The 126,858-nt window shown below is 45.3% G+C and overlaps 1 protein-coding gene across 1 annotated transcript; it reads right to left on the bottom strand.

Moving 5' to 3' along the window:
- Positions 1-7,814: 7,814 nt before the first annotated feature.
- Positions 7,815-67,550, bottom strand: SYT13 (synaptotagmin 13). The gene is made up of 6 exons (XM_064288241.1): positions 67,368-67,550; positions 27,138-27,363; positions 24,712-24,846; positions 21,756-22,057; positions 12,067-12,196; positions 7,815-8,214 (listed from the first exon to the last, which is right to left on the bottom strand). The coding sequence occupies exons 1-6, from the start codon at positions 67,548-67,550 to the stop codon at positions 7,910-7,912; spliced, it is 1,281 nt and encodes a 426-aa protein (XP_064144311.1). The 3' UTR covers positions 7,815-7,909.
- Positions 67,551-126,858: the final 59,308 nt, after the last annotated feature.

Here is a 126,858-nt window from a genome sequence, read left to right as displayed (position 1 = left end):
GCAATGCTGCCCTGGTGACGGCTGAAGTCCTGAGTTCTCCCAGTTTACCTGTCTCTGTCTCTGTTTCTCCACTTGATCAAAATGACCCTGTACCTGACCTCTGGCTACATCTGGCCTTGGCCCAGGCCCTTCTGTACAAAGCTGGAGGTTGTCCCTGAGGTGCTTACTTAAGATTCCCTGCCCTCGAAATTGCTCTTGCCCTTGGGGAATGTCCCACCCAATCCAGGTGTCACCTGATTCACCTTGAAAGGGAACTTTTCTAGTCCCTTCCAGTTTAGGGACTCTCAATCCAGGTAGCATTTAGAAGCTACTGCTTATGCATCTAAGTTGCCTTTCCAATAAAGACCCTTGGTCGCTGGCTATGTGCCAGAGCCTGGACTTTAGAGTTAGGCAGAACCAAATTCAAATCCCACCTGTGCCCCTTACAAGCTGTGAGACCTTGGACAAGTCACTTATCTGAGTCTGTTTCTTCAGGGCTTAGCACAGAGCAGTTTTGCTGCATGGTGATTATTGGTCATCATTATCATCATTATTATTACCTCTTTGGTTGGGATGAAGTAGGGGGTAGGAAGTGTTGGGATTCCCTGCTGCCATCCTCTTTCACTCAGAATTCCTGGGACTACCCTAAGTGAAGAGGATCCCTGGTGGTGCAGTGGTTAAGCACCTGGCTGCTAACGGAAAGGTTGAGGCTTCGAACTCACACAGAGCCTCCACGGAAGAAAGACCTGGCAATCTGCTCCCATAAAGATTACAGCCAAGAAAACCCTATGGGGCAGTTCTACCCTGTTACATGGAGTCGCTATCAGTCAAAATCAACTTAATGGCACATAACAACAGCCCTGGGTGAGGAGTTGCCTGTGACTTTTAACACAGAGCCACCACTGCCTGTGGCTAGCATTGACGGGCCATAGCACCCTCAGGGCAGCTTCTCCTGCTTCCAAGAGCTTATCTCACCTGGCCCGGGAGGGGAGAGGGACTGCAGAGGTTTCACTTGCTTTGTTGGTCTTGCCTTGGAAAAACAGCTTGCTTGTCCCTGGTTTGAATTCCTCGGTTTCTGGGAGAGGATTTCTGTCCTCACCACTTGCCAATAGGCTGCCCTGGGAAATGGGATAGGAACCAAACCCAGCAGGTGTGGAGAGACCACACCAGGTAAGGACGTGCCACCACACAGCTCTGATCACACAGTGGCCAACATTAGACTGGTTTCCGTGGCAACGTCTGGCTTCTAGTGCTAAGATCAGCTTTCTCCCATCCTCCTCCCAGGTAGGCGTCACTATCTCTGGCTTGGGGAAGCACCTGGGGCCCTGGCCAGGGACCATCTGTGCTGGCTCCCCTGCAGGAAACCAGGGAGGGGAGCTTGGGAGGAGTTCTCCAACCCTGTCATCAAGAATATGTCCAGCCCCCTAAATCCATCTACAGCCACATCCTGGGGTGCTGTCCTTGCCAGGTGCCTGCCCCGGGACGGAGATGGAACAGATGCTAGGGTTCAGAGCTTCTGAAATGGTGGTGCTTCCAATTGACTCTAAAAATACAAAATCTCTGGTGGAAAATTACCACCGATCCCATCAGCAATTAATAAGAGTGACTCAGAGCCTCAGATGACACTGGATATTGTCCAGGGGAGGGGGTGGCCAGAGGACTGTCAGGAGATGCCAGGGGGCATTAGTGGCGTGGGGCAAGGATCGCAGATACACATGTACATGGGTTCGGTTTGCTTTACACACAAGATAGGATGCTAAGGATGGGTGTGAACAGTCCACTGTTGTCAGTCGAGATCACAGCTTCACAAAATGTGAAAGCTGGAAGGGACCTTGGGAAGCATTTTACATATGTGGAAACTGAGGCCAAATTCATTTTACACGTGTGGAGACAAAGGACTTGCCCAGGGCCATGAAGGTGGCCAGTGACAAAGCCAAGCTGGGCCACTGGTTCTAAGCTCCTAATACAGTGCTCTAGACCCGATTTGATTTTTTATGCAGGAGTAGTGTTTGTTATTTAAGGTACATCCATGGAAAGTCCTTGTATCAGTCATTAATGAGCCCCTCTTCCCATTTCTCTTTTGTATAAGTCCAGACTCTTACATACGCATTTTGGGCTCAGGTGGGCTGTATTCAGAGTTATCTTTGAAACATAGTCTATGTAATTTTCTGCTTTTTGGGTAAGACCCACTTCTCCTATTTTATCATGAAAACTAAAAAAAGTAAATTATATATATTTTTTTATAATATAAAGTAAGAACTTACACGCATAGACTTGGAAAGCAATGATATCTAATGGCTTTCTTTATGGATCATTTATCCTTTTTAAGAGCCTTTGATTTTAGTTCCCTGTGGCCTGGTTGATTTCCTGCTGACTTTAAAATTCAGGCCCTGTGCCTTGCTTGATGCCAAAGCGTCTTCCTCCAGAGGCCAGGGCTGCAGTAGCCACCATGAGGGCCTACGGTGGCAGGACTCCGGGAGTCACCATGTCCCTGCCCACCATCTGGAGCACACAGGTCCCACTGGCAGCTGCACTGACTCTGCCACTGGTGGGAGTGTTTCTTTGGGACGTTAAAAAAAGAACAGTGTCTGGTTTCCATCAATTTTTCTCCTCTGGAATGAAGTCAGAGTCCCAAGAGGCCTTACCTAATCCTTGCATCCCTAAATGTGGGTAGTCCCTTTGATTCAGTGCTTAGGCAAGGCCATCAAGGCATACACACACACACACACACACACACACACTCTTGTTGTTAGGTGCCCTTGAGTTGATTCCGATTCATGGCAACCCCTCGTGTGCCGAGTGGAACTGCTCCATGGGATTTTTTAAAGCTGTGACCTTTCAGAAGCAGATTGCCAGGTCTGTCTTCTGAGGCACATGTGGGTGAGTTTGGTCAAGCACTTAACTGTTCCTGCTACCTAGGGACTCCACTCACACTCCAAACCCAAAACCAAACCTGTTGCCATTGAGTCGATTCCGATTCATAGTGACCCTGTAGGATAGAGCCCCATAGGGTTTCCAAGGAGCGACTTAAACCACCAACATTTTGGTTAGCAGCCTGAACTCTTAACCACTGAGGCATCACTCACACTCTGTGGAAAAACACACTCTACACTCCAAAAAAAAAAAAATTTCTAGGACCTATCAATTCCACTTACTCCTCGGTATATATTCTTGAAAAATTTGCACATGTGCCCAAGGAGACATGTTCACAGCAGCATTTCTTACAGCAGAAAAAAAAGGGAAACATCTACATATACATCAGTAGGAGAATGGGATTGTGGTGTATCCATACAATGGAATATTATACCAAAAAAAAAAAAAAACAACAAACCCAGTGCCGTTGAGTCAATTCTGACTCATAGCAACCCTATAGGACAGAGTAGAACTGCCCCATAGAGTTTCCAAGGAGCACCTGGTGGATTTGAACTGCTGACCCTTTGGTTCACAGCCGTAGCTCTTAACCACTACGCTGCCAGGGTTTCCGGAATATTATACAGCAGCAGAAAATAAATGAACTAGGCCAACCTATATTTGTATGGATGAAGCTCAAAATTTTAATGTTGAGCAAAAACAGTGTGATACAGTTTAAATAAGTTTTAAAAACACACAAAAATATTCTAGTGCTGAGAGTTTACATATACCTGCAGTAAAAGCATAAAGAAATGCATGGGGAGGAGAAATCCCAAATACCAGATGGCGCTTTCCTGAGTCCAGGGCACTGAGGGGGACTTCACCTGTTTATGTCGAGTTTCATGAGTGGTAGGTTTTCATGGTGGTTCATGGGTATTTATCTAATTATATTTTCCTGCATGTTTGCTTGTCTAAAATATTAAGTAAAAGGAAAAGAAAGAAAGGAAGAAAACACCAGTCAGCTGACCCTGTTGGAAAGTATTTATTTACCACTGCAAGGTTTTTGCTCTAAAATGTGACACCAGACATATGACTACAATGTCCCATGCGTCTTTTTGTGCTTCGGTTTATGACTGTAAAACAAACACACAATGAGCATTTGACAACAGGAAACACAGGAGGCAGAAACAAATCACAAGGACTATGTCTCTCTTTTGGTGGTCCTCACCCCAGTTTGGTTTAGGCAACAGCCACCTTCCACCTTGGGACTCCTTTACATCTCAAAGGAGTTGCCCCAGAAGAGCTGTTTCTCTCTTTCTCCACGGTGTTGTTTGGAGTGATGTGTCATTTAATCCACACCAAGAGTCATATCTCAAGTTGGAATGAACAGATATGTGCAAGGTGTTGATCAATAGGCATTCAACAAATACATACTGATTTGATGCAAGAAATGGAGTCACGAATGAGGGTGGACTCCTAATTCTCTATCCCCATAGCTGTTTCAATGAAAAAACCAGGTCACCTTTTGTGCAAAGTCTAAGGGGGTCATTCACTTAATTTTCATCTCTGCTTCATGCACACCCTTTTTAGAAAATGCTCCTTGACAGAGTACAAGGTGTTCCTTTCAGAAATGATCAGATCCGTTCACACAGACTCAATTACTCTAATTCGGTAGTAATTGCAATTGTGTCTGGTACAAGATAAGCTGATTCAACGATTACTGGAGTTTTTGGATTGGGCATTTTGACATCTCTGGGTAATTTAGAATTCACCAAGATGGATTTTTGGTGGAAAAGCACAGCAATTATATTCTCGTTAATTACATTTACACAGAGAGCTATGAATTATCATTAGGAAGACAGTAATACTCAATGGCATGAATTTCTAGGCCAACTGCTGAGAAGCCTGAGGCCTTTACCACTGAGAATTCAGATAACCCATAGCCATGGAGTTGATTCCGACTCATAGCGACCCTATAGGACAGGGTAGAACTGCCCCATAGAGTTTCCAAGGAGCGCCTCATGGATTCAAACTGCCACCCTTTTGGTTAGCAACCGTAGCACTTATCTACTACGCCACCAGAGTTTCCAGATAGGACTCTGATTTTTATGCCATTTGCAGTGTCTTTTTCTAGCTATTTCCTCACCTATCCTTCATTCATTCATTCATTCATTATTGAGCACCCATGAGCCAGCTCAATCTAAGGTGCTTATAATACACCAGTGAACACAACAGGCATCCCTGAAAAACCTACTTCATCCCTACACATCCCTGTCAAGTGAGGTGATGGCTGACACCTAAGAAGTTCTGTGGTGGAGTTGAACTCCTATCGGGGGCAACCTTTACTTTGGATTCTGGAAGATGAAATCTTTGAGATCCAAAGCAATGAATGTTTGATGATGGAATTACCATGAATGGCATTGATATTCTGGGATCAGGAGCCCTGCCTAGCCCACCTCAAATGTCCTTTGCTGTGACTGTAAGGCGCAGGAATGGATTACCCAATAAGCAAGGTATGCATGGGCTTAGTTGTGCTGATTTACTGATCTGTACTGAACAATTTCACCTGGGTTTATTCATGTCGTGAAACCCAGATGAAATTGCTCAGATTAGTAAATCAACACAGTTAAGCCTGTGCGTACCCTGCTTACTGTGGGCCAGTGCCTACCCTGCTTACTGGTTAACCCGCCCCTGGTGAGGTGGGTACCTAGATTTACAGGGAAGTAGAACCACTCTTCTGATTTTCAGTCTAGAATCCAGACTTTGCTGGACTGGGTAGCAGATGGTTACCAAGAAAAGGGTGCTGGTGAGCTAATGTAGGGAATATTTTTGTTCTGTTTTAGCCATGCCAGCCAGAAAGGAGAGACCAGTGTGGTGAGAAAGGTCTCAGAAACATGTCAGAGGAAACGACTAACAAATGCTTCATCTAAAAAAAGACTTGGAGGGGGCGTTCAACAGTAATGGTCAAGGTTTTCAATTATCTGAAGGAGTGTCCCATGGAAGAGGGATTAGATATTTTTTCTCTCTCTTCAGATGATAGGTAGAATTTATTTCTAATGCTTTCCTCTTTCTGTATAGAAAGGGAAAATAGTGACTAAAGTTCTAAGATCCCTGCTCAGATTCTCAGGGAGAAGGCAAGAGTGACTTATTGAAGGAATAATTATAACCCTTACCTATCTTGTCTAGGAATTCTTTCTTAGATCAGAGGACTGGAATGACATCTGAAGGCCCAGAGTTTGGATGTCAGTACTAAGGAATCCAAATGTGAAATCTCCTGGTTCTGGAAATGCTTAGGATGGTTCTGGAACTTTCCGGACAGTCTCAGCTGCCAACTTGAAGTGAAAGACAGTAATCTAGTTTAAAGATGATCCTCTGGCTGTCTCGAAGGCTGTGTCTGCTAGTTTGTTTTCAGCCAAGGAGCACCTGTAGTTTTTGAGCATTATTTCATTTATCGTATCATCCACAGAGAAAGGGCTCCCATGTCATTAGGCCTATTTTACAGATGGCCAAACTGAGGTTCTGAAAGGACAGTGACAACAACAGAACCCAGGAATCCTGGTTCATGGGTGAGTATTCTAACCACTCAGCAAGGCTCATAATTTAGGTATAATTAACAACGTGAACATCTGCTTAGAACAGCAAGGTAGGAACTCAATACATAGCTGCTGGTTATTTACCAATTCAAGTGGCAAGTCCTGCAAATTAGGGAGGGAGACCCATTTGCAAAAGACCTCATTTCCTTTTTAAAGTTATCGTCCTTCATGTAGCCAGATGTAATAGACTAAATTAATATGTGCCCCAAACTAAATTCCTCCTGAAGTGGCTGGAATGTAGAAAAGGAAAGGGTCGATTTCAGGAGATCACGTGGGTGATGCTGGTGGCCGTGAGAACTAGTGTTCAGAATCCAGCCCAACTTTCTAACAGATGATCCCACCTGTAATTTGTCAGGGAAGGTCTTCTCCCAAAGTATAATATAAACTGACTTTGAGATAAAACGATAAAGTTATTTAAAAAAAAAAAAAAAGGCACAAAATTCAGTCCGAGAACAGAATCTGAGAAGCACAAACTAAAAAAGTAAGAATGAAAGTAAAGAAGAAACAGAGACACCCCAGTTTCATGCTGACAAGAGGAAGTATCCAGCAATGGAAAAAGCTACCTTATGCTCTAGGGGCCCCATGAAGGACTGTTTGGAATGTTGTAGAAGGGATTTCTCCAAGTGTAGAGCCCCAACCTCTGTATCAGAACCACCCAGTGCTTGTTAAAAATGCAGGTTCCTGGGCTTCGGCCAGGAATACTGATTTGGAATATCTCTGGGGGGCCCGGGAATCTGTAGGTGATCCTTCACACAATAAGGTTTGAGAAAAGTCCCTGGGTGGTGCAAACGGTTAATGGACTCAGCTGATGGCTGAAAGGCTGGAGGTTTGAACCTACCCAGAGGGAACTTGGAAGAAAGGCCTGGCAATCTACTTCTAAAAAATCAGCCATTGAAAACCCAATGGAGCACAGCTCTACTCTGACACTCATGGGTCACCGTGAATCCAAATGGACTTGACAGCAACTGGTTAAGGTTTGAGAACTGCTAGGTTACTGTTTGGAGTGGGGAGCTTGATTTAACACTAGCTAAGATTTTTTTAAGATTTCATCACATCGTCACAATCTTTAATGCTATGAGTTGATCCAGGATCGTTTTACTTACTTCATCGTTTTTTTTTTTTTTTTTTTTTTTGGGGAAATGCTTATTTTTGAAAAGCCAAATTCTGCTTTGCATCCATTATTCCCCAAGTTAAGCAGCCTCTGCATCAAGCCTGACCCCACCTGCAAACCTGCACACAGGTTGTATTTGATAGGCGTCTTTTTCGATAACCCAGAAGTGAGCAAAATGCACTGCCCTGCTCACGGCGGGTGCCCGAATCCATTTTTTTAAAAAATGGGGGTGTGATGAGAAAGGACTAGGGTCCTGCCTTTGCCGTCTCCTCGGTGTCGGAATGAGGAGGGGGCACAAGGAGGAGGTTGCAGAAGACAGCTGGGGCCGGAGGGACTGGCTGGAGTGGAGGTGGGAGGCACCTGGGCGGGCAGCCATCTACAGGTGCAGCTGGTGCCACATGGCGATCTGCCGGCGCGGGTTCTTGAGCATCTCCTCCCAGTGGCTGCACTCGGTGCCCGAGGCATGCAGGCCCAGGCTGCAGTGGCCAAGCGCGCGGCTCTGGCCCTCCTCGTCCTGGCCCAGCACCTCCAGCTCCACGCTAGAAGCCCGCAGCAGGTCGTCGGGCAGCTCAAACATGATCATCTCGTTCCACACAGGGTTGATCTTGTGCTTGGCCCGTTTCGTCTGCTTCTTCTTCAGCTTCTGAGCCTGGTGCTTCAAGGTCACCTTGACAGAGACATCTGAGGAGGGACAGGGGAAAGAGAGACAGAGAGAAGGGCCGAGAGTGAGCTTCAGGGGTCTGGCAGGGCTCACAATACTTCCTCCTGTGGCTGGAGAGACAGTCTCCGGCTGAAGACCTGCACTGAGGCTCCCTCTCCACCTGCCCCCCACCATGGGTCATGCATTCAGTCAGCAATTTTAAGTGTTTATCATAGGCCAAAGGGCCCTGGTGACGCAGTGGTTATACACCTGGCTGCTAACTAAAAGGTCAGTGGTTCAAACCCATCAGCTGCTCCCACAGGAGAAAAGACCTAGCAATACGCTCCCGTAAAGATTATAGCCTAGGAAACCCTTTGGGACAGTTCTACTCTGTCATATGGGGTTGCATGAGTCAGAATTGACTAGAAGGCACCTAACAACAACATATGCCAGGCACTGGGGATATAGTGAAAATTCCTGCCTCCACAGAACTTACACTCAAGTGTGGGAAACAGACAATAAGCATAATATCTAAGGCTGGCCATAGGGTGGCCCAAGATCACAGCCTTCAAGGGAGCCACCACCTGTCTGTCAGTTTGTTGTTCTGTGGTAGCTTGAATGTTGCTTTGATGCTGGAAGCTGTGCCATCAGTATTGCAAATTCAAGCAGGGTCACCCATGGTGGAGCTTCCAGACTAGGAAGAAAGGCCTGGTGATCTACTTCTGAAAATTGGCCAGTGAAGAGCCTACGGATCAGAACAGAACATTGTCCAACATAGTGCTAGAAGATGCGTGACTTAGGCTGGAAGACACCCAATGGACTTGAGCATACCAACAAGTGTGAAGATGGTACAGGACTCAGCGAAGATGCATGACTTAGGCTGGAAGACACCCAATGGACTTGAGCATACCAACAACTGTGAAGATGGTACAGGACTCGGCGAAGATGCATGACTTAGGCTGGAAGACACCCAATGGACTTGAGCATACCAACAACTGTGAAGATGGTACAGGACTCGGCGAAGATGCATGACTTAGGCTGGAAGACACCCAATGGACTTGAGCATACCAACAACCGTGAAGATGGTACAGGACTCGGCGAAGATGCATGACTTAGGCTGGAAGACACCCAATGGACTTGAGCGTACCAACAACCGTGAAGATGGTACAGGACTCGGCGAAGATGCATGACTTAGGCTGGAAGACACCCAATGGACTTGAGCGTACCAACAACCGTGAAGATGGTACAGGACTCGGCGAAGATGCATGACTTAGGCTGGAAGACACCCAATGGACTTGAGCATACCAACAACCGTGAAGATGGTACAGGACTCGGCGAAGATGCATGACTTAGGCTGGAAGACACCCAGTGGACTTGAGCATACCAACAACCGTGAAGATGGTACAGGACTCGGCGAAGATGCATGACTTAGGCTGGAAGACACCCAATGGACTTGAGCATACCAACAACCGTGAAGATGGTACAGGACTCGGCGAAGGTGCATGACTTAGGCTGGAAGACACCCAGTGGACTTGAGCATACCAACAACCGTGAAGATGGTACAAGACTCGGCGAAGATGCATGACTTTGGTTGGAAGACACCCAATGGACTTGAGCATACCAACAACTGTGAAGATGGTACATGACTCGGCGAAGATGCATGGCTTAGGCTGGTAGACACCCAATGGACTTGAGCATACCAACAACTGTGAAGATGGTACAGGACTCGGCGAAGATGCATGACTTAGGCTGGAAGACACCCAATGGACTTGAGCATACCAACAACTGTGAAGATGGTACAGGACTCGGCAATGTTTTGTTCTGTTATGTGTAGGGTTACCATGAGTTGGAGCTGACTGGACCGCAACTAACAATAACTGTGGGCCACCAGGAAACCAAACTTTGCCAGGAGCCCTTCACCATGACTTCGTATTCCCCACATCAAACCAGTCCCAGGCAATGGCACAAGTGTCCTGCAATTGATTTTAAATTCACACTGGAAAACCAAGTCACCCCCATGTTTTCATCCCCTGTTCCTCCATGTAAGCTTTACTTATTTATTTTCTATTATTAAGATAGTAGGTCTCCTGCTGGTTTGTTGAATTTTTCTTACCTGTTCTTTTGTAAGTTTGCCTTGAGAACCCCAACTTCAGGTGGAGGATGAAAGTGGACTGCCTTGGCCCCCACAGTCACTACACCCACAGAACAGCCCCCCAGAAAATCCATAACTGGGCCACCAGACAAGCTTTTGTGTAACATTAAACCAAACCAAACCTGTTGCGTAGATTGTGAATCATAGCGACCCTAAAGGACAGAGTAGAACCGCCCCGTAGGGTTTCCAAGGAGTGGCTGAATCAAATTGCCCATCTTTTGGTTAGCAGCTGTAGCTCTTAACCACTGTGCCACCAGGGCTTCTCATACAACATTACAAGGCTCAAAATCGGTTCTGGAAACATTCATTAGTCAAGGTCCCTGAAGCTAATGTGAGAATAATTGCTACTCTGTATTTATTGCTATAATTATCACCCCTGGGTGGTTAGTTTGTTATTTCAGCAGAGATATTTGAGAGACAAAGTGGTGTGCAGTAATGGTCCTGGAAGGAGCTATTAAAAAAAAAAAAAAAAAGAGCAGGAGAAAAGGAGGCTCTGAGGGGAGAAGGAAGAAGCATTGAACTCTAGTCTTTGGCTCTGGAATCCATCAACAAAAACAACTCTTCTGATTTCATTTGCCCAGAATCTTTTGCTCAAAGATTTGGAACATAGTGGCAATTATTTACTGTACTCTCCTGCTGTAAGCTGGTTGCTCCTGGTCCAGGTACTGCACGGCTAACTGGTGCTGCTTACCTGCTCTGACAAGATTTGGGATGTGAGCTGGGGTAACCAGAAGGAAAAACTGGGGCTTTCAGAATGTTGAGGAGATGCTTATTTGGGTATGTGCTGGGCAGATGCCCTGAGCCTCAAGCCTTAGCCCGCATGCCCACACACCTTCAGCTGGCGTGGGAGTGGCAGGTTGGCAAAGGCTGAGAAGAGTCTGGGCTGGGTGTGCGGAGTGGAGTGGTGGCTGGCTGAGACAAAAGAACAGCCTGGGCTTCCCAACACCTGTTTGTGAGGTGGGTCCAGTTAGGCCTGGGTGACAAGGGTGGGTCAAGTTTCTCCTACAACCCAGCCATTCCACCCCATGGGTATAGTCTGACCTTTGGCTTCTTGTGATGCATGGTTAAGGCTGATTCTACTTCTGGTGGACCTGAAAGGTAAAGGTAGCTCATACCTGGTCACTGGTGGATGGAATTGGCCCAGAAGTGAATGGATGTAAATTTGAGAAGTGAGTGTGTCTTCAGCTTGGTTTGTGAGTGTTATGGATTGAATTGTGCCCCCCCCCAAATATGTGTTGGCATCCTAATCCTTATACATGTAATCCCATTTGGGAATAGGGGTTTCCTGTTATGTTAATGAGGCGTATCAGCGTTAGGTGTGTTTTAAGCTACTCACTTCTCAGATACAAAAGGTGCAGACTAGGTACAGAGGCAAGCATACGGGGGGAAGACAGATGCCATGCCATGTGAAGATTGCCAAGAAACCAAGGAACAGAAGCTGAAAAGAGACAAGGACCATCCCCCGTGGCCAATAGAGAGAGAAAGCCTTCCCCTAGAGCTGGTGCCCTGAATTCAGACTTCTAACCTAAACTCTGAGAAAACACATGTCTGTTCATGAAAGCCACCCCCTTGTGGTCTTTCTGTTATAGCAACACCAAGAAACTAAGACAGTGAACATGGGGTGGAGGACACAAATGTGCTCCTGGTCTACTCCCTGCTCACCTGTCTCCACTGCCGCCTCCCTCTACCTCATTCCCAGCGGCCGGAGGGCCCTGGCTCTGTCCTTTGACACCTCACTCACCCTTCCCCAGGAGCTCCTTCGACTGGTTCGAGTGGAGGTTCTTGGCCTTGATCAGCACCACTAGAAGGCGGCTGGCAGCCGGGAGGTAGCTGAGGGACAGGAGAACCTCTCCAGCTCCTGCAGACAGCTCCTGAAACAGAAGAGGAGACAGGGCAGGAGTCTCATGTGGGAGTGCCTTCCAACCCATCAACTAATGCTAGGCTGGGGTTGCACTGCACCCATATCAAACAGGCACCCTAGAGACAATTTGAGGAGCTCTGGTGGCACAATGGCTAAATGCTCGGCTGCTAACCGAAAGATTGGTGTTCGAACCCACCCAGCAGCTCTGCGAGAGAAAGACCTGGCAATCTGCTTCCATAAAGGTTGTTGTTGTTAGGAGCTGTGGAGTTGAATCTGACTCATAGAGTAGCCATGTGACAGAGCGAACTGCCCCGTAGGGTTTCCGGGGCTGTAATCTTTTGTTTGTTTGTTTTTTGGCATTTTTTAAAAAAATAATTTTTATTGTGCTTTAACTGGAAGTTTACAAATCAAGTCAGTCTCTCACACAAAAACCCATATACACCTTGCTACACACTCCCAATTACTCTCCCCCTAATAAGACAGCCCGCTCTCTCCCTCCACTCTCTCTTTTCATGTTCATTTCACCAGCTTCTAACCCCCTCCACCCTCTCATCTCCCCTCCAGGCAGGAGATGCCAATATAGTCTCAAGTGTCCACCTGATCCAAGAAGCTCACTCCTCACTAGCATCCCTCTCTAACCCATTGTCCAGTCCAACCCATGTCTGAAGAGTTGGCTTCGGGAATGGTCCTTCTAGTCTCAGACCATTAAGTCTGGTCTTATGAGAATTTGGGGTCTGCATCCCACTGCTCTCCTGCTCCCTCAGGGGTTCTCTGTTGTGTTCCGTGTCAGGGCAGTCATCGGTCGTAGCCGGGCACCATCTAGTTCTTCTGGTCTCAGGATGATGTAGTCTCTGGTTCATGTGGCCCTTTCTGTCTCTTGGGCTCGTAATCGCCTTGTGTCCTTGGTGTTCTTCATTCTCCTTTGATCCAGGTGGGTTGAGACCAATTGATGCATCTTAGATGGCTGCTTGCTAGCATTTAAGACCCCAGACACAGAGGCTATAATCTTTATGGAAGCAGATTGGCAGGTCTTTCTCCTGTGGAGCTGCTGGGTGGGTTCCAGTTGCCAATCTTTTGGTTGGCAGCTAAGTGCTTAAACACTGTGCCATCAGAGCTCCTTCCATAAAGATTTACAGACTAGGAAATCTCCTATGGGGTAGTTTTACTGTTACATGGGGTTGTTGTGAGTAGAAAATTGACTCAATAGCACCCAACAACAACAGAAACAATTTACTCATCAAGGCTGGTTTCTCTGCCCTTGTGGAAGAGAGTAGGAAGCAGTTTACCCATCAACGCCGGTTTCTTGGCCCTTGCAGAAGGGAGTAGGGGCACAGGTAACCACAGAGGAATTAATTGTCTTTGGGATGTGCTTCAATAAGAGTTTGCCATAAAATGTGATCTTTTTCAAATATCTTACATTGAAGCTCAACATACAAAACAGATGAAAGAGATACCACTCAGGACGTGGCAGGGGTAGAAGACCAAGGGTCCTGGTTATTCAGATACCCTCCCACCCCTCACCACCACCTCAAGGTCCTAGGGCTCCTCTGTAGAACTCCAGGGCCCTAACGAACCCAGTTTGAGAACCACTGCCTTACCAACCAGGTTCCTGGGGCAGTGGGGAGTTGTAATTCATTACTTTGTTTGAAAAGATAATTCCTTCCAGCTCCTGCAGAGCTGACAGAGTCAATAAAGTGATATGATGATGTCGAATGGGGGCTTGCTTGGCCAACCACATGGCCAACAATGTCAACAAAATGTCCGTCCCATGAGGCACCATCATAAGCAGATAATGCACCAAAGACAACCGAGGAGGACTGCATTTCACAGGAGGTGGTGAAGCCCGTGTGAAGCGCCAAAACATGTCTGTCCCCCATCTGCAGCTTTCCAGAATGTCACCACTTAACGCCCTACAAGAGTTTGTTTGGAATTGCAACGTATCCTTCAAGGGGCAAAAAGGTCCAGAAGACTCATCTCAGGAGGTGGGTGTGTCACAGCCCAAAGCTCCAGGGTGACCTGTTAGGGAAGAGAAGGAGCTCATGGGCAGGGGTCAGCTGGAGGCAACAAGCCACACCTCCTGAGCAGAAGGAATCCCTGGGTGGTGGAAATGGTTAACGCACTCTGCTGCTAACTGCAAGGTTGGAGGCTTGAGTTCACCTGGTGGTGCCTTGGAAGAAAGGCCTAGTGATCTACTTCTGAAAAACCAGTCATTGAAAACCCTGTGAGGCACAGTTCTACAGCTGCCATTAGTCGGAGTCCACTGGACAGCGACTGTTGTTTTGTTCCTCTGGTTTTGAGCAGAAAGCAGATACCTCCCCAATGGGGAGGTCAGGCTGTGACCCATACGCAGAGATGGAGAGTGTGGGGTTGGAACAGGGAGAAAGGGGTGCAGAAGCTCGATCCAACAGATGTCACAACTTTCGGGCTCGTTGCCTTCCCCCTCCAGCTTTGTTCTTCTTTCCTGACTGTGTAATGAAGGTAATTCAGGGCTACCTCCCCTGCCCCTGTCTCTAGGATTCCCGGCTAATGGCCACCATAATGTCCTATGCTTCCACTCCTGTGAGACTCAGAACACATGTCATGATTTGTCTCTCTGCATCCTTCCTGGACTGTGAGCTCAGAAGGGCAGGGATCCTTTTTCCTTTGCTCGCTGTGGCGTCCCCAGCACCGGGGCTGGCTGACAGTGGGTGTCAGTACACAGGTGCTAAGTGACTAAGTGGACAGTGGGGGCTATGCTCCATCGCTCACTAACTGTGTGATGTCGAGCAGTTATTTAACTTCTCTTTTTAAGTGCTGGCACCCTTATCCGAAAAGGGCAGGTAAGTTCATTCGGCAGACACATATCAAACACCTACTCTGCTCCAAGCTCCGTGCTCGGTGCTGCCATCACCGCAGTGAAGAAAACACCGTGAAGTCAGGCTCCGTGGAGCCGACAGGGTGGGGAGACAGGTAGGAAGTGACTATGTATTTAACATGACATCAGGCAGTGTTAAATGCTATGAAGAAACACAGATACCAGGGGATTAAGTGAAGAAACGCACAGAGTAAGTCCTCAGTGAAGGTCAGAAACTATGATTTCAATGACAACTGTAGAAACAACCATTATTGGTAATAAGATTTTCACTGGCTAATTTTCAGAAGTAGATTTCCAGGCCTTTCTACCTATTCTGTCTTTGTCTGGAAGCTTTGCTGTCCACCTTGGGTGACCCTTCTGGTATTTGAAATACCAGTGTCTATAGTTTCCAGCATCACAGCAACATGCAAGCCACCACAGTATGGCAAACTGACAGATGAGTGATGTGACATGAATGATAGCAGCTAACATTTATCGAAGGCTTTCTATGTGCTAGCTGTAATTACATTTGCTCTCACTAGACTGTACGTTCCATAAAGATATCCTTTTCTGGACCAAATTGCTGGGCTGAAGGCTGTGGGGACCATCATCTTGGGGGAACATCTAGCTCAACTGGCATAACAGAGTTTATAAAGAAAATGTTCTACATTCTACTTTGGTGAGGAGCGTCTGGGGTCTTAAAAGCCTGTGAGCAGCCATCTAGGATACTCCACTGGTCTCACCCCTTTGGGAACAAGGAAGAATGAAGCAAAACTAAAGATACAAGGGAAAGATTAGTCCAGAGGACAAATGGACCACATCTACCACGGCCTCCACCAGACTGAGTCCAGTACAACTAGATGATGCCTGGCTACACCACTGAGTGCTCTGACAGAGATCACAATAGAGGGTCCTGGACAGAACTGGAGAAAAATGTACAACAAAATTCTAACTCACAAAAAACACCAGATTTACTGGCCTGACAGAGCCTGGAGAAACCCCAAGAGTATGGCTCCCAGATACCCTTTTAGCTCAGTAATGAAGTCACTTCTGAGGTCCATCCTTCAGCCAAAGGTTAGACAGGCCCCCAAAACAGCCAAAGATTAGACAGGCTCATAAAGGGGCACAGCAGCCCAGGGGCAAGGACTAGATGGCAGAAGGGGACAGGAAAGCTGGTAACAGGAAACTCAAGGTTGAAAAGGGAGAGTGTTGACATGTCACGGGATTGTTAACCAGTGTCATAAAACAATATGTATACTGTTTAACGAGAAACTAGTTTGTTCTGTAAACCTTCATCTAAAGTGCAATTAAAAAAAAAAAAAGGAAGAAAAGATGTCCCTCTTCCTGTGCGTCCCTGGAGCTCTGGTGGTGCAGTAGGGTAAGCATTCAGCTGCTAACAGAAAGGTCGGTGGTTCGAATCCATCAGTTGCTTTGTAGAAGAAAGATGTGGAAGCCTGCTTCTATAAAGATTTATAGCCTTGGAGACCCTATGGGGCAGTTCTACTCTGTCCTATAGGGTCACTATGAGTTGGGATAGACTCGATGGCAACGAGTTTTGTTTTGGGTTTTATGTACCCCCAGCACCTAGCACACAGCTGGCATACAAAAAATATTTATGGAAAAGAAGACTGAGCCATCCCATTTAATCCTGGAGCCCTAAGAGTGATATTTGTCTTATTCCCATTGGAAGACAAGAGCCTGATGCTCAGAAAAGTGTGTCCCTGAGGTCACATAGCCAGGAAGTTGCTAGACTGAGCTTTGAACAGAGATCTGGTCTGAACAGGCCCTGAGCATGTTGCTCTCTAGCTTCCTGGGTGGACAGTCTGTTCTGGCCCAATTGTTACACAGTGAAGAAACTGAGGCCTGGGGGCTTGTGCCAGCACCAGCTTGCTGACTCAGGGTCACTTATCAGAGGTCTTCAGTTGGCCTGGGCTATAGCCACAGACGAGTCCCTGGGTGGTGTAAACGGTTAACACACTTGGCTGCTAGCAGAAAGGTTGGAGGTTCAAGTGCACCCAGAGGTGCCTAGGAAGAAAGGGCTGGTGATCTCCTGAAAAATCAGTCATTGAAAGCCCTATGGAGCACAGCTCTACTCTGACACACATGAGGTCTCCCCCTGAGTCAGAATTGACTTGACAGCCGCTGGTTTACTGGTAGGAACAGGATGACCAGGCTTGAGCCCTTCGCTCCTCCCAGACCAGGTGAGAGGAAACTACCTGTGAGCGGCTCTTTACCTTTGTGTAGGGTGCCAAGAGGCCCTTGGACCAGCCTAGCCAGCTACCGGAGCCAGAGAATTCTAACAGCACCCGCGCCCTCAGCTCTGCTGCTTAAAGTACCTGCAGACAAAGATAACCCTCTTTCTGTTTTCATTCTTTCTCATTCTCTCCCTTGTTTTTCCTCCTTTCTCTCTCTCTTCAGCTCTCAATGAATCATTCAAACACCCGCAGGGTGGGTCACTCTGTGAGTTCCTGGTGACACACATGCTCCTTTTGGCTGAGTGCCTTCCAGCTAGAACTGGGGCACTGCTGCCACCTCCGTTAACCCACTCTAGCCTAGAGGAGAAAAACATCTGGGCTGCAGCTACTTATGGCTCCCCCACTTTGTTTAAATCACCCTCTGGCTGGGGCAAGGGATCCCCCCAGGAGGTAGGCAACCTGGCCTCGGGGCTCTCTCTCCTGCAACATGCTCCAAAAGTGCCACCTCCTACTTCTGACTCCATGCTATCACTGAGGCTATTCATATTTGTGGTACACAAGACACTATTCAAAGTGGATGTGAGGATATACTTGCAAACAGCCAACAACTACAAGGAATCCCTGGGTAGTGCAGACAGTTAAGTAATCGGCTACTAACCAAAAAGTTGGCAGTTCAAATCCATCCAGAGGTACCTTGGAAGAGAGTCCTGGCGATCTACTTCTGAAAGATTAAAGCCATTGAAAGCTGTATGGAACAATTCTATTCTGAAACACAGGGGGTTGCCATGAGTCAGAACTGACTTGATGGCAACTGGTTTAGTTGGTTTTTAACGGCTACAATGAGTGTGATGATTATTAGAATGGATGAGCTTTGAGGGCAGGACTTTGTCTTATGTACTTCTGTGTCCCCAGCTGTGGGTACACGGTGCCTGGCACATAGCAGAAATAGGGCAAGGGATTTGTGGAATGAATGAATGATTGAATGATGGTGATGGGCACATAGCAGAAATAGGGCAAGGGATTTGTGGAATGAATGAATGATTGAATGATAGTGATGTCCGCTCTTCTGGGGAAGGAATAGAAGCAGGTGAGGCACCTGGGACTTCTGCCTACATTGGCTGTATTTCAGCCCTTTTGGGGCTGTACCAAAGCTCCCAAAAGCCCAGCAGGGGAGCCTCTCCATCTTCAGAGAAGCTAGTTTAGTAGTTTAATAAACCAAAGTATTGATTCCTTCTCCCAAGGCCCCCATCTGTGATTCCCCAGAAGTCCCAAATCACACACTAATTAGCGTGCGCTTTGGAACAGCTAGCTTAGTTCCTTTTGAGAGCAGCTGTGATTTTTCTAACCATTTTCTAAGCTTGGGAGAGAGAGAGAAGTGGGGCAAGGAGGAAATCATAGTGAAAGGAGGAGCAAATGGAGGGTGAAAATGTGCTCTTTCCTCTTGCAGTTGAGGTGTCTACCATGAAATGTACCTGCTGGTCATACTTCAGGTACTTGCTGGCACTTACGTGGCATGGTGAGAGGAGAGCATGGGATTGAGAGCTGGACCAACCTGGGCTCAAGCACCAGCTCAGCAGTGAATGAGCTGGGTGGCCCTGGGAAGGTTACTGAACTACTCTGAGCCTCAGTTTCCTCATCTGTAAATGGAAATAGTTACTGTGTCTCTCTCACTTGGTTGATCTGAGAAGTAAAAGAACTTAGGTAACATTCTAAGCATAATGCCTAGTATACAGTTAGTGCTCAAAAATTGTGCTGTTATTAGTATTTTTATTACTCCAGTACAGGGGTCGTCAAATCTTTTCTGTAAAGAACCAGATATTAACAGTTTAGGCTTTGGGGGCTATATAGTCTCTGTTCCAACTACTCAACTCTGCCAAAGCAGTGTGAAAGCAGCTACAGATAATAATAAGTGGGTGTGGCTGTGTTCCAATAAAACTTTATTGATGGCCATTGAAATTTGAATTTCGTATAATTTTCATGTGTCACAAAATATTCTTTTTCTTTTACTTTTCTTCAACCATCTAAAAATGTGAAGCCCTGGTGGCACAGAGGTTAAAGCGCTCAACTGCTAACTGAAAGGTTGCCAGTTCGAACCACCAGCTGCTCCACAGGAGAAAGATGTGGCAGTTTGCTTTCGTAAAGGTTTATAGCCTTGGAAGCCCTATGGGGGCACTTCTACTCGGTCCTATGGGGTTGTGATAGGGTTGCTAAGAGTTGGAATTGACTTGATGGCAATGGGTTTGATTTTTTGGTATCTAAAAAGGTAAAACTTGTTCTTAGCTTCCAGGCTGTACAAAAAAGAGGTGGCGGGCTAGATTTGACCCACAGGCTGCAGTTTGCTACCCCTGCTCTACTGTGATAGAGTAAGGGGGTTACTACATGGAGCATGCAGTTTGGAGATGAAGAGACATGGGTTCAATTCCAGCTCGGCCACATGCTAGCTACATCCCTTTAGGCACGTTCCCTCATCAGCAAAACAAGAAGATCTAAAGAGACTTTTTAAAGTTTAAATGAGGGAGGAAATGTTTACTGTGTGTTTTGCCCAGAGCCTGGCACATAGCAAATATTCACCAAATACATGGCAGCTGTTTTGAGTATTACTATTATTATTACTATTACTAATAATAGTGTTACTATTATTACTACTACTATATGAGTATTATTATTTTTCCAGAAGAGTCCTATCCAGTGGGAACCATAAGACCCAGAAGAGAGAAACTAGTTTGCTTCACTGCTGTTTACCTCATGCCCAGAATGGCCTGGAATGTGCTGGAAGACTAAACGAGGCAGAGCAAACACATGTCAATGACCGTGACACTGGGGAAAATGTAATAAAAACATGCATGTAAGACTGTGGAATACAGAGGAGGGGAAACAGCTTCCAACTAGAAAGCCTCATGGAGAAGGTTGCGTTGGAGAAGTAACAGATTGGGTGTAGGCCCATACAGATGAGAGAGAGGACATTCTGCATAAGGGGTCAGCTTGGGGAAAGGCATAGTGCTTGGGAGGAGCAGGGCCAGTAACTGGGATGTGCACATTATCATTGACCTTCATGCAGGCTCCATGAAGGGATTAGAGGGCAATGAGGTAGGATGGATGAGTTGGGTCTAGAATAGTAGCTAGGTTCCATCCCACTAGATAAGGCATGACCAGCTGGTTGAGAGACTGGTCACCCAGAAGGCTCCCTCTAAACACCAAGTAGCAGGCCGTTGGATGAGGTCTTGGCCCAGGGGCCTAAGTAACCATATGGTGTTCGGTAGCCCTGACCTTCCCTGCCCCTTTGCCGCCCTGGTCCCTCTCTGAGGAGTGCAACGTCTGTGCAGATATTCCCGGCCTCCCTGCAGCACAGGGGTGGGAGCATCATCCCAGGGCTAGCGACCATGTAGAACACTGGACTCTGGGTCTGTCCCAGCCTCAGTTGCACCTTCAAAGCCCAGCACAAACACCACTGCACACCAGGCCTTCCAGAACTCTCAGTCAGGGCACTTTGCTGAAGCCCATCTTATAGAAGTCTTGGGATTCAACTTATGTTAGGTATCGTCAAGGTCATTGTTCTTTGTCACTGCCAGTTTATCACTCTGGCATGTACGTTCTGACTGCAGGGGGTCTGCCTTCCTACCTTTGTGCTCATCTCTCCTGCAGAACCTAGTACACAGTAGGTGCACAAGGAGTATAGTCTGAACTGAAATGGGGATAATACCTTCATAGCATTGGACCTAACACACACGTAACCTGGCATGCTCCAGGATGGCAGGACAAACTAGAAGCAAAGCAAGGAGCAGACACCAGGGCTCCCACAGACCTCAGCCCTATCACCCCCAGCTGGGAAGGTCTCAGAAATGTGTTCCACAGCATTGGCCCACAGTTGCCAGGAGGAAGCTCATTCCTGCCATCCCACACTCCACCAACAGGCTTTGTCTTCCCTGGTGAGAGGTGACCCCTCTCTCAGTTTCTTAGTGCTGCTATAACAGAAATCTCACAAGTGGATGGCTTTAATGGAAGAAATTTGTTTTCTCACAGTTTAGGAGGCTAGAAGTCTGAATTCAGGGCATCTCTCTGTCCGCTCTGGGGGAAATTCCTCGTCTCAGCTTCTTCTCAGCTTCTTTGGAGATCTGCACGTGGCATCTGTCTTTCCCCATTCACGCTTGTCTTCTTCTGTGTTTAATCTGCTCTTTTAAATCTCAAAAGTCAATGACTTAAGACATATCCTACACTACACTGTTATGACCTTATTAACATAACAAAGAAAACCCTATTCCCAAATGGTGAGCTGCTTGGTTCCGGTGGAGTTGATTTTCACTCACAGTGACCCCGTGTGACAGAGTACAACTGCTGCATAGGATTTTCTAAGCTGTCATCTTTACGGGAATAGATCACCAAGTCTTTCTCCCACAGAGTTGCTTGGTGAGTTCAAACTACCCACCTTTTGGTTAGCAGCCGAGGGCTTAACCATTGCACCACCAGGCTCCTTCCAAATGGTACAAGGGTTAGGATTTACAACACGTATTTCTGGAGGACAGAATTCAACCCATAACACCTACCTTAGCTGAAGTCTTCAGCTCGCCCCACTGGGCAGCCCCCAGAGGCACGGACACCCCATCCAGGCCCAGGCGGAGCTCCCCAGCCACACTGTGGCGGGAGAAGCGGTCACAGGTGCGCAGGGTGAGCGTCAGGGTTGCTGTGGGGAGCTCCTCCTCTGCTAGCGGGAGCACCAGGCCTTCCTCCCAGGTTGTGCGCAGCTGCCGCTTCTTCAAGGTCGTCTGAGCCTCCACAGAGCCTGTCCTGATGGCCACGCTGCCTTGGACATAGCAGTCACAGCCTCCGTCCTGGTCACTGGTCACAGCTGCAGGCCAGGAGGAAGCGACACAGACATGGGAGTTTGTGAGGACGGGGTGGAGGGGAGAAGCGTGTCCCTGCTTTGGGCTGTAGGATTCTAGTTTTACGGTCATGACCTTGGGTGTCTGAAAGACCGCAGGGCTGACCACCTAGTGCACTGCGGAAACGCCTTTCAGCAAGACAATGAGACACAGGGTAGGGGCTCACCCATGGGGCCAACGTCAGCACACGCTGGCCACCCTTGGAGAAAAGGGACCAGGCTTGGTGCCTCCTGAAGCCCTTCTGACCTCATGATTCTGAGACTGCCCCCAAACTGCTGATGACTTCTATTAGAGTCACCACTGATAATGAAATTTGCTTGCTCTACACAGGAGTCCCTCAGTGGTGTAAATGGTTAAGAGTTGGCAGTTTGAACCCACTTAGAGGGACCTCAGAAAAAAAGGCCGAAAGTTCACAGCTTTGAAAACCCTATGATGCGCAGTTCAGCTCTGCAACACGTAGGATCGCTGTGAGTCAGAAGTGACTCGTCAGCTACTGGTACTTGAAATATTTACTACACAACCACTTGTGAGGGAACCACTTGGCTGCTGCCTCATGAATGTTATTTTGTATTCTGAACAGGGGTGGATTATCCAATAGGTAAGGTAAGCACGGTGCTTATCTTCCTTACCACATCTTCGGTAGTAAACACTTCCACATTTTTTCACAACATCAGAGATTCTGCCTCTATGTATGTCTGCCATCTGTCTCTTTCCCAACCCCACTGTATCTTCCTAAAGAATCAAAGCCTCTTTTCAAATTCATAATCCCTGAGAGGGGGCAGATGACCCAGTAAGCAAGGTAAGCATAGGCTTACTTGTGCTTACTTACTAATCTGTGGTGAACAATTTCGCATGGGTTTCACCACATCTTTGATGCCTCTCGGAGCCCTTTGGACCTCATGATTCTGAGATTGCCCCAAACTGCTGACGATTTTTATCTCTGATGTGTTGAAACCCATGTAAAATTGTTCACTACGGATGATTTTGGAAGCACAGTAAGCCTTGTGCTTACCTTGCCTATTGGATAATCCACCCCTGATTTTGAACCTTGGCATTTTTAACCATTTGCAATGTGGATTTATCCAGACATTTGCCCCTGTGGGGCTTTCATGACTGGCTCCTCAGTGATAATTTGGGATGTGGCAACTGATGCTGCCCAGGAAAAGAAGATGAAGAACTGAGGCCGTGTGTCGTAATAAAAAGGACTCCCTGCTGAACTGCAAAGGAACTGGCTTTAGTCCCGGCCCTTGCACCCATAAATTGGAGTGTTCTCGGACAAACCACCTGATGCTACTAGACCTCAGTTTCCTAACCTGTAAAATGGGGCCATTATAAAGACCAAATGTGGTAAAGTGTATGAAAGCACTAATAATCTTAAGAGAAAATAAAATGGAAAACTAACCTCTCAAGAAAATAGAATTAAAAGCAAGAATCCAATTCATCCTGCCCCAGCTTACAGCTTCCAGGAGCTATAGAGTAACTCATTGTTATCCCTGATTCCTTGCAAAGCCTTAGCTTTGTTTGCTGATGGTAAGGAGATTTTTCAGGGCAGGGAGATCAGGAACAGCCTGAGCCCCTCAGAGAGACCACCTGGTTCTTGAATCCAGGGAGACACAAGGAGTAGAAACCTTCCTGACTACTCAAAACACCCTCCACGTCCAGCACGAAGCCCTGTCCAGTGTTGAAGATACCTGTGGCAGACACAGGTAGCTGTTCACCAAAAAACGATTTCCTCTGTTCCCTGGGCACACAGCTAGTCCACATTTGCCAGCCTCCTTTGCAGGTAGGTGTGGCCACGTGACTGAGTTACAACCAATGGGATGTGAGTAGAAGTTATGTATTCCACTGCCATGTTAAGGTTAAGAAACGGTTATGCCCTCTCCTTGTTCTCTTTCTCCTTCTACCTGCTAGATGAAGATGGCAAGGAGGCCTGATGGGATGAAGGAGCCAAAAGACCTAAGGAGTCTGGTCTCTGAATTAACATTTGGTGGAAAGATGGCCACCAAGCAGGAATACCCACTTTGGACTGTTACGTCAAAGAGAGAAAACAAATCTATGTGTCTGAACATCACATGTTTAAAGGAAAAAAAAAAAATCACATGTTTAAGGGTGTGCTTATTACAGAGTGCTAACACAGCACCCGTGCTCTGTCCACCCGTCTGTCATTTTGTTGTATTGTGGTGGCTTGTGTGTTGCCATGATGCTGGAAGCTATGCCATTGGTATTCTAAACACTAGCAGCATCGCCCACGGTGAACAAGTTTCAACAGAGTTTCCAGACTCAGACAGACTAGGAAGAAAGGCCTGGTGATCTATTTCTGAAAACTAGCTAACGAAAACTCTGTGGATCACAACAGAATATTGCCCAATATAGTGCTAGAAAATGAGCCCCAGACGTTGAAAGGCAACAATGGTTCAAGTACGGTGATGATCAAAAGGATGGCATGGGACTAGGCAGCTTTTTGCTCTGTTGTACATGGAGTTGTCACTAGTCAGACCCAACTCAACAGCAACTAACAACAACAACAATAAGCTCCAGCTAGCTACAGGTGCTACTGTCACCCATACTCCCTGGGGAGATGGACACACACAAGCCCCTGAAAGTCAAGTAAGAGCAATACCTTCCAGGCGAGTCACAAACAATTCAGCCTTCTGCTGGTCATAGTCCAGGCAGTAGTGGAGTTTGGGGGCCTGGTTCCAACTGGCAGCCTTCTCTGGGTTCCAGGTCTCCATGACGCAGACATCCTCCACTACACCTGTTAAGAGGCAAAGTGGTCATTACCACCTACAACGGGGTCCTATTTTCCCTGATCACAACTTTCCAATCTCTGCCACCTATGCCACAAATCCAAACCCAGAGCTTCCTATCTGGGTGTAAAGCCATGGTGGACACACCAGGGCAATCCCTGTGGTCCTGGTCATTACATTTCTTGGAACCATCATAGCCCAGTGGTTAAGACATGGTATTTGGTGTCAGACGTGAACTGCCACATCACAGCTATGTGACCTTGGACAAGTTACTTGACTTCTTTGAACCTCATCTATACAATGAGGATAATAGTGATTCCTCCTTCCTAGAGTCACTGTGAGAACTGAATGCAATAAAGTGGGGAAAGTACTTAGCCCAGGGCCTGGGCCATGGTGAGCTTTCAGTAAGGGAAACCGTGATGGTTAACTGTGTGTGTCAACTTGACTAGACCATGGTTCCCAGTAGTTTGGCCAAACACTAGTCTAGTTGCTGTCATGGAGTAGTTGCATGTGATTAGATCAGTTGGTTTTGAGTAGAGCAGATGCTGTTGTTGTTAGTGTTAGGTGCTGTCAAGTTGGTTCTGACTCACAGCGACCTTATGTATAGCAGAACGAGACACTGTCTGGTCCTGCACCATCCTCACAATTGTTGCTGTGTTTGAGCCCATTGTTGCAGCCACGGCATCAATCCATCTCATTGAGGATCTTCCTCTTTTTGTCTGACCCTCTACTTTACCAACCATGATATCCTTTTCCAGGGACTGGTTCTTCCTGATAACATGTCCAAAGAACAGGAGATGAAATCTTGCCATCCTCACTTTCAGGGACAATTTTGACTGCACTTCGTCCAAGACAGATTTGTTCATTCTTTTGGCAGTCAATGGTATATTCATATTCTTCACCAACACCATATAATTCAAAGGCATTCAATCCTTCTTAGCTCTTCCTTATTTATTGTCCAGCTTTCACATGCATATGATGTGATTGAAAATACCATGGCTTGGGTAAGGCACACCTTAGTCCTCAAAGTGACATCTATGCTTCTTAACACTTTAAAGAGATCTTTTGCAGCAGATTTACCCAATGAAATATGTTGATTTCTTGACTGCTGCTTCCATGGGCATTGACTGTGGATCCAAGTAAAATGAAATCCTTGACAACTTCAATCTTTTCTCCATTTATCATGATGTTGCTTACTGGTCCAGCTGTGAGGATTTTTGTTTTCTTTACGTTGAGGTGTAATCCAGACTGAAGGCTGTGGTCTTTGAATTTCATCAGTACGTACTTCAAGTCGTCTTCACTTTCAGCAAGCAAGGTTGTGTCATCTGCATAACGCAGGTTGTTAATGAATCTTCCTCCAATCCTGATGCTGCATTCTCTTTCATATACGGCAGATTCCCTTCCATAATATAATGTAACATAATTACCTTACGTCCGATGTAATGTAATGTAATCATCTTTTATAATATAAGGTCATGGGTAGTGGAATTGACTTTAGTGCTTGTTCAAAAGTGACTGTCTTAGTTATCTAGTGCTGCTATAACAGAAATACCACAAGTGGATGGCTTAAACAAACAGATTTATTCTCTCACAGTCTAGTAGGCTAAAAGTCCAAATTCATGGCATCAGCTCTAGGGGAAGGCTTTCTCTCTCTGCTGCCTCTGTGGGAAGATCCTTGTCATTGATCTTCTCTGGTCGAGGAGTTTCTCAGCGCAGGGACGCTGTGTCCAAAGGACATGTTATTCTCCTGGCTCTTGTTTCTTGGTGGCATGAGGTCTCCCTGTTTCTCTGCTCGCTTCTCTCTTCTATATCTCAAAAGAGATTGATTTAAGCCACAACCTAATCTTGTAGATTGAGTCCTGCCTCATTAACCTAACTGCTGTTAATCCCACCTCATTAACATCATAGAGACAGGATTTACAACATATAGAAAAATCACATCAAATGACAAAAACAGTAGACAGTCACACAATACTGGGAATCATGGCCCAGCCAAGATGACAGAGATTTTGGGGAACACAACTCAGTCCATGACAGGGACTCCTGTGATTTCCAAAACATCACTTAGACAACCAAAACAGTGCCAGCATTAGAAGGTGCTTACTGGCACCCAGAGCCCTCAGCTCTCAGATGGTCTCAGCCTTCAAAATCAAAACCAATCCCTGCCTACCTATGATCTCGTGTCAGGGAAGGGTTAGTCAGTTCAGGTCAGCATCAGCCAAGTCAGCTCTGCTACTGTCCACCCCTGGAAGAGACCAAGGAGCCTGCATGGAAGAACGAGGTTGCAGGAGACCCCTACCATTCTGAGGGAGGATGAACAGCTCCTCTGTGACCTGCCTCTTGAGGCGACTGTCATTTGGGGCCTGGGGGCTGGCCAGCGCAGGAGGCTCCTCCGTGGTCCTCAGCGTGTAGTCTGCATAGTTGATGACCTCCGGGGCCGTCACAGCTGGCTTGGGTCCATAGATGTCTGGGAACTTGAGCAGGGCTCGAGGCTGGACAGGCTCTGTGGATTTTTTAATGTTGAACTGCAAACACAAATCATTCTAATTAGTTCACAAGAGGACCTCCTGCCTGTGTTCCACCCACAGAAGGGAGAAGTGATGGCCTGACCTTTCATGGGAGGCAAGTGGAGGGGTGTGGTATCATTCTGCTGGGACAAGCACAACCTGGGAAGGTAAAATGTTATCTCCAAGCCCACCAGCATCTCTACCATCAGAGTCACGCCAGGGCCCACCAAGTTGTAGGCTCCATTCATCCATTCCTTCTTTTGTCCATACTTTCCTCCATTCGTTCCTTCATCCTTCCATCCTTTCATCTATCCATCCATTCCTCCACCCATTCCTTTCTCCACTTGTACCCTTCCTCCACCCATCCCTCCTCCATCCACCCATCCCTTCTCCATCCACCCCTTCCTCTCCCCATCCCTTTCTCCACCCATCCTTCCTCCACCCATCCCTTCCTCTCCCCATTCCTTCCTCCATCCATCCCTTCTGCACCCATCTCTTGCTCCACCCATCCCTTTCTCTCCCCCATCCCTTCCTCCACAGGGCTTAGTCCCTGTCCTGGAGAAGCCAACTTAGAATGGAAGAGTTGTATTCCATACTAGGAAAAAAGGTTTTCTCTTCTCCCAGACAGGAAGCATGTAGCCCTGTCTTGTGACTGAAAGATGAACCAGTCTTAGGGGAAAGCCAATGTAGTGGACAGGAGAGTAGAGAGACAGGACTCTGTGTCCCTGGTGATAATGTTGTTAAGTCACTGAATCGAACAACCCTGAATATGACCTACCCCTGCACTTCAAGTTCATGAGCAATATTGTTCTTATTGGTTAAGCCAGTTTGAATTGGAGTTTTTGTTACCTGCAGCCAAGAGCATCTCAGACTGATGCACTGCGTTCTTAGCAAGCATCATACGAGATGACGACCTCATGTAGAGAAACTCTGCCTAGGGTAGGGCACCATCCCTTCCTGGACCTCTCTGCCTCCAACCAAGGGCATCCGCATGTATTTATTTGTTCTTTATTCTTACTCTCCCTCACTGAGGTCCTGTGTGGCAGGTGGCTGCCTATAGTGGACACTGATTTATAGTCTTTGACCAGGTGGAGAGTGGAGTCCGATAACTGCGACATGAGCCTCTTCAGGTAGTGAAAGCAGCAGCTGATTACCTATCTCGTTCTCTTGGACAAGCTCATTTACTGCATTTCAAAACCCTGGTTCCACCACATCTTTCAAATGCATTATGTTTGCACTGAAATTGCTTAAACTTCAGTGCCCAAGAAGCAGAAAAGAGGTCTGGGAGCTGAGGGAGGGGGTCCGGGAGAGGATTATAGGTGAAGTGCAAGAATGCCAGGGAGGAGCAGGGCAGCCAGGGGAACAGACCCTACAGAAAGACCTGTGCTCAAGCCTCATGCCATGCATGGGGTGGGGGTAGGGAGGATTTAAAGTCAGGGATTCTCTGACTAAATGGCCATTGAGCCCCGGGAAAAGGACCTGGGGAACAAAGATGCAGGATGAATAAGGGAAAGTTTCCACTGGGGGCAGGTTATCAACATTAGGGAATGCCTACCTGTGCTCCTACCACCCGTCTGTCAGTTTGTCATTCTGTGGTGGCTTGCATGTTGCTGTGATGCTGAAAGCTATGCCATTGGTATTTCAAACACCAGGAGGGTCACCCATAGTGGACAGGTTTCAGTTGAGCTCCCAGACTAAGACAGACTAGGAAGAAAGGCCTGATGATTTACTTCTGAAAATTAGCCAGTGAAAACTTTATGGATCATAACAGAATATTGTCTGACTCACTTGCTTTGGACACGTCATCAGGAGGGATCAACTCCTGGAGAAGGACACCATGTCTGGGAAGGTAGAGGGCCAGCGAGAGTGAGGGAGACCACTGGTGAGAGGGACTGGCACAATGGCTGTCACAGTGGGCTCAAACATGCCAGTGATTTTGATGATAACTGGACAGGACCAGGCAAAGTTTCATTCTGTTGTACATAAGGTTGCGAGGAGTCCAAGCCAACTCGACGGCAGCTAACAACTAACCTGAGCTCATCAACACGTCTAGCTGGATGGGAGAAATGCATCCCCAGGGGGTGTATCAAACCCTTCTTCTGTGCCTCCCTGGGTTTTCCTAGCCTCTCCTGTCCCCAGGTCTTTGGCCACTTGCTCCTCCCCACTGCCGTGACCACCTCCGTGTGGACTCTGACCTGCTCACGTGGGCACAGCCTGCCCATGCCCTGCCTCCTGCCCTGGGGCTGCTCTGCAGTCCTCAGGTATGAGATACCAGGGACACTCTGTGTCCCCCCCACGAGCAACCCAGATGTGCAAAGAAGTTAACATTCCATGGGGTGAGCCTGGAAATGAGAGGATGAATTAATTCTTCCCCCTTCTCACCACCCCTCTCAACAGTGTCTTTGATCACCTTTTGGAAGATGATACTTTGAGATCCCACCCTCAGTCATGCTTGACACCAGGTGATGCCCAGCTCAGTACTGGGCCCTGGGCTTGCTCCCCTCCCTCCTCCCTGCCTCACCCCTGCTCTCCTCTCCGTGTCCCTGGAATGGGCTTCCTGATAAAGAGCAGCTCAGAAGCCTCAGGCTCTGCTTTCCAGCACCTCAGGCTAAGACAGATGGCATGACGGTGTGGGGGGTGGGGTGGTGGGTGGAGCTAGCCTTTCATGTAATGAACAAATATTGATTGAGTCCTACTGCAGGCCAGGTCCCATGCTAAGTGTCAGGAATACAGAATGTGAGAAAGACAGATGTTGTCCTCTCCTTCCGGGGCTGGTGTTGGAAAAACAGAAATTAATTATGCAATTAGTGATCTGTAAACAAATGTTTAACCTTACCAGAGATGCTAGGCGACCTCTTTGGTGACAGGATTAATTTTTCACCTGAAGGCCGTTTCTTAGTTTGAGTTCTCACTCTGGGGTATCCCTCTTGGAACAGCATCACAGCACCCAGGAAGTTACGGGTGCAGCGAGCAGACCCAGGTGGGGAAGGGAACAGATGGCTTTGCCCCATGTGTTGTCGTTAGTTGCTGTCGAGTCGGCTCCGACTCATGGTGGCCTCATGTAGAAGAGAAGGAAATGTTACCCTGTTTGTTGGAGTCCACCGTTGCGACTATCGTGTAGTGCCTTCCAACATAAGCTCTCATCTTCCAGCACTATATCAGACAACATTCTGTTGTAATCCATAAGGTTTTCATCAGCTAATTTTCAGAAGTAGATGGCCAGCCCTTTCTTCCTAGTCTTAGTCTGGAAGTTCTGTGGAAACCTGTCCACCACGGGTGACTGTGCTTGATTTGAAATACTGGTGGCATCGTTTCCAGCATCATGGCAACATGTAAGCTACCACAGCACAACAAACTGACAAATGGGTGGTGGCTGCCCCTTACACATCAACTTGAAAAAAAAGAGAGGGAAGAGAGGAGGGGTTAACCATAAAGTATTTGGATGATGCCAAATATGGACCACCACTGCTGGGGTCTGCAGCACAGCTAAGTCCCCCTCAGAGGGGGAGCAGCCAAGGGAAAAGGGTCTTCAAGATTCTGAAGACGCCCTGAGCTATAGTACTGGTGATTAGGCGTAATCACACGTGCACGTTGCTGTATGCAGTCAAGCTGATTCTGACTCACAGTGATACCATGTGACAGAGTTGAAGTGCTCCATAGGGTTTTCTTGGCTGCAATCTTCACAGCAGCAAATCACCTGGTCTTTCTCCCACGGAGCTGCTGGGTGGGTTCAAACCGCCCACCTTTTGGTTAGCCGCTGGACACTTAGCTGCTTGCGCCAGCAGGGCTCCTTACATAAACGTCTGAATTATAGCCTGGTGGGCAGGTGATCAAGCTCTAAAACCAGACTGCTGGGTTCAAGTCCAGGCTCTGCCAATTGCTTGCTGTGTGACCTTGAGTCCGATTAATTAACCTCTCTGAAGTTCTAGGACAGGCAAAACGAATCATTGGTGATAGAGGCCAGAACAGTGGTTGCTTCTGGGAGGACTGACGAGGAAGAGGCATGAGGGAGATCTCTGTGGGTAATGAAAATGTTCACAATGGGGGTGTGGGCTACAGTCTAGGGCATAATATTTGTCAAAACCGATCCAGCTATAAATTTAGGAGTGTGCGTGTCGCTGTATACAAACTATATCTCAATAAAAATTATAAAAATAGATACACATATAAAAAGAAAAAAAATTTTTTTTTTATATATATATCTTTAAAGTGTTAAAAAGCAAGGATGTCACTTTGAGGACTCAGGTGCACCTGATCCAAGCCTTGGTATTTTCAATTGCCTCATATGCACGTGGAAGCTGGACAATGAATAAGGAAGATTGAAGAATTGATGCCTTTGAATTATGGTGTTGGCAAAGAATATTGAATATACCATGGATGGCCAGAAGAGCAAACAAATCTGTCTTGGAAGGAGTACAACCAGAATGCTCCTTAGAAGCAAGGATGGTGAGACTTTGTCTCACATACTTTGGACATATTATCAGGAGGGATCACTCCCTGGAGAAAGACATCACGTTTGGTAAAGCAGAGGGTCAGTGAAAAGAGGAAGACCCTCAAAGAGATGGATTGACAGAGTGGCTGCAACAACGGGCTCAAGAACAGCAACGATGATGAGGATGGCACAGGACCAGGCAGTGTTTCGTTGTGTTGGACACAGGATCGCTATGAGTCGGAATTGACTCCAGGCCATCTCACAACAGCAACACACATACGTATGTATGCATCCACACGTACACACACATCCATCCAATCTGCTCAGACTTCCTTGGTTGGGTGTAAGAATCTGAAACTATTTCAGCCAGTTTCTGCTCTGATTCCCATATACAGCTAGCCCAGAACCTGTTTATGGACCTGTATGTAGCATCCACGGGTCTCTGGGCCAATGTTTCCCAAACCTTCCTTCCAAAGCAGCTCCAGCACGGAAACGTAATATGTACCTCAGGGAACTGGAAGTAGTCTGGAATCGTTGGCAATCTGTCTTGAAATCTCCAGCTCTACCTTAAAAAATTCATGTAAATTTTTGCATTTGACTCCATGTGATTGTTTTTATATTAAAATGTTTTAAATTACACACACACGATTTGTCTCTCACTTTTTGTCTGGACAACAGGCATTAAGTCCTTTAGGTCAAGTCCATTCATGGAGATAAACAGTCATTTTGCCTCCAGGGAAGGACCAGCTCATAGAGGCTGAGTCTGAGAGTGGGAACAGCCCCGGGGTTGACCAGGCCCATTGTTCTTGGAATTTATCAAAGTTGTCCTTCCAACTCTACAGAGAACTCTCCTGGAGGGCATTTGGGGTACAACAGTAGAAGTTCTTAACCAACCCAAAGGATTAATCGCCTCCACCCATTCCCTCTATAGATCATCCTCACAGACCTCCACAACTGGTTGAAATCTCATGACCAGCAAGTCACTATTAGCAGCCTTGCGTTGGTCAAGGAAGGTCAACTGCCATGTAACAAACAACCCCCAAACCTTAGTGCTGAACACTGTAAGACTTGATTTCTCACAGGGTTGGCTGGCTTTTTTCCAAACTCAGAGTTCCAGACACTTACATCTTGTGGTTCCACCCACTTGTGGCTTCAAGGTCTCCCTGGCTTTATTCAGCTAACTGGTAGAAAAGGAGAAGGTGACATGGACCCACCAGATACCTAACCCCTCTGACCCAGAAACAACACAATGATTTCTATTCACATTCCTTTGGCAAAAGTGGTCACATGGTCCTGCCCAGATGCCAGGTGAGCTGGGAATGGTACATCCTGGCCAGGGGGCCGCTTCTCAGCCACTCTGCACCGTGGGAGGAGAGCAGAACCCTCTGGTGGATGGCCAGCCACTCAGCCACACCCCCATCCTTGGGCTCCCATCATTTGAATTGTATCATTTCAGAGTCAGCGGCTTTGTTCACCCGAAGTGTTTACAACAGTTTGACTTACTATTGTACTTCATTAAATATGAAAATCAATGAATTATGCATATGAAAGTTTCTATGGCAACTAAGACTAGATAAAGTAGGTTAATAAAACAATTATGTCAACTTACATGAGACTGGGAAAAGAATCTTAAATATCTAGGATTCTGCATTGAGATTATTTCAAGGGTATTTAAGTTCTCTTTAAATAACTCAAAATGGGAAATCACCACACAATGCAGGAAAAGCTACATGGAGGCGCTAGTGATGGGACCCCAACTCTATAGCTTGGCAGCACTGGAGTCTTACAGTAAGCTCCAGTTGAAGTCGAAATAAAAATGTTCAGGATATATATTACTGTTTATGATTCCCATCATTTTCAGGCTTTTTATTTAGCCTAATAGATTTTTTTTTAATAGTCATTACACCCAGATAGTGCCTTCTCTACCCTTATTTAATAAATGTTGCCTGTAACTGTGCTCTGCACTGTTCAAATATTAACTCATTTAATTCCTATTAATAACCCTTGTGTTGTTGTTGTGTACCATCGAGTCAATTCCAACTCACAGCGATCCTACAGGACAGAGTAGAACCTCCCCATAGGGTTTTCTAGGCTGTAATCTTTACAGGAGCAGATGGCCAGGTCTTTTCCTCAGGGGAGCTGCAGGTGGATTCGAACCACTGACCTTTTGGTTAGCAGCAGAGTGATTAACCATTGCATCACCAGGGCTCTTTATAATAACCCTACAAGTTATTAATAACCCTAATAAGTATTATTATCAATCCCATTTTACAGATGCAAATGCTGAGGCCACAGAGAGGTTCAGTCCGTTGCCCAAAGTCACGGCTGGCTAGTGAGTGGTGGAGCTGCAAATCAAATCCAGGCTAACTCACTCCGGAGTCCTACCTGGAGCCACTCTGCCACATGCCTTCCAACCATTGTATCCATCATTTCTAGTGATACGTCATCGCCTGCCTCACCAATGTTTCTGTGCTACCTATAGATAGGCACCCCGGGCTGCTGCCTGGCTCACTGCCCCTTACTCTGGCCCTGCACACGCTTAGGCAGGGGACACAGGGTTGTAAGCACTGGTTTTCACACTTTGGTGTGTATCTGTGTCACCTGGGGATATGCAGAATGCAGATTTCTTGGCCCACCCCAGAGGCTTGACTCAGCTGGTCTGAGGTGGAGCCTGGGAAAGTCGCATGTCTAAGGAACTCCCCAGGTGGTTAAGCAATCTGCTCCTAACTCAAAGTTTGGAGGTGCGAACTCACCTATCAGCTCTGCAGGAGAAAGACCCGGTGATCAGCTCCCGTAAAGATTTCAGCCTCGAAAACACTATGGGGCAGTTTTACTCTGTCACACAGGGTCGCTATGAGCGGGAATGAACTTGAATGGCACCTAATAATAACAAAGAGTTTCCCAGGTGCCACTGATGTGTGTGGTCCCTGCGCCTCACTTGGGGATGCTGTGGTTTGGGGGAGGCCCCCGACATCCAGGTAGGGTTGATGTAGAAATGTCCTCTTGTGTGGTGAGCTGCTGACAGGTACAAAGTCCCCTTTTCTCAGCCAAGTCCTCTCAGCGCCCCAGCACTCAACATTTATCTGTCTGGTAGATCTTGAGCTCCCAGGGAGCTGTTAGTACCAGGATCCTTGACTTAGCTGCTTGTAGGAGAATCCACAGGGTTAGGTTCTTGAGAAGTGATGTATTTCAAGCTGCAAAGTTGAAATTCACTTTGAAGAAGTAGCTTGTCTTGTGGTCCAGGTGCCATACCCTGTTTCCATGGCAACTCTGCCACCCCCCCCACCATCCTTTGTTATCTCTTCTGACACTTCCTTTTCTGTTGATTGCAAGTCTGTGCCCTAAGCCCTTCTCAAAGCCCCTTCCCTTGGAACTCACTTATTCCTAGTCTCTTTCCCCTCCACGTTGTTTTCAGGTACCATCGAGTCAATTCCAACTCATAGCAACCCCCTGTGACAGAGTAGAACTGCTCCATAGGGTTTCCTAGGCTGTAATCTTTAGCGGAGCAGATCACCAGGTCTTTTCTTCCACAGAGCCACTGGCGGGTTTGAACCTGGCCAACCTTTCGATTAGTAGCCCAGTGCTTAAACGTTGCACCACCAGGGCTCCTTCCCCCTTTATGGTTATTTTAGAATCTAAAAAGGCTAGTTTGTGGTTAACCCACCACACTCCCTGGCCCTTAGCTGCTTATCTAATGCAACAGACCAGGAGATTTGCTGGTGAGTAAGCCTTGCTGTCAGCTGGGTAAAAGCACCTATCTCAACCCAGCAAGAATGAGACACGACTGAGAATAACACCCAGCCCTGAAGGAAACCTTTTCCCTGGCTGTTAGTCATCCATTCATTCAATCATTTGGCATTTGTTAAACCTCCAGATACTGGTAACCCTTTCAAGACCCAATTATGTTCTCCTTTGAATTTTTGTTGATACTATGTGTTTTCACTAACGAAGGCATTCTGATTAAAGGACCAATTGAGAATTTTTGTTATGAGTGATGGATTTTGATACCCATTATCTGGGGAGGACCTGTCCCAGCAGATCCTGTATGATGTAAGTCTTGTTGATATGAGTCAGTGATAAAATCTGTTTATTTTTAAAATTTTATTTCTTGAAAATTGGCAAAACATGAGGCAAAACATGAGGGCGCCTGGCAATGACTGCGCATACATTTTATTCTAATCTCCTTCTTCTTAGCCTTTTTTTTTTCATGAAACTTTTTAAAACACGGTGCAACGCATCCTTCCTTACTGCCAAACCAGTATTTACAGCAAAACAAATAAAGCCAAGGGATTTTTTTTTTTTTAAATCTCAGGAAAATCACCACTACAATGCGTTCTTCATTACTGCAAAAGTAGTACCCACGGGCCAAATAAATAATGCTAAAGGAATTTGAATCTCAGGGAAATTACCACTACTATGTATTCTTCATTATAACAAAAGCAGTACAAACAGTGCAGCCTTTTCGGTGAAAAGTTAGGAGAGGTTGCTGTGACCTTTTAAAATATCACAGCTTTGAAACAATGCTTATGATGAGTGCTGATGAGGTCGCAATGTAGTCTTGACATTGTCTTTGCTCAAGTCACACGTGAAACACATTTTCCGCACAATGTCTAGCCCAGAATCAGAACCCAGAGCACCGACCAAGCTGATGCCCAAACATCCAGGTGGTTCATTAAAACAACCAAACACCTGGGGACGTGCTGGGGGAGGAGGGATCATCAATCTAACCATGTGGCACCTGCCAGCAAATCAAAAACATTGGCTAAGCGTTCACGGTTGATATTCAGAGACGTAGCCCCAGGACACTACGTAGTGTGGTGGAGTGGTTAGCAGCACTGGCTTTGGCGTGGACTTGGGTTCAAAGCCCAGCACTGTTCCCTATTAGCTATGTGACCCCTTGGACGAGTTTCAAACTTTCTGAGCCTCAACTTCCTCCTCTGTAGAATAGAGTTATTGTTGTGGTTAGCTGCTGTGGAATGAGCCCCCAGGTCATGGTGACCCGTGCACAATGGAATGACGTGCTCTGTCCTGTGCCATCCCCACGATCGGTTTTGGACAGACTGTAGTCATCCATAGGATTTGCACAATGTCCAGCCCAGATTCAGAACCGAGTCCGGAGTCCCCGGATGGTGCAAATGGTTAATGTGCTCGGCTACTAGCCAAGAGGCGCCTCGGAAGAAATGCCCAGTGATCTACTTGTGAAAAATCAGCTATTGAAAATCCTATGGAGCACGGTTCTACTCTGGCACCCATGGAGTTCCTGTGAGCTGGAATCAATCCTAGGACACCTGGAAAAAAAAGATGGAGACCACTAAAAAATGGGCAGGGTGTATAGCGGTAAACTAGGCTTTGCCCAGGAATGGGGCAGGGTGGTGCAGGGCAGGGTGGGAGAAGGGAGAAGTGTGGGAAAATCCAGAGAAGCAGCTGTTGGCTGGGCATCCCTGCAGGATGAGCAGTGTTTGACAGGTGGAGAAGTGGGAGAAGGACATTCCGGGCCACAGGAATGGCCTGAAAGTTTCTGACATGCTCAGAGAACAAAGAGTTTGCTGGTCCGACTAAAGCTAAAGTGCAGGAAGGTGAGGTGGGATGGGGAACGTTGTCATAATCCCAACATTTCCTCCGTGGGCAGCTCTGGAAGAAACACAATTAGAAAGCTCCGGGGGTCTGGAAACCACAAAATGACAAGATCCCACCAAGACACTTACTTCTTGTATGTAGTTCCTAAGGAGTCCTGATGGCACAATGGTTAAGAGTTTGGCTGTTAACCGGAAGGCTGGTGGTTCAAATTTACCAGTGGCTTTTGGTGTTGTAGTGGTTAAGTGCTACGGCTGCTAACCAAAAGGTCGGCAGTTCAAAATCCACCAGGCACTCCTTGCAAACTCTGTGGGGCAGTTCTACCCTGTCCTATAGGGTCCCTATGAATCAGAATCACCTGGAGGGCAATAGGTTTTTTTTTTTTTTTTTTCGGGAGAAAGACCTGGCAATTTGCTTTTAAGAGGATTACAGCCAAGAAAGCCCTATAGAGCAGTTCTGCTCTGTCACATGGGGTTGCTATAAGCTGAAAACGACTCTAGGACACCTAACAACAGAAAGTCCCTGCCCTGATTCCATCAGTCCCATGATAATGCCCAATGGGCAATATGGTTGCCATCTCTTTAACCCCTCTGTGCCAGACATTCTGCTAAGTGCTGCACAAACTTTATCCTATTCAATCCTCATAGAACCTTAGACATAACTAATATAATCTCTATTCTATACGTTAATACTAATAAATAAAAATAATAACCTAATAACTTTCTCTGAAGATATTGTGGTTCATTGGTGGCATTCTCACCTTCCATGCAGGAGACCGGGGTTCGATTCTCAGCAATACACCTCACGTGCAGCCACCACCCATCTGTCAGGGGTGCTTCTGGTGTTGCTATGATGTTAAACAGATTTCAGTAGAGCTTCCAGACAAAGGCTAACCAGGGAGAAAGGTCTCGTGATCCACTTCAGAATATCAGCCAACGCAAACCCTATGGATGACAACGGTCTGATCTGAAACCAGTCATGGGGATGGCACAGGACAGAGCAGCATGTCATTGCATTGTGCACGGGTCACCATGACCTGGGGGCTCATTCCACAGCAGCTAACCACAACAATAACTCTATTCTACAGAGGAGGAAGTTGAGGCTCAGAAAGTTTGAAACTCGTCCAAGGGGTCACATAGCTAATAGGGAACAGTGCTGGGCTTTGAACCCAAGTCCACGCCAAAGCCAGTGCTGCTAACCACTCCACCACACTACGTAGTGTCCTGGGGCTACGTCTCTGAATATCAACCGTGAACGCTTAGCCAATGTTTTTGATTTGCTGGCAGGTGCCACATGGTTAGATTGATGATCCCTCCTCCCCCAGCACGTCCCCAGGTGTTTGGTTGTTTTAATGAACCACCTGGGTGTTTGGGCATCAGCTTGGTCGGTGCTCTCGGTTCTGATTCTGGGCTAGACATGGTGCAGAAAATGTGTTTCATGTGTGACGAGGAAAGACAATGTCAAGACTACATTGCGACCTCATCAGCACTCATCACAAGCATTGTTTCAAAGCTGAGATATTTTAAAAGGTCACAGCAACCTCTCCTAACACTTCAGGGGGAAGGCTCAGCTGGTTGGTAATGTGGGGCTCAAACACAGCCTCCGCCCCATGCTTATTGTCCTGTCTCCTGCCACCAGAGCAGGGCTGTTGGCAATGTGCGTCATCTCAGAGTAAAGTCTCTCAGCCAGCCTTCAATAAACATTATTTTTAGAGTCGTTTTAGGTTTACCAAAAAAATCATGCAGAAAGTACAGAGTTCCCAGGTACTCGCTCTCCCCCAGCCCACACTCTTTCTCCTATTACTAACATCTTGCATTTGTGTGGTAAGGAACCCTGGTGGTGCAGTAGTTAAGTGCTTGGCTGCTAATAGAAAGGTTGGTGGTTTGAACTCATCAGCCACCCTGCGGGAAAAAGATGTGACAGTCTGCTTCCATAAAGGTTTACAGCCTTGGAAACCCCATGGGGCAGTTCTATTGTGTGCTATAGAGTGCAATGAGTCGGGACTGACTGGAGGACACTGGGTTTGGTTTTGGCTTATTTGTGTGGTACATTTGTTACAACTGATGAATCAGTAAAAACCAAACCAAACCAAACCCAGGGCCGTCAAGTCGATTCTGACTCATAGTGACCCTATGGGACAGAGTAGAACTGCCCCATAGAGTTTCCAAGGAGCGCCTGGTGGATTCAAACTGCCCACCCTTTGGTTAGCAGCCGCAGCACTTAACCACTACGCCACCAGGGTTTCCATTGACGCAGTAGTGATACATTATTATTAACTAAAGTCCAGAGTTGACTCTAGGGTTCACTCTCTGTGCTGTACAGGTCTATGGGTTTTGACAAATGCATAATGTCATGTGTCCACCATTACGATATCATACAGAATGGTTTCACTGCCCCCAAAATGCCCTGTGCTCCACTTATCCGTCCTGCCTCCCCTTTCTCTGGACCACTGACAACTACTGATCTTTTTACTTGTCTCTATCGATTTGTCTTTTCCAGAATGTCCTGTAGTTGGAATCGTGCAGTATGCAGCTTTTTCAGACTGGCTCCTCTCATCTAGCAATGTTCAGCCAGCCTTTAACTTCCAGAATTTCCACGTGGGTGCCCACGCTGTGTTGGTTTACTAGGGACTGGAACGTCTCTGCTAAACTTCCCCTGTGTATAGGAGGAGGAATGAGCTCAGTAACCTCTGAGATGGGACCACACATGTTTAATATTGGTCAAATGGTTTGCGCTCACCTGCTAACCTAAAAGTTAGCAGTTCAAACCCACTCAGCAGCTCTGCAGAAAAAAGGAGTGGTGATCTGCTTCCCTAAAGGTTGTAGCCAAAAAAAAAAAAAAAAAACCCACATGGAGCACAGTTCTACTTTGTAACACACGGGGCCATAAGTTCGAATCAACTCCACACAATGAGTTCAGGTTTTGTTTTGGTTTTTGTTTGGTGGTCTTACCCAACAGTGCCTGTTGGAGTCCTTTGGATATTTCGTCTCAGTTTCTCATTTGCGATGGTCATGTTTTTAAAGTTTGTTTTCCTAAGAAAGTAACGTTGGCATGAAAGGTTGGAAAACGTTTGATTAAATGTTAGTTTCCTTGACGTTGGACTGAAGATCTTCTTCCAGGGCGGCTATAGGGTTTTTTGATTTTAGGATGTTTGGATAATGATGAAACCATTGACTAAGGCAGCAAAGTAAACCCTATTACTGTGCTAATATAAGTAATAGTTAAAGCCCTGCAATTTCATACTTTTCTACCTATTTTAAAAATTGATTAGAATGCAGTTGAGGTTATTCTTATAGCAATACCTCTTTGGCACATTTGAATTCTGATAGGCTTTTTTTTTCTTCTTCTTCTTTTAGTGGGAGAGAGAGAAGCATTCTGCAGAACCCTCGGGCCTGTGCATACCGTCCATCAAAGGTGACGCAATGGAAAGAAGTGAGGAGAACCATTAATCTAAGGCAGCTGTCCTCCTGTGTGCAGGCACTTGGAAAACACATCAATTTCTCTCTTTTTTTTTAAATTTTTTTTTCAGTCTCATACAAAAATTTATATACACCCTGCTATATACTCCTACTTGCTCTCCCCCTCACGAGACAGCACACTCCTTCTCTCCACCCTGTATTCCCATGTCCATTCAGCCAGCTCTGTCCCCCTCTGCCTTCTCATCTCCCCTCCAGACAGAAGCTGTCCACGTAGTCGCATGTGTCTACTTGAGCCAACAAGCTCACTTCTCACCAGTATCATTTTCTGTCTTATAGTCCAGTCCAATCCCTGTCTGAAGAGTTGGCTTTGGGAATGGTTCCTGTCTTGGGCTAACAGAAGGTCTGGGGACCATGACCTACGGGGTCCTTCCAGTCTCAGTCAGACCATTAAGTCTGGTCTTTTTACAAAAAAAAAAAAAAAAATTTTTTTTTTTTTTTTTACAAGAACTTGAGGTCTGCATCCCACTGCTCTCCTGCTTTTTAAAATTTTTTTATTGCACGTTAGGTGAAAGTTTACAGAACAAATTAGCTTCCCGTTTGATAGTTTGTACATCAAGTGCTCCATGACCTAGGTTTCATTTGCCATAATGTGTCAGCATTCTCCCCATTTCTGTCCTGGATGCCCTGTTTCCTTTCGTCCTGATTTTCTACCCCTTTCTGCCTTCTTGTCTTTGGTTTTGGGCACATGTTACCCTCTTGATCTCATATACACATCAATTTCTAACCTGGAAGTTTAAAACAAACTGAGTTGCAAAGTACAGCTTCAAACCAGGACAGTGACGGTTTTAACAGCTTCTCCTTATATGTTGGGCTTAAGCCTAAAACCCTCCACATTGAATTGCTATCCAATCAAACAGAAAACAGCACACACTTGTTGTTGTTAGGTGCCGCTGAGTCGGTTCTGACTCATAGCGACCCTATGCGCAACAAAACGAAACACTGCCCAGTCCTGCGCCACCCTTACAATCGTTGTTAAGCTGGAGCTCGTTGTTGCAGCCACTGTGTCAATCCACCTCGTTGAGGGCCTTCCTCTTTTCCGCTGACCCTGTACTCTGCCAAGCATGATGTCCTTCTCCAGGGACTGATCCCTCCTGACAACACGTCCAAAGTACGTAAGACGCAGTTTCGCCATCCTTGCCTCTAAGGAGCATTCTGGCTGTACTTCTTCCAAGACAGATTTGTTCATTCTTTTGGCAGTCCATGGTATATTCAATATTCTTCATCAACACCACAATTCAAAAGCATCAACTCTTCTTCGGTCTTCCTTATTCATTGTCCAGTTTTCTCATGCATACGATGCGACTGAAAATACCATGGCTTGGGTCAGGCGTACCTTAGTCTTCAGGATGACATCTTTGCTTTTCAACACTTTGAAGAGGTCCTTTGCAGCAGATTTGCCCAATGCAATGAGTCTTTTGATTTCTTGACTGCTGCCTCCATGGCTGTTGATTGTGGATCCAAGTAAAATGAAATCCTTGACAACTTCAATCTTTTCTCCGTTTATCATGATGTTGCTCATTGGTCCAGTTGTGAGGATTTTTGTTTTCTTTATGTTGAGGTGTAATCCATACTGAATGCTGTAGTCTTTCATCTTCATTAGCAAGTCCTTCAAGTCCTCTTCACTTTCAGCAAGCAAGGTTGGGTCATCTGCATAACGCAGGTTATTAATGAGTCTTCCTCCAATCCTGATGCCCCGTTCTTCTTCATATAGTCCAGCTTCTTGTATTATTTGTTCAGCATACAGATTAAATAGGCATGGTGAGAGAATACAACCCTGACGCACACCTATCCTGACTTTAAACCAATCAGTATCCCCTTTTTTTGTCCGAACAACTGCCTCTTGATCTATATAAAGGTTCCTCATGTGCACAATTAAGTGTTCTGGGATTCCCATCCTTCACAGTGTTATCCGTAGTTTGTTATGATCCACACAGTTGAATGCCTTTCCATAGTCAATAAAACACAGGTAAACATCCTTCTGGTATTCTCTGCTTTCAGCCAGGATCCATCTGACATCAGCAATGAGGTCCCTGGTTCCACGTCCTCTTCTGAAACCGGCCTGAATTTCTGGCAGTTCCCTGTCAATATACTGCTGCAGCCATTTTTGAATGATCTTCAGCAAAATTTTGCTTGCATGTGATATTAATGATATTGCTCTATAATTTCCACATTCAGTTGGATCACCTTTTTTGGGAATAGGCATAAATATGGATCTCTTCCAGTCAGTTGGCCAGGAAGCTGTCTTCCATATTTCTTGGCATAGATGAGTGAGCACCTCCAGCGCTGCATCTGTTTGTTGAAACATCTCAATTGATATTCCATCAATTCCTGGAGCCTTGTTTTTCGCCAATGCCTTCAGAGCAGTTTGGACTTCCTCCTTCAGTACCATCGGTTCCTGATCATATGCCACCTCTTGAATATTGACTAATTCTTTTTTGGTATGATGACTCTGTGTATTCCTTCCATTTTTTTTTGATGCTTCCTGAGTCGTTTAATATTTTCCCCATGGAATCCTTCACTATTGCAAATCGAGGCTTGAATTTTTTCTTCAGTTCTTTCAGCTTGAGAAATGCCGAGCATGTTCTTCCCTTTTGGTTTTCCATCTCCAGCTCTTTGCACATGTCATTGTAATACTTTACTTTGTCTTCTCAAGAGGTCCTTTGAAATCTTCTGTTCAGTTCTTTTACTTCATCAATTCTTCCTTTTGCTTTAGCTGCTCAACATTTGAGAGCAAGTTTCAGAGTCTCCTCTGACATCCATCTTGGTCTTTTCTTTCTTTCCTGTCTTTTCAGTGACCTCTTGCTTTCTTCATGGATGATGTCCTTCCACAACTCGTCTGGACTTGGGTCACTAGTGTTCAATGTGTCAAATCTATTCTTCAGATGGTCTCTAAATTCAAATGATACCCTCTAATTATGTACTCAGCCACCCTATACACCATGGAAGATACACAAAGAAGCCCATGCCCTCAGGAAGTTTACCATCCAATGGTGGAAACATGAGATATTCTACAAGTGGAAGTATGATGTGCTTAACTACACTCTTCAACCCTATCCCCAAGGCAAAACCACCACCACCACCACCAACAGAAGCACAGTTGCCATCGAGTCTATTCTGACTCTTGGTGACCCCATGTGTGTATGAGTAGAACTGTGTTCCACAGGGTTTTCAATGGCTGATTTTTCAGAAGTACACCTTTCTTCCCAGGCACCTCTGGATGGACTCAACCCTTCGGATTAACAGCCCAGTGAACTAACTATTTGCATCACCCCAAGACTCTATGCCCACAGCAGTCATGGCTAACCCATCAAAGCATTCTTCCCTGCTGAGCTCAGACACAGCCTGTTGAACCCAGAGCTAGGGAGCAACTATGAATTATAAGCTCTTGATATGCAAAATGAAACTATTTGGTATTCCTGATGCATGCTTATAAAAAGATAATTATTGAAGATAGTCTTAAAAGGACAAGTGTCTAGACTGTGGGCTATTGGAGTCCTAGGAAAGCGCTCTTTGTGGTCAATGTGATCAGAGAAGGCTCCCTGGAGGAAGGGCTTCAGCCCAGCATTCAAGGAAGACTAAGAATGGGGGAGGCAGAAGCATCTCAAATGGGGAGGACAGCAGCAGTGTGATGCAGCAGTGTGAATACAGAGGTAAGCATACTCAGGACGTGTGAGTCTAGAACTCCAGCTAAAGATGAAGGTGGGGGAAGAGAAACATCCGATTGGAAAGGATTGAGGCCTCGAATGCCAAGCAAAAGATTGTGAATTCTATTTTATAAATAGTGGAGAGACTTCACAGCTCCTGAGTAGGAGACTGACATGAGCGAAGTAGTGTTTCTAGTAAATCAAAGTAGCAGGTACACACAGGGACTGAAGAGGAGCAAAATGGAAGATGTCGTGTCCGGAGACAGTAATCCAGGTGGGAGGGAATGAGGGACAAAGCCAGGGAATAACTATCAAGATAAAAAAGGAGGACCTCATAAAAATTGAAAACTTTTGCTCACCAAAAGACTTTACCCAAAAAAGTGAAAAGACAAGCTACCGACTGGGAGAATATCTTCAGAAACCATATATTCGACGACAAGAATCTAATAAACAAAATATATATAAAACTTTGACAACTGAACAACAAAAAGACAAATACCCAGTCATAAAATGGGTAAAGGACTTGAATAGATATTTCACCAAAGAGGTCATTCGAATGGCCACCAAACATGAAAAGATGTTCAGTGTCATTAGCCGCCAGAGACATGCAAATCAAAACCACAATGAGATACTATTTCACTTCCACTAGGATGGCTAGTCGAGACATCAAACGACGCATTGCATTGGACAAACCTGCGGCAAAAGACCTCTTTCAAGTGTTAAAAAACAGATGTGTGGAAATCAAAACTGACCACACAGCACCTAATAACAACAACAATCCCTTTGCTGGTAGGAGTGCAAAATGGTACAGCCATTGTGGAACACAGTGTGATATTTCCTCAAAAAACTAAAAATAGAACTATCATATGACCCAGCAATTCCACTCCTAGGTATATACCCAAAAGATTTAAAAGCAGAGACCCAAAAAGAGACTTGTACACCAATGTCCATTGCAGCACTATTCACAACAGACAAAAATGCCTATCAACAGATGAATGGATAAACAAAATGTAGTACCTACATACAATGGAATACCTCTCAGTAGGAGAAATGAAGTCTTGATACATGCTATAGCATGGATGGAGCTTGAAGATATTACGCTGAGTGAAATAAACCAATCACAAAAGGACAACTATTGTATAACCTCACTTACACAAAAAGATAAGAAAAGGCAAATGTATAGAAACCAAAATTTCTTAGTGGTTACCAGTGGCGGGGGAACCCTGGTGGCACAGTGGTTAAGCATTTGGCTGCTAACCAGGGGTCAACAGTTCGAATCTACCAGCTACTCCTTGAAAACTCTGTGGGACGGTTCTACTCTGTCCTATAGGGTCACTATGAGTCAGAATCTACTCAAAGGTAACGGGTTTTTTACCAGGGGTGGGAGAGAGGGGAAAGAGGCATTAATGGTGATGGAAAATTCACACTGAATAAAGGTAGTGTTGCATAGCCAAATATTGTAATTGCTGTCAATAAGTTGTACACCTGTAAAAAGTTGAGTTGGCAAAAGTTGTGTGATAGATATATTTAGAACAATGACAAAAAAAAAAAAAAAAAGAGTAGCTGCTGAGGCTACTTATGTACAACCAAACATCTCACGGGATTTTGTTCCTTGGTTTGGAGGTTTAGGGTCCTGGTTTCACAGGACATCCCAGTTGTTGTTTTTATTGTTAGGTGCTGTTGAGTCAGTTCCAACTCATAGTGACCCCACATACAACAGAACAAAACAGTGCCTGGTCCTGCATCATCCTTACAATCATGGCTATGCTGGAGCCCACTGTTGCAACCACTGTGTCAATCCATCTCCTTGAGGGTCTTCCTCTCTTTCATTGGCCCTCTACTTTACCCAGCATGATGTCCTTCTCCAGGGATTGATCCCTCCTGATAACATGTCCAAAGTATGTGAGACAAAGTCTCGCCATCCTTGCTTCCAAGGAGGATTCTGGTTGTACTTCTTCCAAGACAGATTTGTTCTTTCTTCTGACAATCCATGATAGTCAATACTCTTTGTCAGCACCATAATTCAAAGGCATCAATTCTTCTTCGGTCTGGCCTGCCTTATTCATTGTTCAGCTTTCACATGCATATGAGGAGATTGAAAATACCTGGCTTGGGTCAGGCGCACCTTAGTCCTCAGAGTGACATCTTTGCTTTTTAACACTTTAAGGAGGTCTTTTGCAGCAGATTGCATCCCAGTTAATTAGCTTAATAATGTGTTCTACCTCTTAGTTCGTTGTGCAGTGCCTGGGGTCTTAAAAGCTTGCAATCGGCCATCCAAGACACAACAATTGGTCACTACTCACCTGGAGCAACAGAGGAAGAAGGAGAGTCAGGAATAGAAGGAGGATACGAAAACAATGGCTAACTGCTTCCATGAATTGCTTCCTTTTCAAAGGATGACTCAGGCTCCAGAGTGGACTACAGGTTGCAGAGGGATGAAAATGAAAGCAGAGTGATCAATAGGGAGGCTTTTCTAGGAAAACGATGGGATTTCCTGGGTGGTGCAATGGTTAACGCACTTGTTTGCTGACTGAAAGGTGGGAGGTGGCTTGGAAGAAAGACCTGGCAAGGTACTTTAAAAAAATCAGCCTTTGAAAACCTTATGAAGCCCATGAACAACTGCCTCCTTTGCCATGAGACCAGAAGAACTGGATGGTACCCAACTACCATTACTGAACATTTTGATCAACCAAAAACCATCTTAAAACCAAACAATAGTTTTGCTTAACTAATAAAATGTCTGTCTTGTGCATGATGCTCTTTTAAGAACTATCTATATGGCATGAAACTGACAACGGCAACTCAAAGACTGAATGGAAACCTTCAGGGGCAGTGAGTTTCTGTTAATGAGGAAGGAACAACTCAGACAGTGAGGGTGAGAATGGTTGTACAAACGGAAGAATATAATCAATGTTACTAAATGGTACCTGTAGAAACTGTTGAATTGGTGTATGTTTTGCTGTGTATATTATCAACAACAAAAAGATAAAAAGGAGGCAGCAGTGTGTGGTGAGACTTCTCCAAGGAAGAACTGACAGCCCTTCGGGGTGGAACGACATGTAAGAGAAAAGGAGAAATCCCAGAGGGTGAAAGTGCCTCTATCATTACTTCTCAGATCTCCCTTTCTGAAGAAGCATAATCCCTGAGTGTTATTGGGGGTCTCCAGCCACAGCAATGTTTGGACGACAGATTAGTTCATTGTGTGACTTTTGAGACTAGTCAGTAAGGACATTTTGAGAGATGGCACTAAAAGACTGTGTCTACCATCCATCTCACAGAAGCCACGTGGCCAGATTCAAAGCTGGTGAAGACCATCCATCTATGTGGCTGTTCTTTTTAAAAAAAAAAACAGGATGCAAACCTATTGGATTTCCCTTCTGCATCACGTGGGCTAACATTTGAACAGTCTACCAAATGTCTCAAAAACGTGACTTGACCACAGAAAGTCAGCGAAGTCAGAGTACTTGGCTCCAAATTACTATAAATGTCAAATGTTATTCCTTAGCCCATTTCAAGATTTTTGTAATGGGAATAACCCATCCATTCCTACCTTCAGGTGAGTGTGTCTGGCAAACACTTATTAAAAGCTGCTAGATGGGCAAACACCAGGCTAAATGCTGGATCGAATGGGAAAATGAAGGCGGTTTCCAACAATCTTGTGCACCTAGAGGGCTTAATCATTGTTGGAACAGACCTTTGCCAATTTCTTTGTACACACTCCCCCTGACTCTCAGACTCTCCCTTTATTGTTATTAGTTATTAGGACTCATTAACAACCTGCATTATGCATATGACACACCTTGCTTTCTGAAAGTGAAGAAGGCTTGAAGCATTTACTGATGAAGATCAGAGACCACAGCCTTCAGAATGGATTATACCTCAACATAAAGAAAACAAAAATCCTCAAAAGTGGACCAATAAGCAACATGATAAACGGAGAAAAGATTGAAATTGTCAAGGATTTCATTTTACTTGGATCCACACTCAACGCCCATGGAAGCTGCAGTCAAGAAATCAAAACAACACATGGTATTGGGCAAATCTGCTGTAAAAGATCTCTTTAAAGTGTTAAAAAGCAAAGATGTCACTTTGAGGACGAAGGTGCATCTGACTCAAGCCATGGTGTTTTCAATCGCCTCATATGCACATGAAAGCTGGACGATGAATAAGGAAGACTGAAGAAGAATTGATGCCTTTGAGTTATGGTGCTGGTGAAGAATATCGACTATACCATGAACTGCCAAAAGAACGGATAAATCTGTCTGGGAAGAAGTACACCCAGAATGCTCCTTAGAAGTGAGGATGACGAGACTTGATCTCACATACTTTGGACATGTTGTCAGGAGGGACCAGTCCCTGGAGAAGCACATCATGCTTGGTAAAGTGGAGGGTCAGTGAAAGAGAAGAGGACCGTGGACAAAATGGATTGACACAGTGGCTGCAACAATGGGCTCAAGCATAACAGGACCGGGCAGGACCAGGCAGTATTTCGTTCAGTTGTATGTATGGTCACTATGACTCGGAATTGACTTGACAGCACCTAACAGCAACAGTACCAGTTAACATTGATTGAGTACCCTATCAACAAGGTTTTGGCAGGAATAAATGGCACGTTCAAACTGGGTAATTAAAGAGAGTTTCAGAAAGGAGCTATTCACAAAGGTGTGGAAGGGTTAAGGGGCCAGTAATACCCCTGGAGTCCTGGGTGGTACAAATGATGCGCTTGCCTGCTTACCAAAAGGTTAGAGGTTTGTGTAAGGTGCCTTGGAAGATAGTCCTGGTGATCTACTTCTGACAAATCGGCCACTAAAAATCCTATGGAGCAGAGTTCTACTCTGAAGCACATGGGGTCACCATGAGTTAAAACTGGCAACTGGTGACAAATAATACCCCTGGGCCTGAAAGGGTAAGGGGCAGGAGAGGTCACGGGAACCAGGACAGGGTGGCCAAATGGAGAGGGCCAACTGGCAGGAACTGAGGCCTTCAGTTAAGGGACACAGCAACCCCCAGCAACCAGGCAGGCAGGAGGCAGGGGAATAAATGCCTCCCTCACCCTCCTCCACCCTCAGATCCCCTTCAGGGCCTCCTTTAGACCAACACCACCTGACGCCAGGAGACCGGGGAGTCTCTCCATGCTGCAGCTGACAGGAGGGGGCCTCCAGGGGCTGGCGGGTGGTGGAGAGGAGCTCTGGGGGCACTTACTATGTTCCAGCCACTGTCCTACTTGTATTACCTGATTTAACAGCCACACCAATTCAATGATGATGACACAGTTTGCAGATGGCTACACTGAGACACAGAAAGGTTAAGTCACTAATGCACGGTCACACAGCAAGCAAGGGGCAGACTTGAAGCTAGAACCCAAAGCCACTGATCTAGCGCATCAAGTTTCACCCCCTTCACTAATGTACTGCATAAAGGCTAACCATTTTACAATCATTGTTTTAATGACAACTTAATTATTAATTAAAAAAAAAAATACACATGATTAATCCAATAACAATTTGATGCACTGCTGTGATTAGTGCGGCCTCCCAAAGGCTGCCAGTAGGGGCAGCATAAGCTCAGGATCTTTCCAGCAGCAGCAGCAGGCAGAGTTACCCCTTCTCTGCTCCTGAGGAGGCCACCAGCCCCTCTGGGCCTCCACCAGGGACAGACCTGTGGAGGTGTGGACGTTGCTGGGATCTCAAGCAGTGGCCAAGATAACCGAGAACACACCAGTGGCGTCAACCCCTTTCCCAGGCTCTAAGCCACCAGGACATATAGTCAGGCCCGCAGTTCACCAGGGCAAGTGCCCCTGCTCCTGCTTTGCTTCACTGGTTGCAGATTCAAGGTGTTCCTTCTTTAGAGTCTCGTGTTTTCCTAAAATAAAGACAAATTCCCAAAACACCACATGGCATGAGACTGTTGACTTAATTGGCTGCTGACTCATCTGGCTGTTACTAGCTGTCCTTTTTATTAGTACCTTTAAGGACATCAATTCTTTAACATCAACTGTTCACTCTGACTCTGCCTCCGCTCCCCACCCCCCCACCCCGGCCCCTGCCTACCTTGTTAGGGACCTGGAGGATGGTTCTGTCACTTCTGGTGGAGGGCAGTATATTGCCCAGATTCCTGAAAGGTGCAAATGGTTAACATGCTTGGCTGATAACTGAAAGCCTGGAGTACCTTGGAAGAAAGGCCTGGCAATCTGCTTCCAAAAAATCAGCCATTGAAAACCCTTTGGAGTATAGTTCTACTCCGACACACATGGGGTCGCTATGAGCCAGTGTCAACTTGAGGGCAGCTAGCTTAAGGAACCTTGAGACCAGCAAGCCCTCTACTCTGTTCCCTTTCTCCACTTTCCAAGTGATGCCAATTAGATCCCATCATCCGTCATGTTAATAACACATTGTCACTATTCTAAAGATGCCCTTACCTCTCAGTCCTTTCTCTGGCTTCATGTGCAAAACTCCAATATTGGATGAACCCAGCTATACCTTGAGCCTTGCACTGCTGGAGAATCACTCCACAGGGCAGACCAATCCCATGATAAACTCACCATCACTGACCTCAAATACTTGAGCTATTGGTGGTTCAGTGGTAGAAATCTCTCCGTCCATGTAGGAGACCCAGGTTCGATTCCCAGTCAATGCACATGCAAAGCCACCACTCATCTGCCAGTAGAGGCTTGCGTGTAGCTATGATGCTGAACGGGTTCCAACAGACCTTCCAGACTGAGAAAGACTAATCCACTTCTGAAAATCTGCCAGTAAAAATCCTATGGATCACAAGGGTCTGATCTACAGCTGATGTTGGGAATGGACAGGACTGGGTGGCGTTTTGTTCAGTTGTGCATGGGGTCACCATGAGTCGGAAGCCGACTCAAAGGCAGCTAACGACAACAACCAACTCAAACTGGCTCTCAGTCCTGCCTGGCAAACCTACTGCTTTCTGGCCAGTTTATTTTGGAAGGTCTCTACTCTCCACAGACTTTCTTCACTGAGAACAAGGAAGCCAAGAGAATGGACGCCCGGACGCGTCCTGCTACATAGCGAACTCCTTCGTGGGCAAGTCCCCCTCCCCTCACACTGCAGGAGGTACGCCCCTCCCTGCAAGAGCAGCCCTTCCTTCTGAGCCTGGACCCCATCTCCACCTGCATTTGCAGGAGCCTTACGTTAGGGATTTTCAATCCCTCTCTCCTCTCTTGCACGTTTTTCTTTCTCTCTCAACTAGCTCCTTCCCATCAGCTTGTACAAGTGCTCAAAATTCCTTTGACTTCTTATCCCCTTATCCTATCGTCCTAGCCTCTCCACCACATCACAGCCACACATCCTAAAAAAAGAAATGCCTGTACTGTTGCTGTCTTCATGTCCTCGTTTGCCATCCACTCCACAACCCATTCCCAAAGGGCCCCATCAGCCCACTCAATGTCATTATTGGCCTCTAGAGTCACTGACGACCTTCAAGGTCTAATTCTAGCGAATATTTTTACTCTTAACTTCCTTGACTTTTCAGCGGGGGTCTCCCCTGCTGATGACTTCCTTCCTCTTAAAAAGCTCTTATTTCTCATTATTATTTGACATTACGTTCTCCAGGTTTTTCTAGATCCTTTCTGGTCACTTCTTCATTGTTTCCCTTGTAGACCCATTCCCACCACCTGGTCATTAAAATGTTGGTATCCCTGAACTTGCTCTTAAGCCCTCTTCCTTCTCATTCTACTCTCTTCCTAGGTGGTCTCAGTCATGCTTACCGCTGCGATTGCTACCTCCTACAGGTGATTCTCAACATACATCTCCAGCCCAGACTTCTGCTGTGAGCTCCAGACTGGCAGAACCACGGGCACACTTGACACCTGCATGGAGATATCTCAAAGACTCCTCACGCGCCACCTGTACAAAAGTGAACTCCTGACTTAGAGTCCATGGTCTTGTCTTTTTTAATGTTCCCTGTTTCACCAGATGCTACCACGATGCACCTGGGCAAGTGAAAAACTCAGGTGTCATCCCTTCCCCAAGTCCACATCCAATATCATAGACAAACCACTGCTTCCGCCCTAGTCCTCGCTATTACTTTCTCTCCACGGCTTCCCTCCTGGTCTCCCCACTTCAACTCTTTCCCCATCTGATATGTTCTCCACACAGCAGCCAGGATCTTTTCACAACCCAAATTCTATCACGTCACCTTTTAAGACCTTTCATTGGCTTCCATCACTCTTGGAGTAAAGAGCCAAATACTTAACACGGCGCAGATCATGGCGACCCACCTCCCTCACCTCTCGTGCTCTCTATGCTCTGCCCACTTGGATCTTCTTTCAGTTCCTCCCATGTGCTATGTCTTCTTGCCACAGGGCTTCTGCACATGCCCCAAATGCCTAGAATATTCCAAATCCTCACACCCAACATCCTCTGCCTAGAAATGTCACTAACTCTACCCCACGGTACACAAGACAGTCCATTTGGCGTTGTTGTTGTTAGGTGCCGTCGAGTTGTTCTTAACTCTTAGCGACTCCATGTGACAGAGGAGAGTGGCTTAATACGGATTTTTAGACTGTAATCTTTACAGAAGCAGACCGCCAGGGCTTTCTCACGCGGAGCCACTGGGTGGGATCAAAGCGCGAACACAACCGTTTGCTCCACAAGGGCTCCTTTCATTTTGGGTATGGGAAGAAAGTAACAATTTTATTTTGTAATTTATTTTTATCTTATTGCTTTAAAGGTCTATTTTTTGTGCACGTTTTATTATGTGCACGATGTATTAGAAAAGTAATGTATACGTGTGTGTGTAGAGGTAGTCCCTGACTTTACAGCGTATTCGAGTTACCACGGAAGTGTACTTACGACCATCTTTTTTTCTTTTTTTTTTGCACTACGTACAATGTTGCAGCATGCAATCTGCTGATGTTATCATTCTCAGATGTTCACTTGCAGATGTTGATATGTAATGTTTCCAACCCCCCAAAACAAAGAAAGATGAAATTTGTAAAGCTACCGATAATAAGAGGCAATAATAATGAAAAAAAAAAATGAGGTATTTGACTTACATCAGAACTGATTTACGATGAATCGTCAGAATGGAACCCTGTATACATATAATAGAACTAATTTACAAATGATTAGATATAAATATATAAGGGATACATGCTCAATTTTTACTTTAAAAAATTTTTTTTTACTGAAAGGGGTTTCCAAAAATGTGGAAGATCAGAGCGCTAATCCGTGATGACTTGCTTGGAAGGCCCCCTGACCTCCCTCACCACTCTTACCACGGGTGTAAATTCATATTCATTTGTATTACTGCACAACGCAATGAGTGTCTCTTCCCTTAGGATGGCTGCACAGGGGCAGAGATGTTGCCTGGCTTGTCTCCGCTGTGTCACCGGCGCTAACTCAGTGCCTTGCACATAGCAGGTGATGGAGAAATATTCATTGAATGAATGACTGCCCTAGAGTGGAGTGTCCATGCTCCCCTCTCTGTACTAACAGCCTTTCAGCTTTCACACTGGGAATACTCCTAACGAGCTCTCCTTCCCTATGTAGTGAACATACAGACAAACAAATGTTCACTTTATGACCAAGATGCTGAGATGTAATGGAAAGGAAGTCATGGTTCTGGTAAAGGATAAATAAGAAAATGATCTAGAGATCCCTAAAATATACTTCGAGTAGTGACCAGGTGCTGAGCCTGCAGGGCGCCTTCATAAGTGTTATCTCATTCAGGTTTTAATATTACCTTGAGAAAATCCCCAGTGGCGCAGTGGTTAAGTGTTCTGCTGCTAACTGAAAGGTTGGCGGTTGGAACCCACCCAGAGGCTTCGCAGGAGAAAGACCTGGTGACCTGTTCCCATAGAGATTACAGCCTAGAAAACCGTATGGGGGCAGTTCTACTCTATTACACTATGAGTCAAAATAGACTCGAAGACGCCTAACAACAACAAAATAGATGAGGAATGTAGGATTCAGAACAATTGGGAGCATTTAGCTACAAAATGGTGGAGACCAAATTCAAATTTCGTTTTTTTGGGTCGTGTTCTAAGTTTCTTTTCATTATGTCTCAGCATCTTGATCATAAAATGAGCATTTTCACTCTAAGAAGCAATTTCCTCTTCTCGATGGTCTCAAAAAGCTAGGTTGTTACCTAAAATGAAATTTTGTGGCTATTCAAAATCAAATGCAAGGCTAACTGTGCAGCTATTAGGAACAGGGACCCAATCTCCTGTTCCCTCCTTTCAGTTGTCTCTAGGGGTTTTGTATTGAAGCTGTTGAGCTAAGGGTGACAGTCACATTGGGACTGCTGCTTAAAGGACCCACTCTACTTGCATAGTGAAAGATAGGCTCATTAGGTGACACATTTGCAGTGAAAAGCTCTTCAAATACCGTTGATGTTTCCCTGTGGGGTTTTGTCCCTTGACACACCATCACCGCCTTCTCTGTATTTCTCTCTGATAGCCTTGCGCCCTTCTTCTACGTAAAGTGACTGTGCTGGAAATGAAAAACGTATTTTAGGAGGCTCAGTGGCGCACTATGAGAAAGGAGGAAGGAATCAGAAACACAGATGAGACTAGCACTAACTAAAGATAGTCTACATCCCAAGATGCTTCGATCAACATTTACAGTTGCCCAGTCTTCAAATACCGTCCTCTCCAAACTATTTTTTTTTTTTTTTATTCTATTCAAAAAGAAAATTGGGTCGTTTTGGGTTAGGATCAACTCGATGGCAATGGATTAACGGGTAATGCCATTCTCAAGAAGCCCTAGTGGCACAGTTGTTAAAGCACTCAGCTGCTAACTAAAATATCGGGGTTCAAATCCCCCGGCTACTCCATGAGAGAAAGACTTGGCAGTCTCCTTTAGTAAAAATTTCAGCCTTGGAAACCCTATGGGGCAGTTCTACTTTGCCATTTAGGGTCACTATGAGTTGGAACCGACTTGATAGCAATGGGTTTATGCCATTCTTATGGAGCCCTGGGGGCACAATGGTTAAGCACTCGCCTGATAACCGAAAGGTCTGCAGTTCAAATCCACCAACCAATCTGAGGGAGAAAAGACCTGGCAATCTGCTCCTGTATAGAGTACAGCGTAGGAAACTCTATGGGGCAGTTCTACTCTGTTTTTTAGGTTCGCTATGAGTCAGAATCAACTCAATGGAACATATCGACTCAATGGCACATAACAACAATGGTATACCATTCTTAGAAGAACTAAAACCAGAATGCTCCTTAGAAGCAAAGATGGTGAAACGCTGGCTTCCTTACTTTGGACACACCATCAGGAAAGACCAATCACTAGGAAAGGACATCATGTTTGATAGAGGGTCAGGAAAACTGAGGGAAACCCTCACTGTGATAGATTCACACAATAGCCACAACAGCGGGCTCAGACATACCAGTGATCATGAAGATGGCACAGGACTAGGCAACATTTCCTTCTGTTACACACAAGGTCACCATGCGTTGGAGCCCACTCAATTGCACCTAACAACAACAACAACACTCTTAGCAACAAGACCAAAACCACATGGTTTATGATGCTTTTTCAAGTAAAATGAGGCATCCTGGGTATCATCTCATTGGCCTTGCAGCTGAAGACTTTTTAAACTCTCTCCAATGTTAGCCAGGTGAATGGATACCTGAAGGAAAGGAAACCAATAAAAGCTGAAGCTGCCACATTTATCTTGATTCCTTGATACGCCACTAAAGGGAAGCACAGAGATTCTTCAACCAGCTCAGTGCCCCCTGCCCTGCTTCCCCTGCTTATGATTTTTATTTGGCTGCAAGTACAGGCGGGCAGCCCCAATCACCTCCTCGGCCCCATTCAACTATCCATCCACTCACCTTCTCATTCTTTCAACATCGCCCCTCATTTCTCACTATCTGCTAAGCCCTACTCCTTTCTTCCACGAAGGAAAACGATGTCTCGGACTTAACGAGTCGAGGTGGGTGTCTTAGTATCCTAAGACTGCCGTAACAAAAATACCACAAAGTGGGTGGCTTTAAAGAACAGAAATTTATTTTCTCACAGTTCTGGAGGCTCAAAGTCCAAATCAGGATCTCGGCTGTGTTGATTCCTTCTGTGAGCCTCCGTCCTAGTTTCTGGTGGCTGCCAGCAATCCCTGGCATGCCTCTGCTGCTTATAGATACATCGGCCTCTGCTGACACATTGTGTCTCCCTCTGTGTGTCTGTCCCTCTGTGTCTGTACACCCCTTTATGAGATGCCTCTCAGAAGGGATTAGGTCTAGGAGCCATGCTACTGGGTATGGCCTCTTAACACAAGAAAAGCCCTCTTTGCAAACAGGATCTGATTCACACATATAGGGGTTAGGACTTCAGCATATATGGGGGAGGGGACACAATTCAATCTATAAAGGTGAGAAGAGAGTCAATTAAATATATCAAAATACCCTAGAGTCTATGCTAGATGGACTAAGTAAGACTTACTTTGACAGAATTCTCATAGAATCCTCTTCCCCTTTTTTTTCTCATTCAAATTCATGTATGCAACTACCCTTCATTATTTGAATTTAATCTGCTCCTGGAAACATGCTAGTGAATTACAGAGATCAAGCATTATTTTAAAAGGGAAAAATTGTAATGCATTCCAAGTTCATCCCAAAACCCCAACCAGCTTCCCCAAATCTCACTGTAACTCCCTAAACACTCTCTAAAACACCCCCAGGCCTTTTTCATACTATACAGCAGTTACAAGCCCTTTACCTAATTAAGGAGCCCTGGTGGCCCAGTGGTTAAAGCGACCAACTGCTAACTGAAAGGTGGGCAGTTCGAAATGACCAGCCATTCCATGGAAGAAAGATGTGGCAGTTTGCTTCTGTAGATTTACAGCCTTGGAAACGTTATGGGTTAGCTATGAGTCAGAATCGACTAGACGGTAGTGGGCTTGGTGTTTTGTTTTACCTGATATGCTGGCAGCCAGTGAGCTCCTCAGCAGAAGGTTTGCATGGGTGTGGGACACACTGACACTGTAGAGGACCAAGGCACATTTAAAGGACAGAGCAGCAAGTGCAAACCCGCCAGGAGAGCAGTCAAGTCAGGACTGCCTCACACGCCACTCCTCTCGTGAGACTTTCCAGCAATTAAATGATTTTCCTCGCGTGCCCAAGTGGGTTCATTTTAGTGGGCGTTTGATACAGACAACCATTTTTCTTCCAAACTTGGAAGTTACTAATGCATATTTAAAATATGAGAGCTTGTATTTTTTAATATTAAAAGCTTAGAACATAACTGTATCCTTTGTATTGTCAGTGCATAGCTCAGTGTCTGTCACATGGGAATTAATAAATGTTTCATGAATGGATGAATTAAGCACTCAACCAAAAACCGAATGGTTGGCAGTTTGAATCTGCCCAGAGCGCCTCAGGAGACAGGCCAAGGGAAGACTGATGACAAGGACCTTCCTCCAGAGCCGACAGACAAAGAAGCCCTTCCCTTGGAGCTGGCACCCTGAATTCAGACTTCTAGCCTACTGGACTGTGAGAGAATAAACTTCTTTTTTTTAAAGCCATCCACTTGTGGTATGTCTGTTATAGCAGCACTAGATGACCAAGACACATGCTTTCCTTTATTTGTGCTTGCCTTCTGTTAATTCTGATCTCCGTTACACCAGAATGAACACAAGGCAGCTGCATAGTGAGGGTAATGAGTGCTTGGGGCAGTCTCTAAGTTTCACCTCCCCCGCAACTTCAAGATGAATAGACGTTGATAGAGGCGACGCGTCAGCAGAAATGCCTTCCCCTTCTTGCCCAGCTGCCTCAGTCAGGCGCCTTTCATATTTGCAGAGCCTTGGAATGTCATTCCACACCTTGTCTGGTGCCCCCCATTGGACTTGCGCCCGGGGCAAGTGCCTTCCCTCTGCCCTTCCCTCTCTACGCCTCTGTTATGAGGGCTGAGACTAGGTCACTGTGTCATTTGTTTTGGGGGTGGAGCATTTACTACTGTATTCTCACTCTCTGGCCCAGTACCTGGTACATAGTACGTGTTCAGTAAATATCATCAAGGGAGAAAGGAAGGGAGGAACAAATCTACCTCTCTCATGTGTTTCCCTTTGAAAATCAGTTGTTGGCTGCCATCGTATCAATCCTTTACTTACAGCGACCCCATGCACAACAAAACAAAACACTGTCCAGTCCTGTGCCATCCCCATGATCAGTTGTGAATCAGTCTGTTGTGATCTACAGGGTTTTCATGGGCTGATTTTCGGAAGCATATTGCCAAGCCTTTCTTCCTACTTCATCTTAGTCTGGAAGCTCCGCTGAAAGCTACTCAGCATCATAACAACATGAAGCCTCCGCTGACAGATGGGTGGTGGCCGCGAATGAGGTGCGTTGGCTGGGAATCAAACCGGGGTCTCCCGCATGCATGGAAGGCAAGAATTCTACCACTGAACCAACCTAACACATTGTTTCTTACCAAATTGGTTACAGGGGGCCCTTTGTAGTCACATATCTGTTAGTTTTGATACCTACCTATAGAATCTCTTAGTTCTTAAACCCTGCCTCCATGAAGCTATTCTTTTCCATTCTCAAAGCAGGGTTTCCCAATGCTTGTTGTTAATAAATGTGCTCTGGAAAGACTGAATACAGAATATTAGGGTAAAAGTGGGAGGTGAGCTGCTATTGATTGTAGTTCAAATAGTGTGAACAGTAAACGATCATCTATGTTTATTTTGATTTCCCCAGTCTGTCTCTGGCTCTGGGATGTTCAGTGCCTTTATCTTTTCTCCTCTCTGCCTTCTGGGTCTGAGGCTTCCTCATCCTACTGGTCTCACCGCTTCCTCTGCCTTTGCCGTATGCCCCTCTAATTTCTCTTTCAGGTTTCCGCCATTGTGGTCCAATGGCTTCTCCATTCCTCTTCCTGTACCCCAGGTACTTGATCCTAATCCAGGCCAGTATCTGAAAATTTCCAAGGATGCAGCACTGTTTTCTGCTGGAGTTAATGAAAGGTGCTGATGAACCATCAGTTCCAGGAAGAGAAAACCACATACCTAATTATCTACTTGCTGCACCAAGAGAAGAAGCTGGGGAAAGGGAGGAACTGTCACAGGCCTGGGACCTGCTCTTGGGGAGGGATTGATAGATACCAGCATCGGGGTCCATAAAGAGAGTGTTTTGAAAGGGCCTAGTGTTTCCAGCGGTTGTAGCTCATCTCCCTGAGATATTCTATGCTAATTTCTTAATGAAAAATTCATACTGTCTTCCACGTTGCTAAGCAACCAGCCCAAACATGTTTACTGTGTCAGACCTCTCTGGAGGGTCCTCGGGCTACAACCAATGCCTAAAGCGTGATGGACGTAAGAGGCTGAGAAGCAATTCAAAGCAGTGGGAAAGGTTTCTGAGGCTGCTCTGCAAAGATGCATATTCATAGACACATTTATAACATAAAAAAAAATAACATATTGGTGGAAAAACAGTGCCTCAAACAAAATTGGGACAAGCCTTTTCTGTTGGTCTCTAGCCTAGTGGTCAAGGATGTGGGCTTTGGAGCCAGACTCCCTAGATTTAATCCCTGTTTTGTTTTTTGAATAAATTACTCAAGCTCTCTGTGTTTCATTTTTCCACATCTGTAAAATGGAGATAATAATCGTGCATATCTCATGGGGTTATTGTGATGATTAAACGAGTTAATACATTTAAAGTGCTTAGAATAATGCCTGGTACATACAAAGGGTTCAGGAAACGGTAGCTATTCTATCATTTCTTTATTGTTCTATGGACGTAGATTTATGTTTGTGTGTATGGGAATAGGTGAGTTTATCAGCCAGGTTATTATCTAGCAATAAGCTGAGAAATGAATACCTTAAAAGGCTGAGAATTCAGGGAGATGAGCCCTTACAGCAGGCCAGAGTCAAATCAGTTCCAGGAGTGGGGTTGGCAATTCATGGAACCTCCTTGGACCATGGTGGTATAGAGGAGACCCCAAGAGAACAGCTAAGAAGGCCATCCAACCTGAACTGGAGAAAATTCTACCTTGGATTGAAGGTGGGAATGCCCCTGCCGAGGGTTTCCTACAGCACCTTGGACCTCCTCCAGCACAGCAGCCCTGTAACACTTCATGGCGATAGCTTGGCTAAGTGTCTGTCTCCTCGTTTATCAGGAGGAGCACGTGCCTGTCTTTTCATTGTTGTACCAGTGCCTAGTATGTGCTCATTAACATCTAACGAGTGAACTAATTAACTAATGAAACACTGCATCTACACTCTGATCCCTCCTCACACTTACAAATGTGAATTGAAGACAAGGGATCTGAGAGGATGTTGCCCTAGAGGTCTAATAAAGAGGAGAAAGGGTGGAAGGGTTAGTAGGCTCACAGTGATGATCTCGAGGCCCCGGTCCCAAGAAGAAGTCTTTTATGCCATAGGAAGTGGTCACAGGAGTAACGGCAGAAAACAGAGCCAGGGAGCTAGATCACAAAAAGACAGCCACACCTCTTAATATAGCCCAAAAGTTTTCCTCATAATAAAAACATTGGTTTGACACACCAGCCCAAAAGCAAAGACGATAAGGCAGGAATGAACAGGAAAACTGGACAAATGGAAATAGGTAACCCGGGCTGGAGAAGGGGAGAGTGTTGACACATCACGGGGTTAGTAACCAATGTCACAAAACAATGGTTGGTAACCAATATCACAAAACAATTTGTGTATTAATTGTTTAATGAGAAACCAATTTGCTCTGTAAACTTTCATCTAAAGCACAATAATAAAAAAAAAACTAGTCTGATTCTAGATTAATGCTCACAGTATGACAATTATTAATAAAGATTTCACTGAAGTATAACTTGTAGTTATTGGCTGCTGTTGAGTCAGTCCCCAACTCATGGCGACCCCATGCATAAGGGAACAAAATGCTGCCTGGTCCTCTGCCATCCTCGTGGTTGGTTGCAGATCAGACCACTGCAATCCATAGGGTTTTCATTGGCTGATTTTTGGAAGATCACCAGACCTTTCTTCCTAGTCTGTCTTAGTCTGGAAGTTCCACTGAAACCCGTTCAGCATCATAGCAACACACAAGCCTTTACTGACGGACGGGTGGTGGCTATGCACGAGGTACATTGGCTGGGAGTCAAACCACCCAGAGATAAGTACAGGCTCACTTGTATGTACTTCCTCATCTGGAGTGAACAATTTCATCAAAGATATGATGACACTTGTGTGAAATTGTTCACATGTGGTAAAAAACCATGTGAAATTGTTCACTGCAGATTAGTAGGTAAGCACAAGTAAGCCCATGCTTACCTCGCTTACTGTGTCATCTGTCCCGGTCAAGGATTGTAAATTTGAAAACAGGCTTTGATTCTGTAGGAAAGTGTTGTAGAGTTGAGAGAGAGACAGATCCCAGCCACATCTGGAAGCAGAATCTTTGATGTGGTGAAAAAATTGTTCACTACAGATTGGTGAGCAAGGTAAGCACCAGGCCTATCCTGACTATTGGATTATTGGATAATCCACCCCTTGTCAACCACCAATGCCCTCAAGGTATAGCTACATACAGAAAAGTACACAAATCATAAATGTAGAGCGGGATGAATTTTCTCAAAGTGAGGACACCTGCGCAACAAGCACTCCTGTCAAAAGGCGAGCATGACCAAAAGCCCAGAACGCCCTTTTTTCCTTTCCAGTTATCACCACTCCTCAAGGGTAACACCATAAATAAACTTGGCCTGGTTTCAAACCTTGTACAATGAAACCCTAACAATATGTACCCCTTTATGTCTGTCCTCTTTATTCAAAATTACATCACAATATGACACTCTGATTCAGAATAGTAACTGGAAGGGCCCAGTATCACACTAGGTATTGTCAGGGAAACAAGGAAAACAAAAGACATATTCCCTGCCCTTGGGGAGAAAAGACTCCCCCACTATACATATACTGTTAGATGCAAACCCAGCATGTATTTATATTATTTTATAAAAATCTGGAATTAATCTATTAGTGTTTCATCCAAAGCCAGTGCAGTCTTCCCAGCTCTGGTGGGAGGAGGATAGGACTTTATAAGTTGGTGGTAGGAGCAGTGGGAGGCCTGGGGATATGGATACAAGAGGTCTGGGTACCATCGCTCAGGGGCCAAGCAACTTGGCTAAAGCTAGCTTCAGGCGGAGAGCATCACAGTCGCCCTGGAGACCTTTGAAATGCATGTGAGATGAATCACTTAAGGGCACAAGGTAAGCACCATAAAAAAAAAAGGGGGGGGGGGAGAAAAACAGGATACTAAAACTAGAATTTTCTGAAAACAGGACCCAAACTCCTATGACTGATAGGTGTACAGGGGTGCTGAGCAGTGAGAAAAAGGACACTTCTCCCTGCTTGCTAACTGCTTATTTTACCAGTTGTCATTGACTGACTCTGACTCATGGTGACCTCATGTGTTTCAGAATAGAGCTCTGCTCCATAGGGCTTTCAGTGGCTGATTTTTCGGAAGTAGATTGTCAGGCCTTTCTTCCAAGGCACTTCTGGGTGGACTCGAGCCTCCAACTTTTCAGTTAGCAGCTGAGCGAGCTAATCGCTTGCACCACCCAAAGGCACCATCTAGTTATTTAGATTAGCCAAAAAGAGGGTGTCCTCCAAAAGGACCCAGAAATGAGGCGAGCCGCAGTCGATGCAGACAAGCGTTAAGGGAAAATTCAGGGAGCAGCAGCCAGCCGGCCTGCCGCCTCTCACTAATGTATTCAGAAGGAGCAGTGAAGGGAAGATATTCGTCCCGCTCTGTCTCCTTGCTCAGGTGGCCAGGGCACTGCAGAGTAATCAGGCTTGGAAAGCTGGGCTGACAACAGGGAGGTCCCAGGTGGTCCTGCCAGACCATGAAGAGGGGTGGAGGAAAACTGAATTCCCTGAGGCCCCCAAAAGGCCAGGGACTGCCTAGGATGGCAGGATAAAGGGCCAAGATTGTGTATGCAGGAAAGGCAAAGACAAAGTACATATTGAAGGCGGCTGGAGGCACGGAAGGTGACAAATGACAGAGCGCTTCCATCCTGCCCCATCTCGCATTCAGCAGGGCTTCTTGACCTTGTTTTGTGCCATGAATTCCCTTAGCTGTCCGGGGAAGCCTCTGGATACCTTCTCAGAGTATTTTAAAAGGCAGAAAATAAAAGACATACAGCTACGAAGGAATATCTAATAAAACCAATTAATTCATTAAATAACAGGCTCTGGCAAGGGATTTAATAAGTACCTAAATTTAGAATCAGAGATGAGCATAGAAGATATTCCGAGGTATCTGCAACAGGCGTTGTGTGCTATGAAAATATCTGTGATTTCTCTTGGGAATAGAGTCACAGGTATTGTTAGCATTACTGGAGTTTATTGTTTATATTCCCACTAATAGGAAATGCTAAATTTCAGTTAGAGATTACTGAAAACAAAGATGTGAGTTTTTTTCCCCAATCCAAAATCATGAGTCGCTTAAATTCTATCTACAGACTCCTTGGGGTCAGGGGTGTCTTTGGATCCCAGGCTAAGAACCCCCGGGAAGACCTTCCAAGTTCTTTTCAAAATCACCCTAAACTTCAACTTCATTCAACCATTCAGAGACAGAAATCAGATTCCCGGGCATGTCTACGCATCCAAGGAATTCTTCCAGCAACACAACCAGTAACTGACGGAGACATGGGCAGTAAGTCTGTATCCTACAGACATCCCAGTTCTCACTGCGGCATCTTAAGCCTGGGACACCTCTGTTGAGGCTGTAGAAATCTAGGATCTTGTCCTCCCTTCCCCATCCCCTATGTCTTTTCTCTTCAAGGGACACCTTAGAGAGCCTTTTCTAACTCTTCTCTTCCTTGTCAACATGAGCTACATACATCACCCTGCTGTCATCTGCTGCCCCTAACACCATCTCCTCTACTTTTTTTGAAATGTCAATTGTGTTGTCTTTTCTCTATTTACTTTATCCGGGTCAGTGGCTGAATCTGAGCACAACAGCAGCCGAGCCAACATCATGAGCTCTCCACTTCACCATTTTCACACCTATAGGTTCAGCCTCAGGTTGCCCAGATTCTTGGTCACCAAGGGAACCAGGTGAGGGGCTGGTCTGATGTACCAGCAAGCATTGATTATGCCCCTACTGAGCTAGCACTGGATTGCAAAGGCAGTGCACGTGCACCATCCACATGTGGAGAAATAACTCAGACAACAATCCCGGCTGGGTGGAAGCCAGGATGCCTTTATTTGTCAACAGTTTGTTATTGGGCACCTACTAGGTTCCAGGCACTGAGTAGGTGCAGAGAATAAAGCAGTGCACAGGACTGCACAGTCCTTGCTGTCGTGAGCCTTATAGCTTAATGTGGGGAAGATATTATCTGAGTCAGCAAATAAGAAGGATCATATCCAATTGTGACAAGGGCTATAAAAGAATTTGGACGGGACGACACAGATGATGGTAATAGGAGGTGCCAGCAAGTCAATTCCAACTCATAGTGACCCCATAGGACAGAGTAGAACTGCCTTATAGTGTTCCTAGGCTGAAATCTTTATGGAAGCAGATCACCAGGTCTTTTCTCCTGCAGTGCACTCGTAGGTTCAAACCACCGACCTTTTGGTTAGCGGCAGAACACTTACCCATTGTTCTACCAGGGCTCCTTATGACATGTGGCAAAATCCTTCCTGAGCAGGTGACATTTAAACAGAAAGAGACCTAAATGAGAAGGAGCCTTCTGTGTGAAAAGCCAGAGAAAAATGGGACTGGAGGTGGGGAGGCAGGAAAGAACTTGGTGCCCTCCAAGAAATACCCTAATTCCAGGGAGCTGAGCCTGGTGATGAAAGGAGAAATTGGCACAAACAGGCACCTGCTGGAAACTCTGGTGGTATACTGGTTATGAGCTATGTCTGCTAGCCAAAAAAGAGTGGCACTTCAAATCTACCACACACTCCTTGGAAACTCTATGAGGCATTCTACTCTGGCCTGTAGGGTCACTACGAGTCAGAATCGACTTGATGGCAAGGGCTTGGTTTTGGTTTGGGCACCTGCCAGATCAAGCAGGTGTGCCAGTATAGTGGAGCAGCTCATAGCACAAGCTCTGGAACCAGACCAGGGTGGCTAGAATCTGGTTCTAAAACTTCTCTAGCTGTGTGGCCTTGGGCAAGTCACTCACCGTCTCTGAGCCTTATTTTCCTCGTCTTTAAATTGGAATAATAGTAGATCTTGCTTGTTGCATTGGTATGAGGATATGCACTAATAAGTATAAAGCACAGAGTTCATGCTATGTAATCGTTGGCTATTATTTATTCCAAGCTCAGCGAGAAGTTTGATGGATTCTAAGCAGGGGAGAGGCATGATCTGGTTTGTCTTTAACAGATCATTGGCCATTGGCCATTATGTGCGTAATCTGTAGTCGATAAGACAAAGAGCTAGAAGGGATCTTAGAGGTCCTTTACACCAACTACTTCCCCAAGGCTCTCTCTGGGATGGGGAGGGACAGCACTTAGCCACCATTGTAAAAGGGAGAAAACTGTCCCTCAAGGATCATAGTTAAGAGAGAAGGTCAAGAGGCCACAGGCCACACTCCTGGAGAAACTTCTGAAGAGAGGCTCACCCAGCCCCAACCCCGGCCCCTGCCAGTGGGGAGCCCATTACTCCCATTTCCAGATCATTCCAGCTCCCACAGCCTGCTGCCCAGCCAGCTCCTATTTCTGCCAGTGTCAATGTCATTTCTCCTGGATTTTAAGTGCCTCAAGGACAGGAGCCATTTGTTTTCCACTCTCACTATACAGTGGCTGGTACAGGCCCCCACAACTGGGTCCTCCAAGCTTCTGAATAATTGATCGGGAAAAGGAAGGTGGAATTGCAGCATTTTAGTGTCAGTATGAAACTATAAGACATATCAGGAGTCTAGAGGGCTGTAGGTGGTGGTCATTTCAGTCATCCTCCTGGCCCAGGGCCAACCTTTCTCAAACCACTCTAGCAAGACTTTTTCCTCCCAGTTCTCCAGAGGAGTTCTGCACTCTCCGAACCAGAAATGCATCCTGGAGTTCAGAGCTTCTGTAGGGATGTCAGTTCCCTTCTCCTGCATGTACAATAGGGAACGTGTCCATTGCCTGCCCAAAGGGGCTCTGGGGACAAGCAAATGCATGGCATAAAAGCCCTTTGGTCCCCAGGGACTCTTCAGGGATATATTTTGGGGCCACAACAACCCCTCTGGCTGGCTGGCTGGCACATGGGGCTGCTAGGAGGAGGTGGGGTCCTTCAGGCCCCTCCATGATTCAGGGGCCTCTCCAGATTCCAGGCACCCCTTCTCCACTGCCCCCCTAGCTTCCCACCTCCCACGGACAGCAGCCCCCTCCCCTCCTGCTTTCTGAAGGTTTGGCTCCTTCTCAGCCAAGTCAGTGGTTTCCCTACAGCAGCCCCGCAACCCTCCACCCCTGCTCTTCTCTCTCATAGTCCCTATTCCTCTTCCCCCCAATTCTGCAAGCTCTCTAGCTCCACAATTCCTCTCCCAGTCTCCGCCAGCGCTCAGTCTCCTCCCCAGTCTCCTCACAGCTCCCCTCCCACATTCCCCTAAGGCCTCCAGTCCCCTCACAGCCTTCCTTTCCCCTTACTCCGCCTCCCCCACTCCTCCTCCAGACCCCCACTCCCCTCCCAGCCCCTACTCCTCTCTCCGTAGCCCCTTCCCCTGCCAGCGCCCCAACACTCCCCTCCCAGCCCCCATTCTTTTCCAAGTCGCCTCACCCATTGCCTCCTTCTCCTTCGCCCTCGCCGCCCCCACTCCTCGCCCCGAGCCTCCTCCCCGATTAAGCCCCACGACCACCCCCCCCCCAGGCTTCCTTGTCCCCTTGGGCGGTCCTCGGGCACGTCCGCCGTCCCCTTCCCCGCCATACTCCGCCGGCATATTAGAACTAGGTCCCTGCTCTTCCCCGCAGCCCCGCGACCCGCAGCCCCGGGCGGACCACAGCGCGGCCCCCGCTCACCTGTTGGGCAGGTCGGAGGACGCTAGGCTTCGCCTTCTCCGGGTCGGGGTCCCGGTCGCGCGACAGCAGCCCCTTCTTGGGGTGCATATGCCGGCACAGGCAGGTGACCCCGCAGAGCGCGAGGATGCTGGTGGCCGTGCCCAGTGTGGCGCCCAGCGCGATCACCGGCACCGAGAGCACCATGGTGCCGGCCCCGGCGCAGGCTCGCTCCGCAGCGCTCCGCCGCGCTCTGCCCGCCGGCCCGCCGCCTGCCGCCCGCTGCTCCTGGGATCCCGCGAGCAGCCGCGCTCCCGCCGCCGGAGGGCGGGAGGGGGCTGGGACGTCAGAGGAGGAGGCTGGCCGGCGGGCTCTGCGCCAGCACCCTGAGCCGCGTCAACCAGCCATCCCCTCCTGCCAACACGTGACCCGACCCCACGCCCAAAGGAGCCAGAGCCTCGCAACTGCAAGGGATTCTTGGGCTTGTCTCGGGCCATTCGTCAACCTTTGCGCGCAGGATATTGGGGCCCAAGAAGGGCAGCAGCGATGGAGGTCACACTGTGTGTTAGTTAGCAGGGCTCGAACCCAGCTCTGCAGGCTCAGTCTGGGTAGAGGTCATTTTACCAGACTAATTTGCCCGCTCTCTTTCTTCCCCTAGGCCCTGGCCAAGAAGGCTGTAAAATTGGGTCCTGCCAGAGTCTTTGAAACACACAACCACACAATGCAGGGGCTCTGCCACCTCCGGGACTCTCAGGTGTTTGCACCAAAGCAGGAGGGCAGGTAGCAGGAAGGGTCGGTGGGTGTCTCGGCTTGGGACTGTGCCTGTGTCCTGGGGAAGGGCTTACAATGATTCCGTTTACATCTGCAGCCCCTTTAGCGCTGACCCAGTAGTTCACCTTTATTTCCTACTTGGATCTTCACAGCCGCCTTGCAGATATTCTATATCCATTTACAGATGAGCAAGCTGAGACTCACAGGGCATGTGGGACAGCTAGAAATATCCAGCCATCCTGAACCCAAACTCAGGTTACATACCCAAGTCTGCAGGTTACATTCAAAGAAAGGACTCGTCTAAGGAGGATTAAAACAAAACAAAGCCAGTTGCTGACTAGTAGATTCCTACTAGTGGTGACTCCATGAGTGTCAGAGTAGAACTGTGTTCCATGGAGTTTTCAGTGGCTGTGATCTTTTGGAAATAGATCACCAGGCCTTTCTTCTGGAAGGTGCCTCTGGTTCGACTTGAACCTCCAACCTTTCAGTTAGCAGCCAAGTGCACTAACTGCACTGCCCAGGGACTCCACTGACCCTTTATTACCTAGTTAGTTCTTCACAGCGGCCTGGCAGTTATTCTGCTCCTCATTTACAGATGAGCAAGCTGAGGCTCAGAGGGGATGTGGGACAGCTAGGAAAGTCCAGCCATCCTGAGCCCAAACTCAGGTTTGAGCGTTCCACATCTGCACATCATACTCAAAGAAAGGACTCTTAGAAGAAAAAAAGTGTATCAAATGCAAGCAGCTAGGAGCATACACTTGATTCACAGAGGGGGACAATAAAAGCAGAGTGCTAAGAGTGAGGGGAAGCTAGAACTCCAGGCACAAGGGGGACGACTGTCTTAGATGAAGGAAGCAGTGATTTTCAGTGTTTTTCGTTGTGTGGAGTGTTTACTTCAGCAAACATGTGCTGTGAGTGGTTGTGCTCAAGACATGCTGGGTGCGTGTGAGAAGGGGTGCAGACCATTTCAGAGATGCATGCCCAGGGTGTGCGTGGTCCCTGTCCTCAAGGACCCAGCCAAAACCTAGAGCCTGGAGAGTGTTTTAAAACAACTCCCTTCCAAGGTCGGTTTGCCTCTCCCATTCTCATTGTAAGGAGTTCACCTGGAGCTAGCTGTATGTTACTGTCAACGCAAATGTCAGAGTGTTCCAAAGAGGGTGAATTCAATTCTCCTTGTGGGTCTGTTCCATGATCACACCAATATTGGGTATATAAACTGTATATAAACTTTCTTACCTGGGGCTATTGATGGAGCTCACCTACTACTGGTTTTCAGTGTTCACAGTTGTGCTAGGCTTCATTTGTATGATCTGTAAAGCAAAGGGTCTGTCCTTTTGGCTCTGAGAAGCCATGATCTAGAGAGGAGCAAGGTCCTGGGATTACGTGATTGCCAAGTTCCATTACAAGCCCGGGAGACTCTAGTTATGCACTCAGTTTTAAGTGAGTATTTATCAAGGACCTGCCATGTGCCAGGTGAAGTGCTAGGTGCTTTTACATGTATACATGATCACATCTATCTACCATATAGATAAACCAAAACCAAACCAAACCCATTGAGTCAATTCTGACTCATAGCGACCCTACAGGACAGAGTAGAACTGCCCATAGGGTTTCTAAGGCTACCTTTTGGTTAGCAGCTGAGCACTTTAATCACTGTGCCACCAGGGCTCCATATAGATAGGTACTACTATTATTTCCATTTTACAAATGAGGAAAGTGAGGCCAAAGAGTTCAAATGGCATGTATAAGGTCCCCTGAATGACCAAGCTGAGATTCAAAAGCAGGTCTGCCTCACTCTGAAGAGTTGATGATCTTTTCATTTATGCATAGCTGTCTGGTATCCTAATAATACGACTGCATTGTTGTCGTCAGTAGGTAGGGTGCACATCCTCTGTGTGTTGACATTAGGCTTCACCGTGTGACTTGCTGTGGCCCATGGAACGAGGGCAGGAGGTCATTGTGCCAGTTTCCAGGAGAGACTTTAAGAGGTATCGTGGTTTTTCTGCCCTCCACCATGAGAACAGCATATACCGGATAGGGACTGCACCACCTTCCTGGGTCCTGGAGCAGGGAGACACATGGAGTAGACCCGAAGTCCACTGTCAACTGGAGCAGAGCCGTAGAGCTGCAGCTGAATGACAGATAAATAAACCTTTGCTTTTGTAAGCCACTGAGATTTTGGGAATTGTTTGTTCCATAGCATAACCTACTGAAAACTGACTAATACACACTAGCTGATTCAGCAAATATTTCTAGATCATCTCTATGTGCGAACTCTGAGAAGGGCTTTTCCCAGGGTCCACAAAGAAGGATCTAAATGTCTTGCCCATTGGGAAGTTATACTGAAGCAGAATTCATTCCTCAACTCATAGTAGGCTGGCTTCTGCCTCCTTATTTCCACCAATACCACCTTTCGCAAAGTCACCAGTAATGTCCTAGCTGACAATTCCCAAGGGTGCATTTCCATCTATACTTTTGATACTGTTCACTTCTCCCACCATTTTGGACTTCTTTTTTGGCCTCCATGACCCCAGTTCTTTCTTGATTTTTCTTTGTCATTGCTAGATGCTGTCTAGTTGGTTCTGACTCACACTAACCTTATGTACAATGCTGCTGGGTCCTACACCATCCTCACAATCGTTGCTATGTTTGAGCTCATTGTTGCAACCACTGTGTCAATCCATCTCCTTGAGGGTCTTCTTTTTCTCCAAATTCCATACTTTACCAAGGATGATGTCCTACTCCAGGGACTGGTCCCTCCTGATAACATGTCCAAAGTATGTGAGACAAAGTCTTGCCATCCGCACTTCTAAGGAGCATTCTAGCTGTGCTTCTTCCAAGACAAATTTGTTCTTCTGGGAGTCCACGGTATATTCAATATTCTTCACCAACATAATTCAAATGTATTACTTTGCTCTTCTTTATTCATTGTCCAGCTTTTGTGTGTATATGAGGTGATTCAAAATACCATGGCTTGGGTCCGGTGCACCTTAGTCCTCAAAGAGATATCTTTGCTTTTTAACACTTTAAAGAGCAGCAGATTTGCCCAAGGCAATACATCATTTTATTTTCCTCTAGTCACTTTGAATTCTTATCCACGTGCCTTGATGATTCTTCATACTTCCACTACACCCTCCCCAGTAAATGTTGGAGGGAGCTCAAAGTGCCTCTTCAATTCGTCCTACACGTACTCCATGGGTGACTTCATCCATCTCAGGGTTTTCAAATTCCCATGAAATTCATGACTTCTTAATCTATGATCTCTCCAGCTAGCCTTTCTGCTGAGCCTCAGATCTGAGCTCCACCTGGTACCCCACAGTGCTTCGGTTATCTACACCTGCGTAATAAACCACTCATGACTTAGTGGCTTAAAACAATCATCTTACTACTACTTAAGTTTCTGTGGTTTGACTGGACTCAGCTGGGTGGTTTTCTTGCTCAATGTGATGTCTTCTGGGACTGCAGTTCTCTGAAAGTCCAACTGGGCTGGAACGTCTAAGGTGGCTCACTCACCTGGCTGGCGCTGGTGCTGGCTACTGCTGGGAGCACAACTGGGGTTACCAACTGGTGCACTTTGGTTCTCCTCCACATGGCCTCTCCATGTGGCTTGGGCTTCTCGCAGCATGGTGGCCAGTTTCCAAGAGGCTGGAAGCAGAAGCTGATAGTTCTTTTAAGGCCTGGGTACAGAAGTTCTAGAACATCTCTTCTTTGCTCTCCTTCTAATTCATCCCATGTGGGACTTCAAAAGGTATGTTTCTGAAATGCAAATCTGATTCTGTCACTCACAGACATAATGGCCTCCAAAAGTTCTCCAGGGATAAAATCTAAGTGCCTCAGCTTAGATCCAAACCCCTTTTGTGGTGTGGTTCTTGCCAAACCCTTCAGATAACTCTACATACTTCCCAGTATGTCTCTGAGCCCCAGTCACTCCCAGGGACATGGGTGTCACTCAACGAACAAACATCTCTAGAGCTTCCATGCTGAGTGCATACAGCAGGCACTCAGTAACTGTTGAAAGGATGAACGTCTCACGTGATCATCTCATGCAGAACTTCAAGTGGTTGGGAGAAATCCTATAAGCTATGCGAGCTCCATTGTATTAAAAGGACTGTTCTGTGAGTATTTATTGTGCGCCTGCTGTATGCTAGGCACATTTTCCTACTGAACTCATTTGCTGCCAGCTGTGGAGCTGACACGCCTCAGTCCCTGCTGTTAGATTAGCAATCTCTCTCATTAGAGCTTCCCCCGGAGGTTTTCTGGGCTCTCAAGTCTGGCAATGCAAAATGTTCTGGGGAAATAAGAGGCTTAATTAATGCTGTCAGCACCAGGCCTGCCATGCCCGAGCCGTTCCCCTAGGAGACTTCAACGCCACCAGTCCTAATAGAATCAGGGTTAGCTGGGGAAGGATGAACAGCACATCCTAGCAGGAAATGTCTGATGCACATCAGACACCTGTCATGTGGTCCATTGTTGCTATGGCTACTGGGATGGCAGCAGCTGCAGTGATCCATGTTTATAATAGGTGGAGGGACCCCAGGCCAAGAAGAGCTTGTCTGGCTGAGCTAGGAATAGACCCCAGGAGATTAGAAGCCAGGATGGGTCATCAGACTCTGGGCTTCCTTCACAGTTTGACCAGCCACCCTCAAACATCTCATCCAAGATGCGACTTTTGCTTCTTTGTTACTGATATCCAGGCAGTAGCCTTTAATGACAACTCTAAGAAAAGACATTGCTGGGATCCCCTAAAAAATGAGACCGTCTCTGTCGACAAAGGCGGCTGGCAGAGTCAGCTGAGTGGAACAGTTGAGACAATCTGAGGATGAGACCAGCAAGTAGTCAGAAACGAGGGGGCTGCCAGCCTACCAAGGGCAGACAGAGCAAGGTGCTTGGGGGAGCATCTGGAAGCCCGAGGGGTGGGTCTCTGAAGGTTCCCCAGTGTCTTGATGAAATTCACCATTGTTATTTTTTTTTTTAATTGTGGTAAGCATACATATAACAAAACAGCTGCCAATTCAACAATTCTGTGACACTGATTACATTCATCTTATGCCACCGTTCTCATTGCCGTCGAGTTAATTCCGACTCATAGTGACCCTATAGGACAGAGTAGAACTGCTCCATGGAGTTTCTAAGGAGTGCCTGGTGGATTAGAACTGCCTACCTTTTGAGTTTTTTTTTGTTGACCTTTTCGTTAGCAGCCGTAGCACTTAACCACTCACTACGGAACCAGGGTTTCCGTGCCACCATTAACACTACCCTTTTCCAAATTATTTTGCCGCTGTTAATACACACTCAGTGCCCCCTAAGCAATGATTTCCCCTTCCCCCTCCCTTCCACCCCAGTAACCACTAATAAGTTTCGGTCTCTATCGTTGTTGTTGTGTGCTGTCAAATCGATTCTGATTCATAGTGACCCCATGTAACAGAGTAGAACTGCCCCACATGATTTCCTAGGTTGTCATCTTTAGGGGAGCAATGGTCTTTCTCCCGTGGAGCCGCTGGTGGGTTCGAAGTGCTGACTTTTTGGTTAGCAGCTGAGCACTAACCCTGTGTACAACAGAACAAAATGTTGACTGGTCCTGTGCCATCTTCCTGATTGTTGGTATGCTTGAGTCCATTGTTGCTGCCACTGTATTTTGAGTGCCTTCCAACCTATGGAACTCATCTTCCAGCACTATATTGGGCAATATTCTACTGTGATCCATAGGGTTTTCATTGACTAATTTTCAGAAGTCATTCACCAGGTCTTTCTTGCTAGTCTCTCTTAGTCTGGAAGCTCTGCGGAAAGCTGTCCACCATGGGTGACCCTGCTGGTATTTGAAATACTGGCAGCATATCTTCCAGCTTCACAGCGATATGCAAGCCACTATACATGACAAAACCACAAGATGAGGGGTGGATTTGTTGATTATTCTGGAGTAAATAAGAGCGCTGGTGGTGCAACAATTAAGTGCTCAGCTGCTAACCGAAAGGTCGGCAGTTTGAACCCACTCAGCAACTCCGCAGAAGGAAGACCTGCTAATCAACTCCCGAAAAGATGACAGCCGAGTAAATGCTACGGGGCAGTTCTACTTTGTCACCTGGGGTTGCTGTGAGTCAGAATCACCTTGATAGCACCTAACAACAACAACTGGTATAAATACACCTATTGCGGCGTATTTTAAGCTCCCTACAAATTCCTGGATATTTACCACTTGGCGCTGGTGACCTGGTAGGAGCTGGCTCTGGCACACCACTGGGAAAAGGCTCCTGAGGCTGGAGTGGGGAGCTGGGTGTGAGACGAGCCTGGAGAGAGAGCGATAGAGAGCAGTTTTGCTCTGTAATGTGTCCCCATCCTTTAGCACCTGCCAGCTGAGTTGTAGACCCACTTAAAGTTAGTTATATTTGTCTCCAAATCTGTATATGCCAGTTGATCTTGTTATTGAATTATATAATTTAATTAAATCATATATAAACCAATGAAGAAAGTTGTTATTGTTAGCTGTTGTCAAGCCAACCCCTGACTCATGACAACCCCATGCGCAAGGGGACAAAACGCAGCCTGATCCTGTACCCTTCCCGTGATCAGTTTTGAATTGGATTGTTGGGATCTGATTTTTGAAAGTAGATTGCCAGGCCTTTCTTCCTGGTCCACCTTAGTCTGGAAGCTTCTCTGAAACCTGTTTAACATCATAGCAACACACAAGCCTCCACTGCTGGAGAAGTGTTGGCGGTGCATTGTCTAGGAATTAAGCCTGGCTCTCCTGCACCATTAAAGGCAAGAGTTAGTTCTATGAAAACTAAAGTGAGAACATTGGAAAATTTCATGAAAGTAAGTTGCTTTTAAAATTGCTATTAAAATGAGTATGAGCAAATTATCTGCAAGAGATTGGGAACTGTCATGAAAATCTAGAAAGATTCTACCATCAGATTGCAAGACAAGGGTCTTTAGGTTCTTCCACCACTTTAATTCCTTCATTCTGAGACTGGAAATCACAGATGATGCATCGTGGGTGTGCACAAGAGGTAATGATGTTAACGTTTGGTTAAGTGCTTCCTACGCATCAGACTCTGCTCTGAGCATTTTATCTGTATTAATACATTTAACAAATTTAAAGAAACTTGACACAGACTCTTAATCAGCAGACTCACATTCCAAGAAGCAGCATTAAAAATATAGCAAGAGGTGGGCAAAATAATGCGAACGAGGTTTCAGATTAAAATAACATGTTTAAGGTGTATGCCTCGTTGTTTCCTTTTTATTTAAATATAACATACAGAAGAAAAGTGCACAGATGGTAAGTGTAAAAATCCAGTGCCTGTTGAGTTGACTCCGACTCATGGTGACCCACGTGTGTCAGAGTAGAACTGTGCTCCATAGGGTTTTCAGTGGCTGATTTTTCGTAAGTAGATCCCCAGACCTCTCTTCCGAGGCACCTCTGGGTGGCCTCAAACCTCCAGTCTTTAGATCTGCAGCTGCATGTTAACCTTTGCCCAACCTAGAGATGCAGTCATAAGTATAAACAAAAACAAACACAAAAACCCAAACTTGTTGCTGTAGAATTGATCCTGATTCATGACGACCCATGTGTTACAAAATAGAACGGCTCCACAGGGTGCTCTTGGCTGTAAGCAGATCACCAGGTTTTTTCTCCCTTGGCGGGGCTGGTGGGTTAGAATCGCCAACCTTGCAGTTAGCAGCCAAGCGCTTAACCACTGCACCACCAGGACTCCTATCGGAAGTATAAAAATCAAAAAAGCCAAACCCGTTGCTGTCGAGTCCACAGGGGTGCTATGAGTGTAGTTCAGTTCAGTGGATTTTCACCAACTGAACACACGTGTCTACCTAGCTCCCAGTTCAAGAAACAACAATACTCGCACCCCAGAAGTCCTTCATGTATTGTTTTCTACGGTTCACCATTTTAACCGACATGGTTTTGATTGATTGACCAGCCAATGATCCCCAGAGTTGACTCTTAGCAAGCTTCCTTGGGGATACTCCTCTAGGGCTGGAAAGAACGCCTGTGCTGTTGCACGGGTGGGAAGATGCTGCCACCTAGAGGATATGGGAGAAAATGAACCCTTCTTCTCTCCCCGCCTTATGTAAAAATTACCATCTCTTGGTCCTTGACTTCATCACGCCAAGCTCCCTTCCTTGCCTTATTTTCCCCCTCAGCACTTTATTATAAGAAAATCATAATTTAATATTGTATGCAATTTTCCGGAAACCCTGGTGGCGCAGTAGTTAAGAGCTATGGCTGCTAACCAAAAGGCCGGCAGTCCGAATCCACCAGGTGCTCCTTGGAAACTCTATGGAGCAGCTCTACTCTATCCTATAGGGTTGCTAAGAGCCGGAATCGACTCAAATGCAACGAGTTTCCTTTTTTGGTGATGCAATTTTCCTCACCTGTTTTGTTTGTCTTGTTAATTGTTTGAGTCTCCCTTTTGGAGTGCAGGCCCCACAAAGAGGGAGGTGGGTCTGTGTTGGTCATTGATTTACCTCCAGCCCTAGAGCAGTGACTGGCCCCTCAGTAAGTATGCTGACTAAATGAACAAATGAGTGGACAGACAGGAGCCTTGTCCCTGTCTCACAGCCCTGCCTTTTGGGCTTTAACCCAAGTCCTGAGGGTGTGCTGCACCGTAATGCATAGCTCCTTTTCAAGGCTCACACTTCCACCCCCCTACACTCTTACCCCATCACAAGGGAGGGCCTGGAACCTCCTGGCACTGCTCTAGCTGCTCCAGGGCTGAGGATAGCAGGAGTAGCTGTGGCTGGAGCCCCGGACACTGGTCAGTGTCATAGCCTGCACGGTGGTCACGCAAGCTGGAAAATAGAACCACGGAGTGGTCAAGGCAGAGGGCTATGGCACTAGCCCACCCAGAGTGAATCCGGCCCCACTGCAGACTAGGAGGGTGGCCTCGGGCAAAGCACTTTATCTTGGTGAGGTTCAGTTTTGACGTCTCTAAAATGGAGAGAATTAAATTATATAATGGGTATGAAATGCATGGCCCAATGCCCTGAGCCGGGGTTACCACTGGACTGTCAGAAATTATTAATACTGTTTTGAAATGTTAGGGCTGAAAGGAACATTAGAGTTCATACGGTCCAGGAGAAACATTTTTTTTTTTTTTTTTTTTATTGAAAAACTTTCCCCCTCATCCCAACGATTTTATGTGGGAATTTGACTCATAAACAAACAACCAGCTGCGCTGGTGGGAAGAAGAATGGGGGGAATCCCCCTCATATACCCCACGCACCTCTAAGGAGTTACACAGCTGTCCCAAAGCACCAGTGAAGCCACTATCATGTTCAGCACCCTCATTGTACAGGGCACCAAAGCCCAGAGAAGAGATGGGCCTCGCCCAGCAAAAAACCAAGGTTGTGGCCAAGCTGGGACCTTCCAGACCTTCTGACTCCACACCTGGGATTCACTCCAAGCTCTCTGCTACCATCCAAACCTTTCCTGGGTTTATGTCTTGGCTGGTTAGTGAAAGGCCCAAGGGGCCCCTTTGAGGGATGATCTCCTTTCCCCTCAAATCAGGGTGGGCTTCCAGATGGAGGAGGAGGAAGTGGGGGTATTTTTGAAGGAGATTTAACAGCATATTAAAGAAGAAATTCCGGAGGCATACACTTGAGGAGCTCTGCAGACAAAGCCAGGCCAAGCTGGTGTCACAGAGCAAAGACACCAGTTTGTGGGATTTCATGGAGTGAGCTTGGTTGATTCGTTGAACCTCTGTCAACCTGAGCATTCTCATCCAAAAAATAGGTTGAATAAATCCTGTTCTAGTTTCTCACAGGATTATTAAGAAAATGGAGTCAGATAATCAGTGTAAAGTGCTTTGGAAATTGCTTAGTACTCAATGAATGACAACATGTTTATTGTTACCAATATCATCGTTACACTTTATATTAATCCATAGGCTTGGGACTGATTGCTAGAAGAATCAATACTGTAAATGAAACACCATGAATAGAAATTCCCTGATGTCAGCTGCACAATGCTGATTTCTGGAGCTCAACCCCAGAAAGTCTGATTCAGTGGTCACCCTGGTGTGGAAGACGAATAAGACCTTCACTTCGTATTGCTGCTCACGAGTAAAATCACTCTCATCCTTTGCTCCGAGTTCTATCACAAAATTGAGTTAAGTATTTATTGCTTGTAACACCAACTAATTAAATACCAGGGATCGACTTTAACATTCCAAGTGTTCATAATTAACAAAAGTGTCTCAGTTTTTCCCTGAAGTCTTCTTAAAACCAAACAATAGTGAAGAATGTCTGCCTTGAGCATCGTGCTCTTTCAAGATCTATCTATATGGAATTAAATTGACCTCAGCAACTGGAAAGATTAGACAGGAACCTTAGGGGGCAGTTAGTTTATGTTAACGGACGAGGAACATCTCAGAAAAGGAGGGTGAGAATGATTGCACAACTCAAAGAATGTAATCAGCGTCACTGAGTTGAACATGTAGAAACTTGAATTGGTGTATGGTTTGGTGTGTATATTCTCAACAACAAAATAAATAAAATTAAAAAAAATACTTATCAACATAAAAAAAAGTCTCAGCGAATAAAGGCAAGGTCCCCTCTCTTTGACAGCTACGGTGGCAATGGAGCCTTTTGCAAACAACCCAATTTGCTGGAAACCCTGGTGGCGTGGTGGTTAAGTGCTATGGCTGCTAATCAAAGGGTCAGCAGATTGAATCCACCAGGCGCTCCTTGGAAACTCTGTGGGGCAGTTCTACTCTGTCCTATAGGGTAGCTATGAGTTGGATGTTGGAATCAACTCAACGGCACTGGGTTTGGTTTTTTTGGTTTTAAAGTTGAGCTCCTTTGGGAGACTGTCAGTCTTGCTTTCTGTGCAATGTGGAGAACTGTGTAATGTAGTTGACAGTCTCTAACGACAGTGGCCAGCAGCTCCTTTACCCCTGCATGCATATCCTGCTCCAATATCATGGGACGAGTCCAGTTTCCCTCACTTCCAATGAGGGTGGGCCTTGGTAACTTGTTTGACCAACAGAAAGTGGTGGAACTGATGTTCTGAGACTTCCAAGACTAGGGCATAAAAAGCCTCCCAGCATCCTCCTGGGCCTCTTAGCATGCTCACTGCTGGAATATTTCCTCTCAGAGCCCAGCTTCCAAGTTCTGAGAAAGGCAAGTACGTGGGGAGGCCCCATGAGCCATCTGGGACATCCACCCCAGTTAAGCCTTCAGATGACACCAGCCCCGGCCACTAGGTGAATACTACCATCTGAGAGACCCCCATCGAGACCTGCCCAGCTGAGCTTAGTCAACCCACAGAATTGTGAGAGATAATTATAAATTATTGCTTGGAGCCACTAAGTTTTGGAGGGGTTTGTTACACAGCAATAGCTAAGTGGAACATGTCAATATTTGTACCTGTTGCCGGTTTATTCTGATTCCTCTTGATATAGATCTATCCATTAAAGTAGAATTAGAACAAAACAGCCCTGTAAAACTCTTAAGACTTTGGAGATTGTTGTATTGTCCTGTGAAAATAACCTTCAGAGAGAAACCTGTAATTCTGCTCCGCCATTTTTCTCTACGTTCTCTGTAACATGGATGTTGCTGTAAGATGCTCTGTCCAATCAGAACAGGACTGTTGGACTTTCTCCTTCTTTCTCATACTTGAAGGAAAAAGACAAAAGCCTGTTAGAGTTCTTATTTTAACAAATAAATTAAGAGTCTTCTGTCATTTAAATACCATTTTCTAGCAAACTCCTCCAGTGAGAATGGAAAGGGTGGTCCATGGACTAGAGTTTGAGAAGCATCAGTAACTTGGCTGTGCCCCACAGGCAGGGCAGGGCCTTGGTTATTTTTTATTATTCCCCCTCACCATCATCACAACTTTCCAGCTAGATTTATTTCCTGGAGCGCCACCCCTCTAGCTGTCTTTGTTTCTGACCTTTTGCTACCTGCCCGGAAGGGAACGCACCTGGAGTAGGGAGAGAACGAAGGACCAGCCCTGCTCCACCTCTCTGTAGGATCTCACCTATCACTCTGCCTCGAATTCTCTCCCCCCTCCACTGCCTGCTGCTGCTGCTCTGTGGGTCAATTCTGGGCACCTCACTGCCCCTTTCCATCGTATGTCAACCTACCCCTGGGGGAACTCCTCCCATCGAACTCAGGCTGCATGGTGGACGGGAGGAACCTGAGCGAGCCCCATCTCCGCAAACGGCTCGCCCTGGGACCTCGGGCCAAGTGATTACCTTCTCCCAGCCCCTCATTGCTTTAATCAACTTCATAGGGCTTAAATGAGTTCATATGTGTAAAGGACCGAGAACAACAGTTGTTGCATTAAAAAGACCTGTGAATTTTATTGTTAGCCCCCAACTCTTGTCAACCTCATGCACAACGGAAATGTTCCCAGGTTCTGTGCCAGCCCCATGATGGGTAAGGGGTAGGCCTGTTGTGATTCATAGGGTTTTTATTAGCTGAGTTTTGAAAGTAGATCAGCAAGCCTAGTCTGGCTTAGTCCGGAAGCTCTGCTGGAACCTATTCGGCACCGTGGCAGTACACACGTCTTCACTGTCAGACAGGTGGTGACCGTCGTCATTATTATTGTTGTTATTAATCAGTGTTTCTATAACTTTCCCACGATAGCTAGTAACTTTTCAGGGCCTGAATCGACAGCAATAAACACTGCTTTTCTTGTACGTCTCTATAGTTTTAAACCAAAAAACAAAATGAAACAACATAACCCACTGCCATCGAGTCAATTCCAACTCACAGCTACCCTATAGTTTGACCATAAAAAAATTCATGAGATTTCTCGTTCTCCTCCACTATAGATTTTTATTGATCCTGAAATAAAGTGTTTTAAATGACTCTAGGAGGAGAAACAATGGCTGGTCCCAGGTTTTTACCATGACTTCTGCCATTGCACGCTGCAGGGCAATCAATGGGTTTCTCTTTATAAATGGCCTTTCTGGACCTGGGTTTGTAGTTCTGCCAAGATGATTTGCTAGGCCACAGTCTTGCAAAGGGATTGGACAGTTTACTATGCAAATAAAGTGACTGTGACCTACCTAGGGGATTGGTCAGTTTTGCCATCCTGCAAAAGGCTTAAAAGGACCAATCCCACAGCAGGCAGGGGAAGAGGATCTTACTACCATCAAGAAGAACTGGGAGAGGAGTACTCCTTTAAACTGGGGTCCCTGTGCTGAGCAGCGGTGTCACTCGGGTTAGTGTCACCCAGTGCAGTAACTCAAGGTGTCACCCCCCATGAACCTCCTCCTGTACCAGACCCTACAGAAGCCTTAGTAATGTTTTCAGCACTAATGGTACTTATAAATCTTACTTTCTGTGTATCATTCATGTGTTTGAAACCCCTGCAGAGCTGACATTAGGTGGTTCTGAATTTTATGGCTTTTCTTCCTTTCTGAGAAAACGTTGGCAGCAATGAAAATGACAGCTTCTACTTGGATCATGTGCAGAAAAACCACATGATTCAAAGCATCACTGTGACCGGGTAAGAATGACAGCGCTGACCAGAGCGCATCAGAAGGTTCTAAAAGCAAATTAGCGTAGAGCTTTAGCTGTGTAGGTATACTGATACATGTAAACTGGGCTTCCGAAAAATGTTTTTGCTGTTATAACTAACTCCAGGGATATTTTTATGAACAGTCACTTTGGTGTCACCTCCTCTGACACTGTGACCCAGTGCTGTCCACAACCCTCGCACCCCCTTAGTGATGCCGCTGGTGCCAAGACCCTTCTAGACCCAGGAGTTTGAGAGAGCTGTAACACAAGACAGCAATAGACGGTGTGAGTGGCGAGAACCAGCAGACTAATGCAAGACAGCTGCAGTGGGCTTCCTGGCCCAGGGACTGAGGCGGCTGCAGTGGGCTCACCAGCCCTTGGAGTGAGAGAGCTGAGTGCCTTCCGGCAAGAGGCTTGCTGGCAGAGGTGGGTGCCCCCCGGGCACTTGACAGTGGAGCCAAAAGAGCTATAAATAATTGCCTGAGCAGGGCCGGCATTTCCCGAGCATGGCCTGCCTGCAGACATGGCCAGGAAGGATCTGAGAGCTGTCTTGGTTGGAAGCTGTCCTGATTAATAAACCGTATCCTGTCTCCTGAGTTATTCCTGTTACTTCCAAGCTGATCCTGTCTATGGAGCTGGGTGACCACATGGTTTGGCTGCAGACCTGGTCCGTTCCCTGTGGAGTCACCAAACCCTGGAAAGAGGATCCCAAGGTTGGGTGGTCCCAAGGGGAGGGCCCAAGATTCAGGGTCCCTCTGGGGGCTGAATGGTGGATCATAGGTCCATTCAGAGTCTGCATGTTGTTAGTTGTCATATCGTTGATTCTGACTCATGGTGACCCCATGTGTGCAGAGTAGAACTGCACTCCATAGGGTTTTCAAGGCTGTGACCTTTCAGAAGGGGATTGCCAGTCTTGTCTTCTGAGGCACTGCTGGGTGAGTTCCAACTGCCGACCTTTTGGCTAGTAGTTGAGTGCTTAGCCGTTTTCTCCGCCCAGCCACTTTGGCATACTGGTAAAAAATGAGAGCAATTGGAAAACTCTAAGACAGCAGCCTTCCAAGGGCAAAGATTCCTCCTAATGTCTCCTGGAGGAGGGCCCACGGGAGCCTCTGGACTGCAGGTACCTGGCAACGTCAGCCAGGTTATTTTGTCCTCAGCAGTTTTGAGCTGTTCTTGTGGGCTTGGGGACGGGCCTAGGGCTGCTTTGCAAAGCACTTAGGGCAAATCCTCTGGCAGTCTGCTGACTCCAGCAGTCCACCTCCATCTTTTTTTAGTGATCACTTCCTGCCTTTGGAAAGTGCAACCACCCAGCACTTCCCATCGTATCAGCACATCCCCGCAGCCCCTGCTTTGGCCCAACAGCCTTTTGGTAGCACCCTGCAGGCAGAGGGGCTTTCTCATCCTCTGCTCCCTCTGGGCAGTGGAACCCAGAACAGGGGGACAGTGCAAGGCAAAGATTAGGGGTGCTGTCCTTGGGACCCATGGGGCCTCCTCACAAGTCCAAATCCCAGCAGCTAATTGAGAGGCCTTGGAGGTAGGGCCAAGACCGTCCTCTTGCCAAGTAATGGCTGAGGGATTTTCATGCTGGTAAATGGTTAAGCACTTGGCTACTAGCTGAAAGGTCAGTGGTTCGAACCCACCGGCTGCTCTGCTGATAAGTTTACAGCCTTTTGGAGGCAGTTGTATTCTGTCCTATAGGGTCGCTATGAGTTGGAATCCACTTGATTGCAATGGTTTTTATTTTATTTTTTAGTGGAATCTCTAAGGAGCCCTGGTGGTGTAATGGTTGAAGCTAGATTAGTAAAGATGACAGCCAAGAAAACTCTATGGGGCAGTTCTGCTTTGTCACATGGGGTTGCTATGAGTCGAAATCGACTCGACAGCACCTAACAACAGCAAGCTCTCTAGGGGTTCAGGTTTGAGCTGGTACCTCCAGGGTTCGGGAAGTGGAAAGTAAGCTTCAAGATCAAGATACGCATGCGTTAAAAAAAAAAAAATGTTATTTTGGTAAAATATATGTAATAAAGAATTGGCCATTTTAACCATCTTTAAGCGTATAATTCAGTGACATTAATTACATTCAAAGTTTTCATCACCCCAATGAGAAACGCAGTACCCCTTAAGCAACAATTCCCCAATCCTCTCACCCCCCAGGCCCTGGTAACCACTAATAAACTTTTGTCCCTATGCATTTGCTTATTCTAGATATTTCATATATGTGAGATCATATGGAGCCCAAGTGGTGCAGCAGTGAAGCGCTCAGCCGCTAACCAAAAAAGGCTGGCAGTTCAAATCCACGAGCTGCTCCTTGGAAATCGTTTGGGGCACTTCTACTCTGTCCTACAGGGTCGCTATGAGTTGAAATTGACTCAACGGCAAGGGCTTTTCGGGTTTTTGAGATCACGGGGTTGCCGTGAATTGGAGGCCAACTTCACAGCAGCTAACAACAAAAACAACAAGGATTAATTATTAAGTATGATGTTTGCCGTAGGTTTTCAGTGACTACAAAAATGCATTGGTCATTTTTAATTGTAGGCAACAGAATTCTCTCACACTCGTTTAAGCAGAAAGAGATGTATTAACAAATACAGAAAATTCACAGAATTGTTGGGAGGACTGAGAAAATAGACTCCAAGAAACAACTGCCAGGAATTACTTCCAAAAGCAAAATGCTGAAGGGTCAGAAAGCTATAGAATCTGGAAGCCACAGCACTGCTGCCACATACAGGACTGTGGGACCTCAGCCATAATCAGGAAGCCACCGAACCAGGAAGATGCCTGCGGAGTCTGGAAGCTATCTCTGCTGCTGGCCCTCAACCTGGAAGCTATGTCTCTGTTACTGGCCCGCAACCACGCTGCTACTGTCACTGATGGGACCTGCAAAATGAAGGCTCAGGCGTTACTTCTCTTACCTCATGACTCAGTCCCAAATCAAAGCATCATGGAGTACATCTCATTAATGCATCCAACATCAAATCCAAAATCCTAGCTGCAAGGGAGTCTGGGATGTAGTTTTTAGGTTTCCATCCTCTGCTTTAGAGGGGATTAGAAAGGTTGCATCAATAACCAATCCACAGTGTCCTCCACAATATTCTTTGTCATCTTAATGTGCTTATGTGTTCATTTCATTCACATTTTAAAATTTATTGGCTTAAAACTGTTCATAGCATTGACATAATTTTTAATGTGCAATTATGCCTCCCATTTCAACCCCAGATTTTTTATTTTTGCCTTCTCTGTTTTGCTCTTGATCAGTGTAAGCCAAGAATTATTTATTTAATAGTTAGTTATTATCTTTTAAAAGACTACACTTGGTTTTGTTGGTATTTTCCTATTTTAATAATTTCTGCCCTTAATTCTTATTTTTTCTTCTTTCTGTGAATTCATTTTGTTTGTTTTTCCTGAAGATTCTTGAAATGGATGTTTTGATCTTTTTTTTTTTTAATTAGAATTTGAGGCTATACATTTCCCTTTAAGTATTACTGCTTTAGCTGTAGTCTTAACAGAAGCAGATCTCCAGGCCTGCCTAATTTCCGTGGTACTGCTGGGTGGGTTTGAACTGCCAACCGTCAGGTCAGCAGTCGAGCACAAACCAGTTGCAACACCTAGGGACCTCTCGGTAGTGTGAACTCAGACCAAAACCTAGTTGAGTGGTATGATTAGAGATTCAGGGTAGATTTTGTTTTTTTATTTCTAGATCCACCCAGAACCAAGATCAAACTAAGATAAGCCAGATCCCAACCATCTTCCCCAATGGGGTGAGTTTATTTGGAGTTCCTATGTTCCCTTTGGGAATTCTGACTTCCCGTGGGGGTCCCTAGTGTGACCTCCTGACTGCTTGAGTCCTAGGCTCTGTGGCTGTCCACAGCACATTTTTGCCCATTAAAGCCCAGGCTCTGGCCACAAGGATTAAAAGGAGTGTTTAGAGCAAACCCTGGCTCCAGTACGGGCTTATTCTTCTGATTAGCATTTTCTTGTAGCATCTGCCATCTGATTGTTTCCCTGACTTCACTGCCAGCTTGATCATGTTTAAAAAAATATTTATTTATATACTCTCAAGCGTTTTTAGATATTTCTGTACCGAGAAGTTTGTCTCTGAAAATTTCTTCCAAAATATTTCTGAAAATGGAAGTGCCTTCTTTGTCTAGTCCCCAATTGGGCTATTTGTCACTCTCTTATCAATTTATAGGACATCTGTATATATTAAGTACATACTGAATATACCACGGACTGCCAAAAGGATGAACAAATCTGTCTTGGAAAAAGTACAACCAGAATGCTCCTTGGAAGCAAGGATAGCGAGACTGCGTCTTACATTCTTTGGACATATTGTCAGGAAGGATCAGTCCCTGGAGAAGGACATCATGCTTGGTAAAATAGAGAGTCAGCGAAAAAGCGGAAGACCCTCAAGGAGATGGATGAACACAATGACTGCTACAATGGGCTCAAGCATAACAATGATTGCAAGCGTGGTGCAAGACTGGGCAGTGTTTCCTTCTGTGGTACATAGGGTCGCTATGAGTTAGAACCGACTTGACAGCACCTAAAAACAACAGCAACATGCATTATAAATACTTTTCTCAGCATAGTCTTTGTCTTTGTTTCTGGAACCATTTTTTATAGAGAAAATTTAAATATTTATGATGTTAAATTCATCTATCTTTTTCTTTGTGGGAGCCCTAGTGGCACAGTGGTTAGGAGCTCGGCTGCTAACCAAAAGGTTGGTAGTTTGAATCCACCAGCTACTCCTTGGAAACGCTATGGAGCAGTTCTACTGTGTCCTATAGGGTCACTATGAGCCGGAATCTTTTTTTTTTTTTTTCCTTTATGGCTTCTAGGTGTCATACCTTACCTAATAAGGTATTTTCCACTCTTGTATTTTAGTTTTCAACAGCTTTAGTAGTTCTGTTAAGTTTTTCATCCATCTGGAATTTATTACGGGGTAGAGTGTACAGAAAAGGTCCTAACTCTATTCAGTCCAGGTGCAGAGCCAACTAGGCTGGAATCATTTAGTAAATAAATTACTCAACCCACTGAACTGAAATGTCATCTTTATTATGAATTAAGATCTCATGTATACTTAGGTCTATTTTTAGACTCCCTATTCTGGGCCAGTGATGTGTGTGTATTTTGGTGCCAAAATCAGACTTATTTTTATTGTAGTACCATGAGACCTAGGTTTTCATATTTTCTAGGGTAACTTCCTCTTTACCAATATATTTCAAAAATTTCTTAGGAATTTTTGACTATTCATTCATCTGAATTTTTAAAAGATTTTTTATGTTCCAAAAAGGATTTTTATGATTCTTATTTGTTGGAATTGCATTATATTTTATATTAATTTGGGAAGCATTTTTCTTTCCATTCCCCTCTTTTTTTTTTTTTTTGCTAAGCACATATAGTTGAACTTGCAGAATTATTATGCTTCTGTACATGAGGGATTATTGATCTCCCCTTTTTAGGGTGAGAAAGAGAAGTACAGAGAAAATAACTCATGTGCCCAAGGTCAGTACTTAAGAGAGAAGGGCAGGGATTTCAGCTCCGGCCTTCTATGTGCCATGCCTACAAGGTGATCTGGGGATCCAATGAATTCATTTCCAATGGTTTTGAATCCATTATCAGCCCCCAATTTTCTTGTTTGAGTGCTTGGGTTGTTAAATGAGAATAGTCAAATATCCATTTTGTATGTTGTCATTGTTTTAGGTGTCATTGAGTTGGCTCCGATTTGTAAGTGACCTTTTGTGTAACAGAACTAAACGTTGCCCAGTCTTGTGCCATCCTCACAATTGTTGCTATTCTATTTTGTATGTTGTTGTTAGCTGCCGTTGACTCACAATGACCCTATGTGCAAAGAACAAAACGCTGCCCTGTCCTGCACCATCCTCACAATTGTAGTTATGCTCGAGCCCATGGCTGTAGCTACTGTGTCAATCCTATTTTGTATAGGATTAAAAAAATCTGCTTTGACTCCCCTTGGGGCATGGATTTCATCTCAAACCCTGCACCAGCTGTCTGCTGGTGTGTAGTCATTCCTTCACTCCTTCTCTCACTCACTGAGCCACTGATATGTGAGAGTGCTCAGTGTACGCAAATGTCATCTTCATAAGTCATTGTTGTGGGCACTGTGGTCAGGGATCAAAGAAGGAGAATCAGGCTTTGCCCCATAGAACTTACAATATATTTCAGGAGCTGTGAACACACTTGGAAAGGGAAAGACTAAAACATCAAACCATGAGTTAGTCTCTTGTGCTTATGTTTCAGTCCTCAAGTCCAGTGCATGGTAGGTATAATATCTATCTGTAGAATGAATGAATAAATGCAAACAGCAACACAGGAGGCTAAGGGACAAGAGAGACAGAAGAAGTCTATTTTGCAAGTCAATGTAAAACAATTCCCTCCCCTGAAACAAAGAAACTCAATTAGGAACACACCCAACTGAGGTCAGATCCCTAAAATCATCTTTGAAATGAAGGATGGCCTTTATAAGTTCTTATGAAGATGAACTGTGGTGGCAGTGACGTCTTAGGGCATTGGGCAGAAACAAAGGCAACTCGTTCTCCCTGTCATTTAGCTTTTCCATATTCCTGCCTAAGAAGGATTGTTCTGGGGCATGGCCCCAAGAAAGGAGCTGGGGACATGTGGGTTGGTTCTTGCTCTACCCAAGCTGGGCTGAGTTTCTTATACCACCCATTTGACTTCTCTGCACTGGGGTTGATGCCACTCAGTTTGGATGTCTATTCTGGTTTATTAGCTGGTCCACTTATCTTATGTTGTTGTTAGTTGACATTGAGGTGGCTTTGATTCATGATGACCTTATGCATAACAGAACCATATGTTGCCTGGTCCTGCACTATCTTCATGATCATTGGTATGTTTGAGCCTATTGCTGCAGTTACTGTGTCAAGCCACCTCGTTAAGAGTTTCCCTCATTTTTTTTTTGGCCCTTTACTTCACCAAACACAATGTCCTTTTCTAGTGATTGGTCTTTCCTAATGAAATGTCCAAAGTAAAGTCAAAGTCTTGCCATCCTCGCTTATAAGGAACATTCTGGTTGAATTCCTTCTAAGACTGATTTGTTCTATCTTTTGGCAGTCCACAAGTATAGATATCTTATCTTATAATGAGCTACTTTCAAACTAATGAGATAATGTCTCCTAGTTTAGGGCTTATTTTCCCAAAATGTGATAATTTTAAAGGTTGAAGGGGATTTAGCAATCATCTCATTCATTATTTCCCAAATTCATTAAAGATTGTATTTCTCAAGACGTTGATATTCCAACAAAATAAAAAAATAATAGCAGAGAGAAGAGCTCTATAGTCAAGAAAGTTTGGGAGTACCATATTAAAGAAATTTGAAGGGGCTTCTTTACTGCACGGGTCTTTTAGGGATCTTAATACCCTAGTGCGGAGCCTTGGTAGCACACTCGTTAAGAGCTCAGCTGCTAACCAAAAGGTCAGCAGTTCAAATGTACCAGCTGTTCCTTGGAAATCCTATGGGGGAGTTCTGCTCTGTCCTTTAGGGTTGCTATGAGTTGGAATCAACTCAACAGCAACAGGTTTATTATTTTTTTTCTTAATACCCTAAAGTACATTTGAATTGCAAAGAGGAGGCTACAGTCAGAATTTTCTTTTTTCCGTTTCAACATCTTGGAATATAATGGTCCATAGAACCCAGTTTTGGAAACTCTGATTCAATCCAGTCCTTTCATTTTACAGATGAAAGATCCGAAATCTTAAAGCAGGAAATGGACTTGTTCAAAGCTCCCCCAGTTAACTGGAATTCTGGAATCCTGACTCTGACTCTGGGCTCTTCCATTAAATAGGCTGCCTCTGGACTCACTCTCCTTCCCTGACACCACTGCTCACAGGGTCTCAACCTTTCACCCAACGTGACCCCCACCACCGTGGATTGGATGGATTCGTTTGCCTGTCATCACCCCTCACCAACCCTCTCTATTGCTCCAGCCCCCAGAATTCACTTGAACTCTGACACAGGCTGACTTGGGTCCTAGAGAGCTCAGCTTGGACAGCCCTACTTGTAGACTTCACTGTCCCAGGGATCTCAGGTGGGGACCACTCACACCTGCTGTGTTGGCCAATCCCGAGCTAGGCATAATGGGTGGTAAGACTTAATAAGACACAGCCCTGCCTTTGGGGGAGGCACAGACAAACCTAGATGAATGCCCTGAACATAAAGGGCAGATACTCGGGCTGATATTTTGCAGGTTTGCTTGGACTGTGACACCAGCTGATGTCACTTCTGAGAGGCAGCGTCTACGCCACATCAGGTATTAAATACTGACTCTTACCCTCACCCCTGCTGCAGTGCCACATGATGGTCGGTGGTACACACAGAGGTGTGAGCAGAGCTCTGGGTGGGGGGGGGGGCTGCCTGGAGGAGTCAGCCTTGAAGAATGTAGAAGAATAGGCCAGGTGGAGAGGAGGGGAACAGCAGTCCTGGCGGAGGGAACAGCATGAATGAAAGGAAGGAGGTGTGAGCTGAGCCCACATAACTGGCCTGTACCCTGGGGAGACACGCCTTATGACAGAAGCTGAGAGGCCATGGGACAGGCAGGGAGTGGAGCGGTGAGGAGGAAAGAGGGTAGGACTGACTCCCTTTTGAAACACTTTGGTGAAAGAAAGATAAGGAGACCTTGGCTGGATGGCAGATGCCAGGGCCGTGGGCAGAGTTGGCTGGCTGTATTATTTTTCAACCAGGGAGACCTGAGCAGGTCTGGAAGGTTCTAGAAGACAGAGAGAAATTGCAAAAGCAAGGGAGGGGGCCTTAAACTTTAAACCAAAAATATCCCCTGGGTCATCTTAAAACCAAACAGTAGAAAAAACAATAGGTAAGGCTAACTAGTAAAGAATGTCTGCCTTGAGCATTGTGGTCTTTTAAGATCTATCTACATGGGATCAAATTGACAACAGCAACTCGAATGATTGGATAGGAAATTTAGGGGGCAGTGAGTTTGTGTTAATGGGGGAGGAATAACTTGGAAAAGGAGGGTAAGAATGGCTGCACAACTTGGAGAATGTAATCAATGTCACTGAATCCCATAGGCAGAAGCAGTTGAATTGGTGTGTGGTCTGCAGAGTATATTTCCAACAACAGCAACAAAAATAAATTATATAAAAAAAAGCAAAGTAAAGGGGCTGCTTGATGGATCAAGAGTCTGAAAGAATCTCAAAGCGATGGACTTGAGGACAAAAGTTGTGTAAAGAAAAACAAAACTTTGGTGATGGGAAAGATGGAAGTGAACTCTTGGAAGGCAGAGGTGAGATTGTATTCATCTCTGTAGAGTACCTTGGTGGTGCGAACAGTTAAGCACTCAACTACTAGCTGAAAGGTTGTCGGTTCAGATTTACCCAGAGGTGCCTAGGATGAAAGACGTGGTGATCTGCTTCTGAAAGGTCACAACCTTGAAAACAGTTCTACTCTGCACATATGGGGTCAGAATTGACTCAATGGTAGCTAACAACAACAACAGCCCAAGTAGGTCCTCACCATGTAATATGAGTAATAACAGCTATGCTGGCAAAAATCATAAGGGTAACAGCTGTCTGAGTTGGATCATCATTTTATAGATGAGGAAAACTGAGGTCCAGAGGGTTGGGAGCTGAGCTGGAATTTAGACTCAGGCCCTCTGACTCCAGGGCCTGTAACTACCATCATAACACAACAGTTCATTGTTAAGTGCAAGGCGCCGATTGCCCCAGGTCACAGCAGGCTGGGGGTAAAAATAGGGCACAAAATAATTATGAAATACTACTCTTTGACATTACTTCCATCCTCAGATTCCACCCATTTGTTTCTGGGACAGATGGTGCTTCTTGAGTCTCAAGAACCAACCTTCTTGCTTAGGACCATAGTCTCGTGGGGCAACTTGGTCGATTGGGACAATATACTCCGTGAAGACAATGTTCTACATTCTCATTTGATGAATAGCCTCTGGGGTCTTAAAAGCTTGTGAGCAGCCATCTAAGATACAACTATCGGTCTCTACTCATCTGGAGGAAACCAAAGACACGCAGAAGAAACTAGTCCACAGAACCAATAGTCTACACGAACAAGGACATTACCTACCTTGAGACCAGAAGAACTAGATGGTGCCCAACTACCACTACCAACCGTTCTGACCAGGGATCCAATAGATGGTTCCAGATAGAATGTGAGAAAAATGTAGAACTAAACTCAAATTCCTAAAAATGGGCCAGGCTTACTGGGACCAGTGGAGACCAGACGAACCCCCAAGACTATCGCTCTGAGATACTTTTTAGAGTTGGAACTCAAACCACTCCCAGAGGTCATGTTTCAGCCAAATGACAGACTGGCCCATAAAATAAATAATATCACCCGTGAGTACTGTGGTCCTCGAAATAATCATCTAGATGAAACCACATGGTTAACATTTACCCTAGACCAAAGATGAGAAGGCTGGGGGGACAGGGAAGCTAGATTAATGGAAAAAGAACAATCAAAATGGAAATAACAAGAATGCTAAGATATCGTGAAGAACATAACTGAACAATATGTATCGACATCGTTAAGCGAGAACCTAATTGCCTGTGTAAACTTTCAAGGAAAAAAACACAATAAAATATTTAAAAAAAAAAAAAAAAAAGAACCAACTCTGTCAGCCAGCAGAGCTCTGCCCTCCCACTTTCCCTGCTTGCCTTGAGGGTGCCTCTCCTGCTTTATTTCCACTCCAGACACAGGCAGGTCTAGCTTGCAGCTCAGATCTTTCTGCTCCCTGAGATCCTTAACACACTGGGCTGTCACCCAAAAGTGTCTTCTGCCCCCATTGGGCTACACTCCAGAGCAGAGAGGAGGCAGGCAGGGACGCAGAAAAAAGCTTCCTCTTGCATCTGTGTCTCCTCAAGATGACAGCTTCCTATCTCTACCCTCAGGCCTGAGTCCCCTGGGGCTGGGGTAGAGGGACAGGCCCCCTGATCTCAGAGCCACCTCCTCTGGCACTGGAGCGCGGCCTGGAATCACAATGGCCTGTCTGTCCCCCTGTTCTTTAGGGAAGGATCATGAGAACTGAACCCCTGGTGGGCTCTATAGCTGGACCCCAAATGACTGAATCTTGGTGTGATCATAGCTTGGACTTAGTCTAGGCTGTACCCCCTCCTCCCAATCCCATAAAAACTAAAAGCTCAAAATAACCAGTTGCCCTTGAGTTGATCCCAAGTCATGGCGACCCCACGTGTGTCACTGTGGCGAAAATACACACAACTAAACACTTGCCAATTCCACAATCTCTATGTGTATAATTCAGATACATTGATTATGCCCTTCATGTTGGTCAACCATTGTCACTGTCCTTTTCCGAATTATTCCACCACCATTAACGTAAACTCATTGCCCTATAAGTAAAAGCTTCCCTCCCTCCCCCAACCCACTAATAATCTTTGGTTTCTATGTATTTGCTTATTTCATATAAGTGAGATCATACATTATTGGTCCTTTTGCAGTTGAAAAACTCTTAAATGATTTTTTTTCTCATTCAAAAAAATTTATACACATATTGTTTTGTGACATTGATTACAATCCCCACAATGTGACAGCATGCTCCCCCTTTCCATCCCAGGGTTCTCTACGTCCAACCATCCAGTTCCTGTCCCTTCCTGCCTTCTTTTCTTACTTCTGGGCAGGAGTTGCCCATTTGGTCTTGTATATTTGATCAAAAAGCATGCTTCTCACATGTGTTATTTTTTGTTTTATAGGCCTGTCTAATTTTTCTCTGAAAAGTGGGCTTCGGGAATGGTTTTCCATAGAGTTTTCAACAACTAATTTTTTGGAAGTAGATTGCCAGGTCTTTCTTCCAAGGTGCCTCTGGGTGGACTTCAACCTGCAGCCTTTCAGTTAATAGCTAAGTGTGTTAATGGTTTGCACCACTGAGGGACTTCAGGACTGCCTTACCTAACTAATTACTAACTAACTCACTAACCAGGTGTCCCACCTAGGCAGTTCTTTTTTCTGTTCTTCCTCCATCCACACACCTGTGATACTTGTACATGCCCTGCCTGGCTCTGCCATGAACTGGTGCTCACACAGGGTGAAATCAGTCTCTTCTTATCAGTGAAAACTACCTTGAACTTTAAACTTGAGGTCCTACACCCTCATCCACCACTGAGGCCAAGCTGACTTTGGCCTGAGCTCACACAAGATGATGACACAGCACGGCTGCGTTCTGCCACCTCTGGCCAGGTGTGCTGTGTGTAACTTTCTCTCCTTGACCTCTGACTGAGGTCACCCGGAGTCTGGCTTTAGTGAAGCAAAATACAGACTCTGCAATAATTGGTAGTTTCTACAAAAAGCCTATTTGGAACAGAAAGAGAATTTGGGGAATCTGAAAGCTGAAACAAGTCAGGTCAAGTTGAGAAATGCTGTGTGGCAAGTTGGCTGCCAGCCTTGGAGCCTTGCAGGGACAGGGTAGCTGGTCTTTCTACTCTTGGAGTTTCTATGTCTGACAAATTTGCATAGTTTAACTTCAGGCACAACCTCTACATGTATGATAATAATTGTTGTTGTTAGGTGTCATTGAGCTCGTTCTAACTCATAACGACCCCATGTATAACAGTAAGAAATGCTGACCAGTCCTACACCATCATCATAATCATTGCTATGTTTGAGCCCATTGTTGCAGCCCTTGCATCAGTCTATCTCATTGAGGGTCTTCCTCTTAGTCTCTGACCCTCTACTTTACCAAGCATGATGTCCTCCAGGGACTGAACCCTCCTGATAACATGTCCAAAGTATATGAGCCAAAGTCTCTCCATCCTCGCTTCTAGGGAGCACTCTGGCTTACTTCTTCCAAGAGAGATTTGTTCGTTCTTCTGGCAGCCCGTGGTATATTCAATATTCTTCGCCAACACCACAATTCAAAGACATCAATTCTTCCATCTTCCTTATTCATCGTCCAGCTTTCACATGCATATGAGGTGATTGAAAACACCATGGCTTGGGCCAGGCGCACCTTTGTCTTCAAAGCGACATCTTTGCTTTTTAACATTTTAAAGAGGCTTTTGAAGCAGATTTGCCCAATGCAATATGTCATTTAATTTCTTGACTGCTGCTTTCATGGGTGTTGATTGTGAATCCAAGTAAAATGAAATCTTTGACAACTCCAGTCTTTTCTCTGTTTATCATGATGATGTTTATTGGTCCAGTTGTGAGGGTTTTTGTTTTCTTTATGTTGAGGCGCAATCCATACTGAAGGCTGTAGTCTTTGATCTTCATCAGGAAGTGCTTCAAGTTCTTTTTCAACAAGCAAGATTGTGTCAACTGCATAACATAGGTTGTTAATGAGTTTTCCCCCAATCCTGATGCTCCGTTCTTCTTCATATAGTCCAGCTTCTCTGATTATTTGCTCAGCATACAGATTGAATAAGTATGGTGAAATAATACAATCCCAACACACACCTTTGTTCTTTTTGAACAACTGACTCTTATCAACTGAGCTCTTATCTTGTTCCTGGTTCTGTGCTCAGCTTGTAACTTGGATTAACCCACTTGGTCTAGATATTGGGTTGAATGGTAGCTTCCAAAATTTATGTCCCTTCCTAATTCCCCAGAACCTGTGAATATGACCTTATTTGGAGAAAGAGTCTTCGCAGAGGTAATTAAATTAAAGATCTCAAGATGAGATTGTCCTGGATTATCCAAGCAGATCCTACATCCGATGACTGGTGTCCCTATAAGAGAGAGAGAGGAGAGGACACAGAGAAAAGGCCATGTGAAGATGAAGGCAGAGATTGGAGTGATGCAGCCACAAGCCAAGGAGTGCCTGGAGCCACCAGAAGTTGGAAGAGGCAAGAAAGAGTTCTCCCCTAGAGCCCTCAAAGACAGCCTTGCCCTGTTGAAAACATTTTGATTTCAAACTCCTGGCCTCTAGAACTGTAGAGAATAAATTTCTGTTGTTGTAAACCATCCAATTGGTGGTAGTTTTTTATAGCAGCCTTGGAAAATTAATATAGTCCCCTAATAATCCAGGGAAGTAGGCGCTATTATGATCTCCCATTATGTATATGAGGAAACTGAGGCACAGGGAGCTTGGGTGACTTGTCCAAGGTCCTGAAGGTAGGAAAACACAACTCCAAGATGAAAAACTAGACCGAATGACTTGAGTCCATGCTCCTAGCTCTTGTCTTCACTGTTCCCTGCTCTGCTGGACTGTTAGAATGTGGCTAAAAAAAAAAAAAAAAAAATCAGCATCTCTACCCCCATTTTGCAAATGGGGAAAACGAGGCAACCATATAGGAATTGTTAAGGGGAAAACAAAACTTTGGTGACACCTTCACAAGGAAAAAAATTAACTCAAGAGACAAAAGGGGACACATAAACCAGAAGACTCCATCAGCCTGAGACCAGAAAAACTAGATGATGCCTGGCTACCACCAATGACCACCCTGACAGGGAACAAAACAGAGAGTCCCTGACAGAGTAGGAGAAAAGTAGGGTGCAGAACTCAAATTCTTGTGAAAAGACCAGACTTAATTGTCTGACTGAGACTGGAGGAACCCTAGAAGACATGGTCCCCAGGCTCTCTGTTAACCCAGAACTAAAACCATTCCTGAAGCCAACTCTTCAGACAAAGACTTGAGTATAAGACAGAAAATGATACCCGTGAAGAGTGTGGTTCTTAGTTCAAGTAGATACACGAGACTAAATGGGCAGCTCTTGTCCAGAGGCAAGATGAGAAGGTAGAAGGGGATAGGAGCTGGTTGAATGGACACAGGAAATCCGGGATGAAAAGGGGGAACGTGGGGTCACATTATAGCTGTAGTAGCTAGGGTCACATAACAATGCGTGTATAAATTTTTGTATGAGAAACTAACTTGAGCTATAAACTTTCACCTAAAGCAAAATTTAAAAAAACAAAACAAAACTTGGGTGATATATTCAAATTCACAAGCTGCTCCTGTATATTTTTCTCCATGCTCACAACCAGTTGTTATTGTGCCCATTTTCCAGGTGGAAACATGGAAACATTGATAGCTCTGTGAGAGTAGGGACTATCCACCACTGCTATCCTGAGGCTAGCCAAGAGCTGCCTGGCACAGGCTTGACAAATCTTTGCAGAATGAAGGTAGCTGAGGGAGGTGCGATGATGCAGCGTGCCATGGGGAGCAAGGGATGCCAGCCTAGACTTTCTAACTCCAAACCCTGTATTTTTCTCCTGCTGAATAAATGCTAAGGTCTATGGTACATGGGAGCCCTGGTGGCATAATGGTTAAGAGCTATCTATGACTGCTAACCAAAAGGTCTGCAGTTTGAATCCACCAGGTGCTCCTTGGAAACCCTATGGACAGTTCTGCTATGAGTCAGAATGGACTCCAAGGCAACAACTGTTTTGGTTATGGTACATACGGAGCCCTGGCAGCACGATGGTTGAGAGCTTGGCTGCTAATCAAAATATCACTGGAAACCCTATGGGGTAATTCTACTCTGTCCTGCAGGGTTACTATGAGTTGGAATCAACTCAATGACAATGGGTTTGGTTTTGGTTTGGATGGTATGTACCATCAGAGAGAAGTTGCTGAGAACAGGGAGACACTACGAGGACTGGAGAAGGTGTTGGTGGCAGCTTTAAGAGGATGGGGCTTGTGCCAGGCCTTGAAGGGTAGAAGGGTTTGGAGAGGTGGGGGAGACAAGGCAGAAGAGATGAATTGATGCTCAGTATGGTGTTGTAAGAGCTCTGGCGGCGCAGTGGTTAACCAAAAGGTCATCAGTTCAAATCCACCAGCTGCTCCTTGGAAACCCTATGGGGCAGTTTTACTTTGTCCTATAGGGTCACTATAAGTTGGAATCCACTCAGCAACAATGAGTTTCCTTGGTTTTATGGCATTGCAAGGAGCCCTGGTTGTTCAACGGTTAAGTGCTTGACTGTTAACTGAAACGTTGGCAGTTTGAACCCACTCAGTGGCTCTACAGGATGATCTATTTCTGTTAAGATTACAGCCTGAGAAACCCTATGGGGCAGTTCTACTCTGTCACATGGGATCCCTATAAGTCGAAACTGACTCGATGGCACCTAACAGCAACCACAGCAACATGGTGTTGCAAGGGCCTGGGGCAGGAAGGAGACTGCGAGCTGGACTGGGTTCCAAGGAGACCCAGATCTGCTCTGCAACCACATTCCCCCCCGACACCCTTTGTGCACCCTCCACTCCCACTGACACCAGCAGGCCTGAGCCATCAGCAACATCAAAGGCAGGTCCAAGGCCCTCTTCATGTATCAGTAGTCCGAAGGAAATGCTATAAGGTAGATCTGTTCTCAGGGCAGCTCCTGCCAGTGCATGCAATTTTCTGAAGCTCTCAGGAGCCCTGGAATGTTGGCTCAGCTTCAAAACCATCTGATGTCTCTAAGCTTCGAGGTGGTGCTCAGGATCATGAGGCCTCCTTCCTCTCGTTCTCACGAGTCTGTTTTTACAGTGAGAGTTGTGCGCTCTTGTAAGCACTGCTTTTGAAAGGAGACAATTGCTGACGTGGGTTGGGAATCCTTTTCCTTCTGATAGTCTTTTCTAGAAAAATCTTTTCCTCTTTTGTTTAATTTCTGCCTTCACCTCATGGCCATGAGCTGACAGTGAAGGCATGTTATCCTGAACGGCCAGGGGAAGAGAAAGTCTTGGGGGAGATTCCTGGCCAGGAGACAGGATCTCGGGTTTCTAGGCCTTTGTTTGGTATAATGAAGATGAGCTTGGACATCGGAGTCAGAGAGACTTAGGTTCAAGTCTCCCCTCTATGCCCCTTCCTGACGGTGTGGCCTTGGCCAAGTGGCTTAACCCCTCTGAGGCTCAGTTTCCTCACCTTAAAATGGGACTAGTAAGAGTAGGCAAAGGAGCCGTGGTGGTGCAGTGGTTAAAGCTCTTGTCTGCTAATTGAAAGTTCGGTGATTTGAACCCACCAGCTGCTCTGCAGAGAAAAATGTGGCAGTCTGCTTCTGTAAAGATTACAGCTTGGAAACCCTATGGAACAGTTCTTCTCTGCCCTATAGGGTCGTTACGTAAAGGGTCTCTATGAGTAGGGAACAACAGCAATGTGTTTGGTTTGGCTTTTGGAGTAGTATGCAAGGGGGCAGCGGTTGTCCAGTGGCGGACAAGGAAGGCTCCTGTTCAATTCGCAGCCAACGCACCTCGGGCACAACCACTGCTCCTCTGTCAGTGGAGGCTTGTGTTGCTATGATGCTGAACAGGTTTTTGTGGGGCTTCCAGACTAAGATGAACTAGGAAGAAAAACCTGTCCATCTACTTCTGAAAATCAACCATTGAAAACGCTATGGACCCCAGTGGTCTGATCAGCAACTCATCATGGGGATGACGCAGGACTGGACAGCGTTTCATCCCATTGTGCCTGGGGTGGTGATGAGTTGGGGGCCAACTTGACAGCAGTAGTACTCGAGCCAGAGATGGTGGAGAGGATGCACCTAGCACAGTGCTTGGCAAGCAGTGACGTTCAGCGCATGACCGTCATCATATCATTGTTGCCACCACTGGACTCTCTCACCCGCCGTCCTTACCTACTCCACCCAACCACACTGCCAGCCTTCAGGTTCCGGCACAGGCGGGGATGGATTAGCCAATAAACAAGGTACGCAGGGCTTACTTGTGCTTGCTTACTAATCTGTAGTGCACAGTTTCACCAGGTTTTCACATCTGTTACGTGGTGGAATTCATGTGAGACTGTTTACTACAGATTAGTAAGAAAACACAATGAAGCCCATGGGTATCTTGCTTACTGGTTAATCTGCCCCTGAGCAGAGGGCAAGCTCTCTCTTCCTCTCCCGGTTCCCCATTCCTGAAATTCTTGTCTCCCAGCTATCTGCAATCCTGAGTGCTTTTCATCTTCAGCTTCAGGTGAAATGTCACTTCACAGAGTGCTTGTTCCTGACCCTCCCTCTCTACACTCCCATGCCACCATCTCCAATCATTTAGTTGATTCAACTACTTCTCACTGTCCATGTTCCACTAGACTGCAAGCTCCACGTGGCGGGGGCCACATCTTTCTGTCCCCTCTTGTCCTCCAATGACTGTAATCATATGTGTTGACTGAGTGAATATTCAATTAGTATTTGTTGACTTGATGATACTCGTGTGTGACCCTGGGGAAGCAACCTGAGCCCTGAGGGATTTCATTTTTTTCCCATAAGAAAACTGAGGATGTTGAAATAAAAGACTGAAACACCTTCTTCCCCCAAGTTTTCCACAATCTTGCAAATGAGTTCAGTGAAACCAGGGCGTTAAGGCAGCGAGCTGCTTCAGAAACATGGCTTCTTAGTGTCCTCTAGTGGCCAATATGATGAATGGCATCTCATATTTCCCTTGGTCAGTTTCTAGCTCTGCCAAGAACTGCTGAAAAGCAACCCATTTTAGCAGAATCACACTTCGGAAAGGAAAAGAAATGTCTTTGCTCTTCAGGGATTACTTGCAAGTATTCAGTGGTCGAAGAAAAAGGGTCACGTATTGTGGGAGTTAGGAGGAAGGGCTGGATGGGACAGAAGATACCACCCTGGGTGAACTCAGGCAGAGTACAGCTCTCTCTGAGCCTCCATTTTCTCATCTGTGAAGTGGGCATAATAATACCTACCTGATAACAAGTGCCTGGCATGTAGTAGGTCCTCAGTCGACATGAGAGCCTTCTTGGTCTTTGATGCACTTTGTAGGAATGAAATGCTGTTACAGACATGAGAAAAATGTCACAGCCTGGAAGAGAGAGAGCCATAAACTGTGTGAAAATGAGAATGGAGCAGCGAAAGTCCTAGAGAAAAGTCCTGAACTCTGAGTCACAAGCCTTTGGAATCTAGATTTAGCTCTGACACTGACTAGCAGTGTGACCCTGGACAAGTCATATCACCTCTCTGGACCTCAACTTTGTCATCTGTGAAATGAAGATTGGAGAACAATCATCTAGAAGGCACTTAGCTTTCTGTGAGTGCCTAACTGAAAACCTAACTGACGTAACCCAGGGGTTGGCAAACTACAACCCACGGTCCAAATTCAGTTTGCCACCTGTTTTTGTATGACCCACAAGCTAAGAATGGCTTTTATAATTTAAAGAGTTAAAAAAAAAAATCAAAAGAGAAATAATAGTTTTTCACATGTGAAAATGATATGAAATTCAAATTTCAGTTTTATTGGATACAAATAAAATTTTTATTGGAACACAGCTACTCACATTCATTTACAAGTAGTCCCCGACTTATGACGTATTGGAGTTAACGACGAACCGCACTTACGACGGCCTTCTTTTTGGTACATCTTACGGTTAGTCATGTGTGCTACACCCAATGTTGCAGCATGTAATTTGCTGATTTTATCATTTGGAGATTTTCACTTGCAGATGTTCAAAGATTGGATTAATAAAGACACTGATAATAAAAGGAAATAATAATGAAAATTAAAAAAAAAAAAAAAGACACTTGAGATTGTGTTGGCAACTCTTGCCTGGAGGGGGGATGGGAGGATAGAGAGAGAGGGAAGCCGGCAAAATTGTCAAGAAAGGAGAGACTGAAAGGGCTGACTCAAGACGGGGAGAGTAAGTGGGAGTAGGGAGTGAGATGTATGTAAACTTATATGTGACAGACTGATTGGATTTGTAAACGTTCACTTGAAGCTTAATAAAAGTTATTATAAAAAAAAAAAAAAAAGAAGAGGTATTTGACTTCCATGGGAACTGACTTATGATGGATTTGTCAAACAGAACCCTGTTAGAAGTGAGGGACTACCTGTATGTATTTTCTATGGCTGCTTTTATGCTGCACTGGCCGAGTAGAGTAGTTGTGACAGAAACTGCATGACTTGCAAAGCCAACAGTATTTACTATCTGGCCACTTATAGGAAAAGGTTGCTGACCCCTGACTTAACCAATAAAGATATTTGTCTCACAAAACAAGTTCAAGATGACAGGGGTCTGGGTCTGTACCCCTGCAGTCACAAGATGGCATCCTCAGTTCCCTGACTCATCTCGACACACAACTCTCATTCAAGACTGGAAGTAAGGAGCAGGGGCGAGAATTTCTCCTGCAAGGAAGGAAGTATTTCTCAGCAGCCCTGCAGGAGGCTTCCCCTATCTGATTGGCCAGAGCCAGGCCACATGGCAACCCTGGACCAATCACTGGGATGGGATTACCCTGCCTTAGCCCAAATCAAATGACACATTGCACTGGGCAAATCTGCTGCAAAAGACCTTTAACGTGTTAAAAAGCAAAAACGTCACCTTGAAGACTAAGGTACGCCTGACCCAAGCCATTGCGTTTTCAATCACCTCATATGCAAGGGAAAGCTGGACAATGAATAAGGAAGACAGAAGAACTGACACATTTGAATTGTGGTGTTGGTGAGGAATAAACCCCGGTGGCATAGTGGTTAAGTGCTATGGCTGCTAACCAAGAGGTTGGCAGTTTGAATCTGCCAGGCACTCCTTGGAAACTCTATGGGACAGTTCTACTCTGTTCTACAGGGTCGCTGTGAGTTGGTTTTGCCAAAAGAATGAACAAATCTGTCTCGGAGGAAGTACAACCAGAATGCTCCTTAGAAGCAAAGATGGAAGGACTACGTCTCACACACTTTGGACATGTTATCAGGAGGGATCAGGCCCTGGAGAAGGACATCATGCTTGGTAGAGTGTTGGTGAAAAAGAGGAAGACCCTCAATGAGATGGATTGACACAGTGGCTACAACAATGGGCTCAAGCATAACAAGGATTGTGAGGATAGCGCAGGACCAGGAAGTGTTTTGTTCTGTTGTACACAGAGTCACTATGAGTTGGAACCAACTTGACGGCACCTAACAACAACAGCCTACTGGTGAGGTGTCCTCTGGGGCTGCCTTTCTTACCTATCTACTTTCCTGAGATAAAGGGGCATTGACCTTTTACACAAGTAGAATCAAAGTTCTGTTGAATTGGCCTCTGACTCATGGCTACCCCATGCTCAATGAAACAAAATGCTCCCAGTCCTGGGCCATTCCTGTGATCAGTTGCCGATCAGATTGTTGTGATCCATAGGGTTTTCACTGGCTGATTTTTTAGAAGTAGATAACACTTAGTCTGGACATTCCACTGAAACCTGTGCAGCATCATAGCAAAACTCCAGCCTCCACTGAGAGATGGATGGAGGCAGAGCACTTCTGAGAATCAAACCCGGGTCTCCTGCATGGAACGTGAGAATTCCGCACTGAACCACCAGGGCCCTCCCAGGGATCTGTTACCAGGCAAGAAAGGGGGCAGCCACAAACAGCCTCAGCCAAAATCACTAAGGCCCCTGGCACTACTAACATCTGTGGTTTCCAGTTGAATGGCCCATGTTAGAACTTAAACTTGAAGGCTTTTTGTTGACACATTCTGTTGACTTCAGTCAACGGTCTGGAACTAGGATGTATTTGTGGGCAATTTTCTTTGTTTATCCCTTTTAGAATTTTTTGCTCTGCCCTTCCTTCTTTAAGGTTTATTTGGTTTGGGGGGTTGCTATTAGTGATGTTTCTCAACGGCACTCCTTCATTCTGGCCCCAGCTCGGCTTCCATATATGAGAAGGTTGAAAAGCAGCCAGGACACAGGAGAATTACGCATCGGATGGTCACAGCCACGCCTGCTTGTGGCCGAATAAAACAGAACAGAGGTCAGCATGCTGGTTAGATGGAAGCCCTGTTTGGCCTCTGAGAGAAGCAGCAACCTCTTGAATTGTTTTTCTGTTCTCTACTGCTCTGAAAGAAATTGGATGAAACGTGGAAATGCGTCCTGCAAAGCAGCTACCATTTGCTCGAGTTGGTGGAAGTAGAAGCCTGGCTTCAAGTACCAAATGGAGACAATTTTGTAGGTGGATCGAGAAGCAATTTCATAAGGACTTCAATCCAAAATCATAGCCTTCTTGTTGTTAGAAATAGAGGGAGTTACAGTCGCAGACACCAAGGAGTGTGTCATGGCAATGGAAGGAATGGTCGCCAAAAGAGCCCACACAGCAAATAAAAAATGGGGTCAGAGGCACCAAGAGAGAAGCACAATCCTAATATACATCCTCTATCTAGAGGTAAGAAGGCCTAGTAGTGCAACGGTTGAGCACTTGGCTGCTAACCAGAAGGTCGGCAGTCCAGACCCACCCAGTGGTTCCACGGGAGAAAGACCTGGCAATCTGCTTCTGTAAAGATTACAATCTAGAAAACCCTATGGGGAGAAGTTCTACTCCGTCACATGGGGTCACTATGAGTTGAAATCGATGGCACCTAACAACATCCAGAAGGCGGGGTTCCTGGGTGGTGCAAAGGGTTAAGGAGCTTAGCTGCAAACCAAAATGTTGGAGGTTCCGGTCCACCCAGAGGCCCCTCAGAAGAAAGATCTGGCAATCTACTTCCAATAAATCCGTCACTGGAAACCCTATGGAGCGCAGTTCTACTCTGACACACACGGGGTCACCACGAGTTTAGGGCCAACTCGGCGGCAGCTAACAGCAACCACACATGCAAAAGCAGTTGGCAAAGTGCCTGGCACATAGTAAGAGCTCAATAAATTATAATGATAATAAATTATTATAATAATAATTTTTTTTAAATGAAAGCCCAGGAGCCAGGCAGGCTGTGGCCCTCCTGAACGCCCGCGCTCTGCAGGAGGCAGAAGATGCAAGTTGGGAGAAAATGGGTTTGTATTAGATGCCAACCTGTCCAACATAACTGGCAGGAGAGGAGGCTAGACAGTGTGCAGGCCGCTCTGTTTCTCTTGGCTTGTTGTCACACTCCTACAGTTACAGAGTGAAAACTTAGCAATAAAAGAGCATACGCCTGCCCACATTTTCTAGATTTGCATTCTTTTCACTTATTGGAAAGGAAAAAAACAGGACCAAATGCTAAAGGCACGAAAGAAATCAAAAAGAGAGAAACGTGGGGAAGCAGGAAGAAGAGCAGCCATGTAGGAAGTGAAAAACGCTAAAGACGTGGAGTCTTTTCAATGACCTGGCACCTCCAGGCTGGAATGAATCACTGGTGTTGAGAAGAGGGGGCCCTGGTGGCGCAGTGGTTAAAGTCTTGGCTGTTGACCAAAAGACCGGCAGTTCAAATCCACCAGTCACTCCTTAGAAACCTTCAGGGTGGCTATGAGTTGGAATCCACTCGATGGCAACCGGTTTGGTTTTATTTGGGTGGTTGAGAGGAGAACATGGAGAAATCTGCAAACGTCTTCATCAAGACTTCGGAGGGAAATTCAATCCCAAACATGAAAGTGGCCTACAGGGAGGGCAGGCAGGTAGGGGTGTGGGAATACCTGGGGTCGGGCTGGGGGGGCTGTCCATGTGGTCATACCATTGGGGCTGCTGTCCTGTACTAAGGAGGATTTGTAGGAAATATTACCCACCTCTAGGGGGCCATCGCCTCCTTGCCGGTGGAAGATGTGGCTATAGGGCTGAGCGTGGGGAAGTTAGAGGGACTGGTGGAATCCCTGTGGAGGAGGGAGAACAGCTCTGCAGCCCCAAAGTCAGGAACTCATCCTCCCAGGCTGCCCCCACAGAGCTCTTGTCAGCAGCAGGAAATTGAACAAGGCCAGCTGGAGTCAAACTAAGCCAGGAACCGACCAGTTAACATTGAGTCAACTTCAACTCATGGCAACCTCCTGTGTGTCAGAGTACAACTGCGCTCTGTAGGGTTTTCAATGACTGATTTTTCAGAAGAAGATCACCAGGCCTTTCTCCTGAGGCATCTCTGGGTGGGCTGGAAACACTCCAACCTTTCCGTTAGCAGCCAAGCGAGTTAACCGTTTGCACCACCCAGGGCCTCCAAGCCATGAAAAAGTAACTGGAAAAAGAAAAAGAAAGTGACCAGTTGGGGCCAGAATTAGACACACTTCCACCCAGTGACCCCAGAAGGGAATGTTTGATCAGCAATCGTTACTCATGAGAATTTTTCTCTGGCAATGACCGGTTCCTTAAGAAAGGAATGGAAACGATGCCCTAAATCAGGAAACAAACTTTTTCTGTAAAGGGACAGCTCAGCTGGTTAATATTTTAGGCTTCGCAGGACGTCGGGCTATGTCTCTACTACTCAACTCTGCTGACGTAGTGCGAAATCAGCCAGAGACAACATGTAAACGAATGAACATGTCTGCATTCCAATACAAGTTTATTTATGGACACTAAAATTTGAATTTCATCTAATTTTTACGTGTCACAAAATAGCCTTCTTTTGATTGCTTTGCAACCATTTGAAAATATAAAAGCCATTCTTAGCTCAGGGGCCAAACAAGGGAGCAGGTGGATTTGATTCACGAGTGGTAGTTTACAAACCCCTTACCCTATATAATCACATGGATGAAATAAATCTCCTCTTGAAGCTAGACGTAAGACAGAGCAGGGCTGGAGCGAACCGGTGCCAGGGGGAAGGGAAGAGGACCGTTGACTCCTTGAAGCTCACTGTGTGCCCGGCACTTTGTGCGTGCTATTCCTCCCATGGCCACAGTCCCCTGACAGGCTGGGACTGTTCCGCCACACAAGGGTGGTGTTGGCCCTGAGAGACCACAGGAGGCAGTGGGGTAGAATGGGTGGGGGCAGGAGCTCTGGAATCAGGCTGCCTGGGTTTCAGTTCCAGCTCTGCCACGTGCTGGCTCTGTGACCTTGGGCAGGTGACTTAACCTCTCTGTGAGGCGTTTCAACATCCGTAAAACCCAGATGATAGTGATAGGTGATAGGTCTATCACACAGGGTTGTTGCGAAAACCAGATGATTCTATGCCTGTTAGCTGCCTAGCACAGGAGCCCTGGTGGTGCAGTGATTAAAGTGCTCAGCTGCTAACTAAAAGGTCATCAGTTCAAATCCATCAGCTGCTCCACAGTAGAAAGATGTGGCAGTCTGCTCCTATAAAGATTACAGAAGCTCTATGGAGCAGCTCTATTCTGTCCTGTAGGGCCGCTGGAGTTGGAATCAACTAGACAGCGGTGGGAGAGTTGCCTAGTGCAGTGTCTGACCCATAGCAAGTGTTTACTCAGTGTTAAAAAAAAAAAAAAAGTGTTAGCTACTGTTATTTTTAAAGTATAAATGTTGCTGCTAGCTGCTGTCAATTTGGCCCCCAATTCATGGTGACCCCAAGCACAATAAAATGAAATGCTGCCCAGTCCTGTGCCATCCCCATGATCAGTTGCAGATCAGATCAGTGTGATCAATGGGTTTTCACTGGCTGGTTTTCAGAAGTAGATCACCAGGCCTTCCTTCCTAGTCCATCTTAGTCTGGAAGCTCTGCTGATACCCGTTCAGCATCATGGCAACATGCAAGCCTCCCATGACAGATGGGTGGTAGCCATGTGTGAGGTGCACTGGCTGGGAATCAAACCTGGGTCACCAGCAAGGAAAACAAGCATTCTACCACTGAGCCACCAGTACCTCACTAAAGCATGAAGACTTTCCATTTAATCAAAAATACAAACTCCTTACGTGGTCTCGAAGGCCCTATGCCTGCTCCGCAAGTCTCATCTTGTGCTCTGTCGAGTTTGGTTCACTCCACTCTCTCAGTTCTTCAAATGTGCCAAGATCTCCCTCTGCTTTTCCTCTGGCTGGAATCCCTCTCCCCCAGCACACATGTGTGCACACACACACGCACACACGCGACACACAACACACACACACGCACACACAACACAGAAACAACACGTGCACACAAAACACACACAACCAACATGCACATGCACACAGATGCACACACAAAAAAACATGCACACACACACCACACACACACTCATTCTCATGATTTAGGTCTCCTGTCTCCCTCCTGACAGAGGACTTCTCTGACCATACGATCTAAACTCAGTCCCTTCTTTATTTTCTGTCTCAGCAGTCTGTTTGTTTCCTTTGAACCACTTATCACAAATTGCATTTATTTCACATATTTGCTACTTAATTTAGTTTTAGTCTGCCTCCCACACCAAATGGCGGGGACCATGTTGTAGTATCTCCAGGGCCTGGCACAGTCACTGCTTAAGTATTTCTTGTAGAAGAAAGGAAGTAGAGAGGAAGCAGCATAAGTCACCTATTTCCACAACAGTGCTGCCTAACAACCACCCCGGAGTTCAGTGGCTTAAAATCGGAATCACTTACTCCCACACTCATAGTCAGCAGGACAGCTGCAACTTGGCTGGGCTGGGCTGGGCTCCAAGCTCCAGGCTCCAGTTTGTCCAGGTTACAAATTGAATTCAGATCTGCTCCATATATCTTTCATCCTCTGGACCAGTGGCCACTTGGCAAGGGTGGCCTGCTCCAGGTGTCTCACCTGGTGCCCAGGTGAAGGGGCAGTGACTACTTGGTGCATGTTCTTCTCAGGGCAATCACTGGAGCATTTGAGGGCAAGCTCAACCGCACAAGCACACTTCAAGTGTCTGATCATGTCGTCTCCACTAATTAGTGTCATGTCACGGCATGTCTACTGCCCAAATCAAGTCACGTGGCCAAGCCCGAAGTCAAAGTTGGGCAAGGCACTCTCCCCTTCACACAGCCATGGAAGGAGAGTGGGTATATATTTCTATTATTGGGACCAACAGTTAGATCCATCATAGGAACTGAGACTCTGAGAGTTTGAGTGAGGTGCCTCACACTCCAATGCTAGTGAGTAAAAAAAGACAGAATGCCCACTCAGCTCTTCTTTGGAACCTTCTGGAGGAACCTGGGCTTCAGCCCTCAGAGACCTTTCATCATCACGAAGAAGAAATCTGACCCGTTTCCCTAACAGGATTCTGAGTAAATTGGCAGAGGGTGTCTCCCTGCATAAACCTATGAGGACATTTTCCTGCTTTCCTTCCACTGACAGACGGGAAAGAATCCAGACAAATGATTTATTTTCACTCCTGTATCTGTGGTAGATGATAGATTCTTATTAATTTGTATAAACTTTTCCCAACTTATTCCAAAAGTAAGAGACATCCTGGAGCAGATTTGGAAAATACAAAAAAGTGGTGGGAGTGAAGAGGAAGAAAGGAAGTGAGTCAGGGTCAGGTCAAGTTCATAAGAGAAACAACACATGAGCTGAGCCTTAAAAGAAGGGAAGGTGTTGAACAGGTGGATGAGGTGAGAGGGGCAATCCAGGAAGAGGGTGGAGCTTGAGCAATGGCTGGGAGGCATAAAACCATCTGGCACATTCCAGAAACACTGAATCATACACTACGTTTCCACTATAACCCTTTCCTCTGATGTGGCAATATATCATATCTTTCCATGTCAATAACAACTGAAGTTGTTAAGGATATCATTCTACTTAGATCGACAATCAATGCCCATGGAAACAACAGTCAAGAAATCAAATGACGTCTTGCACTAGGCAAATCTGCTGCAAAAGGCCTCTGTTAAAGTGTTAAAATGCAAAGATGTCACTTTGAGAACCAAGGTGCACCTGACCCAAGCCATGGTATTTCAATCGCCTTATATGTATGGGAAAGCTGGACAACGAATAAGGAAGATCACAGAAAAACTGATGCCTTTGAATTATGGTGTTGGCAAAGAATATTGAATATACCATGGACTGCCAGAAGAATGAATAAATTTGCCTTGGAAGAAGTACAGCCAGAACGTTCCTTAGAAGTGAAGATGGAGAGACTTCGTCTCATGTACTTTGGACATGTTATTAGGAGGGACCGGTCCCTGGAGAAGGACATAATGGTTGGTAAAGTAGAGGGTCAGAGAAAGAGAGGAAGACCCTCAATGAGATGGATTGACACAGTGGCTGCAATGATGGGCTCAAGCATAACAAGGATCGATGGCACAGGAACAGGCAGCGTTTAGTTCTGTTGTACGTAGGGTCGCTGTGAGTAGGAACTGACACCTAATGGCACCTAACAACAACAACATAGAAGAAGTTTGCATGTAGTAGGAGCTTAATAAATAAGCAGAAACAGGAACTTGAACATAATAAATGCAGATACTTCTCACACTCTTCCAAATACGCTTTCTGCAGTTCTGCTATCTTAGCTCTCAAAGAGGAAGAGCAAAGAGCTGTTCATAAAAATGAGAGAAAGGTAGGAGACCATGAAAAGAAAGTGGGACAATAACTCGGGGGGGGGTGTCATTTAATGCCACACAGGTCATTACGGAGCACTTTCACTGAAGTACAGGCGTTCATGATCCAGTTATGTTTCTATCTATTCCAAAATGAATTAAGAGTCTAAATCATTTAAGCTTGTCCAATGTAACTACACTAGCAAAAGTCAGGTACATACTTAAAAGCTGGTGAGTGGCCATCTAAGATACTCCACTGTTCCCACAACATCTGGAGCAAGGGAGAATGACGAAAATCAAGGACACAAGAGAAAGATTAGTGCAAAGGACTAATGGACCATGACTACCACAGCCTCCACCAGACTGAGTCCTGCACAACTAAATGGTGCCTGGCTACCGCCACCAACTGATCTGATAGGGATCACAGTAGAGGGCCCTGGACAGAGCTGGAGAAAACGTAGAACAAAATTCTCACTCACACACATACAAAAAGACCAGGCTTACTGGTCTGACAGAGATTGGGGAAACCCCAAGAGTATGGCCCTTGGACATCCTTTTAATTCAGTACTGAAGTCACTCCTGAGGTTCACCCTTCAACCAAAGATTAGACAGGCCAGTAAAACAAAATGAGAGTAAATGGGCACACCAGCTCAGGGGCAGGGACGAGAAGGCACGAAGGGACAGGAAAGCTGGGAACGGGGAACCCAAGGTCGAGAAGGGGAGAGTGTTGACATGTCGTGCGTGGGTTGGCAACCAATGTTGCAAAACAATATGTGTATTGTTTAATGAGAAACTAATTTGTTCTGTAAACCTTCACCTAAAGTACAATAAAAAAAGGAAAAAGTCTTGTACATAGAAGTACCAAGGCTGAGGCAAAAGATCACACAGAAAGGGACTATTGTAATGCCCAACCTCCCAATAAACATGGTAGAATGGCCACTTGGAAATAAATGCTCCATCTTCAATATCCAATGTAACCAGCTTATAGGAAGTACTTCATTCAAGTGTGGGTGTGAAGATAAAGGAGCCCTTACACTAACACGATCTGAGCTCACCCCCTAAGCTTTGATTGCTGACTGTTTTGCAGACTTATATATACTTTTTTTTTTTTTTTTACAGATTTTCAGACTAGACGGCTTGGTTCATTTTGACTGGGAAAGATAATCATTGGAAAGCTGGAAGGAGATTGGTTTAGCCTTACAATGGTTTCTAAGTTAAACCTCCCAAATGCAAGTCATATTAAACTGGATTTATCCATCTCTGGCATCAAAGAAAGGGGAACAAAGGAGAAAATTGTATTAAAGCATGCAAAACTAACCTTTCTGTAAAACCTAACGTTTGTGAACACAACTCAAAGAAATGCCTTCAAATAAATCCATGGATTACAGCAATTTGAAACAGACAGGAAGAATGCAAGAATTAAAAGGGGGCAAACAAAATGAGATGTATCGACATTCTGAAGTCTCTTTTCAATTAATAACAAATATTTTCAAAGAACACAAGGCTCTCTCAGTTATAAACAGTTTTTTTTTTTACAAGCTACATTCAATTTTGATCACACGGAATAGTATGAAAAATCCGCTTTAGGATTACCTGCACGAAATTGTAAGGGCAAAAAGAAAACATTATAAGATTATATGAGAGTTTCAAAGCTGGATTACAAACGTGTAATTTTACAACATGTAAAAATGAGAGAAAAGAAGAGAATAATTAAGTTTTCAATTTCCCCACTAGGACTTGATGTTAATTTCAATTCATTTGTAAGCTGCTTTGAAAAGGATTACTAAAGACAACAAATAACCTGATGGTTTGATGATAGCAACCCTAGAGTGCAGAGTAGAACTGCCCCATAGAGCTCTAAGGGGCACCTGGTGGATTCCAGCTGTCAACCTCTTGGTTAGCAGCCACAGCACTTAACCATTATGCCATCAGGGTTTCCTGATGATGATAGGAAGGTAGTAGGAAATTGCTTCCCAGAGAAGAGTGTTATAAGCTGCATGATTTGGGGTGAGTTTCTCAGCCACTCTGAGCCTTAGTTTCTCATCCGTAAACTGGAAAAAACCAGTATCTCCCCAGCAGGATTAACCAGAGGATTTCACGAGGTGATGGAATCCAAGTGCCGAGCATTGGTAGAGTATCACTGAAGAACAGCTATTTTTGTTGACGTGGGGCCTGGCAAAAATGTGTTTTCAATATGCCTAAAATGAAGATTATCGATAAGTTTGATGACAAGTTGATCAAAGTTTTCTAAAGTTTGTCCTTCCTTTCCTTTAATTCTTTGATGCTTTCAGCACAACCAGTAATGAGTTCTGCTGCAAAAGGCCTCTTTAAAGTGTTAAAAAACAAAGATGTCACTTTGAGGACTAAGGTGTGCCTGACCCAAGCCATGATACTTTCAATCGCCTCATATGCATGTGAAAGCTGGACAACGAATAAGAAGGCTGAAGAAGAATTGAAGCCTTTGAATTGTGGTGTTGGTGAAGAATATCGAATGGACTTCCAGAAGAACAAACAAATCTGTCTTGGAAGAAGTATAGCCAGAATGCTTCTTAGAAGCAAGGATGGCAAGACTTTGTCACAGGTACTTTGGACATGCTACCAGGAGGGACCAGTCCCTGGAGAATGACATCATGCTTGGTAAAATAAATGGTCAGCAAAGAAGAGGAAGACCCTAGACAAGATGGATTGCTACAATGCGCTCAAATATAACAATTGTGAGGATGGCGCAGAACCAGGAAGTGTTTTTTCTGTTGTACGTAGGGTCGCTATGAGTTGGAATCGACTCAACAGCACCTAACAAAAACAATGCAGAGTTTTAAGATGGAAAGCAGCGATAAACAAGAACAATAATGTCTATTGAGCAGCGACCTCATGCAAATTATTCGTATTATCTCACAGTGCTCACGACAATCCTATTGTGTAGGTACTATTATTAATCTTATTTGGCTGATGAGAAATTGAGATCTAAGAAGTTTTCCAAACTGCTGAAAGCAGCAGAGGTATTAGGAGCGTGGGCTCTGGCACCGGGCTCCCTAGGTTCCAGTCTTGCTGGATATGTGATCTTGGGCAAGGTATTTAACATGCTTGCATCTCAGTTTCCCTCACTGAAAGGAATGGTGTGGGCAGTGAGAACAGTACCTAGCTCATACAGTTTGGAAGGACTAAATGAGATAATGTATGTACAGTATTTAGTATGCTGACGAGGTTAGCTATGAGTCAGAATTGACTTGATGGCAACAGCTTTAAGAGGACGGCTGCTAACCAAAACGTTGGCGGTTTAAATCCACCAGCTGCTAGCTGGAAATCTATGAAGCAGTTCTACTCTGTCCTGTAGGGTTGCTATGGGTTGGAATTGACTTGACAGCAACAGGTTTGTTTTTTTGGAGGTAAGTACTCAGCATCTTCAGTTCTACGGACAAAGCTTACTACTGAGGAAGCAGTCAATAGATGTTGGTTTGAGTCCACCCAAAGGCACTTGGGAAGAAAGTCCCGGTGATCTACTTCCAAAAAATCAGCCCTTGAAAATCCTGTGGAGCATAGCTCTACTCTGACACACGTGGGGTTGCCATGAGTTGGAGTCTACTCAATGGCCACTAATTTTTATTGTCAGTAAGTGAGAGAGTCAGATTGGAATCTAGATCATTTGCCTGCAAAACCTGTGCTGTTCAGTAAGGTAGCCACCAGGCAGATGTGGCTACTCAGTGCTTGTAATGTGGCTGTTGTTGTTATTGTTGTGTGCCGTCGAGTGGAATCCAACTCATAGTGAGCCTATAGGACAGAATAGAACAGCTCCATAGGGTTTCCTAGGCTGTTATCTTTACAGGAGCACCTTGCCAGGTCTTTTCTCCCCAGAGCCACTGGTGGGCTCCAACTGCCCACCCTTTGGTTAGCAGCCCAGCACTTAACCATTGCTCTACCAGGGCTCTTGTAATGTGGCTTGTTGTTGGGTGCCATTGAGTCAGTTCCAACTCATAGCCACCCTGTGTACAACAGAACGAAATACTTCCTGGTTCTGTGCCATCGTTTTTGTGCTTGGGCCCATTGTTGCAGCCACTATGCCAAGTCATCTCATTGAGGGTCTTCCTCTTTTTCACTGACCCTCTACTTTACCAAGCATGATGCCCTTCTCCAGGGACTAGTCCCTCCTGATAACATGACCAAAGTATGTGGCTAGTGCAGCTGAAATTTATATTTAAAAACCGAAGTGGTGAAAAATTTAAAATACAAACATTGAAATAATATTTTGGATATGTTGTGTTAAATAAAATATACTATTAAAATTAATTTCACCTGTTTCTTTTGAGTTTTCTTATTTGTGGCTTCCAGAAAATTTAAAATTACGTACGTGGCTGCACTAAACACTGTGCCTTTCAGAAGCACATAGGCCTGTCCTGTGTACACCCATGATGGGCTAAGCAGAAAAAGCACCGCATCCATGCACCTTAACTTCAGTGAGCCTGACCAAATTATTAAAAAAAAATCCTAACAGCAGCACCAACCACAAAGGAACAGAAATAATGAATTGAACGTCATTAAAACTAAGATCTTTTGTTCATCAAAAGACACTACTGAGAGAGCGAAACGACAGAGTTAGAAAAGACACTTGCAACTCCTATACCTGACAAAGGACTTACATCCAGGGTCTATAATAAATTCTTTACAATAAGGGAAAGGAATACAACTCAATAGAAAAATGTGTGAAAGATTTGAACAGGCATTTTAGAAAAAGAGGATATCCGAATGGCCAATAACCACACGAAATGCCAATTAAGACCTTCGTGGCTAAAATGAAAAAAGAGAGAAAATACCAAACACTGGCAAAGATATGGAACAACTGAAATTCTCACATGTTGCTAAAACCAGTTGCAGTTGAGTTGGTTCCCACTCATGGCGTCCCGTGTGTTTCAGAGTAGACCTGTGCACCATGGGGTCTTCAATGGCTGCGATCTTTCAGAAGTAGATCTGAGGTGCCTCTGCGTGGATTTGAACCGCCAACCTTTCAGTTAGTAGCTGAGTGCTTAGCTGTTTGCACTGCTGGGGGACTCCCACACATTGTTTTGGGGGTATAAATGGGTACAAGAATGTTGAAAAACTGGTTGGGGGGTCTCTATTAAAGCTAATGCATTAGGGGGAGGCACTCCTTACCTGTTCCATTCATATGTACGTGGGAAAACATCGAGAGGAATATCAAAGACGGATTTTCAAAGAGGTTTTCTTTTAATCTGGGTGGTGGTGATTTTTTTTTCTTATTCGTATTTCCTAATTTTCCTACCAACAAGAAGCATGCTTTTCTTTTAAAGAAAAAAAATGCAGTAAAATTTATCTTTAACTTAAAAAGCCAGCATTTCAAAATATATAAAATAATGAGGCAGAGAGAAGGGACCTTGGGGCTTGCCACCCTGTAAGGAATCATGAGCAGTTAATTGAGCCATAGGGAGCCCGAGAGCAGGATTGCAAACATGGTGAGCTTCACAAATGACAAAATACAGTGACTGACCTTTGAAAGCAGACCCCGTGGGCTCCTCGCAAATGGCAGAGTGGTTCTTTGAGGTCAGGAACCAGCGGGGCCCTGCCGGGGGCTTTGGTGAAAGCAGGGCAGGCGTCTGCGGAGGGGTTCCTTCTGCTTTAAGCTATTAAACAATTTTCTTTGGGAAAACGTGCCTCTAACAAATGCCCCTCAGAATTAAACTAGATGGCTGAAAATTGGAATTTTGCAGAGCTTTGCTCAGGCCTTTAATAGCATGCTGTGCCCTAAATCTAAGAGGTATTCTTCTCAGGCATCTGTTTTTGAAGTTCCTGGCTACATCAAGAGGTAACCAAGGCACTGTAACCTTCTGTAGTCAAACTCTGGCTGCAGCTCCTGATCAGGGACATGGAATGAGGAGTGTCGTTCACATAAAACACGGGGCCCTGGGGCCAGCGTTCTGGCTGTCTGCCCTCAAAGCCAGCTGTTCCCAAGATCCTCCGCTCCATAGCTCTCCTCTCAGGATGTTGCTAGTCCGTGGACTCTTATCCTGGGTCCATACAACCCTGATGTGTTTGTGGATGCAATCCAAGCCTGTAAACTGGGCTAGGGAAAAATATCTTTATACCCACTAACTTCTACCTGAAATGTAGCACTTTAGTTTGGAATGGAGACAATGAATGATAGTCATATTAACAGTCCCTGTTGAAATCAATAGAAATCACAGATAGTTTATATCCTATTAAAGTTGTTACAGATATGTTGAAAAAGTTCATGTTCATCTGCACTTCAAAATTGGTTATTAGGCCCACTGTTAGAATTTGCTATGTAATTCTAACCTTGTGCACCGCTTAATAAAGGAGGATGTGTATTACTCTCACAATTAAAAAAAAAATATTTCGAGGACAGTATTTCAACATAACTGTAATTCTATGTATCTTAAGCATTTAAAAGCATTATTCTCAAGTGTCCATAGGCACCGCCAGACAGCCAAAGGGCTCCCTGGCATGAAAGAAGTTAGGAACCCCTGTTAAGAAGAGGTGGGACTTTGTACCATCCACGGGCTCCAGTCATACAGTATGCGCTCTTTGGTTTGGATTCTTTCACTAGGATAATTATTTTGAGATCCATTTAAATTGGTGAGCATATCAATAGTCCATCCCTTTTTAATGCTGAATGGTATTCCATTGTATGAATAGAACACAATTGGTCTATCCACTCACCTGTAGTCATTTGGATTGCTTCCAGTTTGTTGTTGTTGTTAGGTGCAGTTGAGTAGCTTCCAACTCATAGCGACTCCATGCACAACAAAAAGAAACACTGCCCGGTCCTGCACCATCCCAACAACCGTTATGCTTGAGCCCATTGTTGTAGCCACTGTGTCAATCCATCTTGTTGAAGGTCTTCCTCTTCTTTGCTGACCCTATACTTTACCAAGCATGATGTCCTTCTCCAGGGACTGACTGGTCCCTCCTGATGACATGTCCAAAGTATTTGAGATGAAGTCTTGCCATCCTTGCTTCTAAGGAGAATTCTGGCTGCACTTCTTCCAAGAGTTTCCAGTTTGGGCTATTACAAATAAAGATGCTGTGAACAATTGGGTAAAAAGTTGGTGTGGATATAGGATTTCATTTTTCTTGGGTAAATATCAGAAGTGGAATGGCTGGATTATATGATAGGTGTATGCTTAACTTTTCAAGAAACCACCAAAATGTTTTCCAAAGCGATTGGACCATTTTACATTGCAACCAGCAATGTACAAGATTTCTAATTATTCCACATCATTTTCAATACTTGGTGTGGTCAGTATTTTAATTTTAGCCATTCTAACGGGTGTGGAAACCCTGGTGGCGTAGTGGTTAAGTGCTATCGCTGCTAACCAAAGGGTCAGCAGTTCAAATCCGCCAGGCGCTCCTTGGAAACTCTATGGGGCAGTTCTACTCCGTCCTGTAGGGTCGCTAGGAGTTGGAATTGACTCGACGGCACTGGGTTTGGTTTTGGTGGTTAATGGGTATGTGGTGGTATTTCATTGTGGTTTTCATCTCCATTTCCCCAATGAAGTTACCGTTATTATCTTTTCATGTACTTGTTTGCATTCCACTTATCTTCTTTGGCAAAGTGTCTGTTCAAATACTATGCTCATTTTTTATTGGGTTATTTGTCTTCTTAATTTTGAGTCATAAGAGTTCTTCATATATTCTAGTTAGAAATAGTTTGTCAAATATATGTTCTGCAACTATTTTCTCCCAGTCTGTGGCTTTACTTTTAATTCCTTTAAAAGTGTTTACTGAAGAGCAAGAGATTATAATTTTAATTAAGGCCAACTTACTGATCTTTTCCTTTTTGTGTTGTGCTTAAGAAATATCAACCAAACTCAAAGTCACTAAAATGTTCGCCTATGTTTTCTTCTAGAAGTTTTACAGTTTTAGCTCTTCTATTTTGGTTGAGGTAAAGGTCAAAGTCGTTTTTTTTTCTTAATATGTTCTTATTGTTAGGTGCCGTCGAGTCGGTTCCGACTCATAGCGACCCTATGAACAACAGAACTAAACACTGCCCGGTCCTGTGCCATCCTTACAATCCTTGTTATGCTTGAACTCATCGTTGCAGCCACCTTGTCAATCCACCTCATTGAGGGTCTTCCTCTTTTCTGCTGACCCTGTACTCTGCCAAGCATGATGTCCTTCTCCAGGGACTGGTCCCTCCTGACAACATGTCCAAAGTATGTAAGACACAGTCTCGCCATCCTTGCCTCTAAGGAGCATTCTGGCCGCACTTCTTCCAAAACAGATTGGTTCGTTCTTTTGGCAGGCCATGGCATATCCAATATTCTTTGCCAACACCACAATTCAAAGGCATCAACTCTTCTTCAGTCTTCCTTATTCATTGTCCAGCTTTCACATGCATATGATGTGATTGAAAATACCATGGCTTGGGTCAGGCGCACCTTAGTCTTCAAGGTGACATCTTTGCTCTTCAACACTTTGAAGAGGTCCTTTGCAGCAGATTTGCCCAATGCAATGTGTCTTTTGATTTCTTGACTGCTGCTTCCATGGCTGTTGATTGTGGATCCAAGTAAAATGAAATCCTTGACAACTTCAATCTTTTCTCTGTTTATCATGATGTTGCTCACTGGTCCAGTTGTAAGGATTTTTGTTTTCTTTATGTTGAGGTGTAATCCATACCGAAGGGTGTGGTCTTTGATCTTCATTAGTAAGTGCTTCAAGTCCTCTTCACTTTCAGCAAGCAGGGTTGTGTCATCTGTATAATGTAGGTTGTTAATGAGTCTTCCTCCAATCCTGATGCCCGATTCTTCTTCATATAGTCCAGCTTCTCGTATTATTTGTTTAGCATACAGATTAAATAGGTATGGTGAAAGAATACAACCCTGATGCACACCTTTCCTGACTTTGAACCAATCAGTATTCCCTTGTTCTGTCCGAACAACTGCCTCTTGATCTATGTAAAGGTTCCTCATGAGCATAATTAAGTGTTCTGGAATTCCCACTCTTCGCAGTGTTATCCATAGTTTGTTATGATCCACACAGTCGAATGCCTTTGCATAGTCAATAAAACACAGGTAAACATCCTTCTGGTATTCTCTGCTTTTAGCCAGGATCCATCTGACATCAGCAATGATACCCCTGGTTCCACGTCCTCTTCTGAAACTGGCCTAAATTTCTGGCAGTTCCCTGTTGATGTTATACCTCAACATAAAGAAAACAAAAATCCTCACAACTGGACCAATGAGCAACATCATGACAAACACAGAAAAGATTGAAGTTGTCAAGGATTTCATTTTACTTGGATCCACAATCAACAGCCATGGAAGCAGCAGTCAAGATATCAAAAGACACATTGCATTGGGCAAATCTGCTGCAAAGGACCTCTTCAAAGTGTTGAAGAGCAAAGATGTCACCTTGAAGACTAAGGTGCGCCTGACCCAAGCCATGGTATTTTCAATCACATCATATGCATGTGAAAGCTGGACAATGAATAAGGAAGACTGAAGAAGAGTTGATGCCTTTGAATTGTGGTGTTGGCAAAGAATATTGGATATGCCATGGCCTGCCAAAAGAACGAACCAATCTGTTTTGGAAGAAGTGCGGCCAGAATGCTCCTTAGAGGCAAGGATGGCGAGACTGTGTCTTACATACTTTGGACATGTTGTCAGGAGGGATCAGTCCCTGGAGAAGGACATCATGCTTGGCAGAGTACAGGGTCAGCAGAAAAGAGGAAGACCCTCAATGAGGTGGATTGACACGGTGGCTGCAATGATGAGCTCAAGCATAACGAGGATTGTAAGGATGGTGCAGGACTGGGCAGTGTTTAATTCTGTGGTGCATAGGGTCGCTATGAGTTGGAACTGACTCGATGGCACCTAACAACAACAACATACTGCTGCAGCTGTTTTTGAATGATCTTCAGCAAAATTTTGCTTGTGTGTGATATTATTGATATTGTTCTATAATTTCCACATTCGGTTGGATCACCTTTCTTGGGAATAGGCATAAATATGGATCTCTTCCAATCAGTTGGCCAAGAAGCTGTCTTCCATATTTCTTGGCATAGATGAGTAAGCACCTCCAGTGCTGCATCTGTTTGTTGAAACATCTCAATTGATATTCCATCAATTCCTGGAGCCTTTTTTTTGCCAATGCCTTCAGAGCAGCTTGGACTTCTTCCTTCAGTACCATTGGTTCCTGATCTTATGCCACCTCTTGAAGTGGTTGAATATCGACTAATTCTTTTTGGTATGATGACTCTGTGTATTCCTTCCATCTTCTTTTGATGCTTCCTGCGTTGCTTAATATTTTCCCCATGGAATCCTTCACTATTGCAACTTGAGGCTTGAATTTTTTCTTCAGTTCTTTCAGCTTGAGAAACGCCGAGCATGTTCTTCCGTTTTGGTTTTCCATCCCCAGCTCTTTGCACATGTCATTATAATACTTTACTTTGTCTTCTCGAGATGCCCTTTGAAATCTTCTGTTCAGTTCTTTTACTTCATCAATTCTCTCTTTTGCTTTAGCTGCTCGACATTTGAGAGCAAGTTTCAGAGTCTCTTCTGACATCCATCTTGGTCTTTTCTTTCTTTCCTGTCTTTTCAGTGACCTCTTGCTTTCTTCATGGATGATGTCCTTGATGTCATGCCACAACTCGTCTGGTCGTCAGTCACTAGTGTTCAATGCGTCAAATCTATTCTTGAGATGGTCTCTAAATTCAGGTGGGATATACTCAAGGTCATATTTTGGCTCTCGTGGACTTACTCTGATTTTCTTCAGTTTCAGCTTGAACTTGCATATGAGCAATTGATGGTCTGTTCCACAGTCGGCCCCTGGCCTTGTTCTGACTGATGATATTGAGCTTTTCCATTGTCTCTTTCCACAGATGTAGTCAATTTGATTTCTGTGTGTTCCATCTGGCGAGGTCCATGTGTATAGTCACTGTTTATGTTGGTGAAAGAAGGTATTTGCAATGAAGAAGTCGTTGGTCTTGCAAAATTCTATCATTCGATCTCCGGCATTGTTTCTATCACCAAGGCCATATTTTCCAACTACTGATCATTCTTCTTTATTTCCAACTTTTGCATTCCAATCGCCAGTAATTATCGATGCATCTTGATTGCATGTTTGTTCAACTTCAGACTGCAGTAGCTGATAAAAGTCTTCTATTTCTTCATCTTTGGCCCTAGTGGTTGGTGGGTAAATTTCGATAATAGTTGTATTAACTGGTCTTCCTTGTAGGCATATGGATTTTATCCTATTACTGACAGCGTTGTACTTCAGGATAGATCCTAAAACGTTCTTTTTGTTGATGAATGCAACACCATTCCTCTTCAAGTTGTCATTCCCAGTATAGTAGACTATATGATTGTCTGATTCAAAATGGCCAATACCAGTCCATTCCAGCTCACTAATGCCTAGGATATCGATGTTTATGCATTCCATTTCATTTTTGAGGATTTTTAAATTTTTAAAAATAAAAATTTTTAATATGGTTACCCAATTATTTTAATATTTTTTGTTAAACATTATACCTTCCCGCATTTAACTTCCTTGTGATCTTTAACAACTCACCAAACATGTGTAGCTATTTCTAGACTCCCTGTTCCTTTCATTCACCAATTTGTATATATTTATGCAAACATCATACTGTCTTGATTACTATATCTCTGTAATATGCCCAAGAAGACCAAGGTTGCTTTTCAATTCACACTTATTTTTAGGAGTAGGGATTTTTTCTTTTTTTTTTTTTTGTCACATGTACCCAGTCCCAGGTTCCTAAATGATTAATGGCAAAATGATAACACTAGCTAACATTTATAATCTGAAGACACTGTTTTAAATGCTTTAAGTGTATTAACTAATTTATCCCTCAAAGTTATCTTAGAAGGATCCCTAGTGATGCAATCCCGAGTTAAGCAATCAGCTGCTAACTGAAAGGTTGGTGGTTTGAACCCATCCAGCAGCTCCATGGGAGAAAGACCTGGCAAACTGCTCCTAAAAAGATTACAACCTAGAAAACCTTATGCGGCAAGTCTACTTCGTCACATGTAGTCACTATGAGTCGAAAATTGACTTCATCGCAGAAAAAAAAGACTTCATGGCACCCAACAACAATTACCCTAGAGATATTAATAGAGGTATTATTAAAATTCCCATTTTAGAGGCAAGGGCAGAAAGGCTTGCTCTGGTGAGGACAGAGCTGGGATTTTAAGCCAGGCTGAATGACTCCAAGCCTGCTCCTTCAGCCTTCTTAAGACCAGAACTACTAGGTTGGTGTCTCTCCTATTCTATGCCAGCTATGCATCCCAACCACCACCAGACCAAATACGTGTGACAATGATAAATTTTTTTAAAAAATCACCTTTTTATTTTTATTTTGAGATAATTGTAGATTCACATGCAGTTGTAAGAAACAATACAGAGAGATTCCCTGCATCCTTTACCCAATTCTCCCAATGGTAACATCTTGCAAAACTAAAGTATAATATCACAACGGTGATACTGACATTGTTAATGTACAGAACATTTCCATCACCATAAGGATCCCTCCGGTTGCCCTTTATAGCCACACCCATTTCCCTCCCATTCCCGCCCCTCTTTAACCTCTACTTCTCAAATATCTCAAACCCTTCCATCATCACACAGAAGGAGTCAAGCCTTCACCCTCTCTGCCTGGCGGCTGAAGTAGAGTCAACCGGTCCCAGTCACCGACTGCCACACACGTCATGGCGGCAACCTCAACCCGCGCCCGATTTCCGCTTCCGGTATGGAGGCTCACTTCCTCGCGGTTGACGTGGAACCCTTTGAAAGCTAAGAACCTGAGGGAGAATCTCCCCTCTTGTACCTTTCATCTTTTGTATCCTTGCCTCGCTGCTCCAGGGTCGCCTGACAGAGTGGCTCCAAGGCTTTGGCGCTAACAGGTGTCGCTGAGAGAGGGGCCCAGGGGAGGGGCCTGTGGGGGATACCTGAGGGTGAAGGGGTGTCCTCTTGTGGGTACCTGAGAGGGATGGGAGAGGGACCAGAGTGGAGTTGGGGGAGGGGGTGGGCGCTGGGAGGGATGTTAAGTAGGTCTGTGTTGAATACTCACCCTAGAAGCCGGTGGTTAGTATTAGGCTGCTGGAGGTGGCAGATGCAATATGTAGCAAGACACCTTATTGATTCCTAGTAGCCAGGACTTCATTGCCATAAAACTTGTGTGTACGGAGGGGTTTGGTGGCCTGAATACCATTTCTTCCCCTTTCATGTTTGTCTATTGAACTGGGCCCAGCCGCCACACCTGCTGTCTGGGAATCTCTCCTCCTGTTTCTGAGGCCATGTCCCTGTGAGGAGGTGTCTTTATTGGTTTTCATTGATCTGAGACACCATTCTTCACTCTTCTCACCCCTTTATTGAAATGGCAGTGAAAATCCAAGCAGGGAAAGCCCTGTTAAAGAGACTTAAAAGGTTACGAGAGACCAGAGCCATTGGCTTTTATTTTAAAAATGAAGATCTCCGTTGTAACCTTTTACTTGAAGGGACTTAAGGATTTTGGCATCCAAAGGGGTACTGTGGAACTTGAAAGCAGTAGAAATATTGCCACTGATGATAGGAAAGAAGTTCACCAAATGAATATCTCCTGATGAGCAGACCTAGTGAGCAGAGCCATGATCTTCTTCCTCAACCACGTTGACATTGGAACAGGCCGGAAACTTTGCCCTTGCTCAAACCAATCCCCACATTCATTTTGCTTCATTTTTTTAATGTGGTTTCTAGAATGATTTCTTTTTTCTTTTTTTCAGGGTACAGCAGAGGCCCCCAGGTAGCTGAGGCATTCATGGAATCTTCCTATTTGGTACACCTTTCACTATTGCTTGTGTTATGGTGCGGGGTACTGGTGGAAATGAGCAGACATGTCCAAGTGCACTGCATCCCTCTACAGCACAGTCCAGCTTGACTTCCAAAAGTAAAGAGAAACATGTTTGAACCATTAGTGAGTGTAATGTAGAAAGAGTATTTCATTAGATAAAAGCAACACAGCTTTCGTGCTAATAAAATACTTTAAAAATTAGTGTGTGGTTTTTCGTAATTAGCATATAAATTTTTATCAACTGGTTCATAACAAACAGACTAATTAGGTACCCCACTCAGTCATTTATCTAAATGAAAAGTTCTGCTAAAGTGTGTTTCTGGGCATTGATCAAAGCTAATGGGAAAAAGAGATTAAGATGAAAATCATGGGATTAAGTTTTTAATTAGTTTGCCCCCAAATTGGTTTGGTGTGACACAGTGATTGATTGGCTACTTAGGCTTGTTTAAGAAGGATGTGGCCCTACTACCAGTCCTCTGGACATAAGAATGTTTTTACAAAAGACTATTTTATTCAGTTATCTTTCTGTTTTTTCCTGTTTAACAGGGAATAGGAAAGGAAGGCAAAGTCTGGGATCTCATAGTCCTTTGTTTAATACATAGATAAAGTGTAAGGTGGGGTTTTGGTGTATTCGTTAATACATATCTTGAACTGAACAGGTCTAAAATACAACTCTTCATTTCCCACCCCCAACTTCGTCCTCTCCCAGGATTCCTTCTTTCAGCAAGTGGCACCCCCACACCTCGGTGTGCTCCCGACAATACCGCAGGATGATCCTGATGCCCTTTTTCCTTCATTCCCTGTGACTGGTTTACCAACAAGTCCTTCAGCTTTTCTTCCAAAGGATAACCTAAATCCATCTGCTCTCCTTATCTCTAACACCCTAAGCCCAGGCCACCATCATCCTTTACCTGGTTAACTGTAATATCCTCTTAATCTGGTTTCTGCCTCTACTCTTGTGACCCACTCCCCCCACCCTCCCTAGTTCATTCTCCACATGACCACCAGAGCATTTGCTTAAAACGTAAGTTAGATACTGGCACTCCCCTATCCTGAACAATCCATTGTCTCCCTACACTAAAAATTACTGGGCCCTAATTGGGGACTGAAGCCCTGGTAGCACAGTGGTTAAGCATTCGGCTGCTATCCAAAAGGTCAGTAGTTGAAATCCACCAGCTGCTCCTTGGAAGTCCTGTGGGGCAGTTCTACTTTGTCCTATAGGGTCACTGTGAGTCAGAATCAACTCGAAGGCAATGGGTTTGGTTTTTCGGTTTAATCTGGCACCACTCCTTGCCTCTCCACTCGCTATAATCCAGGACACTGTCTTCACCATTCTGGGCTTGTTCTTGCCTTAGGGCCTTTGACTAGTTGTCCCCTGCCTTAGGGCCTTTGACTAGTTGTTTCCTTTGCCTGGAATATTCTTCTCCAGGTATTTTCAGGGCTGGCCCTCTTGTTTAGGTCTAGGCTTAAATGTTACCTTCCTTGTCCACCCAAACAAAATAGCCCTCCTCTTAACTCCTATCACATCATCCTGGTTCAGTTTCATCACAACGCTAACACTACTGCTGTTTTCTTGTCTCAGTCTTTGTTGACCATCTCCTTATGCAAATATGTAAGCTCTGAGAGAGTAAAGATCTTTTCTGCCTTGTGTGTTAATGTATCCCCAGGTCTTCAAATACTTTCCATGAAGGAATGAATGAATACAGGAAGGAATGGATTCTGTTGTCACCAAGGCAACCATGATCTCATTTCAGGTACATTGAAACAGGAAGGCTGACAAAGGTCAGGGGATCACATACGTAGAGAGTAGACACTGAGCACTGGATGTGGGCAAGGACACAGTGGAGAGAGGCAAGGGAAACATTTGAGGCTGGGGGCAGAGGGACAATGAAGGAAAATGCAAATGATATAGTACAACTGTATAGATGCGTTCTAGACCTTAAAACTTGCAGGTGCGTGTGCTTGCACACAGACATTCATACACATTCCAGCTTGCAGAAGTGTGGCTCTCAATGCTTGCTGTGTACCTGAGTCTTACAGAAAACTTTTCCTAGCAGAGATGCCCAGGATCCAATCTCAAAAGAATCTGATACAGGTGTGGCCAAGTGTCTGCTGCTATGTAATATCTGTAAGCTGGTCTCATTCTTGGTCAGGACATATATGGCTGCAGTAAATACCAACCACCTGGAGGAGTCCGTGTGGCATCCGGCAGTAGTTCTCTCAGATCCCATGATCTGAACCTGAGAAATGCACCTTCCTGGACCTAACATGTTGCCTGTTGCTTCTGAGTCGATTGCAACTCATAGCAACCCTATAGAACAGAGTAGAACTGCCCCATAGGGTTTCCAAGGCTGTAATCTTTATGGAAGTAGACTGCCACATCTTTCTTCCATACAGCAGCTGGTGGGTTCAAACGCTGACCTATTGGTTAGCAGCTGAGCGCTTAATGACTGTGCCACCAGGGCTCCTCGCTCCCAGGGCCTAGTTTTCCTCAAATATAAAGGGAAAACCTTACTTGGACTCCTGTGCAATTTTAAAATTCAAACCTTACTGTGGTTGGGTAAGTGTCCCTTTTTTCCCCAAGGAGCAAGGAGCCTACTTTTTAGAAAGTCCTGAACCTAAGGCTACACGTCTCAATTTGGCTATTCCACTTAAAGGACATATTTTGTCCAAGAGGCACTTTACCATATTATGCCATCTAATATTTATGTTGATAACTGAAGAAAATATTAGAGCTGATAGGAAGCTCTAATGAAGTGGCTCAGATTGACCTTCTCACTATAGGCTGGATTTGAGGGGATGGGGATAAGGGAGAGAAAGTGACTATACTGTTGGTGCTCAGGTTTAAAAAAAATAAAATTGAAAAAGAAAAAAAGATCCAGAGATTAGACTTTAATCCTTTTATAAGTCTTCCGAACCCCCAGTTGTCCAGTCAAATGCCTGAGATAAGCCTTCCCTCCTTCCATGCACCCCCTTGGCTGGCCCTTTTATCACTCTTTCCTCTGAGAGGCTGACCTCAACACTTTTTTTTTTTAAACTAAACTTCAGACTTCGTTCAGTCCAATCCATGTTTCCACACTGCGTTTACTTTTCATATCTCTGCAGCCTCCTCCAGCCTGTGACAGTTCCTCAGTCTGTCCTTGTCTTTCATGACCTTGGTACCTTTGAAGAGCACTGGCCGGTTATTTTGTGGGCTCTCCCTCACTTTGGGTTCATCTGATGTTTTCACCTGATTAGACTGTGGTTTTTCAGTTACTGCAAGAAGACCACAGAAGTCATATGCCCATATCAGTGTATCATATCAGGGGCTACATAATATCAGTACGTCTTATGACTGGCGATGTTAACCTTGATTAGTCGGTTAAGATGGTGTCTGTCGAGTTTTTCCACTGTAAAGTTAACACTTTTCTCATTTGCAATTAATACAGATCTTGGGGGTAATTCTGTGAGACTCACTTGACATTATTTGTAACCAGACCTTCCTATAAAACACCT

This window comes from Loxodonta africana, chromosome 7 (genome assembly GCF_030014295.1).
Source record: "Loxodonta africana isolate mLoxAfr1 chromosome 7, mLoxAfr1.hap2, whole genome shotgun sequence".
Classification (NCBI taxonomy): domain Eukaryota; kingdom Metazoa; phylum Chordata; class Mammalia; order Proboscidea; family Elephantidae; genus Loxodonta; species Loxodonta africana.
The sequence above is the reverse complement of the archived record's forward strand: the minus strand, read 5'-3'. Positions and strand labels throughout refer to the sequence as shown.

Bases quoted from the DNA above. Each gene is read 5' to 3' on its own strand.
- SYT13 (XM_064288241.1), bottom strand. From the start codon at position 67,550: ATGGTGCTCTCGGTGCCGGTGATCGCGCTGGGCGCCACACTGGGCACG. The intron at 22,058-24,711 runs GTATTGCTCTTA...CCTGGCCTGCAG, and splicing joins GTTTGTGACTCGCCTGGAAG to CTGTGACCAGTGACCAGGAC. The intron at 12,197-21,755 runs GTAGGTGTTATG...CTTCTGTTTCAG, and splicing joins AGCTGAAGACTTCAGCTAAG to GAGCTGTCTGCAGGAGCTGG.